The 144,179-nt window shown below is 41.2% G+C and overlaps 4 protein-coding genes across 7 annotated transcripts; 3 read left to right on the forward strand and 1 right to left on the reverse strand.

Moving 5' to 3' along the window:
- Positions 1-9,391: 9,391 nt before the first annotated feature.
- Positions 9,392-9,547, forward strand: LOC132431555 (large ribosomal subunit protein eL39-like). Its single transcript, XM_060021307.1, has one exon. The coding sequence runs from the start codon at positions 9,392-9,394 to the stop codon at positions 9,545-9,547; it is 156 nt and encodes a 51-aa protein (XP_059877290.1).
- Positions 9,548-23,163: 13,616 nt separating this feature from the next.
- On the forward strand, positions 23,164-66,206 carry STK38 (serine/threonine kinase 38). 3 transcript variants are annotated; one of them, XM_060021915.1, is made up of 14 exons: positions 23,164-23,416; positions 27,825-27,960; positions 40,913-40,964; positions 41,886-42,008; positions 43,732-43,815; positions 47,687-47,810; positions 50,035-50,189; positions 54,291-54,393; positions 55,245-55,306; positions 60,139-60,256; positions 61,288-61,411; positions 61,581-61,676; positions 62,650-62,744; positions 63,234-66,206. In XM_060021915.1, exons 2-14 carry the CDS (start codon positions 27,830-27,832, stop codon positions 63,362-63,364), a joined length of 1,398 nt encoding a protein of 465 aa, XP_059877898.1. In that variant the 5' UTR covers positions 23,164-23,416; positions 27,825-27,829; the 3' UTR covers positions 63,365-66,206. The 3 variants fall into 3 exon arrangements, with proteins under 3 accessions (XP_059877898.1, XP_059877897.1, XP_059877899.1); XM_060021914.1 differs by having other exon boundaries at positions 27,828-27,960; XM_060021916.1 differs by lacking the exons at positions 61,288-61,411; positions 61,581-61,676 and having other exon boundaries at positions 27,828-27,960.
- Positions 66,207-70,550: 4,344 nt separating this feature from the next.
- On the reverse strand, positions 70,551-97,425 carry KCTD20 (potassium channel tetramerization domain containing 20). Of its 2 annotated transcripts, XM_060021917.1 has the most exons (9): positions 97,268-97,425; positions 82,613-82,726; positions 81,596-81,801; positions 78,734-79,007; positions 76,242-76,344; positions 75,763-75,883; positions 74,493-74,690; positions 73,005-73,115; positions 70,551-71,666 (listed from the first exon to the last, which is right to left on the reverse strand). In XM_060021917.1, exons 3-9 carry the CDS (start codon positions 81,753-81,755, stop codon positions 71,374-71,376), a joined length of 1,260 nt encoding a protein of 419 aa, XP_059877900.1. In that variant the 5' UTR covers positions 81,756-81,801; positions 82,613-82,726; positions 97,268-97,425; the 3' UTR covers positions 70,551-71,373. The 2 variants fall into 2 exon arrangements, with proteins under 2 accessions (XP_059877900.1, XP_059877901.1); XM_060021918.1 differs by lacking the exon at positions 82,613-82,726 and having other exon boundaries at positions 97,268-97,416.
- A 16,434-nt stretch (positions 97,426-113,859) lies between these two features.
- On the forward strand, positions 113,860-134,160 carry PXT1 (peroxisomal testis enriched protein 1). Its single transcript, XM_060021636.1, has 3 exons — positions 113,860-114,031; positions 127,794-127,924; positions 134,056-134,160. The coding sequence occupies exons 1-3, from the start codon at positions 113,860-113,862 to the stop codon at positions 134,158-134,160; spliced, it is 408 nt and encodes a 135-aa protein (XP_059877619.1).
- Positions 134,161-144,179: the final 10,019 nt, after the last annotated feature.

Here is a 144,179-nt window from a genome sequence, read left to right on the forward strand (position 1 = left end):
CCTGAGTCAGCTCAGTTCCTGAGCCTCCTTTTCTGATTTCAGCTCCACCCTCTTCCCCCCTCGGTGGCGCCTGAACTTCCATGCCTGCCTCAGTGTATTACCTTATTTGGTTCTCGGGCCCACAAAGAAGTCGGGAAAAGGATCCAGGCCAGAATAAAAGTATTGCTTGTGCAGCTAGTGGGTGAGAAATCTTTATTTTGGTGACCCTGGCTTGTGCTCTGAAAGTCACAAATACAGGGAAGCAAGTTTAGTCTCAAAAACAACCACAAAAAGCAACTGAAGAGGGCAGAGTGGAGGTACCAATGTCACAATTTCTAATGTGTGCTTTTTTTTTTTTTTTTGCCACACTGCACAGCTTGTGGGATCTTAGTTCCCTGACCAGGGATTGAACTTGGGCCACAGCAGTGGAAGCGCCGAGTCCTAACCACTGGACCGCCAGGGAATTCCCCATTTAATATGTGCTTGATTCTGTGATTAGAAAGAGATTTGTCTTTATTCAGCTCCTTCATGGCTGTCTTTCTTTCTTTCCTCTTTCTTGTGTTTCTAGAGTTTATACACCAATGCAAGGAAACTCAAGCCCAGAAAGTATAAAAAATTTTAGGTAGCTGGTACCATAGTTATCATAATTTAGCATATGCTTATATGTTGCATGAATAACATTTTAAACCCGGTTCAGAGAGTCTCTCTCTCTCTCTCTCTCATCTAATTTTTGAAACTCTCTGAGGTAGATGTTCTTATTTTATCTGTTTTATGTTTTCTTTTTTTTTTCTTGGCCGCACCGCATGGCTTGAGGGATCTCAGTTCCCTGACCAGGGATTGAATCCGGCCCAAGGCAGTGAAAGCATCGAGTCCTAACCACTGGACTGCCAGGGAATTCCTACTATTATCTCCATTTTATAGATTAAAAAACTGAGTCACAAGAATTTAAGTCACTTGCCCAAGATCCTAGAGTTCAGAATTACCAAGCAAGGCTTGCCCCTGCAGTCAGGATACTAACCATAGGCCCATTCTACTTCTGAGGCACCCCAGGGATCTGGAGGCCTTTATTTTACTTGACCTATTATATTTCAACCTGTTAAGCCCTTACTCTTGCATTTCTGTCTCCTCCCAGTTTTGCAAGTTCCCAGCTCTCTGGCTCCTCCTTCTCAGTGCCCTTCAGAGTGCTTCTTTCTCCACTGCCTACTAATGCAGGGAGCCCTTAGAATTCCTTCCTAGTCTCTTCCTGGCTCCCTGTATGTGTCTGTCCATGAGGAACCTCCTCTACTTTCAGGACTTAAGTTCTTTGCTTTATCTTTGGTGGGGTGATTATTCCTTCATGCCTGAACCATACATCCAATACACATGCTTCCTTCTTTTATCCCTAATGTACTTCAGACCTCCAATTCACTATCTTCCCATCCTGTGCCCCACATCTGACTCTCACTGCTTCCCGGCCACTCTTGATTGACCGTGAGTCACACAGCCTTCATTCCGGCCTGGCCTACCGCCTAGTCATCTTGTCTTTCCTTTCCAGAAACCAAGCTGTGTACCTCTGCATTCAGCCTCCTTTGCCTGGTATGCCCTAGTTTGGGTTTTTCAAACTTTTGATCCCAAGAGTAAGAAATACATGTGACCTCACAACCCAGTACCCACGAGTGCATGACCCCAAGGGTAGGCAGCATCTAGGCTGTCTCAACAGTGGTTGACAACACCATGTTCGTGTTCAAGTTAGAGTATAGGTGCCAGGTCACACCAGTGAGAATTCCAATCCATTTTGTGTCCACACCCAGGGCAGTTATTTCAAAATATTTAACCTTAGTTCAGCCTGGACCCTAGCTAATCAAAACAGTCATGGGAGGGTTATGAGAGAAGAGACTGGGTGCCAAGGTGGGAAGAAGACAGGCACTGGGGTATGGGTGGGGAGTTCACAGAGCAGCAGCTATGTATGGAAGAACACAGATGTATTTGAACATTTTAGCAACTGCTACCTCTGTTCCAGAGCCTTCCAGCTGAATGTCAATCACTCCATCTACCCCTTAACTTCTGTGTCCCTTACTGACTCCACCATCTAAACCCATTTTCAGGTTCCTGGCTTTTCTGCCACTTGCTACTTTCTGCCCCATCCTTGCTCGGAAAAGAGCCCAGGAGGTCAGCCCTAATTAATTCTAATTTCTGAAAGAAAAGCAGCCTGCTCAGACAGAAGTCAGTGAAGGGTCTTTCCTGGCAAAGGAAAGTATTCCAGGCCTGTTGCGCCGCAGTGTTCAGCTTCTGCCTCACGCCAGCAGGTGCTGGGAAGGGCAGCACAACAGCCTGTGAGACACTCAGGGTAATGACCCTGCTGTCAGGGAAGGAGTTAATGGCGGGGAGATGAGCTGTTTCTCAGTAAATCTGAGCACGTTACTAGGAAGCAGGCGCCCAGTACAGGCATACTGTGACGAGTCTTCAAAGTACCTTGGCAACCAAGACTTTTATTTTAGAAGCAAACTCTTAACAGGATTTTTGATTGTTGGCTGAGATTGAGATCTTAAGCAATTTCCTTAAGCTCTTTTGAGTCTCATAGTCATATCTTTCATATTGCAAAATAGGAAAACAAGAATGACCTACTTGAATCAAAAAGGTATGTAAAAAAAAAAAGGTATGTAAGGATTAAAATAACTCTTTGTTTTGAAAACTGGCAATTAAAGGGAAGGAATTAAACATTTAACCTCCTTTCTAATGGGCACTATATTTAGGGTAACTACATAATCTCAGTTTATGAGAGAAAGGTCTGTTTTACTAAAGAATGCCAGATCAATGCAGAAATAATAAATCAGCATTTTGCAAGCTCTAATGAATTTGGTTCAAGCAAATATTGTGAACTGCTGTTAAAATCATTAGGTAATCCCCCCATTAGAATGGTTAAAATTAAAAAGCCTGTCCATACTAAATGTTGGTGAGGATATGAAGTAATTGGAATGCTGGTGGGAATGTAAAATGTACAACCTCTTTGGAAAACAGTTTAGAGATTTCTTTAGAAGTTAAACAGGGACTTCCCTGGTGGCGCAGTGGTTAAGAATTGGCCTGCCAATGCAGGGGACAGGGGTTCGAGCCCTGGTCGGGGAAGATCCCACATGCTGCAGAGCAACTAAGCCCGTGCACCACAACTACCGAGCCTGCAAGCCACAACTACTGAGCCCACGCACCGCAACTACTGAAGCCCGTGCTCTCTATAGCCCATGCTCCGCAACAAGAGAAGCCACCGCAATGAGAGGCCCACACACCACAAGGAAGAGTGGCCCCTGCTTGCCTCACCTAGAGAAAGCCCGCACACAGCAAGGAAGACCCAATGCAGCCAAAAAATAATTAATTTAAAGAAAGAAAAATTAAACATATACCCACCATATGACTCAGCCATTTCACTCCAGGATAGTTACCTAAGAGAAGTGAAAGCATACGTCCATACAAAGACTTATACATGAATGTTCACAGCAGCTTTGTAGCAGACCGAAAAGGCTCTTTGAAGAGATTAAGGGTGTGACTCACAGATCCCATCAGCCATCTCAACAAAAGAAAAAAATAGAGATGAAATTATTCAGGAAAGGTAAGAGGAAGAGCCTCTTGTCTACTGGAGTGAATTCCCATGACATGCACAGGAGGCCCACAAGACTCTTGAGAATTTTATACTAGCAGAAACATTGACAGCTTGAACTGAAAGGGACAAAAGGAAGATAAAATGAAAGAAGTTGTACCCCCAAAATTCTCCAGACAGGAAGCAGGCTGATAAAACTACTTAGCTGTAAACATGTGCACCTTTCAGGAAAAAGGAAGGATGGCTCAGAGGATGGCGCTTCAGATCCAGATGACAGAACTGAGAGGCATAGAGAATTATTCCCAGGCCTTGAAGCCTTGTATACTTCTTTTTTTGTTTTTAATTAATTTATTTTTTTGGCTGTGTTGGGTCTTCGTTGCTGTGTGTGGGCTTTCTCTAATTGCAGCGAGCAGGGGCTACTCTTCGTTGTGCTGTGCGGGCTTCTCATTGTGGTGGCTTCTCTTGTTGTGGAGCACAGGCTCTAGGTATGTGGGCTTCAGTAGTTGCAGCACACGGGCTCAGTGGTTGTGGCTCACGGGCTCTAGAGCACAGGCTCAGCAGTTGTGGCGCACGGGCTTAGCTGCTCTGCAGCATGTGGGATCTTCCCGGACCAGGGCTTGAACCAGTGTCCCCTGCATTGGCAGGCGGATTCTCAACCACTGCATCACCAGGGAAGCCCACCTCGTATACTTCTAATTGCTTTGCCTGTATTCACTCAGGTTTTCAAACCTTTTGGGTGGTGACTCACCATAAGAAATACATTTTACAAAGCAATGCAGCACACTTATACATACACAATGGAAGCCAAAGATTTCAGAAAATAATTACCTACCCTGACTGTGTGCAATGCATTCTGATATCTTCTGTTAGATTGTATTCTGATTCTATTTCATTTTTTTTTTAAAAATGCAGTTAACCCATTAAGTTGATTGCATGACCAACTGATGAGTCTTGACCTGCAGTTTGAAAAACCCTTTTAACTTGCTTAATATATGTACAGACACACACACAAACTCCTATGAGGTAGAAACTGTTATTGTACCCATTTTTCAGAAGAGGAAATTCTGGCACAGAGAGGTTAAATAACTTGCCTAAGCACACACAGGTAGGGATAAAGTGGGAGAACCAGGATTCTAACCCAGGGAGCCAGCTTCAAAGACAGTCCTTTGAACTACTCTCTTACAAGGCCTCTCTTATCCCACCTGCCACATGGTGGTAAGTGAGTATCTGCTGATAGATGTCTCTGATTCTCCAAAGGAGTGATTCAAGTGGTATTTGAACAGAGTGCTCTATTAAGATTATTGGAGTGTTCGAGGTTACGGCAGATTTAGGGAGCAGAAGTTATATTTTCTGACTCATATTTCATAATCAACAATAGTTCTCTGTGAAGAGCGTAGACTTCCAAGTCAGATAATTCTGAGTTCACATACTGGCTCCACACCAGGGACAGATCCAGTCTTTGTGGGAACTGAAGCTTTATGCAATTTTGAAATCTCTTCCTAAGGAGAAGAATAGAGCTCATGTATTCAGAATTAAGTGCCGCGCCTTGAAAGGGGCCCATGTAAGAGAGGGCCCTGTGGCTTAAGTTTCCTTAGCTTTCTGCTTATTTGCCTCTGTCTGCCCTTTATTTCTTTTCTTTTTTACAAAATTTTAAAAAATTTATTTATTTTTTGACTGCATTGGGTCTTCATTACTGTGCGCGGACTTTCTCTAGTTGCGGTGAGCGGGGGCTACTCTTCATTGTGGTATGGTGGCTTCTCGTGTAGCGGAGCATGGGCTCTAGGCGCGCGGGCTTCAGTAGTTGTGGCTCGCGGGCTCTAGAGCACAGGTTCAGTAGTTGTAGCACGTGGGCTTAGTTGCTCTGCGGCATGTGGGATCTTCCCGGACCAGGGTTCGAACCTGTGTCCCCTGAACTGACAGGCAGATTCTTAATCACTGCGCCACCAGGAAAGTCCCTAGCCCTTTCTTTCTGACACTCTGTTTTCTAATCTCTGAAATAGGTGTAGCAGTTCCTATTTCTCATGGATGCCAGACGATCAGCTGAAAGGACCTAGCTGAAGAGCCCAGTACGATGTTCACTAATTAGGTACTCAATAAGTAATTGTTAATAGCAATAATAATAATTAAAAAATAGAATACTTCAATTAGAAAACAGTTTTTAAGCAAGGTTTTGAAATAAAAACACGATATGGAGAAAAAGTATTTTGTCAGTGCATTTACACCTCAGCTCTGTAACTCAGCTCTCCCTGGAGTCCAATTATTTTGGTTTCTCCAAAGCCCTCTCTCCAAAGAGAAGTATAAGTGAGAATAAGAAAGCAGAGTATTCAAAAACAAAGGCAGATATAGAGAGCGTATCATGGGAGAAAGTCAGCTGCAGGGGCCCCCAAAGGCCAGATTTCCACTGTGTGGATGTCAATAAGAAGAAAAAATATTGAACTGTTTAAGATCTTTCTCAATAAACCAAAAAGGGGCATTCAAGGTGCATTTTGGCATTGAGAGAGGAGGCAGCTGGACAAACTCCATCCTGGTAGAGTCAAGTTTTAGTCACCTGTATTCAGACATTTTATGCTTGTTGTTCTGCTGTGTCCTGAGGGATTATCAAAAAGCAAGAGGCCTCTGGAGTTGGCTTCCTGCCCCTTGGAGAACCAACAGTATTTCCAGAAACGCATGAGGTCACTTTGCCTTCCAGTTACATCTTATATTCTCCTCTCAGAGTTTGAGATTCTAAAAAAAGGAGGTATGTTAATATAGAGTGACATGAAAATATAACAGGAGTCTTTCTCAAACGTGTGGCTTCTCTTGGTTATCTGTGGGTTTTTTGTTTCGGGTGACTGTTGTGTCATTTAAGTAAAAAATAATAAGTGGGGATGTGTGGGAAGAGAAGGGTCAAAAGATGGTAGGAAGTAATTAGATTAATTCGATAATTAAGGGGAGACATGTGGGTGATTATTAAGTTTCTTGCTAGCTACATTTAGGCATAAGCACATGTTTTATTTTTCTTAATATTTACAAATGACTCATACCCTTTGTAATTCAGCAATCACAGACTGTTCCCATTTTTCCCCAGAAATTCCTCTGTGTAAAGCTGAAGATGAAACAGCCCTTCTTTTTCTACTCACTGGCAAAACGATTTCTTTCCTTCTGCCATATCTGTTTATCTGCTAAGGGCATCAGGCACTTCTGGATTCATCTATCGCCTCCAAACCCCTATTTCCCTCTATTCTGATCCGCAGTACTATGTCAGGAGGCTACTTTGGAATATTAACTGGTGGCTTTTGTCCACAGGATTTTCTTTTCTCCATGGCCTTTACCCCCATTCGGTGAACTAAATTTTTGTTGTCTCAACTCAGGGAAGGGTGGACCCATCTGAAAGAGGAGTCTTTTTCTGACTTTGGGAAGCAGAAAGGACTCATGTACAGAGACAACACTGAAGGTCTGCAAGAGTCTACTGGACCTCTAGATGAGATCAATGTTCCCAGACTTGAGGAGAGTGTGGCTGGGGAGCTTGTACATTCCACACAAGGCCCGGTGCTGTGCCCCCGTAACTGGACCAGGCCTTCTGGGGTGGAGTTAGGAACCAGGATGATAGGAGTGCCCTGATAACTGTTTTTGTGTCTTCGATGGTTGCTAGGGAAAATTTCATACAAAGAGGCTGTGTGACCACTATCAGGCCACCCTCAGAGACTGCTGCTTTAATCATTCCTAATGATCACTTTGGACAAAGTCTGGAAAAACATATGGAAAAAAATTTAAATATGTGAGGAGGATGAAGGGAAGCATTCAGATCCCTTTAAACTAGCATTCATGAGGACTGTGACCTCTCGGTACATTTCAGCTTGGCCAGCATAACAGGTGATATTCAGGAGCAGAAAGCCACTCTCCCCCATGTCCTGTCACCACCAGAGTCCCTGGAAATTAGATATGACTCAAAGGAAGATCTAGGGGTGTAGAGTGACCCTACACATCTAATTGTAATCTGTGATAATGGCTAGTCAGGCAAAGCACAGGAAGCCGTGTGGACTGGTCTGTGCAGAGAGGGAAGGGCACCCTGAGCTGAGACCCGAAGGGTGAGATAGAGGTAACTAGGTGTTTGTGAAGGTAGAAAGAAAATACAGTCCCTGGGCTGGCAATTACCCAGTGAGCTACCCAGAACCACTTATGAAACAGTGTCGTGAGGCAAAGAGCAAGGAAAGGAGAAGGGACTGCTCAATAGCAGCAGATGCTGCAGAAAAGTCAAAGCAACATGAGGACCGTTGGATTAAAGAATACGGAAGACATTGTGTTGACTTTGTCAAGAATAGTTTCAGCAGATTGTGGGGAGAAAAAAAAAATTGCAGGAGGCTGAGATGTGGGGGGTGTAGAAATAAAGATGGTAGGAATAAACAGACAAATTTTCATGAAATTTGGCTGTGAAGGGAATGGTAAAGGGCAGTAGTAGGAGCTGGATAGGGAGTCAAAGGAAAAGGCTTTTAAAAGGTTGGGGAACCTTTGAACATGTGTAAACATTGATAGGAAGCAGCAAGTAGAGGGCAGGTAAAGAAGAGAGGATGGAGAGGGGGGACTCTCATTAGCAAAAGACCCCTGGGGAACTAGGAAGTGACACGAGCCAAAGCTCAGGTAGGAAACTGGCCTAAATAGGAGGAGAAAAGGCTGGAGAAATCGTAGATTTGGTGGCAGAGGTGAGGGAGCTGTCTAATGGCCTCTGTGAAGCGGGAGGAGATAGGATCTGCTAATTGGGGTGGGTCAGTGGATGGGAAGGGTTAGTAAAATCAAAGAATTGAAAAACATAGAAGAGATCTGAAACAGCTAGTAGAGTCGGTACAGATTCCCCACGTGCCAGCAAAACCTTACATCCCAGTACCTTTATTTCTGTTTTGAGCTCTCATTCCTCTAGGTGGCAGAGGCTTCATCTCAGTCAGTTCAGGAAGAGATGACAGGGAGGCAGTTGGATTCATGGGTCTGGAGCTCAGAGAGGGATATGGGCTGATAACATCCATCTGGGGTTCATCAGAACACAGTGTTTGTCTCTGGAGTCCCAGGAGTCATTGACATGCCTCAGCGAGAAATAAGAGGACAAAGAGCCCAACTTGGGGGAAAGGCCCAGTAGAGGAAGAAGAATCAGCAAAGGAAACTCAGAAGGTAGGAAGAAAAGCAGGAGAATGTCATGTCACAGAACTAAGAGAAGTGAGTATTTGAAGTGAAATAAGAGGTCAACTAGGATTAGGATTATAAAATATTCATGGGTGTCATGTCTTCTTTCTTTGAGTTGGGGCACAAAAAAAAAAAAAACAGATAGAGGATATAATCATAATACTACTATTTATTGAGTATATAGTGCCTGATTCTGTCATTCAACCAACCAATCAGTCATATATTAACTGAGTGAGTATGACTGTAGAGAAGTTTTCTTGTTATGAGGGCAGAGCTGGGGACTGCCTGGGCTAAAAGCTGCTAGTGGTCACCAGAGCCTCAGAGAATGAGGCAGGTGTCAAAAGCTCGGTGCTTAAATAAAAATGCTACATTAGTTTGTTCAGCTTCAGTAATGAGGAGCAGGTGGAGAGAGAGAGAAAGGAGCTTATTGTAAAAATTAGGAGAGGGAAAAACTTACTCTAAAAATTAGGAAGATTAAGCTTTGAGGGGAGTTCCCTGGCAGTCCAGTGGTTAGGACTCTGCGCTTCCACTGCAGTGGGGCCTGGGTTCAATTCCTGGTCAGGAAACTAAGATCCTGCAAGCCACGTGGCATGGCCAAAAAAAAAAAAAAAGAGAGAGATTAAGCTTTGAGGATCTTGAAGCAGTCTGAAATTCAACTTTAAGATTTAGGAGGTGAGGACTCTGCTCTTCACCATGTCTTCTCACAAGACTTTCAGGATCAAGCAATTCCTGGCTAAGAAACAAAAGCAGAATCGTCCCATTCCCCAGTGGATTCGGATGAAAACTGGTAATAAAATCAGATACAACTCCAAGAAGGGACGTTGGAGAAGAATCAAGCTGGCTCTATAAGGAATCGCACATGAGATGGCACGCATATTTTTTCTGTATCAAGTCACTTGCTTCTTACCATATCACTCTGAAAACATCACTATCTGGATAGCTGGATGTGTTTTATTGGGAAAATGATTTTTCTCTTTGTTTCTATGTTTCTGCACTAGTAAGTTGGCTCAGAAAAAAATATGTGAGACCTTTTGTTGGAAAAAAAAAAAGATTTAGGAGGTGAAAACTGTGAGCTTCTGTTTGGCACAAGTTCGTCCGTAGGCACTGATGCCTGCTCTGTTTGCACAGAAATGGAAGCACCCTGAGAGAATCTCGTGCCTATAACAGAGTGCAACTGAAAACAGGACTTTAGGGATTAAATCAGGTTATGAATGGACGAATGGAGTTCACTGTTAAAAACGAATGACCCCTTTCATCATCATCATCATTATTATTATTATATTATTATTACAGGATCTTAGTCCCTCCACCAGGGATTGAACCCGGGCCCTGGCAATGAAAGTGCCAAGTCCTAACCACTGGACCGCCAGGGAATTCCCTAACGACCCCTTTTAGATTAATTTATTTTGGTATATCCATCACTGGATTATACAACCCTTAAAAAAAGAATGAGGCAGTTCTACTTGTCCTGATTTCCGAGATATCTTTTTCAGTGAAAAGTACAAAGTGCAAAGCCGTGCATTTGGAGTGCTCTTCTCAGAAAAGGACCTATAGGATATGTCTGCATATACAAAGAATACGGAAGAAAACAAGACACTGGTGACAAAGGTGGCCCATGGGGAGGAGAGCTCAGTGTCCTGGGATCAAGGCAGAGAGTTTGCATTGCACACTCTTCTGAATGTTGTACCAAGTATTATTTATTTAATAAATATATGTAAATACATAAAAGATGCCTTTGGTGAATCATTATGCCAGGTTCGTTTGTAACACAAAGTCATTCCCTAATTTGCTTTGGAAATGTTGACATTTGTGTATTGGATTTTCTTAAAGCATGAAATACCAGAGTCTGCAAGCCACACCCCGAGTGCTCTAAATTTGAGGTCACCAACAAAACCAGCCATGCAAGTGTGACCTTCCAAAAGGCCAAACATTGTCAAGTGTGTGGGCTTCTCATTGCGGTGGCTTTTCTTGTTGTAGATCACGGGCTCTAGGTGCATGGGCTTCAGTAATTGTGGCACATGGGCTCAGTACTTGTGGCTCACAGGCTCTAGAGCACAGGCTCAGTAGTTGTGGCACACGGGCTTAGTGCGCCGAGGCATGTAGGATCTTCCCGGACCAGGGTTCTGACCCATGTCCCCTGCATTGGCAGGCGGATTCTTGACCACTGTGCCACCAGGGAAGCCCCAATCCTCTTTTTTCTAAATGAGGAGACTAAGGCTAAAGGGGAAGAGTTGTGCCTAACGAAGAGATAATGCCACTTTGTGTAAATAAGGGAGAAAAAATAGTCTCTCTATCCATATCTGCATGAAGATATGAAGAAAGGATACACAAAACACTAATACCAATGGCTAACTATATGGAGAGGGAAGGTGAGAAATGGGAGGGTGGGAGACAGGGGTAGGAATGAGATTTTTCACTTTGAACTTTTTATAATCCTTGAACTGTTTTTTTGAACAATAAAACCTATTTAAAAGAGAGATGGACCATTGACATCTACATGACTTACAATTCAGTTTTCAAGGAAGACATTATGAGGCTATGGGCTCAGAAATAAATTAAGAATCTGGTGTTGAAACCACAGGTCAAATCCTGCTGCTTCAAATGCCCACGACAGTCGGAGTTATTTTGTCATACTGAGATTTGTTTGAGATAACATGGGCCATTAGCTGGCCTTAGATCTTGTTTTTGATTATAGACAGATTTGTCAAAATCATGCAGTAACAGCCCCTTGCTAGTTTGTGGATTCAGTCATATGAAGAGGCACCACAGAGCAGGACAAAGATCAATGGACAGGAAGACAGGTAAGCTGGTTCTAACCGAACTTTGCAATTTAATTCACCTGTGACGCCGGGCAACTTAATTCCTCTCCTTAGGCCGGTTTTCACATCACAAAATGGAAGGATTAGACGAAGTGATCTCTAGGTTCTCTGATATGACTGGGGTCTGAAACAGTTGTTAGCAGTTTAGAACTAAAGGGGAATTTATGAGATCATTTTTCAAGGCCAGGAAATGGCTATGGACTGTTGGGTCACCTTTTGCTCCTTTGACCTGAAGTTACAACAAGAACCATCAAGTGATCTTGGCCCTTGTCTCCTACGACCACACACACACACACACACACACACACACACACGCTGATGATGATGACTAGATCTGTGTTCCTCAGAGCACTAGTTTAGGGAAGTGTTAATTAGTGCTCCATGAAACATCTCAGATGAATTTGGGGTATCCTGTACAATAAACGTTCCCAATGGAGAATCACAATGGTATTTATGGACCTAAGAAATCCTGCAGTAAAGAAACTCAAATAGGGAATTCCCTGGCGGTCCACGTGTTAGGTCTTGGCCTTTTTCACTGCCGTGGCTGGGTTCACTCCCTGGTTGGGGAACTGAGATCCTGCAAGTCGTGTGGCGCAGCCAAAAAAAAAAAAAAAAGTGAAAAAAGAAACACTTAATTTTACTTAACCTAGCGTTTTCCAAACTTATGCACATGGAACACTTTAGTGTGTCCTATTACCTTTACTTAGAACAAGTGGGATTCGCATACCTCTGTTTTTAGGGAATACATGAGATCAGTTATCATTTGGCAATTAGGACAGTTCTGGGGCTTCTGTAAACATGGGAAGATTGAACACATTCCTAAGGGAGCCTGAGAGTCTTGTGATTCATGCAGCTCTCCACCCCACCAATTGAAAAAAAACCTTTCAACAGTGGGAGCCTCAGAAACTCCCTTGTTTTACAGGAAATTTCCCGTCTAAGCACAGTGAAGTCAGATTTATTTTTGCTTTGGGAAATTTGTTTCTGTCACTCTTTTTGTTCAGAAATTATAGTTCTCTTTCTCTCCTTGCTGCAAAAGGTTGGTTTAATTCCCTCCCTCCTAATGTTTTCACTCCCAAACAGGCAGGTAGGAAAAGTTTATGCATTATTTGGGTGCTGGACCTGCCCCACTTCACATCCTGCATTTGTTTTTGAGATTTTCCACCCTCAATTCCCAAAGAAACATTGACTCATCATGACACACACACACACACACACACACACAGAGTCACTTGGAAAAAATTAATTTAAAATCTGTATTTCTTAAGACTTCTCAATTATTTTGGCCTCATCATTAAGCATTTAGTTTAAAGAAAGACTCTAAGCAGGCAAAATCATATGATCAAAACTATCATTGTACTATGTGTTGGCATGTCTGTAAGTCTGAAATCAAGCAACAATATGAAAAGCTGCTTTTACATTTAGCACTTCCTTTGAGTTTTCAGGTTTGTGACCTAAGCATTAAAACTGACCAGTCAGGTGGCTATTGCAGGGCCAGCTGATTATACTAATGCTTCCCTGAAGAATTGCAGCTGCAAATAAATTCTTTTTCTCCTGACCAGCCTTCGTTATTGGCAGTTACCCCATAGTATATGCTGTCCCCTCGTGCTCTCCTGGGTCAGTGAGAAAGACATGGAGATGAGAAGGCAGCTGGATGGGGGTGGAGGAGGTACCCACTGACTCTCCCACCCACTCCTTCTACCTTAGCACCAGTTCTTTGATGGGTTGTCTTAATTTACCTGGGAAATATTAACTGTTGCTATGGTTGAAATTTAAAAAGAGAAGGCCATGAAATTAAGTGGGAAGGAAACACCAAAGAGAAAAAAATGAACAAGATGGGAGACAGATTACTTACCATAATGGAGGGTGTGATGGTTAATTTTATGTGTCAATTTGTCTAGGTTATGATGCCCAGTTTGGTCAAACACTAGTCTAGATGTTGCCGTGAATGTATATTTTAAATATTATTAACATTTATAATTACTTGACTGTTAAGTTAAGCAGATTACCCTCCATAATGTGGGTGGGTCTCATTCAGTCAGTTGAAAGCCTTATGGGCAAAGGCTGAGGTTTCCAAAGGAAGAAGGAATTTTGCATCAAGATGATGACATAGAAATCCTGCCTGAGTTTCCAGCCTACTGGGCTACCCTGTGGATTTCAGACTTAAGATTACAACATCACCTCTTGCCTGAGTTTCCAGCCTGCCCTACAGATTTAGAATTTGCCAGCCCCCACAATCCTTAAAACAAACTGTCTCTTTCTCTCTTTACCCTATTGCTTCTGTTTCTCTGGAGAAGCCTGATTAATACAGAGGGCTCTAGGAAGGATGACCCTAGAGAAAAAAATGGAGCTGTTTGACCATAATCTGATACGAGATTTCCAGTTTGGCAGAGAGCTTGCAGATAAGCCAGTGATAGATACTTTAAAATAAAACTGTGCAAGGGAAAAAATTGAAGCAATTTTTAACTCCAGAGAAAACAAAAAGTGGCAAAGAAGACAGAGTAATTATTCTGCCTCATTTGGTTCAGTTATAAACACTGAATTAAAAAAATTTTTTTTATCGAAGTATAGCTGATTAACAATGTGTTAGTTTCAGGTGTATAGCAAAGTTTTACATATATATATATATAAAAGAAATACATATATATTCTTTTTCAGATTCTTTTCCATTATAGGTTATTACAAGATATTGAATATAGTTCCCTGTGCTACACAGTAGATCCTTGCTGTTTATATATTTTATATATAGTAGTGTGTATCTGTTAATCCCAAGCTCCTAATTTATTCCTTCTCTTTCCTCTTTGGTAACCATAAATTTGTTTTCTATATCTGTGAGTCTATTTCTGTTTTGTAAATAAGTTCATTTGTATCATTTTTTAAGATTCCATGTATAAGTGATATCATATGATATTTGTCTTTCTCTGTCTGACTTACTTCACTTGGTATGATAATCTCTAGGTCCATCCATGTTGCTTCAAATGGCACTATTTCCTTTTTATGGCTGAGTAATATTCCATTGTATATATTTACCACATCTTCTTTATTTATTCATCTGTCAATGGACACTTAGGTTTCTTTCATGTCTTGGCTATTGTAAGCAGTGCTGCTATCAACTGGGGTGCAGGCATCTTTTCAAATTATAGTTTTTGTCTTTTCCAGATATACGCCCAGGAGTGGCATTGCAGGATCATGTGGTAACTCTGTTTTTAGTTTTTTAAGGAAACTCCATACTGTTCTCCATAATGGCTGCACCAATTTACATTCCCACCAACAGTGTAGGAAGGTTCCCTTTTCTCCACATCCTCTCCAGCATTTATTATTTTGTAGACTTTTTGATGATGGCCATTCTGCCTGGTGTGAGGTGATACCTCATTGTAGTTTTGATTTGCATTTCTCTAATAATTAGCAATGTTGAGCATCTTTTCATGTGCCTGTTGGCCCTCTGTATATCTTCTTTGGAGAATAAATGCTGAATATCGGTTTAAGGAAAATGACAGTGATGGAAGAAGTTATATGGAAGTTGTGGTGTAAGTAAGTCAAATCCTCATCTTCACTGAGGAAGTTAAAAAATATAAAATTGAAAATTTGAGAAAAAGCAATATTATTTAGAAACAAGGAGATAAATAGCAGAAGAAACAACTAAAAGCATTGAAAGCAGCTGCTTGCTGATTGACTCCAGTGGGAGTGGGTGGGCAAGTAGCTGCTGTTTATCATTATAAATCTTGTAGATCATTTGGTCTTTTTTAAGTCCATATGTGTATTACTTTGATAAAAATAAAAACTAAATTAAAAGTTATGTGGGGGGCTTCCCTGGTGGCACAGTGGTTGAGAGTCCTCCTGCCGAGGCAGAGGACACGGGTTCGTGCCCCGATCCGGGAAGATCCCACATGCCACGGAGCAGCTGGACCCGTGAGCCTATGGCCGCTGAGCCTGCGCGTCCGGAGCCTGTGCTCCGCAATGGGAGAGGCCACAACAGTGAGAGGCCCGCGTACCGCAAAAAAAAAAAAAAAAAAAAGTTATGTGGGTCCAATATGGAAAATTTGGAAAGTACAAAAAAGTATAAGAAAGAAATAATAACCACTCATAATTCTTCCACTCAGAGAAGGTAACTATGCACATTTTTTTAAATTGAAATATAGTTAATTTACAATGTTGTGCAACTACACACATTTCTTTTTTTAATATTTCTTTTTTATTTATTTATTTTTGGCTGTGTCGGGTCTTAGTTGTGGCACTTGGGCTCTTCGTTGCAGCGCACGGGCTCCAGAGCACGTGGGCTCTGTAGTTGTGGCACAAAGGCTCAGTAGTTGTGGCACATGGGCTTAGTTGCCCCGCGGCATGTGGGATCTTAGTTCTCCGACCAGGGATTGAACCCCCGTCCCCTGCATCGGAAGGTAGATTCTTAACCACTGGACCACCAGGGAGGTCCCAACTATGCACATTTCTGAGGAAAAGGATTATTAAATGAATTTATTGGGATTAAGCTGTCAGAGCTTGAGGATTTTAAAATATCATAACAGATATAAATGGACAGATAATGAGTATAATACTGCATGCAAAATATTGTAGGTATAATTACATACACTATAATCATATACAGTATGATCCCATATGTGTTTATGTGTGTATTAGAAAGTAATCTGTACACCTGAAACTGATATAAAGAAAAAGGAAAACTACTAACTTCTTGGCAGTTAATTTATTCTACCGAAGTTTGTGAATCTCAATGTACTACTCAACATACTCCCAAATAAACATTATTATCCACAATGATACTTTCAGTCAGATGAGGCCATGTAGTTGCTAAATGGAGTTCACTAAAATAAACAAAACATAAAATAATGTTTTTAAAAAAAGTAAGAAAGTACTCTGAAGGGATACCCACCAAAATGTTACTTGGTAGTGACCAGGGCTGGGGCTGGGACTAGGATGGGCAAGTGAGGAGTTAGGACTCACAATGAAAGGAAACACACTCTCAGGATCATGCAAGCGCAGGGGCCGCACCTGAACTTGAGGGCCTCCTTGAATACTGTGCCCTAGGTGCGTCAGTTGCCTCAGTCTCTGCCCTGGTAGGGACATAGAGCTGCTGGATTGTGGGCACTTTCCCCTTCATATTTTTCACTTAGATATACATTTAAATTGCTTGTAACTCCAAGGTATATGGACCAGCAGCATTAGAATAACCTGGGAGCTTCTTTGAAATGCAGAATCTCAGCTCAGCCCCAGACCTTCTGAATCAGAATCTGCATTTTAGCTGAATCCCAGGGGATTTGTTTGCATGTTGAAGTTTGAGAAGCCCAGGGCTAGCAGGCACCAAGTACAGTTCCTTCCCTCATTGGAGGGAATATTCAGAGGCAATTGCTGTCATGGCCCCCAGTGGGTTGGATACACACTGCCAGGGGGTAAGACGTCTGTCCTCTGGAGGACTGTGGTCTTTGCCAAGAGCCTGAGCTTCAGCTGGTGAAGCAATCACAGGTTAGCTTGATGGAGGAGAAGCAGGTGATTCCTTTGGGACAAAGAACAATTTAGAGCAAAGTTTAAAGAGAAGGGAAAGTCTAATGGGTCTGAAAGTTAGGAAAGGAGCAAGACAAAAGAAGTGCTAATATTCAAACCAAGTAATTCAAGTCCCAAGGGGATGAAGAATAACTTAGTATCCTATAAGGTTGTTCATTCCAAGAGTTTTTAGAGAAATCTGTTATAAAACTGAGAAGCTTGGATTAGGTGAATTATATTGTATTTATAAGAAGGCAGAGACTTCCCTGGTGGCTCAGTGGTTAAGAACCTGCCTGCCAATGCAGGGGACACAGGTTCGAGCCCTGGTCTGGGAAGATCCCACATGCTGCTGAGCAACTAAGCCCGTGCGCCACAACTACTGAGCCTGCGCGCCTAGAGCCCTTGCTCTGCAACGAGAGGCCACTGCAATGAAAAGCCCGTGCACCGCAACAAAGAGTAGCCCCTGCTCACTGCAACTAGAGAAAGCCCACGTGCAGCAACTAAGACCCAATGCAGCCAAAAATAAATAAATAAATTTATTTTAAAAAATTATAAGGCAGAGTTAACATAGAATAGAAAATACAAAGGGAATGACTCTGTTTCAGTGTCAATTAATTAATAAACAGAAGTCAATTAATAAGGGTCCTGCTATATGTCTGCTGTCCATTTAGATTAGTAGATTAGATTAAAAGAGAACAGCAAAGTAATATATACTGCCATGGCAAACATTATTGACTGTATCAGCCAATATACATTCTTAACCTCTTTTTTCCTTGCCTCCCTAACAGATCATAAAAAGCTGAGTCTGCTCTCCCAGGAAGGGTGGCCATGTGATGCAATTCTGGCCAATGAGACCCCTGTGGAGGTCTCTAGACATTATATGGGGCCACCACCACTCTCATCAGAATGGATTCAGGGTGATCTTTCCAGGACCTGGAGTAGGGTGTGGTGAGTCAGACACTCACCTTGGTATAAGATTTATGAAGGTGGCAAAAAATCAGTAATTAAGGTAATATTTTTTTTTTTTTTTTTTTTTTTTTTTTGTGGTGTGCGGGCCTCTCACTGTTGTGGCCTCTCCCGTTGCGGAGCACAGGCTCCGGACGCGCAGGCTCAGCGGCCATGGCTCACGGGCCCAGCCGCTCCGCGGCATGTGGGATCTTCCCAGACCGGGGCACGAACCCGTGTCCCCTGCATCGGCAGGCGGACTCTCAACCACTGCGCCACCAGGGAATGCAATATTAAAAAAATAAAAATTAATGCAAAAAATATCCATGATGAATGAAATATCAACATTTATAATAAAGGCCAGGGTCGTTCCTGTTGGTCCAGTGGTTAAGACTCCTTGCTTCCACTACAGGGGGCATGGGTTCGATCCCTGGTCAGGGAACTAAGATCCCACATGCCACAAGGCCCAAAAATAAATAAATAAAATAAAATAAAATAAGGGCTGGGTCTGACAACACCAGAGTTTTAGAGTGAGGCAAATGAGGCTGAGTCCTGCAAGAGTAGGATCAGGTCACCCTAATTTCCATCCCACAGGTGGGGGGTCAGGGTGGAAAAAGTGATTGGTGGCACTTAGGTTTTTATGCCCACTCTCTAGCTGCAGGGGAGTCTAGGAAAGAGACTACCTGTAATTTTCAGTTTTGATAGTGAGAAGTGGGAAATACTTGAAAGGGATTCAGGAGCTAGGTCATCAAAAAGAATGACAAATGTCCACTACACTTAATGGAGTCATGGTAAAATGTCACCATTTGGGTCCATGAAGGGCTAGATCAGCATATTTTGGCTAGATTATTTTGAGGAAACCTTTAGTATTTATTAGAGTTGGGATACAGATAAATTAATGTAGGACTATAGAGGGTGGAGAACAAAATTCCTCTCCTGAAACTGGGAAGGCTCCAAGGAGAAGATAAGGTTTGAGCTGGGCTTTCGAGGAAGGAAAGGGGAAAGCAGAAAGAACAGTGAATTTTCAGTTAGAAAATGGGGTTCCCTGCTTCACTACTTGGCTTCCCAGCTGTGAGAATTCAGGCAAGTCACTTTGCTTCCCCAAGTGTTAGTTACTTTATCTGTTGTTAAAAAAACAAAAATTCCACCAAATAAATCTGAAGATCTATTGGCTTTGTTCAATCTTCATGAATCAGGCAGCATTCCAGCTAGTAAACAGAAAGGTGCTCTAATGGGTTGTACAAAATGGAAGGTTTTTGTGGTCAGGAGGAGGGTGGGGCAAGGAAGCTATTAGCAAAAGAAAAGAAAGAGTTGCTTTAGGCCAGATCACCATATTTTGGGGAAAGGGTGAGGTTCAATCATGCAGATTCCATCTTCTTCCTTTGTGGGAGTTGTGGGGGAGATGGAGAGGGTCCAGGTGACAGATTACCTCACTGGTGCTGACCAGAATATTCCAGGCTGGATGATTGAGATTACATTACCGAGGGAAGGTGGAAACTGCAATTAGATCAGGTATCAAATCTAAGTTTATTATCATGGGCTTTAGCACAAGTGATGCCATTTTGGGCCTGTGGTTTTCTCTTTAGCACTAAAAACGTATCCCTTGTAACCAACAAGGACCTACTGTATAACACAGGGAACTCTGCTCAATATTCTATAATAAACAAAGTGAGAAAATAATTTGAAAAAGAATATATATATATGTATAACTGAATCACTTTGCTGTACACCTGAAACTAACACAACATTGTAAACCAGATATAGTCCAATATAAAATAAAAGTTAAAAAAATAAATAAGTTAGAAAAAAAAAGCAAAAATAAAAGTAAAGGGCAAGGACTTCTCTGGTGGCACAGTGGTTAAAGAATCTGCCTACCAGTGCAGGGGACACGGGTTTGAGCCCTGGTCTGGGAAAATCCCACATGCCGCAGAGCAACTAAGCCCGTGCACCAGAACTACTGAGCCCGCGTGCCTAGAGCCTGTGCTCCACAGCAAGAGAAGCCACCTCAATGAGAAGTCCGTGCACCACAACAAAGAGTAGCCCCTGCTCTCTGCAACTAGAGAAAAGCCCGAGTGCAGCAACGAAGACCCAATGCAGCCAAAAATAAATAAATAAATCTTAAAAAAAAAAAGTAAAGGGCAAGACCTTGATCTTGAAAAGTTAAAAGAAAAAACAACAAAAATCTTATCCTTTGAGACCTGCCAAAGAGCTGTGAAGATCGAATAGCTGCTCTCAAAAAGACAACAGGGGATTTCCCTGGTGGTGCAATGGTTAAGAATCCACCTGCCAATGCAGGGGACACAGGTTCGAACCCTGGTCCTGGAAGATCCCATATGCTGCGGAGCAACTAAGTCCGTAAGCCACAACTACTGAGCCTGCGCTCTAGAGCCCGGGAACCACAACTACTGAAGCCCACATGCTCTAGGGCCTGCATGCCACAACTGCTGAACCGGCATGCTGCAACTACTGAAGCCCCTGCGCCTATAGCCTGTGCTCTGCAACAAGAGAAGCCACTGCAATGAGAAGCGCACAGACCGCAACAAAGACTCAATGCAGCCAAAAAAAAAAAAAAAAAAGACAACAGGATGTGGAGAGAAGGGAATCCTCATGCATTGGTGGGAATGTAAATTGGTGCAGCCACTATGGAAAACAGTATGGAGATTTCTCAAAAAATTAAAAAAATAGAACTAGCATTTGATGCATCTTCCACTCCTGGGTATTTATCCAAAGAAAACAAGAATACTAATTAGAAAAGATATATGCATTCCTATGTTCATTGCAGCATTATTTACAATAGCCAAGATATGGAAGCAACCTAAGTGCCCATCAATAGATGAATGGATAAAGAAGATGGTATGTTTGTGTGTGTGTATAATATTCATATACATATGAATATTACTCAGCCATGAAAAAGAATAAAACTTTGCCATTTGCAACAACATGGATGGACCTAGAGTGTATTATGCTAAGTGAAATAAGTCCGACAAAGACAAATACTGTATGATTTCACTTATATGTAGAATCTAAAGACAAAGGCAAATACTGTATGATTTCACTTATATGTGGAATCTAAAATAAATATAAATGAACAAACATGAAACAGAAACAGAGTTATAGATAGAACAAATAGGTGGTTGCTAGAGGGGAGGCAGGTGGGGGAAAAAGGTGAGGGAGATTAAGAGGTACAAACTTTTAGTTGCAAAATAAATGAGTCATGAGTCTGAAATGTACAGTGTGGAGAATATAGTCAATAACTATGTAATATCTTTGTATGGTGACACTTGTAATTAGACTTACATCATTTTGAAATGTACAGAAATATTGAAACTGTATGTTGTATAACAGGAACTAATATAATATAGATCAATTATACTTCAAAAACAAATAAACGAACAAACTCATAGAAAAAAGGATCAGATTTGTGAGGTGGGGAGGGGGAGGTGGATGAGGTGGTCAAAAGGTACAAACTTCCAGTTATAGGATAACACAAGTACTAGGGATGTAATGCACACCATGATAAATATAATTTACACTGCTGTACGTTATATATGAAAGTTTTGTTTTTTTAATTTTGTATTTATATGAGATGATGTGTGTTTACTAAACTTATTGTGATAATCATTTCATGAGGTATGTAAGTCAAAGCATTATGTTGTACACAAATTTATGCAGTGCTGTATGTCAATTATGCCTCAATTAAAATGGAAGAAGAGCTGTGAGGATCACCGGAGATTAAGTGTTTGCACGTGGTTTTTAGAATGAAAAGCGCTATGCAAACGTCTGGCATTGTGACTAAGTCGTTAAGGATGGGGAGAACTTTGACAAAAGGCACTGAGGGAGAAGGGCCTCTGGGCAAGGAGAATGAAAGGTGAAGTGGTATTTTTTAAAAAATAAATTTATTTATTCGTGGCTGCATTAGGTCTTCGTTGCACGCAGGCTTTCTTTAGTTTTGTCGAGCGGGGGCTACTCTTGTGGTTTGCGGGCTTCTCATTGTGGTGGCTTCTCTTGTTGTGGAGCACAGGCTCTAGGCACGCGGGCTTCAGTAGTTACAGCACGTGGGCTCAGTAGTTGTGGCTCACGGGCTCTAGAACACAGGCTCAGTAGTTGTGGCGCTCAGGCGTAGTTGCTCCGCGGCATGTGGGATCTTCCGAGACCAGGGCTTGAACCCGAGTCCCCTGCTTTGGCAGGCGGATTCTTAACCACTGAGCCACCAGGGAAGCCCCGGCGGAGTGGTTTTTGTGTGCTAAGACAAAAGGAAACTAGGCTTTGAAGTCTAGAAAGATGAAAAAGGAAAACCTATGTTTTTAAGACCATTAAGGAAACAAAGCCTGGGACTCCAAGCTTGAAGGATAAAACTAAGCCCTATGGTCTCACATAGTTACACAAGAGCGTGGGGGTACCCTAATATCACAAAACACACTAATGAATGACTTGCACACACGCTTCTTTCTCTGCCTACATGGCCTCTATTGAAGGCAGGCAGGGACCATGTCTTATTCATCTTTGTTTCCAGGAGCCTGACACTTTCCGGTTAAGAGCACTGCACTCCACTCTCAAGGAACCAGTGAGTGACCAAAGGCTTGGGACCTCTTTGACTCAAGGGGTGGGATGGACTAAGCGGCTAGGTAGCCTTGAAAAGCAGGTTCTTCTGTACACACTGGGATGCCAAGGCCTCCAGCGGACCTATTTATGATGAAAATCAAGAGAAGGTGGGGGACCAAGATTACACAGGTGATAAAACTTCATGGAGCTACACATGAACGCGAGCACGCACCCACACGCACACGCACAAATGAGTGCATGCCAAACTGGTTAAATCTGAGTCAGATTTGTAACCTAGTTAATTGCATTGGTCTAGTCAATTGTATCCCGCCAATGTTAATTTCCTGGTTTTGATAATGTAGTATAGTTACGTAAGATGTTGAGGGAAGCTGGGTGGGTGATGGGTAAAAGGGACCTCTTTGTACTAATTTTGCAACTTTTTGTGAGCTTATAATTATTTCAAAATAAAAATAAAAAGACCCTCCCCCGAGCCCAGCTCCGCCCACCCCGAGAAGGCTCCACACCTCACACTTCCGCGCTCAACCCAGCCTCTCCTGCTGGAATAAGGCGAGGAGGGGCGGGGCCGCGCACGCGCAGACCTGAAATCGCCACCGCTTCGCGGGGAAGTAACGCTTGCGCAGTCTGGGCGCCTGGCCGCCGCGGCAACAGTCTCCGCCGTGAGGGACCGGGCCGCCTTGGCCCCTCCGCTTGCCGTCTTTTCCGGCAGTTGGGGCGCTTCCTGTTGTTCGCACCCGTAACCGCTCCTCGGACCCTACCTCAGAGCCCCTCGGGCGTCCCGTCCCCTCCTCTGGTCGGCTGGCTGCTGGTGCTGGGGTTTCGCTTCTACTCACGTCGAGACTGCTGGCCCGGCCGGCGTTTGCGGCTGTCGGCTGCCCTCAGCCCTGCCTCCCCTGGGGCTCTGGTGAGTGTCTAGCTGCTGTTGTCTTCGGTCCATCCCTGGCTTTTCCCTTCTCTCCTCTTCCCCCGACTCTTTTCGGGGTTTTCCCCTTCCCGCTGGCGTCCTGTTTCCAGCCCTGCCCTTTCGGCCCCTCCTGACAGTCTCCCTCCTCCTGGCTTCCAGAGGCTCCTTGTCGGTCCTCTGCACGTTTTCCCAGTCCCAGGCTCCCCACCCCGTCCACTCTGTCTTCGTGTGCAGTTGGGGCGGGGAGCCACGCTTTCTTTCCGTGTTGCCTGCTTTGTCTGCTCAGTGCCCTTCGGGATGTCGGTCGTTATAAATGTTCACCTCCTTGTCTTTTTTCTAAGAACCTGAGAGGTGTTGTGTGAGGCAGAGATGTTGGTACCTTTGTGTCTGCCCCCTTCCTGATGGTCAATCTTAGGGTACTGGCCTTCAGAGAAGCTGCCTCTAAACCACAGGGAAATTTAATGAAGACTCTTCTTTTAAGATGAGTGGAGAAAGAATGCCAGTTAGAACTTGGAGCAAAGTCTGTACAGAAAGACTTAGAGAAAGCATGCAGAACGGCAAGTAGAGAGACCAGATCTCCCAGTTGACTAAAGGACACAAAGAGAAACTTGTTCTTTTTGAAGTGTACAGAGGAAGGCTGGAGTGAAGAAGCCCCGTGCTTCCTCTCCCTTTCAGCTCCCTTTGGCTCTGACTTAGAATTAGCCAGGCAGTGGATGTGGTTTCCCTAAGCACAAAACAACCACCGCCACAATAACAGGCTCCACTGTCCACCCAAGCGTTAGATGGCAGCTTCCTCATAAGACGAGGAGAAGAGCTCTATCCAACTCTGTATAGAAAACCATTCCATGTCCTAACCCTACCCCAGTCATACATACATATTTTCAGCTCCGGGTAATGGACATAAGAGACCAGTGTTTTCCTAGCAGATCTTTTATAAGGTACTTAACTATGCATAGCACTGTGCATGATATGGGGAAGGATATTAAAAGTAGTAAAAGATAGGGTGCTTGCTCTCCAGTGGCTTACAGTTAGTTCAGTAGGAGGAATTAGATATGTAACTCGTAAGGAATAGTCTCAGCCCCAGTGTTGAATTGTCCGAATATTGGGTTGTCAGTCACAAAGAAATAAAGAATTTTGGTGAGAAAAGGGGGTATTTATGGAGTTAACAGGGTACCATTTTAAAGTCAATCAGTTAATCATGCGTAACTATCTAGATTGAATATAACAGTAGTTTTCATTTGATCTCCTTTTAACGTTTGCCCTGACTTATGAGGATCACATTCTTTTGTTAATTTTTTTTTAACTTTTAAGAATTTCTTACGTACCTGTTATTTCTTAATTCTGAGTTGGAGAATGAAACAAATAGGGCAGAGGCCTCCAGTGGCCTATAGGTCAGGGCAAGAAGGCTTAAATTGTCAAAAGCTTTAGGCAAAGCCCTGTAAAGTACTTGGTTGGCCCACTAAACCTATAAATTGCTGTAGGGCACTAGTAATTGTAACTTTTTATTTTTTTTTATTTTTTTGCGGTACGCGGGCCGCTCACTGTTGTGGTCTCTCCCGTTGCAGAGCACAGGCTCCGGACGCAGGCTCAGCGGCCATGGCTCACGGGCCCAGCTGCTCCGCAGCACGTGGGATCTTCCCAGGCCAGGGCACGAACCCGTGTCCCCTGCATCGGCAGGCGGACTCTCAACCACTGCGCTACCAGGGAAACCTGAAATTGTAACTTTTGATGAAAGGTTATTAGAATTAGGCTAACCCTTTTACGAGCGGATGAAGAGGAGGGGGAGGAGGTTTGAAGAACCATCAAAGGGAAGGACAGTGCAACCTTTGCCATTACATCAGAGACTATATGAAGGTTGGAAACCATTCAGCTAGAACATTGTTGGCCTGCTATATAAGTTTCTTTGAGTGCACTTAATCTGTTGATCTTTTACAAAGGTTAGGAAGTCATGGTAGTGACTTAAATGGGTCAAAATGTTTGTGCCCCAGATTTTATATACCCGTCAATGTACATGTAATTTTGTTCTTTACCTTTGTTGACACCTGAAAATCATTAACTTGCTCAACTTACGTTTACTAATTGCCTATTATATGGAAGGCGCTGTTTGTCTTAAACACTCTCTAGTTGTATTTTTATGTGGAAATAATTTCATTTGTTAAAATGTAAATATATATATATATAGAGAGAGAGAGAGAGAGAGAAAGAAAGAAACAGGGACATTCTCCAGAAATTTTCTGACGAAGGAGGAGTACTAAGGGCTCTCTCACTTCAGACTTGTTTTTAAATCTGCTTTTAAAATTTCTTCACCAAACTTAAAGTACATGTGGTTTTCATTGTGGGTGGAGGGGGTACAGGCTGACAAATAAGGAACCACACCCGAGCGTCATAAACCAAACAGGTTTTAAAAAAAATTCCACTGATAGCCTAAAAACATTTGAGTTTGCTTTGGTGTTAGCAGAAACTTTCCCATAAAAAGTAACATTTTATAGTAAGGTAAGGATGAGTTCAATATCTTGAATTTGTGATTACTGATCATATTGGCTCATCATGAATCAAAATGTTTGACTTTGAAGTAGAGCCTTGATTTTGAATCTTTTCTCTGATGACAGTATTCTTTGTGATTTTCCCTGAGTATCTTTTTATAAAATTGCTTAGTGTTAAGTCTATTTTCTTAGTAATAATAAGTGTTTGCACATTCCTTAAAAGCCTAAGTTTAATCTACAAAACAATTTAAAAGTCCTTGAAAATGGCCCTTGGCCCCTCCTGATTTTTACTCAGCTTCATATTGGGATGAAAAGATAGACTTAGAGGCAGGTCCTGTAGGAGAAAGGCATGATAAGGATAAAATATTGAGCATTATTGCCAATGCTGGAGCAAGTCAAGGTTGGTGAACAGTTTGGCGAGGTGTGACAATGTAGGTTGGCAAAAAATATTTAGGGCAAATGAGATTTAAATTTAGGTGGGGAAAAAAGTTCTGTAAGCTATTTAAACCTTGTTGGTATCAGTTTTCAAATATGTAAAACTAGGAGGTTAGGGTCTCTTGTTTTTGAGATATCTTCCATCACTGAAATTATGATTCAGGTTTTTTCTTTTGTAATATTGTTTCCATCATAGGTCTTTGTTTTAACTTGTCAATTCAACTAGACGGTAAACGTCTATCAAATAACCATAAGCCATGTCACAGTACATATATACCTATAGATGAAGATTTTAGTCATAGATTTTTTTAAACTATAGAAATTGTAAATTTAAAAGTTCTTGGTAACTTAATGGTAATAGTACACACTCATTGAAGAAAATGTAGAAAATGTGGAAAACGAGAATAAAATGATCTATTGTATTCTCACTGCCTAGAGTTAGGCCACTAATAACATTTTGATATATATTTCTAATAATTCTGTGCATATACAGTAAACACATAAAATGGTATACATTCTGTTTTTTAACCTATTCTTTTTCACTTAGACTGGAAATATTTTCCCTGACATTAAACGTTTGAGCTTTTTTTTTTTTTTTTTTTTTTTTTTTTTGCTGTACGTGGGCCTCTCACTGTTGTGGCCTCTCCTGTTGCAGAGCGCAGGCTCAGCGGCCATGGCTCACGGGCCGAGCTGCTCTGCGGCATGTGGGATCCTCCTGGACCGGGGCACAAACCCCTGTCCCCTGCGTCAGCAGGCGGACTCTCAACCACTGCGCCACCAGGGAATCCCTGAGCATATTTTAATTGTCTGCATATTAATTTCATTGTAGGACTTTCCCATAATTTAATCAGTTCTGTTGTTGGTTATTCAAGTTACTTCTAGTTTTTCTTTGTCATTACAATGCTGCATTGAATCCCCTTGTGTATGAATCCTTATGGGTCTTTGATTTCTTCAAGGTAGATTCCTGGATGGCAAAGAATTGTACTGTCTATGTTATATATTCTTAATATATGTATCTGGTATGGTAACCTTGTTCTCTTCTTTTTAAAAAATGCAACACTATGCTTTAAAGATATATTCATGTTGCTTTTAGATACAGGTAGATTGGCTTCTGACTGTTGTATGGTATTTCTTTGTATGCATCCACAACATTTTATTTATGATTTGCTTACTGAATTGCCTCCAACTTCTCATAACACAGGTGATGGCATAGTGAACATCCTCTGTAATGCACATTCTTGTGCATGTTCCCTTAAGAGCCTGTGTGACAGTTTCTGTAGGCCTTATACCTAGGGATGATATTTCCTGGTCAAAAAACATTAATGTATACTTATTTTCACCAAGTATTATGTTTGTCTGTTTTTTGTTATATGTTGTTTGTCCTCCAGAAAACTTGGGTCAATTTACATTCCTACCAATAGGGTAAGAGAGTGCATAATTGGTGGATTCTAACTCCAAAACTAATACCTCTTTTTTTTTTTTGTTTCTAGCAGCCATGGCAATGACAGGCTCAACACCTTGCTCGGCCATGAGTAATCACACAAAGGAAAGGGTGACAATGACCAAAGTGACACTGGAGAATTTTTATAGCAACCTTATCGCTCAACATGAAGAACGAGAAATGAGGTAAAGAATTTTGAGAAAATTGTGTCATGGTTTTGGCATCCATATCTAGTATCATAAATCACATTCATAATATGGTTGAAAGGAGACAAGAATAGCAGCAGCCGTGTTACAGCCTATTCGAGTACAGTGGAATGACAGTGTCACTGATTTCCAAAGCCCTTGCTATTAACCCACTTATTTCTGATACTAGTCAATAACATAAAATTTCATGGTAGTATAAAAAAATTAATTGGGCCAAAACCTTAGAGTTCATTGTGAAGGCAGTGTGATGTAATGGAAAGAGCAAACCTTATGGAGCCAGATCTGGGTTTAGAATCCTGCCGTTACCATTTAGTAGCTGTATGAGGTCGGAACAAGTGCTTAGTCTTCCTGCGTATCAGCTGTCCCATCTGGAAAATGGGGATACTACTACTTGCCTTGCAGGATTGCTGTGGGGATTAGATAAAACATATATGAGTACCCACCAAAGTGCTTCACACAGTAATCACATAGTTAATGGGGTTGTAGCATTACCGAGTCCAATCTCATACTGCTCGCTGCACAACAGGCCAATAAATTGAGAGATGAGTTGTTGAGGGCAAGAAATAGCGGCTTTATTCAGAAAGCCAGCAAACCGAGAAGGTGGTTTGCCCCTAAAGAACCATCTTGCCTGAGGCTCCTTTTGTATTAAAAGGGAAGGGAGTAAAGTCAAACATTTCCTGGTTCCAATCATTCTCCGGAGGCGTTGTGTTCATTTCTTCCTCCCTGCAGTCATTCATTCACAGGTGGGCCTGGTCAGGATGTTTCCTGTGAACTAAACAAAGGTATTTTAGCTTAATGCTCATTACCTGGGTTCCCAGAGATGGGCATTTATGTATAATTTAAGCTTATAGGCAACATCCCTTTAGTGATTAACTTGTAATAGAATACAAAAAGTTCTTCCCTATTACAGTAGCAACTATTGTTACTGATCTAGTGTGCACTATCCATGTAGTAACTCATAATTAAAATTTTTTTCCCAATACTTTATTATGAAAATATTCAAAAGTACAGAAAAATTGAAAGAATTATACAGTGAATACCTAGACATCATATAGATTCTACTATTATCTGTTGTTTTATCACATACCGATCTATCCATTCCTTTATCCATTCATTAATTCATCTTAACTTTTTGCTTGTACTTCAAAGTATGCTGCAGATGTCTATATGTTTTACTTTTGAATATTTCTGCTTGTATAACAAATGGAGTTTTCTATATATATTTTAAGAGAGTGGAAAATCTGTATAGAATGAAATGCACCACCTTAAGGGTACGTTTCGGAGTTTTGACAAATACATACACCTGTATAACTTAAACCCCTATCGAGACATAGAATATTACCATCATCCCAGAAAGTTCATCCCTGGAGATTCTCCTTCAACCCCACGCCACTGTTGTGATTTTGTTTCTACCATAGATTAATATTGTCTATTCCATACAAATGGGACATGTATAATGGATTCTTTTGAATAAGGCATCTTGCACTCAGCCTAATGTTTTCAAGGTTCATCCATGTTGCTTTTGTGTGCATAGTTTGTTCCTTTATATTGCTGAGTACCATTCTCTTTTATGACTACCATAGTTTGTTTATATATTCTTTTGTTGATAAAAATCTGGGCATTTTAAAGTTTTGGGCTGTTTTGAATAAGTTTCTCTGAACATTTGTGTACAGATCTTTTTGTGAACGTTTGTTTTCATTTCTTAGGTTAATATTTAGGAGTGGAATGGCTGGTTTGTAAACATACATAGGTATATGTTTAGTTTTATAAGAAACTGCTAGACCTTTTTCTAAAATATTACCAACAGTGTATGAGAGTTCTAGTTGCTTTATATATATTTTTTAACATTTGTGTTGTCAGTCTTTTAACTTTAGCTATTCTTGTGGATGCTTAGTGGCATTTCATTGTTGTTTTATTTTATTTTTAAACGCTTGCTCTTTTTTTTTTAAAATAAATTTATTTACTTTTGGCTGTGTTGGGTCTTCATTGCTGGGCACTGGCTTTCTTCAGTTGCGGCGAGCAGGGGCTACCCTTTGTTGCAGTGCATGGGCCTCTTAGTGCGGTGGCTTCTCTTGTTGAGGCGTGCGGACTCCAGAGCGCAGGCTCAGCAGCTGTGTTGCAGGGGCTTAGTTGCTCCGCGGCATGTGGGACCTGAGTCCCCTGCATTGGCAGGCGGATTCTTAACCACTGCGCCACCAGGGGAGTTCCTCATTGTTTTAATTTGCATTTCTCTGATAATTAATGATATTGAACATTTTTCTTTATGTGCTTTTTTTGGCCATTTGTGTATTTTCCTTTGTGAAGTGTTCAAATTTTTTGACCATTGAGTTTTAGGAGTTCTTTTTATATCTTAGATACTGGTTCTTTGTCGTAGCTGTGTTTTGCAAAGGTTTCCCAGTCTGTGCTTTCCTGTTCATCTAATTTGGCATTTTTTTCTTTTGTAGTTATTGCATTCTGTGACCTCTAAGAAACCTTTGCCTACCCCTAAGTTATGAAGATATTCTCTTATGTTTTCTTCTGGAAGTTTTATAGATTTAGTTTTTACATTTATATGATCCATCTTGAGTTAATAAGTGTATGGTATGAGGTGGGGTTTGAGATTTATTTATTTATTTTCCTTATGGATATCCAGTTATTTAAGCACTATTTGTTGCAAAGATTTTCTTTTCCCCATTAGGTTGCTTTGGCACTTTTGAAAATCAAGTACTGTGTAATTGTGTACCTGTGTCTGGGCTCTTTATTCTGTTTCATTGATTTATTTGTCTGTCCCTATGCCAGTATCAGATTTTTTTATTACGGTAGCTTTGTGGTAAGTTTTGAAGTCAGAAACTGTAAGTCCTCAACTTTGTTGTTCCTGTTTTTTTTCGAGATTGCTTTGGATATTCTAGGTTCTTTGAATTTCCATATAAATTTTAGAATCAGCTTGTCAGTTTCTACAGAAAAGCCTGATGGAATTATGGTTATAATTGTATTGAATCTGTAGATCAGTTTGAGGGAGAGTTGACATCTTAATATTGAATCTTCTGAGGCTTATCTCTCCATTTTGTTAGGTCTTTAATTTTTCTCAGCAGTATTTTGTAGTTTTAGGGTGGAGGTCTTTCATGTCTTTTGTTTGTCTATTCCTAGTATTTTTGGAGTTTTTTGATGCTATTGTAAGTGGATATTTAAAATTTCATGTTCCACTTGTTTGCTGCTAGCATATAGAACTATAACTGAATTTTGTGTTTTGACCTTATACCCTGTGACTTGCTAATTTACTTATTCTCGTAGCTTTTTTGTAGATTCCTTAGGATTTTCTATGTGAACAATCATGTCATAGCCAAATAGGGAGTTTTGTGTCTTCCTTTCCAATCTGTACAACTTTTCTTTCTTTTTCTTGCCTTTTTACATTGGCTAGGATTTCAGGTACAATGTTGAATGTAAGTGGTGGGAGTAGACATCTTTTGTTCCTGATTTAAGTGGGAAAGCACTGTTTCACTGTTGTGATGTTAATGTAGCTTTTTCAAAGATGCTCTTCATAGGTTGGGGAAGTTTCCTTCTGTTCCTATGAGACTGAGAGTTTTTATCATGAGTGGATGTTGAATTTTGTCAAATGCTTTTTCTGCATCTTTGAAATGATCATACTGTTTTTTCTCCTTTATTTTCTCACTGTGGTGAATTACATGGACTGATTTTTGTGGGGTTTTTTTTTTTTTTTTTTTTTTTTGCGGTACGCGGGCCTCTCACTGCCGCGGCCTCTCCCGTTGCGGCGCACAGGCTCCGGACGCGCAGGCTCAGCGGCCATGGCCCACCGGCCCAGCCGCTCCGCGGCATGCGGGATCCTCCCGGACCGGGGCACGAACCAGTGTCCCCTGCATCAGCAGACGGACTCCCAACCACTGCGCCAGCGGGGAAGCCCTGGACTGATTTTTGAATGTTAAACTAACCTTCCGTTCCCGGGGTAAACTCTCTTGGTCATAATGCATTATTCTCTTTCTGTGTTGCTGGATTCAGTGTGCTAACGTTTGGATAAGGATTTATTTGCAACAGCTTTCTGCAGGAGGGTGTAGATCATAATTTAAATGGGATATATGACTTGACCTTAAATATGCAGCTCTGTATGCGGAATAGCAAGATACTTTATACCTGGTGGTGGCTAGCTGTTGTTCACTGGGACAGACAAGAGCCTGTACAGTGCTCTTTGTTAGGATCATGGGGAATTCAAAAATAAATTTGCACACTCTATCTCTAGGCATGTGAAACCTGTTGGAGATGGTTATTTTCAAATACAGCCACTCTTTTGAAATCAGAGCTTCTGGAATTGTAGTTACAAAGCAAATGCTTATGAGTTCTCATTAAGTTACTTGTCTTATTTGATAATAGTCAGTTGGTTTTTTTTTTTTTTTTTTTGCGGTACGCGGGCCTCTCACTGCTGTGGCCTCTCCCGCCGCGGAGCACAGGCTCCGGACGCGCAGGCCCAGCGGCCATGGCTCACGGGCCCAGCGGCTCCGCGGCATGTGGGATCCTCCCGGACCAGGGCACGAACCCGTGTCCCCTGCATCGGCAGGCGGATTCCCAACCACTGCACCACCAGGGAAGCCCGGGTGTTTTTTTTAAATTAATTAATTTATTTATTTTTGGCTGCGTTGGGTCTTCATTGCTGCGTGCGGGCTTTCTCTAGTCGTGGCGAGCAGGGGCTACTCTTATTTGTGGTGCGCGGGCTTCTTATTGCAGTGGGTTCTCTTGTTGCAGAGCACAGGCTCTAGGTGCGCGGGCTTCAGTAATTGTGGCTCGCAGGCTCAGTAGTTGTGGCACACGGGCTCTAGAGCGTAGGCTCAGTAGTTGTGGCTCATGGGCTTCATTGCTCTGCGGCGTGTGGGATCTTCCTGTACCAGGGCTTGAACCCGCGTCCCCTGCATTGGCAGGCGGATTCTAACCACTGTGCCACCAGGGAAGCCCAGTCAGTTGGTTTTTAATCCTACTGGCTCTGCCCTGTGGTGCATCATTGATATGTATCACATTCTCCAGCAACAAGGTGATACATGGTTTTATTTACTTTGTTAATAAGTGTTATATTTTGATTTACACTAAGATTGCACCCCAAAAATTGGTTGAAATCAGTGCTTTTTTTGTTTTGGATTCTCAAGATGGAAAGACCTTTCAAAAGCTTTCATGGTTTTTCTTTTCTTGAAGACCAAATTAATCAAAGCACAGTAAAAAGAGAATGTTAGACATTTAAGAGGATTAGAATGTTTTTGTAATTTTTGTTATGAAATCACCATTATTTTTCATTTAAAAAAACAGTAGATACTTTGAACTTTTCAGAATTAGTATTTCCTTGTTAATCTTTTTAGCGCCCTCTGTTTTTAAAATTTTTATTTATTTATTTATTTTTGCGGTAGGCGGGCCTCTCACTGTTGTGGCCTCCTCTCCCGTTGCGGAGCACAGGCTCTGGACGCGCAGGATGCGCAGGCTCAGCGGCCATAGGCTCACGGGCCTAGCCGCTCCGCAGCATGTGGAATCTTCCTGGACCGGGGCACGAACCCGTGTACCCTGCATCAGCAGGCGGACTCTCAACAACTGCGCCACCAGGGAAGCCCTAGCGCCCTCTTTTTTTGTTGCTGTTCTGTTTTTTATTTATTTTTTAAATTTATTTATTTATTTTTTTTGCGGTACGCGGGCCTCACTGTTGTGGCCTCTCCCGTTGTGGAGCACAGGCTCCGGATGCGCAGGCTCAGCGGCCATGGCTCACGGGCCCAGCTGCTCCGCGGCATGTGGATGATCCTCCTGGACCGGGACACGAACCCGTGTCCCCTGCATCGGCAGGCGGACTCTCAACCACTGCGCCACCAGGGAGGCCCCTGTTTTTTATTTTTAAAAATTTTTATTGGAGTATAGTTGATTTACAATGCTATGTTAGTTTCAGGTGTACAGCAGAGTGAATTAGTTATACATATATATATATATATATATCCATTCTTTTTCTGATTCTTTTCCCATATAAGTTATTATAGAATATTGAGTAGAGTTCCCTATGCTATACAGTAGGTGCTTGTTAGTTATCTATTTTATGTATAGTAGTGTGTATATGTTAATCCCAATCTCCTGATTTTTCACTTCCCCCCACGTATCCCCTTTGGTAACCATAAGTTTGATTTCAAGATCTGTGAGTCCATTTCTATTTTTGTAAATAAGTTCATTTGTATCATTTTTTAAATTAGATACCACATGTAGGTGATAACCATATGATGTTTGTCTTTCTCTGACTGACTTTACTTAGCATGATAATCTCTAGGTCCATCCTTGTTGCTGCAAATGGCATTATTTTTTTTTATGGCTGAGTAATATTCCATTGTATATTTATATACCACATCTTCTTTATCCATTCCTCTATCGATGGACATTTAGGTTGCTTCCATGTCTTGGCTATTGTAAATAGTGCTGCAGTGAACATTGGGGTGCATGTATCTTTTCGAATTATGGTTTTCTCTGGATATATGCCTAGGAGTGGGATTGCTGGATCATATGGTAGTTCTATATTTAGTTTTTTAAGGAACCTCCATACGGTTCTCCATAATGCTTGTACCAATTTACATTCCCACCAGCGGTGTAGGAGGGTTCTCTTTTCTCCACAACATCTCCAGCATTTATTGTTTGTAGATTTTTTGATGATGGCCATTCTGACCGTTGTGAGGTGGTATCTCATTGTATTTTTTGCATTTCTCTAGTGCCCTCTTTTTTGGACATGAGTTGATACTTGTTCTTGAGTTTGTTGATACAATTTGATAAGACTATTTTATTTAAGGTTTTATCACCCCTAGAAAATTAAAAAAGAAAAACAGTATATAAACAACTCATATAATTCAACATCAAAAAATCAAACAACACAATTAAAAAATGGGCAGAAGGGCTTCCTTGGTGGCGCAGTGGTTGAGAGTCCGCCTGCCGATGCAGGGGACACGGGTTCGTGCCCCGGTCTGGGAAGATCCCACATGCCGCGGAGCGGCTGGGCCCGTGAGCCATGGCCAAAAAAAAAAAAAAAAAAAAAGAAAATGGGCAGAAGAACTGAACAGACACCTGAAAGAGGAAATGCAGATGGCCAACAGGCACATAAAGATGCTCAGCATAGCTAATCATCAGAGAAATGGAAATCAAAACCACAGTGAGGTTTTCTATATATGTATTGGCATACGGTATTTGTTTTTTTCTTTCTGAAATACCTTATGCTAACACATATATATGGAATCTAAGAGAAAAAAAAAGAAAAAAAAAAGGTCATGAAGAACCTAGGGGTAAGATGGGAATAAAGACACAGACCTACTAGAGAATGGACTTGAGGATATGGGGAGGGGGAAGGGTAAGCTGTGACAAAGTGAGAGAGTGGCATGGACGTATATACACTACCAACGTAAAATAGATAGCTCGTGGGAAGCAGCCGCGTAGCACAGGGAGATCAGCTCGGTGCTTTGTGACCACCTAGAGGGGTGGGATAGGGAGGGTGGGAGGGAGGGAGATGCAAGACAGAAGAGATGTGGGAACATATGTATAACTGATTCACTTTGTTATAAAGCAGAAACTAACAAACCGTTGTAAAGCAATTATACTCCAATAAAGATGTTAAAAAAAAACACACAATGAGATATCACCTCACACCTGTCAGAATGGCTATCATCAAAAAGAATACAAGTAAAAAAAAAAAAAAGAATACAAGTAACAAATGTTGGTGAAGATGTGGAGCAAAGGGAACCCTCATACGCTGTCTGTGGGAATGTAAATTGATGCAGCCACTGTGGAAAACAGTATGCAGGTTTCTCAAAAAGCTAAAAATAGAGCTACCATATGACCCAGCAGTTCTACTCCTGGGTATATATCTGAAAAAAAACCCAAAGTCACTAATTAGAGAAGATAAATGCACCCCAGTGTTCATGGCAGCATTATTTACAATTGTCAAGATAGGGAAGCAACCTAATTGTCCATCAACAGATGAATGGATGAAGAAGATGCTGTTTATGTACATATATACATACACACAGAATGGAATACTACTCAGGCATAAACAGGTATGAAATTTTGCCATTTGCAGCAACATGAATGGACTTGGAAGGCATTATGCTAAATGAAATAAGTCAGAGAAAGAAAAATACTGTATGATATCATTTATATTTGGAATCTAAAAACTACCACAAACCAGTGAATATAACAAAAAAAGAGGACTTCCCTGGCGTAGTGGTTAAGAATCCACCTGCCAATGCAGGGGACCCAGGTTCGATCCCTGGTCCGAGAAGATCCCACATGCCACAGAGAAACTAAGCCTGTGCACCACAACTACTGAGCCCACGTGCCACAACTACTGAAGCCCATGTGCCTAGAGCCCATGCTCCACAGCAAGGAGAAGCCACCGCAATGAGAAGCCCGCGCACCACAACAAAGAGTAGCCCCCACTCGCCACAACTAGAGAAAGCCCGCGCGCCGCAATGAAGACCCAATGCAGCCCAAAATAAATAAAATTACAAAAAAAAAAAAAACAGACTCACAGATATAGAGAACAAACCAGTGGTTACCAGTAAGGGGAGGCAGTTTGGGGAGGGGAGTGGGAGGTATGAACTATTGGGTGTAAGATAGGCTACAAGGATATATCGTACAACATGGGGAATATAGCCAATATTTTGTAATAACTGTAAATGGATTTTAAGCTTTCAAAATTGTATCAAAAATTAAAAATTAACAAAAAAAGAAAGAAAAACAGTGATTGTCAGGTGCTTCCACAGTAGTAAGTAAACTAAAATTAGAACTGTCAGAAATGGAGTTTCAAGTGTTTTGATGTTATGGGGGAAAAGTCACAGAACCTTGATAAATAAGCAGAGTTTTAATGATATGAGACAATTGATGGTAAAGAAACATTTTATTATGGGTATATGGCTAATATATGATGAGCAGTTTGAAATAATAGGTATTAGGCTAGTAAATTTGAGGGCTAATAAAAGAGATCATGTTGTAATACAAAATTTTATTTTGTTTGTATATGCCTTGTCTTGTTGCCTTTAAAATCTCTAGTATTTCTCCCACTTATATGCAACTTTTGTGCTGTTCCATTTATAGTAGAACACTGGGTTATATTTGAACAAAGGATTTACTGCAGGGGAAATGAGACCAAAGCCTAAAGACAGAAGAAAAAAATCATTTGCAAATTGTTTTCTGTATAAAGGTAGAATATGAGAACATTGGGCTGTTTCATAGAAACACTACAGTAAGTTCTACATATTGGTTTCAACACAGTTAAATTCCTTGAGTCTAGTGCCCATTGTACAGTGTGGCAGAATGCTTAGTAAAGCTACTTATAGATGGTAAACTGAATCCCTTCAGTAGTGCAAGTTCATATTCTTTTTTTAATCTGTGTTTGCCTTCAATAGTGGCCTCTGTGGTAAGCTTCTCCAGGAACAGCAATTCTCCTGTTCTCTTATGTGATCCTAGGTACACATAAGAGAAATAGGTGTTGATAATTGCCTAGTTGTTCATAGAAAATTAATGGTTTGGATAATTTGAGCAGTTTGAAATCAAAACTGAGGCAGCTGGCATTTCTTTTTACAATATTCTGTGTTGTTTCTGTTCTTTATGAATACTATTTTGGTGGATTAATTAAAGCCATAAAAGCCTAATTCAATAGGCAATAATTGTATGCTCTCCCTCTAAATCAAATAAGAACTATCCTGCATTTTACCCTCTGAGAACCAGCATTTTCTGCTGCTTCTCTTCCATATTCTTACCCAGGTTTTCCTAACTGTTTGCTTTTAGTCTGGTCTGATACTGAGTTGCAATGTGTGATTATTACTAGTGAGCAAGTGTCAGTTTTATTTGGGCCCCAGAAATGGTTAAGTCTAGACTTATCTAATGATATTCACTGACTAGATATCAGTCAAACAAAAGTAATTTGTTGAGATTTTTAAAATTTTGTGTAATCATTTTTAGGGTATTTCTTGAGAATTCAGTTTTGATCATGGAGATGCCCACTGTTTATTTCTATACCATTTTTCCTGATTATTTTAAGTGTGTCATCAGCAGAAATTAGAAATATTGTCTACTCAACTTGCTTGTAGAGTGGACTAGCCTTTTCCTCCCATCCCTGCTGCCTCTGAATCAAGCTGTGCTTGGAGGCGAGTCTAAATTAGGTGTAGTGAAGGGGGCTAATTAAAAGAAGTAGTCATGAATGTGTGTGTACATTGTGACATGTTCCGACCTTTTTTCTTTCTTTCTTTCTTTTTTTTTTTAAATTTAGCAACATACATCTTAAAAAGTTGCTGTGTACAAAGCATTATTCTTAGTGGAGAAGGAGGATTCAGATGTGGTCCCTGCCTTCAAAAGAACTTACCATCTCACGTGGGAAATGGTCTCACATGATAATAAATGGAGCTCACTCCCGGAAGCCTTGCTGGGTGGGGTTGGGTGTGGCCTCTGTGTGTGAAAGTGCCTCTCCCTCCCAGGGTTCTGCTTTGGAACACTGGAGTTGAGCTGAAGAGGCCTCATCAAAGGCTGGAGTGTTAGCTTGCGGGGCCCTGCGACCAGAGAGACATGTGGTGGAGGGGCCTGCCTTTCTTAATCATTGTGGGCATTTTTAAACACATGCGTAGAAAGACTAATACAATGAGCCCCCATATAGTCATCCCTCAGATTCAGTAATTATCAAGACTTTGCTAAATTTGTTTCATTTATTCCATTTTATTCTTTCTTGCTATTGTGTTTTAAAGCAAATTTCAAACATCTGTCATTTCAATCTTACGTACTTCAGTATGCATCTCCAAAAATATGGCCATTTTCTTGTCATCACAATGCCAACGTGAGTCTAACCAAGTTAGTAATTCCTTGGTATTGTCTTACGGAGGATGTCACTTGTAAGCCTTTTGTAAGACGTCACCGTGTTTGCCATTTTTGCGTCTTCAAGATCTTTGTTGCTTGGTCCCAATAAATCATTACCATGGATAATTTTGCATGATAGAGGCTTTTTCTGGATACTTTCTCTAATGAAAGAATCTGAGGGGAATTCCCTGGCAGTCCAGTGGTTAGGACTCCGAGCTCTCACGCCTGAGGCCCTGGGTTCAATCCCTGGTCAGGGGAGTAAGATCTCACATCTCGTAAGTCGCGTGGCGCGGCCAAAAAGAAGAAAAGAATCTGATTGTGTTCAAGGTGTTGATTCTGTTAACTTTACTCTCAGGCAGGTTATCTACTGAGACCAGTTTAATTACACTTGCAACAGAGCTGTAGAATACTGTCCAGTTTAGTTTTAAAATTTGGGCTGTCTCTGTGACACACATTGTGTGATAGCACGTTGGACTGCTGTCACAGTCTGGTGTGGTCATTCAAAGAATATATAGTCAGAAAGTATGATGGTGTTTGATACTCAAGGCGCAAAAGGAGCTGACCATGGTTGAGTTCTTATAGTTCCTGCCATGCATTGACTCTTCTTATTCTTCCCTACTTCAACTATTTAACCATGGAAATGGAATAATTTTCACTCCTGAAATTGCCAATAGTACAGCCTTCTCCCTCCAATACATATGCACACAAAGATGCATATCCCAAAATATTCTGGGAACTAGAAGAAAAGTGAGCAGACTGGGAGCCATGCAGATGCTTTCTTCTTCCCGTCACGGTCAGAGTAGATCTTTTCACTTCCTGGGAGTTTGGACACAAATTCTTGTTTATCATCTCAGCCTGTGGATTTGTACTATAATATGATTTCTAACAGTAATTAAATATAATTAAATAAAAATATTCATTTTAACTAAATACTATTATAGCAATAAATACTCATTGACTAAAATAAAACTCATTATCTTCCCATGTTCCTCTCTCTGTGCTTCCTGTCTTGGTTAGTGGCATCATTATCCTCCCACACAAGAAATTCTAAGACTGTTCCCTTGACTCCTTCAGCCAGTTGGTTATCTTTGCAGTAGCTCTGTTCACTTCATTCTAGGTTTCCAGCCCTAGTTCCAGGTATTTATTGTCCGTCGGACTAACGATAGCTTCCAGTTTGCCTCCGTCTTTGTCAGTTGCTTTCCCTGCCAGTCCATCAGCTCATTACTTTGGGCTGCCATTCTGAAATAGAAACCTCATCACACCACTCCTTTGTGCACAAGCCTCTGATAGCTCTGAGGTCTACAGACTAAGAGCCAACCTTAGTGTGGCATTGCAAGTTGTGTGTGCCTCAGCTGCGCTAGACCACAGGCTGTTGCTTCGTGTACCTTGTACTTCTTCCCTGCTCTGCTCAGCATGCCTGTTGTCTGGATTGCTGATAAGTGATAGAGGAGATTCCAGCCCATGTGCTTTCATTTATTATGCTGAATAAATAAAAGTTGTGTGGAATTTGTTGTAAGGAAGTTTTACTTGTTTCTTTTAGTTTTATCAAATCAGTATGAGAATACAGATCAAAAACATTCTTGGATGCAGTTTCTAAAGTTTAGTACTCCAAGGATTTAGAGTCTTAAGATTTAACAGCAGTGCCAGTCATCTTTTTTGAACATTCCCCCCCCCCCCCCTTGAATCTCCAAATTCTGTGTTTACCTTTGTTGTTATTACTCTTTGCTTGTGGCAGGGAGGAGGAGGAAGATGTGAAAGTAAAGGAAGTAGATTTCAGTCAGGGACAAGGAGAGAAACGCCCTGATAGAAGAGGTTATCAAACACCAGCTGTCTGTGGTTTGTTAAGGAGGAAATGTTACCAAAAAAAGAGAACTTTACATTTTGAAATAAGATTCTTTGTTGCATTAACATATAATTTTTGTCAAAATGTAGAACTGACAAAGGGTGAGAATCTTTTTATTTGTCTTAATAATTGTAATTTGTTGTTTTAATGAAGCATTTTGAGATTTACCTGTTTTTATCAGTAAAAAAAATTGTTTGCATATAGATAACGGAAAGTTATCATTCAAATGTTATTTCATATGTCTTTATTTATTTTTAGACAAAAGAAGTTAGAAAAAGTGATGGAAGAAGAAGGCCTAAAAGATGAAGAGGTAATTAATATTGAAAAAATTTTCCTTGAAACCCAGCATGGCAGATCATATCTTATCCAGCAAGTTGTTAGCCTTGGTGCACAGGGGAGTGGCTTTGACTCAATAACAGGAAATTATGAGGGCTGGTGTGCTTCTGGATTTAGGTACTCATGCAGAGGGAGAAGTTAATTATTAAGTACCAGGAGAGGATGACTTCTCTAGGCTCTGTTGTAATAAATTAATTAGCTTTAGAACTCCAAGAAAAGGAAGAGATGAAATAAAATTAAAAAAAAGCAAATTATAGCATTTTTAATTCACTGAAAAGGCTCCATAGAAGTGGGGCAAATTTCTAAAATCTTTGTCAAGGCAAAATCTCTCTCAAATCAGCCCTTCCCTCCAATGCCCACAGATGTGGCAGAAAATATAGTTAACTCGAAACCATGTAAGGAACTGAAATGACAGTGGAAATGCTTTCAAAAAGAGGAATGAATCATAGAACCCAGGAAAATGGTGAAAAATACCCAAGACTTGTAGGAACAGTAGAAAGTTAATGCATAAAATGAACCACAATCTGTAAAGAAAATCCAGAGGGAAATTTAAAAACCACACTTTTATATAAGGAGGGTTAAAGGAAAATGTTGGTTGTTTATCCTTCCTTCATTAGAAGCTTTAGAAAAGTCGATTGTTGATGTAGGTTAGTCAGCCCTCAGAGGAGGCACCGTCTGTTCAGTATGGCTTGGTTATTGTATCTGAAGGCCTGGGAAGGGAGGAGTGATCTCGTAAGGGTCATTCTGTGGTGCTTTCATGTATGAACAGATGATGCTTAGTCTGGTGTGGCCCTGCTTTGCAGGTGGGTTAAACCACAAATACAACTTTGTTGCAGAGTTTCAGAGTTCCAACTCCTCCCCTTCCCACCTCTCTCCCTCTTTATTTAAACATTAGAAACGACTCAGGAGATCAGCACATGCTCGGAAGGAAACAGAGTTTCTTCGTTTGAAGAGAACAAGACTTGGATTGGAAGATTTTGAGTCCTTAAAAGTAATAGGCAGAGGAGCATTTGGTGAGGTAAAAAAACCACAGCGACTTGTCAAATACAGAAATACCACAGAACTTCAAAGCTTCTAACACCATGAGCTCATGATTCTTGATATAACGGAAGTATGGAGTGTGTGGGTCAAGCATGCCAGCCCCACATCTTAAGTGTTCTGTCTTCTTTTTCTTCCCCTCTCCACTGTCCCAGGGATCTGGTTGTTCTCTGCTTTTCCAGAGATGATGTTGATGCTTTAAGTATTGATCTAAAGGGAGAGTTGAAAGGTAGAAAGAAATCAATATTTATTATTTACTGAGTGCTTTTCTCCTAGAATCATGACAGTAACTCATTTTATACACGATGAGATTAAGACTCCGAGGGGATATGTAATGTTCCAGCATCACATAACCATTGAGCAGGGGTACCAGAAGCAGGGCCTAGGTCTTCCTGATCTTGAAGGTCTTGCTTTTTGCATTACACTGCCTCTCCAGGAGCAAACTCACAGCATATCTCCACCCTTTATTTCTTCCCGCCAGATTGGTACAGCTCTAAAAAGATGGCCCTAGGTGACAGAATTTATAGAAATAAGTTATGTAAGTGGTGGTATAGAGTGAAAGCATTTGCAACTTCGTCCCAGCTGGTCTTGCATGTGCATCCTGCTTGGTCACAAGAGCAGTCTGTTGGGGAGGGTTTGAATGAGCCCATGCAAGATCATCTCCATTCATGGAAAATGCCCAAAGTGGATGACCTACTGATGTGTTAGTTTCATTATCATTGTATAAAAGGAGCAGCATAGTATTAAAAACCAGTACCTAGGGGAAATGTGAGTACATATTCAAAGGCACAGGTGAAAGATAAATTGATCCCTCATGGTTCAGAATCCGTGTTGGCCCCTTGAGAGAGGGAAAGGTACAGGACCACCTCTAAAAGAGCTTTCTGTTCAGTGAGGAGGGGACGTGGGACTCGAGGAGAACATAAAGAATGGTGCAGGGAGAAGAAAACATACATATCTTGGGGGAAGAGGGGGAGGATGTGCAGGAAATTTCCAAGAAGTTTTGTTTGGGTTTGCAGACCATTTATTTTCTTTTCATCATGAATTATCTGTTCTCTCTAAAAAAAAAATTGAAAATAGAAAAGAGAAAGAACTGCAGAAAACTCTACTTCCCTGATTATGCTATTAATGCTATCATTTCCCTAATTATGCTATTATCCTATTAATAATGCTTCCAGGCATTTTTTTTTTCTATACCTGAGCTTTTGCTATTGTTTTAAACATTGTTGTAATCATTTCCTTAGGTTTTCTGAGCTGACTGCTTGACATGTGCCATGGGTTTAATGAGTCCTTAAGTTCCAGAGTGAGGGTTTGTTTTTTTCTTTATGGCCATGCCACGTGGCTTTCGGGATCTTAGTTCCCCGACCAGGGTTTGAACCCGGGCCCTTTGCAAGTGAAAGCCCCGAGTCTTAACCACTGGATTGCCAGGGAATTCCCACAGTGAGGGTTTAAAATTAGATTGATTTGTTCAGCTAGGGAGCCAGAGCTGTTCAGATGTGGAGATATTTGAGTATGTTTCCAGCACTGACTTCACTGTGTGTAATATATCCATTTTGGAACATTGAAAAGCATTTTCTTCTGCTTTGTTATTGCTAGTTGCTTACATAAAAATTACAGTACTTTTCCAGTTTAAACATTACTTCCTATAACACATGAAAGCATTAGCTTGGCATTGTGAACTTTTGGCATTTCTTTATAACTTTTAGGTGCGGCTTGTTCAGAAGAAAGATACAGGGCATGTGTATGCAATGAAAATACTCCGTAAAGCAGATATGCTTGAAAAAGAACAGGTAAGAGCACAATTGAAGCAGCGATTTTAGTCAGCTTGTGAATTTCTGTCTCCTAGAACTGTTCTTTTTGCTTAATTGAAGTGTATATTCCTATTTTAGTTTTCTTTAGCCCTGTCATGTATGAATATACATGTAATATTACTTTTCTTTCTCCCCAAAAGAAGGAGTTACATGTATTTTAAAAGTACAAATAATGCCTCTACACCATGTGCAGACTTTTTAAAGTTGAAAACCTACTAGAGAAATATCTGATATTTGTGTCTCCCAGTTGATCACGAGCTGTCCTTGTCATCAGGAGGCTTTTTTTGAGGTGTTTCTTACTGTGGTAGCATGTTCCTTACTGAATGCTGAGAGATAGAAGTTGTATATACACCTTGGAACTGAGGCTTAGCAATTAGAATTTAGAATTTGCGATCTAAAACGTGTCTTACATTGCTTCATTCTGTACATGCAAACCAAAGTTGGGTCTTCTCAGTGGCTCATCACTACCTAAGACCAGTCTTCTTTTGGAATGCATTTGAAAAAATATAATGCAAAAGGCAGAGCAATGCAGATTCTCCTTTAATGATTAAGGATACTTTCTAAAACCTCAAACCTACTTTGCAAATAGATTTATAAGATGCATTAAGTACTTCATGTAGAATAAACTAAGATTTTTAAATATTGGACAATACATTAAAAATGAAAATGCAGACTTTCTATAAATCTAATTTAATTTAGCAGGTTGCTTAAGAACAGATTGTAATGGGTGACACCTGCAAATATCCTGTAGAATACCAGTTGCTACAGGAGGGCGGAGAGACCCCATGGAAATGAGACCTCTGGATACAGAGCCTAAGAGCCGGGATGGAGACCAGCCCCACACCCAGTCCTTCCTGCTGCTCGAGAGGAGGTGTAATCACCAAGGCTTCTCTGCCCTTCATTTAAGTGCCAGCTCAAAATTTGGGATTTTAATTTTCTCTTTAATTTTCCGATATTACCCAGAAGCTTTAGACTCCCAGGAATTTTGGTCGAGAGTATCAAATACCCTGGCAGTATATCTTCAGACAGTATAGTTTATGCTAACACCAACCTTATTCAAAATGCACACTAGCCCTATTAATTTATATCTAAAAATTAGTGTGTGATATGGGTGTAGGCACTGAAAGAGTTTCAGTTAATCTTGAAAATGTAAGGCTGTATTGATTAGTCAGTATATTTTGTATTTCACAAGTAAATTCTATTTTTACAAGATATATTTCCTATAGTTTTAAGCAAGACTCAAAATCTTCCTTTATCAAATGATTACCGTTCAGAATAAAATTGTAAAGAGAAGTACACATCATGAGTTTGACTTATTAATCCTTCATAGCATGTGCCAGAGGTAACAGAAGTGGTAACAGGATGATCCAAACATATTGTGTAAAAACATTTGCTCAAGTACTGTACCTTCCTCAAAATCAGTTTCTAAAAGTTTTCTACATGAAAATAAAGGACATGTCTGTTCTGTTAAAAATTTTAATGTTTAAAATTAAGATTTTAAATGATGCATTAACTTAAATTAGTAGCTCACCTTGCTGATGGACTCAGCTCTTTAAGTTTGATCTCAGTGTGGTCCAATTAAAGTTTCTGGCCACAGACTCTACCTGGGTCAGCCTTCTTGAGGAAGCATGCAGCAGCTTTGTGGGGCAAATCCATCACTTCTGGGTGGGGCTGACAAAGTATAGATTCAGAGCCTAACTTTTTGTAGGTATAGGTGGCTTATCCAGAGGAAAAGTTTTTGCTTGCTCTTACAAAACTGAGCAGGAATTACAGCTACCCACTGAGAGTTCAGGTTGTTATTCTGTCCCACAAGATGGAAATTTCTGCTACCTGGAAAATAAATTTTAAAGGATAAGAGACCAGCATGTAGCTAGTCTCTTCATGTTTCTCTTCCAGTGCAAAAGGAAAACCTCCAGTTGTGATGCCAGTATAGTGTCAGGATGGAACCAAAGACTGACTTTCATCTCTGCTTCCCTAGTGCCCAGGGTAGCAGCTAGCATGTGATTCCCCCACCCCATTCAATATTTATGGAACAGGGGAAAGGGAACCTCTGGTGTGAGTTGCACCTCTGGCTCTTCCCACCCCTACCCTAAAATCACCTGACTCCACCCCTAGATCTTGAGGTTCTTAGCTGCTGTCTCAGCCCCAGAAGAGAAGGGCAAGGTGTGGTCACAGTACCTGTAGCTTTCCCTGTGACAAACTGAGAATGTTGCAGTCACCATCCTGCCCTCTAAGGCGAGTGACAAGTGGCAGTGGTAGTGTCTGTTCTTTTCCGTACATCCCTACAGTAGGTAGAGGCCTTAACAGGAGACAAGGGAAGCAGAGGTGGGTGAATGCTGCCATGTATGGTCTTCGTGTAGTAATTGACTGGGTCATAGCCAGGTCTGCATTTTAGCAATGCATTTTTGGCATGAGCATTTCCTCAGAGCATTACTTGGCTTCTTCATGATTTTATAGCACTGTTCCTTATCACCCTTATCCTCTTCCATTTTTCCCACCCTCATACCATAAGTAGAGATGTAAAAATGTAAATTTTCTAAGACAGCGGTCCCCACCCTTTTTGGCACCAGGGACCAGTTTCATGGCAGACAATCTTTCCACGGACTGGCGGGGGGAGGTGGGATGTTTCAGGTGGTAATGCAAGCGATGGGGAGTGATGGGGAGCAGCAGATGAAGCTTCGCTTGCTCGCCTACTGCTGTGCGGCCCGGTTCCTAACAGGCTGCAGATGGGTACTGGGGACCCCTGTTTTAAGACATTGAATTTATTTAAAAATTTCCTAAAGAACAATTTTGGTAGAAACTGAAAACTCAAATACTTTTAGGCCTGTGGGAGTTAGCATGGAAGAATGAGGCAGGTTAGGTGTAAGACAGGAGAGAGGGCTGGGATCTGTGTCTTTGGTAAAGACATCCCAGTAAAACAAACAAGCATACAGCACATTGTCTCAAAACAAAAACCATGGGCTGAGTTTGCCAATAGAAGTGCCGGCTTGTGAACTTGGTATATCTTTACCTCTGAACATATTCTAGGAGGTCCAGCCCTGGAACATATGTTAAGGTCAAAACCTCTATTCAAGGATTGGACTGGGTCTTAATAAATTTAGACCTGATTCAACCCAGTTTTGCATCTTGTGACACTTTATATAAGAGGAGAGGGGGTGGGACTTGATAATATGCAGCAGTGTTTTGATTACTATTATATGCTTAAAGTAGATAAGGTAAACTTGATAATAATAAATTAATTCTCCCGAACGTTTGGCAACTTGGTCTTCCTCGCTAGATATTTCAGTAAAAATAGAAAACGGCAAGGTCATAAATTTGAATCTACAACTTTTCTTAGGTGTTCTTTTATTTAAGTTCAGTAAGAACTGATCGAGCACATCCTGTGTGCACAGCAGTGAACTGAATGCTGTGGCATCAGAGTATTCTGGAATTGTCAACCAGGGCATTGTCTTTGCAGATGTCATTGAAGACCTGAGGGAGGATGTGTTTAGAGAGTCTCATCTTGGGGACTTGTTTCTATCAAAAAGGATTATTAGGACAAAAAGATATGCAAAAGGATGGTAATTTTAACTAATCAAAGGTTCCATTTATAGCACTGTTAAAGTTTCCCTTTGCATTCAAGCCATTGATTTTGCCATTTTTTAAGCCTTTCATCACTCAAGTTTTCATCACTGAATACCTTCAAGTCAAATGTTGTCAATTTTGAGTTAGTAGGTTTGCCTAAGCATAAATTAGATCTTTTGTATCTTCACAGTTTAATACTCAAAACAGTATTTAAATTGTTTAAACAAATATACAGTCTAATAAAGCAGAGCAAGGCTTGTCATTAATCAAATGCGTGTACCTCCAGGTTGGCCACATTCGTGCGGAGCGTGACATTCTAGTGGAGGCAGACAGTTTGTGGGTTGTGAAAATGTTCTATAGTTTTCAGGATAAGCTAAACCTCTACCTAATCATGGAGTTCCTGCCTGGAGGTAATTACTTGACGATGAAAGGTCATTTTTCCTTTTTGTTTTGTGGTTTCTCTATCACATCAATTAACCCTCCTTTCTACTTTTAATCGTGCTCACAAAGTTGCTTTCTGTATCTTTTTAGGTCTGTAAGGAGGTCAGTAACCTGTCTGTGCTGGGGTGCCTTTCTGCAGCTTTAGGGCCGTAAAAGTAACCTTCTCCTTCATTCTCATAATTTCAGATGGATATTTCTTTCTTTTCTTTTTCTTTCTAAATATATAGGAATAAACTAGGGGCTTTGCCTGCCCTCCTGTCAGTGGAATCATGTATAATTAGTTACCCCAGTGACAGAATTGAAGCTATTACATTCTTTGCTTCAACTTTTTTTCTATAACTTATAAGAAGTGAATTTCTCATTACCTATATTAGTAGCCACAATCAGTTTCTCATTTCTGAGATTTCAAGTTTTATGTAACTCGGCATGTGCATCGTCTGAGACAGCTCCAAAGTACACCCAGAACAGAGCATGCATCTGTTCTGGGGAACACAGTCTGTTTCCCAGTGAGCAGACAAACTGTGAGCACACTGGTAGGAAAGAAAGAAAACTTTTTCTTTTTTGCTTCTATAGCAAAACTAATATAATTGTGGTGTAATATTTGATCTTGTGACAACCTTTAGTTTAGATTTAGGGTCATCAATAACTTTTTATTAACAACTGATGAAGGCTAGAAAAGAATCTATCTGATAGAATGAGGAGAAACTTTTTAACATTTAGATGCCAGTCGTTAAACGGGAGTAAGAACCAGTTCAGCAACCAGCCAGCCCCTTGACATGTGTCTCCTCAAACCTTACCTGCACCATCTTCCATAGACTCTCTTGTCTCCTGGACCCTGCCCTTTGCACCTGGTGGAGCTGGCCTGCAGAGCCATAGACTGCCTGGCCTGAGCGCTCTGATCATCTGGGCAAGGCCCACACAGGTCGGGCCACAGCGCTAAGGCCTCACAGATAACTTAGAGCTAGCCTGAGTCTCTGATGTGCCTCCAGATTGAATGCCTGGCTGCCAGGAGTAATAAGGCAATCATGTTTTTCAAGTTTTGGGGCAAAAAGGAGCATTTTAATAAATGGCTTAATTTTTGCCCAAGGGTAAAATATCCACTTTTCTCCAAGAATACAAAACTTCCCCCAAAGTTATAAATTAAATTTAAAAAGCAGCACGGCGCTCTATTAAAATCAGAGGTTTCTATCTCTTTTCCCTGTTTTCTAATATAAATGTCTTCCTATGCGATCTAAACTGAATATTTCCTGTTTCTTTTAGCTTTGAACTGCTTATTCATATTTCCTTTGCTTTCCTTTTGTCTGACTGTTGAGTTAGGATCAGAATCTTTTTTTCACCATTTTATGTTGATGGTATTAAGCAGAAATAATTAAATTTTGACTTTGCAGAAAACTAAGGTTACCTTTTAACTGCTAAAATACTGATGTTATGTTGTAAAAGTTGCATAAAGCATTTTGGTATATATTTAAGTACCTACAATAAAACACTGGAGAAAAAACCCAACTGATCTAGGGACGTGTTCACCGTGTACTTTTGGGAGGCAGCTATTACACATCCTAGTCTGTAGCATTTTCAGTTCATATTTAGCTTTTGTTGAGTAACACTTTGCTACCTAAATCCCACCTTTTAATTTATGTTCTAGTGTTCTGTGAATAAACATTGGAGAGCTTGTTCTCAGCCTCCCAGAATTTTTATGTTTTTGTTGTTTGGCATTTCAGCCTCTCTCTGATAATGGCAGTGCAGCCTATGTGGAAATGCCATTTGGTTCTAGGTAGAGAGAAGTTTGCAGATATTTGTGCAAAGTAGAAAGTAAAGTAGCTTTTTCCCCAGTCCAAAAAATTATCTTAAGCAAATTTATTTATCTGTCTACTTATTTATTTATTTTAGTGTGAGAGGAATTTCCTTTCTTTCTCCAAAGTAAAAGGGAAATCACAGCTCAGGGGTCAGCATCAGTTAGCTTAGGTGAAAGTGTTGTGCAATCCCTGGCTGTGAATTTTACCTTGTAAGTGTTAGAAACTGCTTACTATTTCTGCTCATATTGGGCATTTCCGCCCGTAGTGGGTAATCTCTGGGACAGAGCAGAGGCCTGTTTAGCACCGCCTTACATTGGCAGATAGGGGAGACACATTGAAAACTGGCATTTATTCGTGTGTTGTTTTGTGTGTGTGTGTGTACTTTGTATCTTGTTTCCAGGGGACATGATGACCCTGCTGATGAAGAAAGACACACTGACAGAAGAGGAGACTCAGTTTTATGCAGCAGAGACAGTATTAGCCATAGACTCCATCCACCAACTCGGATTCATCCACAGAGACATCAAACCAGACAACCTTCTCCTGGACAGCAAGGTACTGTGGGGAGTAGCAGCCTGATCAGCGTGTCTTTACCTGTCTGAGCAGCCTCTGCTTTAACACCTGCGTGGCTTGCAGTAATCACAGTAGGGGAGCTGTGAGCTACCCGGTACATTTTTTTCTTTTTCTTACAGGTAAGTTTGCTTTTACTTACTTTCTCTGAAAGGCTTATGAATTCCATAATTTGACTGAACAGTTCCTCGTAAAGATAAAGAACATTTTGGAAAATGATGAAGAATAAAATTGATTTAAGTTATTTTGTAATAAAGCCAAAGATAGTCATCTTCTCTTAGCATATAATTAACTATACTAATGCATCACCTATTGAGAACCCTTTTGTTGGGCAACCTCATCTGTTGAGGATCCCAGCCAAGAACCAGGAAGTGAGGCGACAGCAACAATAATCTGCTACAAAGTTCAGGTTCCAAATCCTGTGCCCTCTGCTTAAGGCAGAGTCCTACTCAGTCTCTGTGATGGCGTCTTTTTAGTCATCTTTAGACATGCAAATGAGGTTAGTTGCCTGATTCTTAAACTCACAGCAAATCAGAAGAGAATCCCTGTGCTGCTAAATTGTTGGATGCTCCTTGGCAAGTTCTTCCACTGTCTGGATCTCACTTATCTATAAAGTGAATATATTGATCCAGAGAAGCTCCAAAGTCTCTTCCAGCTCTAAAATTCTAGGTTGTTGTGTTCTGGTACATAGAATTGTTGTCTAGACTGAATTTTTCTTTAAAGTAGGAAAGTAAATTTAACTCCTAGGGTATTTTTCTTTCTTACTGTCTTTTTTTTCTTTTTTTTTGCGTTACGCGGGCCTCTCACTGTTGTGGCCTCGCCCGTTGCGGAGCACAGGCTCCGGACGCGCAGGCTCAGCGGCCATGGCTCATGGGCCCAGCCGCTCCGCGGCATGTGGGATCTTCCCGGACCGGGGCACAAACCCGTGTCCCCTGCATCGGCAGGCGGACTCTCAACCACTGCGCCACCAGGGAAGCCCTCTCTTACTGTCTTTTGATAACAGTCTTTGAAAAATCTGAAGTTTTGGTCTACTTTCTTTGAAAACCTTAATCTTTCTCTTTAAAGAGGGTAGGAGGTTTGTCAGATAATTTCTTCTAGTTAATAGTTTTTTTCTTTATTTTAAGAATAATGTCTATACGTAGTGGAAAGTTTGAACAATACGGAGAGCTATAAAGAAGAAAAATACCTATAATGTTATCGTTCGAAGATCACCACTGTTCTAGTAAAATAGCTTCAGTACCTTTTCTGTTTGTGTCAGTTTATGTACAGTTAGTTAGCATCGTAAAAGTAAATAGCTTGGTATTCTGCTTTTAAAATGTTAATGTATATGAAATTATTTTTCTGTCCTTAAGTTCAGATACATATATATATATATATATATTTTAAACTGTGCCTGATAGAAGGGTTTTATTTTTTTTTAATTAATTTATTTTTGGCTCCCTGGAGTCTTCATTGCTGCACGTGAGCTTTCTCTAGTTGCAGTGAGTGGGGGCTATTCGTTGCGGTGCGTGGGCTTCTCATTGCGGTGGCTTCTCTTGTTGTGGAGCACGGGCTCTAGGCGCGCAGGCTTCAGTAGTTGCAGCGTGTGGGCTCAGTAGTTGTGGCTGTCGGACTTAGTTGCTCCACCGCATGTGGGATCTTCCCGGACCGAACGGATCAAACCCGTTTCCCCTGCATTGGTAGGCGGATTCTTAACCACTGCGCCATCAGGGAAGTCCCAGATATATTTTTAACAAAGCAGTAGCCCTACTTTGTGTGGTCTTGGGTTCAGATGCCTTGGTCCTGTACCCCAGGTGCCTTAGTTCTCGCTTAGTTGTAGGCCGTAGTCTGTGTTCAAGGTCAGCAAACATACTGAAGGCCAAGAGCTTGGGGACTCAGTCTAGCTGAGGTGGATTTGGGAACCCTGTTTGGTGCAGACATGCTCTCTACCATATGCTAGCCCAGACTTGTAGAGGAGAGCTCATATATGTGTTTAGCCATATAGATTATAGAAGGGAAAATGGAGACATTTTGAGTTCCTCCTGTGTACTCAGAAGAGCTACAGAGTTCCCTGAAAATTTAGGTTTGAATAGCACTTGCTCCAGGCACTGCTTTTTTTTAAAAATAAATTTATTTATTTATTTTTGACTGCGTTGGGTCTTCGTTGCTGTGCGCAGGCTTTCTCTAGTTGTGGCGAGCAGGGGCTACTCTTCGTTGCGGTGCGTGGGTTTCTCATTGTGGTGGCTTCTCATTGTGGAGCATGGGCTTCAGTAGATGTGGTGCATGGGCTCAGTAGTTGTGGCTTGCAGGCTCTAGAGCACAGGCTCAGTAGCTGTGGCGCACGGGCTTAGTTGCTCCGCAGCATGTGGGATCTTCCTGGACCAGGGCTCGAACCCATGTCCCCGGCATTGGCAGGCAGATTCATAACCTCTGCGCCACCAGGGAAGCCCCGGCACTGCTTTTTAAGACACTTTTTCTTGGAGGTGTCCAGGTAAATCATGTAATTATGAGAACTATAAAACACTTCCTTGGCTTGCAGAACAGGTTATTTGCAAGTCTTAAAGGAAGATACTAGGTTAGCAGGCCCAAAGCTGTCTTTTGTCTTTGGTGGTTTACCAAAGACAGACAGATAGACATACACACACACACACCCCTAATGGGATAAAAAAAACCTCCAAAAACCTGACCCTATGGACTGAAGGAAGGTGGTATCATGGAAAGACCACAGATGAGTCGTTGGAGCTCAGACCTTGGCCACATCACTTTTAATTGTGTGACCTTGAGCAAGCAGTATAGATCCCTGAGCATCAGGAGTCCCTCCACTGTTTTTGGTTTTACCTCCTTATCTACTTAAAATTTTGGTTAGTGGACACTTGGTCCTGTCTAAAATGTTCATAAGACGTTTGGTCCATGCAAAAAGTTCCTTGCAATTTGGTCCAATCCAAAGTGTCCATGCCAAATGGTTTTGGACAGAGCCAAGTATCAACGACCTTTTGGCATGGACCAAATGTCCTGCAAGGAAAATCTCACCACCCCAAGAACACCTTCCTCTTCCTTAGGGCTAGGCATGTGCCAGGTACCAGGTTAGGAGCCTTACTTACATGCATTAATTCCCATCATTCTTGCCAGGAAGATATCATTATTCCCATTTTCCAGATGAGATCAGGGGGTTGGAGAGGTTAAGTAATCCTGGTCTGGAGAGAGAGAGCATTGATTTCTGGCTTTGGTTCTGCCATTTCACCCCAAAGTCATTTAATGACTCTTGAGTCTGAAGTGTGGCTTAAGAATGAGACAGCACACTTAAAGGCATGGTGCCTGGCTCACAGGAGGTGTGAGTTTTCTTTGAAGAGAATGATAAAGTCAGAGACTTATGATTGGAATACAGTGTGGCAGTATTTGTCAATAACTGTGCAATAAAGTTTATTCCCTTTGTCTTTGGAATAGTTTACTCCTTGGCATTTATTCTGATGAAATAACTCATGTGGGGAAAAAGCTATATGAACAAAGATTTGTTTATTTACTCATCACTTAACAGCCATTTATTAAGACCATCTTCTGTACCGTGCGTGATTAGGGTTGGGAACACAGGCCCTCTCTGGCACAGGGGTGCTTTGAGAGTGGATTAAACATCCAGTATCGGGGGATAGGTAGACAGTGATGTACTAAGTCATTTGAATATTATGTAGACATTAAAGATGATTTTGAAGAAACAGAAGAATATTTGATTGAGTTAGTTTAAGAAGTAAAATTAGATGCTGTGGATACACCTGACACTAATATAATATTGTATGCCAACTATATTTCAATATTTTAAAAAAGTGAAAAAAAAGTTAGATGCCATGGAGGCTTCAACTAGTTTTAAAGTTTATATTTGGACAAAAACAAAGGTAATGTGCAAAAATGAAAATACTTTTATTTGTATAATAGGATTTGGGGTGATCTTTAAAGAATTTGTTTGCTATTATATATTTCTCCCTGTAGTAAAAGAAAAAGCAGCATCCTTTGGCTGTGGAGCTGCAATGGATACTGCACAGAGCTGGAGAAGATAATGTTCTGTTCCACATCCATGAATGTTCATCCATTCATTACCTTGTTTCCTCCCCATAGGGCCACGTGAAACTTTCTGACTTTGGCCTTTGCACAGGACTGAAGAAAGCACATAGGACAGAATTTTATAGGAATCTGAACCACAGCCTCCCCAGTGATTTCAGTAAGTGTTCAACAGTGATGTTAGCCTTTTTATCCCTTAACTGGGAGCTGTTCCCCTGGTAACCAAAATATGTGGGATGGATTAGGAGATTCTCACAGTTTGAGTCTTTAGAGAGTAAAAATACCTTCCCAGGTTTGCCTGTGATTTGTACTATATGGTGAGGCAAGATGAAGGCTACCAAATGTGTTAAAGGCAGATGTCCAAAAGAGCATTCTTTGGAGCTCTTGAGAAGGTTACAAGGGATGAATAAGGAGCAGGCAAGCAAAAGTAGTAGAGGAAAGAGTCCTGGGAACAACTCCAGATTATATTTATCCTTGGTGCTTCTTTCTGTCATGGCAGAAAGAAGTTTATGAGTTACTTTCACTCTATCAAACCATTGAAACTCTGTAGTAAAATTACAGTTCATCCTTGAGAAGCTTATGTCCATAGTGTATTATATATTCAGAAGTCTCTGATTATGTAAGTTACTACTGTTGGAAATTTGATAGTAATTTTGAGAAGTTGTGAATGTTTTAGGTCCACTTTGGGACCTTTGCTTCTGATGAGACTGAATTCCCTGTGATTCTGATTAAATTCCCTGTAATTTTGTTTAAGGTCTGTCCGTGTCCTCTCTGGCCACCTGATCCACATAGAAGTGTGGCTTACAACTCTTATTGTGTGATTCTTTGAGTTAATGCTTTAGAGCCTCTGATTTGGGCTTATGAATTTGCTGGGAAATGTGTCATCCAGAGTTATTGATGTATGGGCAGAAAAGCAAGACTTGAGGGTCTCATGTGGCTTGAACCAGAGCCTAAAAAAGTAGTAAACTTTATTCCTGAACTTTGATTAGAACTTGTGTTCTCTGCTTTTAGCTTTTCAGAACATGAATTCCAAAAGGAAAGCAGAAACCTGGAAAAGAAACAGACGTCAGCTAGTAAGTAATATTTGTGGCTTCTTAAATGCTACAAACCAAGTATGAATCAGTTTAAAAGTATGCACATAAATTTGCATTTGATAAATGTTTGCAGCTTACCTATTCCTTGTTTTAAATTACCTTAATAGAGCACTGTCATTATGTTGGTAGCGCCAAAAGTAATCTTTTGAAGGAGGGCAGATAATATGAGGTTGTTCTGGTTGTGACATTTTCAGTGGATGACCTCATTCTGACCTTTTACATTGGTGACAACCCCTTTCCTTCCTGTTTTACCTTTTCCCTATGTTTATGGTGGTAAAGGGGTTATATTTAAGATGGAGTTCTCGCAAAATGAAACTAAGTACAAATACCTACCCAGAGCTTTAAGGCTGTGGTTCTCAAACTTTAAAAAGTTTGATTCACTGAGTCAAATCAGTTCACCTGCCCCACCCTTTCCTACTTTATGGTGGAAAAAGGAACTTGGTGATAAAAACTGGAGAGAAATTTAAGGGAAATGCTTACTTTACTAGTATTTGAGTATATACACATAAAATTATGCCCCACAAGCTTAAAAATAAGTAACATTATTGCATTTACCTTGATATCAATAGCATGTTGGAATTTATTTAAATAGTACAAATTCACCAGTGAAATACTGCTGTCTAGGCAAACTTTTATTCTGACTCATTGGTTCATAAAATGCAATGCACATATCCCAGTGTCTAGTTATTGGAGAATTATTGACCAGATATAATAGAAATGTGTATCACTACATACTTAGGCTTTCCTAGAAACCCAATAGCAAATTGAAAATAGTAAAGCTAAACTATAGCAGTTGGTCATTAGAAAGCAAGAATAGCAGGGATGGAAAACTATGACTAACTTGGAATGATGATCATGCATGTGTATTCGCTAGAAATAGTGGCACTTCTGCTTGTTGGTGTATACAGTTGTAACTTGGCAGGTTTGCCAAATACAGTGTTTTGGCCAGACTTCTTAGTAAAATAGTGAATTAGAGTTCTCTATAGTATCTTTAATAACTCATTTAGTAGGTTGCTACTAAGTACCTGTTAGTCATATGTGAAAGTGGAAGCCTTAGGATTAAGAAAGAATCAAAAGAAAGGCTTGCATTTTTTGGATTCATTTAAGGCCCATCAGTGGGTCTCAAGACCATGCTTTGAATATTACGATTTTTATGTTAAACCTGGGTTTTGGAAATGTAGAAAATGAAATTAATCTGTGATATCTTTTCTAACATTAACTTGGGGATACTTAAGTTTGGTATAGCTAGTCACATCATAGCCTTCTTTTCATAGTTTGTTAAGGATTAGGGAATGTCAGGAGCAGATTTGGTCAGGCGCTTCTATTATGTCTCTCATAGAGCAGTAGATCTTAGCCTTGGCTACATACCGGAATCACCTAGGGAACTTCAGAACTTACTGATGCTGGGTCCCACCCCAAGAGATTCTGGTGCAGTTGGTTTGGGGTATACAGTCTCGGTATCTTATCTGATTTTTAAAAGGCCTCTGGGTGATTCTACTGTGCAGTGAAAGTTGAGACCCTCTAAGAGACTATTTCTTAAACAGTAGCTCCTGCATTATTGGGAGACTGATAATTATGTTTTGGAGGGTAACAAAAGGTAAGGAATCTTCTGTGATTAAAAAAATTTTTTTTTAAAGCAAACTAAGATTTAACCTTTGGCGACTGTAATTTTGGGGGTAATTAAGCTTAAATACCTTAAATTATTCTTGTACTCTGAGAAGCTTTATGCCCTTTGACATATGCCAAAGGGTCATGTCAGACTTACTAGGAACCCCTTATAGGTCTATAAGGAAGGAAATGTCCCAAGTTCCATATTTGGAGTTAAGTGTTATTTAATAGTTAATGTTTTTTAATCTGAATAAACTTAGGTTCTCATGCTGTGGTTAAGGTTCTTGCCTTTTTACTCTATCTATAGTAGAAGTGGTCATCCTCATATGACCTCCTCTGATAACTTGAAGAAAATAAAGCTAACTTTCAGTCTTCAAAAGGTCAGTTAGGGCTTCCCTGGTGGCGCAGTGGTTGAGAGTCTGCCTGCTGATGCAGGGGACACGGGTTCGTGCCCCAGTCCGGGAAGATCCCACATGCCGCGGAGCCTGCGCGTCTGGAGCCTGTGCTCCGCAATGGGAGAGGCCACAACAGTGAGAGGCCCGCGAACCACACACACACACACACACACACACACACACAAAAAGGTCAGTTAGCCCTGTGCTTTTGACCTGTCGTAAGTGATCCCATTCAGCTAGTACCAAGTTGAAGGTTAATATTAGTTAATACTTAATATAAATTTATTGCTCTAGGTTAAGCCTAACGTATATAATTGTTCACCCTGCCTGCTACTTTTTTTTTTTTTTTTTTTGCGGTACGCGGGCCTCTCACTGTTGTGGCCTCTCCCGTTGCAGAGCACAGGCTCCGGACGCGCAGGCTCAGCGGCCATGGCTCACAGGCCCAGCCGCTCTGCGGCATGTGGGATCTTCCCGGATCGGGGCACGAACCCGTGTCCTCTGTGTCGGCAGGTGGACTCTCAACCACTGCGGCACCAGGGAAGCCCCAAAATTACTTTTTAAAAGCAGAGGAGTGGAATTCCCTGTCTGTCCAGTGGTTAGGATTCCATACTTCCACTGCAGGGGGCATGGGTTCAGTTCCCTGGTCGGGGAACTAAGATCCTGCATGCCGCGTGGTGTGGCCAAAAAATAAAAATAAAAAAGATAAAGGCAGAGGAATGATAAACATAAAATTGAGCATGGGGGTTAGGAGGAGAGGCAGGAGGATGGGCTGGTGGGTACACTGTTAGCTTGAATAATATCAGTGATACATATTTTGGTTCTTCATTTGGACTCATGGGTATTCATTTTATTATGCTTCATAATTTGGTAATTTTTTGGTATGTAACAAATTTAAAAAATCATAATAAAAATGATAAGCCTCAAAAAAAAATGATAAGCCTCAGTCTGGGAGAAGATATTTGCAATATATAAAACTATAAAGGATTAATGTTCTGATGAATCAGGATTAATGCCTTGGATTCATAAAGAATTACTATGAGGGAATTCCCTGGTGGTCCAGTGGTTAGGACTCCACATTTTCACTGCCAGGGCCAGGGTTCGATCTCTGGTCGGGGAACTAAGATCCCACAAGCCGTGAGGCCAAAAAGAAAAGCTAAAAAAGAAAGAATTCCAAGGAATCAGTAAGAAAAAAGATGATGCAACTGAAAAAAACAACTAATGATCAAAGGATCCGAACAGTAGTAATTCACAGAAAAAAGAACTGAATGGCTAATTAACATATGAATATGCACTCAACCTTACTAGAAATAAGGGAAATGCAAATTAAAACAGCAAGATCCTATTTCATGTTCATCAGATTGGTAAAAATTTAAGAGTCTGACAAAGACAAGTGTTGGTGAAAGTGGAGCACTAGGAGCTCATCCCACTGGGCATGTTAAATAGATGTAACCACCTTGGAGGACAACTGGATGATGTCTGATTAAGTTGAAGATGCTCATGATGCAAGACCCAGCAATACTACCCAGTGCCCAGGACGTGTTACAAGAATGTTTATTCAGGTGTTACTTGTTATTAGTGAAACATTGGAAGCAATGTAAGTGTTTATTTAGAGAAGAATGTATAAAAAACATTGTGACATTTGTATAATGGAATAGTGTACAGCAGTGAAATTGGTGAACTAGAGCTATATGAATAAATCTCAAAATCATAATATGGAGTAAAAACAAGTTTTAGCACTATAGAATAATGCAGTACGGTATGCAACCCTTTATTAAAAGTTGAAATATACAAGAAATTATATGTCATTTATACAAATATCAATACAAGCATAGCACAGGGGTAGTTATGATTTCAGGATAGTTATGACTTCAGTGGGGAGAGGAGGATTCTGGCTTTAATCATTTCTGTAGTTTTGTTTCTTTTAAAAAGGAATGATCTGAGACAAATATCACAGATTATTAACCTCTCTTTAACATGGGTAATGTATACATGGATGTTGTATTGTCTGCTTTTTTTCTGTATATTTGCAGTATTTCATAATAAGTATTTTTAAAAGTCCACACAGCTGTAGCTTTTAACTTTAGAAGTTGTATAATATGGAAAGCACTTAGATTAGAGCCTTCCATGTGGTAAGCTCTCAAATGCTGAGCACAGGAAGGCTTTTTGACTGTAATTCCCCTAGTATTGTAGTCCTGGTATATGAGAGTAGATTACTTGAATTTAGAAAATACTCTTCTAAGAACTAGTTACATAAATGTTTCAGTTTGATAAGCAGATACTTATAAACCTTTGACCAATAGGTTATAACTTTAGCTTTTGATAATAAAGTTTCCCTTTATGATTTTCCAAATTAAAGAGGTGGAAAGAGGGATGGTTTTGAGCAAGATATTTAATTTCCAAACCAGGCTCTGCCAGTTAACTAGTTCTGAGGCCTTGGGCAAAGCCGTTTTGGGTGTCAGAGTTTTATCTGCAAAGTTGGGCGAATAAGGTTCTCTTTGCTGAGTTTTGTCATAGGCTCATAAGCAGAAAAGGAATACAGGGCCTGGCACTTACTGGGTGCTCAGTTATGGTACTAGTTGCTACGACAGATACCTTTGACCTAGTGAATGGTCTCTCACCTCACTGACAAAGCTTTATTTTCATTTTGGAAGTTCTCTGGCAAGCCAGACTTGCCATTAAGCTGCTGGGCCATCCTGCTTATTTAGTTTGTGGGTAGCTCTAGGTGATACTTGTAGCCTTTGGTCTCTAGAACAGAACTCTGGGCACCCATCTTCCTGCTGGGCTTCCTGATGTGTGTACATGTTTCAGGCCTTCTCCACAGTAGGCACTCCTGACTACATTGCTCCTGAGGTGTTCATGCAGACCGGGTACAACAAGCTCTGTGATTGGTGGTCGCTGGGGGTGATCATGTATGAAATGCTTATTGGTAAGTTGCGTGCTTTCAGAGGACTTTTTCTGTGCAGTCAGGAAAGAGTCCTATGTTGATAATAGACTGTTTCAGGTGGGGGTCATCTAAGAGCACTTTTCCCCCCTCGTCTTTTAAAGTGAAGTTTCCTAGGTAGAAAACGCTGGGCCATCAAATGTATCCCACTATATTATGGCTCCCTGGCACCCTCTCGTGGCTTTGTTGATCATTTATCATGGTTTTCTTCGACTTTTCCATCCTCTCCATCTAGCAACTCTTTCATTCACTGGCATTTATTAAACACCCATTGTATACAGAGAGCCTTCACTGGGCTGTGTCTCGAGCACTCTACTTCTTAGTTGCTGTCCCCCCTTCTCTCTCAAAGCCTTCAGAGCATGGACCCCTCGTACCTCTCTCCCTGTTGATTGGTATGTCTGTGTATTTAGGGGACACATCTGTGGGGCTGGCCATATGCCTGAGCACTAGGAGAGCCCATCTGTCCGTGGTGGCCCTGAGTGAATCTGTGTGAATGACTGGTGTGGCATCGTCTGGCTGTGTTGTCTTTGGGAACACTGGACGCGTGCCTGTGGAGGCGGATGTGGTCTGTGTAGAGGGCAGGTGGAGTATTACGGTGACTATCCTTCTCACCTGTAGTTCTCAAAGAGAGGCATGGTGGTCACTTTTCCCAAATAAGGATATTCCTAGAATGGAGTCATTTCTTAATGATGTTGTTTCATCCTTTCGTTTTCCTCTTTGGGCACAGTGAGCCCCGCCTCTGCAACTCTGCTTCTGTCCTCCTTCCTTTTTCCAGCTCCAGCTAGTAGCTGGCTCCCTAGTGGTACCAGAAGCACAACTTCACTTTGGGTTTAGGAGTTTGGGGGAAAATGAACAATTGGTTTAGATGTTTCCTGGGGTGAGTGGAAATCCTGTCCATGTCATGTAGGGAAGGACATATAGGATCATTAAAGATATATTAGAATCAGATTAAGGGGAATAATCTCAGATTCAAAGTTCTGGGATGTGAGAGCTCCGAAGTTCCCTTTTTATTACAGGCTACCCACCTTTCTGTTCTGAGACCCCTCAAGAGACATATAAGAAGGTGATGAACTGGAAAGAAACTTTGACTTTTCCTCCAGAAGTTCCTATTTCTGAGAAAGCCAAGGATCTAATTTTGAGGTATCAGAGAACATTTCCCCTGTCCCCCAGCCAGGCTTTTCAACATGAGTGAATCTATTTTTAAAAATTTTCATCATTTCCTGGGTTGGTCCCTCCTTCCTCCCATTTCTCCTTTTCTTTTTCTGAAGAGACTACTTGAGGTATGCTGAAAGGCCTCTGTCTTTTCCAGATTCTGCTGTGAATGGGAACATAGAATTGGAGCCCCTGGAGTTGAGGAAATCAAAAGTAACTCTTTTTTTGAAGGTGTTGACTGGGAACATATCAGGTATATCCGTATACAAAGTTTCAGGATAATTTCAGAAAGTCTGTAGTTTGCTTAATACTAATTTAGAAGCACCACTACTGGCAAGCCAAGTATGGGAAGAGAGCTTCTTAGAAATTCAGGGTCTTTTCCTGATTTTCATTCATGGCGAGGATTGGGAGTTGGGGTTTCCTGTCACCCATGTGCCATGGGACACGTTGAAGCCAGCAGTCATTTCCAAAGTGAAGTGAACTTTGGATTCCATGGTGAAAGGACCACCTAAGCATTGTGTTGCACTTGCTTTTACCAAGAACACACCAACTTCTCTAGTGTTAGGAGCCACCAGCAGGACTGTCCCTGCCCCTAGGGTGGAGGCTATCACTGGGAGACAGCGAAGGAAGAGAGGAGTGGAAGAAGCATAGAGTGGGGAAGGGCGCAGAGGGGGAGTGGAGGGGAAACGTGAAACTTGCGGACAGGGCTCGCAGAGAGCTGCCTGCGCTGCACAGACCTCCCTCCTCAGCATTCATTGGTTGAGCAGAAGATGAAGTTGTCATCCATTTCATAGTAGTGTTCGAATTCGCATGCTTGTGATTTCTACCTTTGCCTTTTAGCCACTCTACTTCGTTGGCACTTCTGGTAGAAGAGGGGCAGAGCCCTGCACGAGGGGGCATTTAGAGGTTCAGTTTCTCTTTTCAGCAGACAGGGCAGGCTGTCAGGGAGAGTGTGCTAACTTTGGATTTTAATCTCTCCTTATTTTTCTTGTCTTTCTTCCTAGCTATGAATAATTGTTACATTTTTTTCATCATAGTTTTGTTTGGTTGTAGTCAGCTGGTGTGGTTGGTCAGTGGTCATAAGCTTTTCAAAGGAAATTAATGCTGCCTGCCAGTGGACAGTCTTCCCTTGTCAGACCAGGGGTCTTTTTTGGAGAAAGACTTGATTACTTGTGATCCATATGTTTACTAACCGTAGTAATTTTTGGCATGTCTGTCCTTGGCAGAGAGAGGCCTGCTGCAATATCTATTGAAATCAAAAGCATTGATGATACCTCAAACTTCGATGAGTTTCCAGAATCTGATATTCTTAAGCCAACAGGTAATTCTACCACTGCCTCAGGCTGCCTTATAAGTGCATTATTTCCCCCAAATTTTGGGGTGATGTTTACAAATCAGGGTAGAGAACATGGAGAGGAACTGCAGGCTCTTTGTAAGTATTTTTCCAGTGTTAATGCAGGGCAGCAGTGAGACCTTGTTGAATGGAAAGTAGTGAATACAAACACCCATATTCAGCCTGCTCAGCTGGATGGGTGAACCACAAAGATTTGTTCTCTTGTTATTTATTAAATTAAAGGTTAGGTAATCTGAAATGACAGAAATGAGAAAATAAAACTTTTAAAATATTGTGAAAAACATGAGGTTCAGAGAACATAGGCAGGCAAATGTAGAAATTTCGCAGAGTGAAAAATAACTTTTCCCAGATAGAAGCTGTGATATGTTCTTCAGAATGTCATGTACTGAGTGTCAGTACTGAGTAGTCCATCAAGGTAAGGCAGTGAATCAACTCTCACATCTGTTTCTTTCCCAGTGGCAACAAGTAATCACCCTGACACTGACTACAAGAACAAAGACTGGGTCTTCATCAATTACACATACAAGCGCTTTGAGGGTCTGACTGCGCGGGGGGCAATACCTTCCTACATGAAAGCAGCAAAGTAGTTTCCTTGAAATGGGATCCTAAATCGAGCAGTTCTTTGTACAACATCATGGTTTTCTTCTCACATAACTGTTTTGAAAGAGCTTCGAAGAAGTTTATGGAACCTACCAACGTGTCATGGTAAACTCCTGAAATGTGATAGTAAGTGGATTCTCTTCCATGATGCATCTGATGACCTGTAGAACAAAGACAACCATTTTTACTACATCAGCCATTAACGGCTGTCCTGCTTCTTTAGAAGCATCATGAGCCAATTTGATGTTTTAAAAAAACTTGAGTTTTCCTAAGTTCATCAGAATGAAGGGGGAAAAACAGCCATCATCCAGCATTGAGATTGTAACATATACTTACTGAGTATCAGCCAATTCCTGTGATTTTGTGACATATGCTTGCTACCAAGCCCACCAAGTATTTTTTTTCTTTACAGCTAAAAGTTCCATAGTACTAAGGAAACAAAGCAATAAAGAAAGCTTCAGTAGCCAGCATTCTGGCTGAAGGAAATGATCCACCATTCTGAGTGGGTGACGGTGGTAGTTTCTCCCCAAACCTCAGCCTCGGGCAAGTAGCTTTTTATAGCCTCCATTCATGGTGCACTTTATTTATGGTACTAGGATAAAGACCCTCAGTCCATTTTGATTTCCTTCTACCCATCTGAAATACTCACGCTGCTTTTCTGAGTGTTGATGGGAAGATACCAGCTTGATCCTTTGTTGCTCTTAGAAGGCCCAAAAAGCCACTGGGCATTGATTGCCAAGGAGTCCTGGATCACGTGGAAAACCCTCACTTTCTCTTCACGGCTGTATTAGAAAATCCCTTTGGATGTTGCCGTGGACTAGCAATACCCACAAGTGCTGCCAAAAGGACCTCGGTTTATTCCTGGGAACACAGCAAGGAGAGCCCAGGCAGAAGCAGGAGGCCTCGAACCCTCTTGGCTAAGGTGCTGCTCCTGCTCCGTGTCCAGACCTCCCTGCAAGTGGTGAAGGAACGAGCCCAATACAAAGCGCAGAGCCAGCCTGCAAATCCGTGCGAAGTTCACGCCTCAATCTTTGGTGCAACTGTATTTGTATCCTCTTAGTATTTCTCCTCTCCCAACTTTAAGTAACCATTTTGCCTTGGAATCATGATTACAAATTTTTCCTTTGCAGATGCCTTCCTGGGGGATGGTCCTCTTCACCCTAAAGGGTCACGTGCAGGCCTGGGCTGACCAGGCCTCTCTGCTGTGGTGTTCTCTAGAGAGACCCTCTGAATTTTAGCACAAAGTGCCTTTTCTTTCACAGCTGCCACCGCCTTTAGAGGACTTTTGCTGCATCAGAAGAATGTGGAGGCTCCATATTAATGCATTATTACTTTTAAAAATTTTGATAACTCTTAAAGCATCATTTGCACCTATGTGGTAACTTTGCCTGTTGCAGAGTGTCATAGCCAAGCCACAGCTGGGAGACTGCTTTCTGCCAGTCTTGAGGTTGTTCACATCAGCTATGAAAGGAAAGTACGTCCTAGCTTAGCCATTCAGAAAAGAAAAAGAAAAATGGACTATCAGAGTTACAGTAGTAAGTGAAACTGCTTTGGGTTTTAATGTCTTAGAGGAAGAAAAAAGAATATTAGGGAAATATTAACTCTGGATGAAGGTAATGTGTTTCCCCTTATTCTTTCATTCATGGTTTGCTAGTGAAAAGGAAGTGAGATTCTTTTGTGTAACTTTGTAGCTTCTTTGGATTACCAAATAGTTGGGGTCTTGACCCCTATGTGTTTTGCAAGAGTATGTGGTAAGCATGGACAATGAGAGGTAATGGGAGGGTGGTAGGTAGTCTGTGTGTTGGGGAGTGGCAGGGGATAATTTGTTTTTTGGGGGGAATGCCCACATTTTAACTTTTAAATGTCTGAATAAACTGTGTGAAAACAATAGTATAAGTCTGTGGCTCGTAATTCAAAGAGCCAGAGTGCTGATGGCTTCCTCTGACCCTTTTGTCTGCAAACCGTTAAACCCTGAAGACCACCTTTAGGCAAAATGCTTTACCATCTCAGGGAAGATGGGACCTGCTTTTTTGTTCCCTGAGAACAAGTCTTCTGAACTGGAGTTCATGTAAAGAGACTGTCTTCTGTTGGCCTCACGTCTATGCTCTTTTCACCTGGCTCAGTGTTACTGGGCAGTGGGCACTCTTGCAGTAAGTGCAGTTAGGCCAAGGGGAAACCTGCCGACGAAAGTTCTGTAAACTGGTGGACCCTTTATACAACTGTTTGTTTGTAGCTCAGCCCCATTTTTTTTCAGCCTGGGGTTGACCAGGAATCTCACAAGCTCCCAGGATGGACTTCTCAGCTCCCTGTGTCCACCAGAGCAGGGCTCTGTCTCTGGATGTAGATTTAAGGAGTCTTATGGGTCCCACTTCTTACCTCCTTCTCTGGGTCAGGAAAAGGACCCTCAGGCAAAGAGGAAGGGGCAAAGACCAACCAGGGTGGGAACTGCAGGCAGAGGTTAGTTAAATGCAGCCTAACAATGTATTGTCATTCCAAGGCTCATGAGTTTCAAGAAACATGTCGGGAACCACTGGCTCAGTGTTGGTCCTATTCACAGATAATTCTGTGTCCTCTTAGGAGAAGTTAGAAAATAATAGAACTTGAACTGTACTGCATACTAAAATGAAACAATGCTGATGTCATTCAGACTCCTTGATTCAGGAGTACATCAGAATTTTCTTCAGTACCTATTTAAGAATTTCAAAAGTGAGGGGAATCCTTTGGGATTAATGGTCAGGCTGTGAAATAGCAGATTGCTAATTTTAACGCTCATCTGTATAGTGCAGGAAACCTCTGCCACTGATTGCTACTACTGTTTCTCTGAATCATTTCCTTGGAAAGCATATTTCCTGGATCACCTTCTCCTGTTACTCTCTCCTGGGCCTCTGTGTGTAACCCAAACGGTGTTTTGAATTGAATGCAAAAGGATTCAGTGAATGGTATTTTCCTTTCCTAGTTAGCAACCATTTCCCTGGAATGATCTGTCAAAACCAACACTGACTTAAAAACAAGCCTCCACGCTGCTCTTTAGGCATATTTTCAGAGAAAAACATCTTGCCCACATAATACTTAAGCATTCATAAAATACAGAGCTCAATCCCAGGTACACTGGGGATGCAATAGGGAAGCCCACTGTGGTTCTGAACCACAGATCAGTTTGAGGAGAGACTTCCCAGCCACAAAGTTGGCTTAACAGAATTGCAGCATCAACTATAAAGTTATTAGTATGTTAGTGTTGCTGTAACAGTACTATTAAGCCAACCCTGAGTTGTTGGGAAGGTTGAGGAAGCTTCCCAGAGGTGTTAGTAAGTAGCAGTGATTTGGCAGAGGGTAAGGTGAGCAGTGCAGGATTTGGGAGGCTGGTAGGTATTGTCCCGTGCTGTGACAGAGGTGTGGAGCTATGAGTAAGTCTTGCTTCCTGAAAAACACTCTCCAGTCACTTTCGTTACTTCATTTCCCTCTCACTTCAGTCTGGTTTCTTCCCCTTGTGTGAAACACATTAGTATTAATTATCCCATGTGCAAAACGTGCTAGTACTAATTTTAATAATCACTCCTCTGTTCACTGGCGTCCTAACTGCCACATCCACTGGCTTCTCTTCAGCCCTCATCTACCTGACCACCCTGCTGCACTCACACTGTTGAGTTAAAACAAAAAACTCTCCTCCCACCTCTCTGACTTCCTTCTTGGTAGTTCCTCTGCCACTGCCCAAATGCTGGTGCTCCTCAGAGCAATGCCTTTGCCTTTTTTTCACTCGTGTGATCTCCCCCATACTGTGGCTTCAGCTGCCGTTTTTGTGGTGAGATCTGCAAAATGACCATCCTGCCTGGATCTCTCCCCAGAACTCTAGATCCCATGTAGCCGAGTGCCTATTAGAAATTGCCACCTGGAAGGCCTCTTACAGGTGCCAACTGTCCTTATGGAGCTCCTCTTGCCTCCACAGCCTTTTTTCTTGCTCATTCTACCTGCTGTCCAAGCCAGAAATTTCTTACATGAGTCCCATCAGTAAACGTATATAATTCTGGGGCATGATTGTCCATCCTACCAGTGTCTTCATCATTCCTTGCTGAGTCCATTGTTGTGGTCTCTTAGCTGACCTTTGTCCCTGGTCCTTCCCCTTTCAAGTCTGTCGTCCTCTCTGCTGCCAAAGAAACTTAAATTTCAAGTCTGATCATGTTATTCTCCTGCATAAAATCCTTCAGGCTCCTGAGAGCTTATATAATGAGACCAAACACCTTTGTCTGAGGTACAAGGGCCCTTCCTTACTCTGGCCTATCTCTGCATTACTAGATGCCCCAAAGCAGTGTTTCCCAGGGACCTGCCTGGACCCTGCCCTACCTTCTTAAGCTGCCTTTCATGCCTGCCATGCTTCTTCACTTGCTTGAAACCAAAAGTAGAACACAGAAGTTTGCGAGTCATCTTACCTTTCAAATTTACATTTGGTTTTGTGGGGTACTACTTGGTTGGATTTGAGGGTTCAAGGGGTCTTGAATGCAAGTTAACCAGAAACTCAAAAGAGAGCAGACCATTATGGCTCTGGAACCTGTGAATTATAAGAAATAGCAGGGTGGGAAAAGCACATACAGGCTCCAGGCCAGCCGCGCCCCCGCCGGCTGCTGTAGGAAAGAGCCTCTCCTGGGCAGTCCACGTGCTGCTACTCTCCGTCCCCTTTAACATCTTGAGTTCCAATATTATTTTCTGCTAAAAAACAACAACATGGACACAAATGATAACATTTTATTATAGAAAAAGCATCCCAAATATAGGATTTCGTAAACACTGGTAGGTGAACAAGTGCAACTTTAAATACAAAGTAAAGAGGCAAAACCTACAAGCATTTTGCCTTTGAGAGAAAATGTAATGTTCTCTTGCAGAGGTGATCCCACCCAGAGCACGGATGTGGCTCCATCTCCCATAAAGGTATCAGGTTTGCTTTCTGAACTATGCCCAGTTTAACCATTTCAAAATGATGGCAAGAAGTGGCATTGAATAAATCACTGATTCTTAACTTTCTATTGACTATTACTCGATAAAGGCTCCCATCACTCTTTGACATTAAAGCCTCTGCTCTGATTGTTTTTACTTAACAGAAGGACCTGCTGGAACACTATCCATCCTTTCTGGGCTTATGCCACAGTATTTTCATAGACCTGTATACCTTAGGTATCACACAGAATTTAGTTATTAATACTGGCTACTGCATATCATGCAATAAATCCAGCTACTTTCTAGCTTCCTTACCTTTTTTTTACTGTCATTCTTTTAATACCTTTTCTCCACTTTGGAGAAACCATTAAGTAATCTCATCAGACACATTTTAACACTGTCTCCTTGCCTGCTCCCAATTCCTTAATGGCAAATGTTTCCTAATCAACAATACATGATTTGATGCAGACACAAACTCAGATCCTAAACCTCAAATTCAGGTTTATCTTGGCCTGCTGAGATAGATACCTCTGAATAAGACAGTCTGGGTAAAAACATTTTCTTACGAAAATGTTTCTGTATAAACAGCCTGGCTTACTTATTTAGGCACTTAGGAAAAAACCACCAAACCTGAGTTTCACCTTTTTAATTAGAAATACCTGTTGCCCAGCTGGCCAGTAACTAACTGACTCTGAAGGGAATGACTGCAACCCAGCTCTTGTTCCTGCGAGAACTGCGAGGTCCTGTCGCCACGGGATGTCCTGGCCCTGGGAACAGAGCTGCTGTGGCTGAAAGGAGCCACCTAATTACAGTGATGCTGCGCTCCAGGCTGGAAGGGTGTGGGGTACAGAAGAAATGTCCTCTCCGCCAGAGGGAACCTGTGGGCCCAGCTTTTCCCTCCGTCACCACCACCTGGCAACACTGGCAGATTTACCTCCACAGATCTCCAGCTCACTCGAACCCTAAGGGTTGGGGCTGAAAGCACGTTAACCCAATTTTGGGGGAAAAAAAGACCTGGTTTTTGAAAGCCAGAGGAAATTAATCATTTACGTAGAACAAAGTGTTAAGTACATGCCACACTTTCATACCTAGCTTTTTACCTAAGCAATGACTAATAAGTTTTAGAGTGTTAGCTGAGACATGTCTACCCTTAAATGTTATATTAAGCTATAAAACAGAAATTATACATACTTATTATAGTCTACACAAAAGTTAAATTTCCTTTGTGATAGCATGGAAGTCAACCACAAAGCGTAAAGGAAGCACCATTAAACAATTATCCTGGCTGGTTGTGGGTATGAATGTAGTACCAGTAAGGTCAAAGCCAAACCTGACCTCAAACAGCCAATTCTTTTCACAGGAATAAAACTACCCCTGGCTACAAAATAACGTTAACCCTAAACATTAACCCTGGCCATCAGCCTTACAAATGGATGCCAATGATAATCAGAATAACTGTAGCTGGGGGATGGCTCGGTTTAACCCCTTACTACTGATTTTTCTGAATAAGGAACACAGCATTGATGTCCCCTGTGACACTGGCCCTGGTCACACACTTGTTCTTCAAGCCTGGAAAGAGTAGCTGTCAACACCCAATCTGACTTCACCTTTGGAGAATTCTGACTAGGGAGGTCATAAAATGGCATCAAGTAGTTTGCCCTATAGTATCTTGTGGAAATGGAATTTAAGAAAACCAGTCCTGTTCTTAGAGAACTTGAAGGAAACTATGTGTCTCTTTGTACATGCTCAGGGTAGGTGATTGGAAGGCCAACCTCTACCATAAAATGGGAAAGATCTCAAGACACATCTGACTCTAGAATCTAAATTTAGCTCTACTGTTAACAGCCATGGAGACATCAGGGGAGGTGGTTACAGTACCCAGAGGAGTGATCTGGGTTGTCACACACCATGTACTGTTAACCCAGAGCTGACAGATCAATCAAAATGACTAGGCCTAATTTCCCTTCAACTCATTCTTCCTTTGGAGATGACATTAGTATGGTTTTTTTACCCAGTGTGAGCAGCTGATAGGCTATTTCAAAAATTAAAATATCCTGATACCTAAAAATATTCCATAGTATGAAAAGAATATACAACGAAAATCCCTGCACTGAGACAAAGTCTAGGCAGGTGACGTTTTCCCACCCAGATTCACCCCCAGCCCTACCCACCGAGCTCTTACTAGTCTTTCTACTGAGAAACTGAGCACTTCTGAGAAATCATTGCCTTCATCTTGAAAGCCTTTTAAGCCATATCTAAGGTCTCCTAGCCACACCTACAGCATGCTGGCCTAGGGTGAAGACCTATGGCTTCACACCAGATTCCAAGCCAGGATAATCAAAGTGTGAATTTCACTCCAAATGAATAATCAATTTGTTTAGGGTCAAAAACGTTGAAGCTAAAAAGGTTTCATAAACATTGTCATACATTATCCTTCCTGTCAAAGAATCTGTGAGGTTTTGGATTGTTCATTGCAATAATAATAAAAAAAAAACTGAACTGAAGCTCCTAAGAATTTCCTTTGGACATTTTGAATGAGAGCCTATTTCTTCCCAGATGCAACCTGGGCACAGAGGCCACCAGGATGGTATCTCCACTAACCTCTAATGGGCATCCAATTAGTGCCTGCTTGTAGAAGATAGAGATTGTCTCCTTCTAAGTTTGGTCCCTTTGCTGCTAAGTAATTTGCCTAGTATAAAACCAAATAAAACAAACAAAAGCCAAGAACAGAGTGTAAAGGATGAGAACTGCTTTGCTGAATATGAGGCAACAGGAGTCTTGACCTCCTTTCCTGCTTTTGCAGTTATGCAGACTCGGTGAACAGCACCAGACCCAAAATTTTCAAGTTACCAGGGCTGTTGCAAAGCTGGTAGCTTAATTACCAGTGAGTCCTTTTTAATCTCCTGCCGGAGGCACAGACTTACTGAAAAGGGGACACATTAATTATGGTAGAAAAGGAAAGGAGGGGGGAGAAGCATGTCTCCTACTTAGTGTGAGACAAACCATGGGGAGGATTGGCTATGGGCATCCCAGTCAGAGAAAAGGGCGGCAGAGGGGCCCACAGCTGCCCCTAATCCTGAAAGTCGTTAGAAGCCATCTGAGAAAGTGGGGCGTTTAGCCGGTCAAGTTCATCCACTTGAGGTGGGTGGTGCATTAATATCTCTTGGTCCTCCAAGACATCTTCTCCAGCAGCTACCAGGTTAGTGAGGGATTTGCTTCGAACACACTGGAAATCCACATGGCGACTCTTTCCTTCTTCTTTTTCCCATGACATCTGGATAAAGGGGCGCTGCACGTAATTATAGATCACTTCAGACCGGCCACCAGGTCTCCTCTTAATTTTTTCTTTACAGGTAGGATAACCTGAAATGGGAAAAAAGCCATCATGACCCCAGCAAATTGCTCACTCTGGTTTCCATACTTCCTTCTTCCTAACCACATGAATTTCCTCCCAAATCCCAAGACTATGTGAAAACTACAGGGAAGTGACCACGTTCTCTGAGGCCCAGCCACCTACATGCTTGCTTCTCTCCTGCTCAGGTTAGTAGGTCTTGTCCTTAGAAGGGAAGTAACAAAAATTTTATCCCTTCTAATGGAAGGGGGAGAAGCCTCCTACTAATTTCAGAAGTCTTTATTTTACTGGCTTCAATACTATAGAACAAAAATCCTACTGGGGCATGGTTACTCTAGTCCTCTAATTCTATTGCTTAGAGGGCAACCTGTATGAGAAGTAGTTAAGGAAATGCAAAATGTTTAAGCCTAAAGAAAAAACTGGGATGCTGCCTAAAATATCTGAAAGTCAGTTACAGGGATATGGGAGAAATCTTATGCAGAGTATATTATCTTCACAGGCTAGAACTAGAAGGACGACAGAAGAGGGAGGAGGTTATCTATTATATATGTGGAAGAATATTCTCGTGGTAGGACAGTTTGATGGGCTGCTGTGGGAAATGGAGTGATCCCTGTCACTCTGTCCCTGTGGTTTCCAAAGAGACAAAGGAGGACACAGTAGAAAGAGGTTTAATACATGATATCAAAAATCTCTTCCAACGTTAAGTTCCAACTTAAGCTGGATACAACGACAGGTTCTGTGAGCAATATTAAGACAGCTAGAGTAGCAAAACACAAGAGTCAAAGACTCATGGAGGGGAGACCAGAATGGCTTCAGCACTCTCCGGGAATCAGTCTCCAATACCCTTCCACGGAGACCACAGGTTGGGAGCCATTGCTCAAATCATTTAAAGCAGTTTTGTCAATATATCCAGACACTCCCCAAAGGTGGTAGTGGAATAAAATGAGTCTCCAAGTTATAGTTTTCAGAAGGACCCTTCCAGATCGCAGAAAGATCCTCATCAAGATTGTTGGCTAAACGGCTGGCCCTCCCACTTGGTGAGCCCACGAGCTCTGCTACATTTACCCGCCCAGTGCCTAGTCCTCACTGCTCTTTATCCTGAGGCAGTAAACTGGAACTTATTCCTACAGCTGCTTTAAAGCATTTTCAACTGGAAATAAAATGACAAGGAAATGTAAGGGCAAACTAAAACAAAAATAGGAATCTTCAAACTTGGGTAGGAATGTAGTTTCCATGTGTGTCTATTCTCTAGGCCCTTGGAAGCCAGGTTTTAAGGACAAAAGCTGTGGCCACAGATCCAACCTACTCCATGAGCCATGCAAGCTGAATATTGATTGGGATGTTCTTACCTTCAATTCCAATGCGAATGTTTTTCAGGCCCCGTTCCTTTAACACTGTTTTAGCGACATCCCGATTCTCAATATATTTGAAAAATCTATAGAGCTTAGAGCTATAAAGAACTGGGGGGAAAAAAAATCTGGGGTTAGTCACGGAGTGAACATCTCTGTAAGAGGAAGGAGATGAGCTAACATATTCAGACTAATGACCTGAGCCCTGATGCCAAAAAATCCATATGGATCACAGATTAAATGTTAAATAATAAATCAACCTTAAGAAAGAAACCATACAAGAAATTTTTATAGTCTCAGGGTAGGAAAGACCTTTCTGGATATGACATAAAACCTAGAAGTCATAAAAGAAAAACTGATACACTTGATTACATAAAAAAAAAATCTCTGCTTATCCAAAAACACCAAACAAAACTAAGAAGACAACTGGGAAAAATATTTGCAACTCATATTACAAAGGGCTAATTTCCTTGTCTATAAAGACAGTGGTCACAAATAGATTTTACAAATCATTAAGGAAAAGACTAACAATCCAATTTTGTAATGGGCAAAAGGCATGATTACAGTTAACAGAAAAGGAAATGAAAATGACTCTTAAAAAGATGTTCAATCTCATTCATGAAGTGAGAAATGCAAATTAAAACTCAAGTGAGATGCTGTTTTTCACGTATCAGAGTGGCAAGGATAAAAGTTCAGTGAAACTCTGTCTTGGTGAGCATATGGGAAACAAACCCATCATATATTGTCTTGTGAGTATAAACTGGCTCAACCTTTATGAAAGAGAATTTGGCAAATTTTATCAAAATCATAAAAGCACAAAGCTTTTGATACAGAAATTTCATTTCTAGGAATATTATTCTGTAGAGATACACATGTGTGAAAGACTTTGTTTAAAAAGATATTCACTGCAGCATTATTTATAATTTAGAGCTTAAATGGTCATCAAAAGGGCTGGTTAAATCAATTATAGCACAATCATGCAATGGAATACTATTCAGCCATAAAAAAGATTGTGGAAGCTTTTAATGTAAGACATGATATAGAACAGTCTCTACAATATGGTATCATTTAGGAAAAGAACATGCAATTGCTTATGTATGTGCACTGAATAAATCTGAAAGAATATAAAAGAAACTGAGGAGGAAAACTGGGTAGATGAGGCGGGGTGGGAATAAGACTTTTCCTTTTGTATTTTCTGAATTTTGAATTACTACCAATTCAAAAGGATTTAAAGTGAAACAAATGGAGAGAAGAATGACACCACCACTTAATGTGCTGCCGCAGTACTGACACAGTACCAGACACCAGCGGTAGGCATGGGAAGTATAATGATGTTCCCTGTGCTCCCCAGCAGGAAAGACCCTCATCCAGGTGAGTGTGCTCATCACCAGCTCAACAGCGACAGTCACACTGGTTCTAGGATTTAGCTGCCACTCTGGGCAGCACACTTCTTGCTGGAAACAGGTACATCATGCAAGGGGCTCCTACTTTGGGAATACTCCTCCCCCATGGGTGGGGGGTGGTCTTCGTCCCAGTCCACAGAATCCTCGTCCGTCAGCACGACGATGTGGCATTCTCGCTCCCCTTTCTTGGCACAGCCCACCATGATGGGCAGGATCAGCTCTTCGAGGTAGTGATCAAACTGCTTGTGAGCGCCGTCGTTAGACAGTTCATGCAGTAAAGCACCTGGGAGACAAAAGGCAAGTGAATATCCTCTCTGCTCAAATGCAGGTAATTACTGGAGTGAAAAGACTATGAGGTAACAGCTGTTATCATTGATAAGGTCCAGAGAAGTGGCCCATTTAAAGGCAGGGTATGTCTCCTACTCCAAGGCTATTATGTTAGATACTTTTCACATTCTACCAATCTCCTCCTGTTTAATAAACCCTGAGCATTCTGATCAACTGTGGTTTTCTTGACATGCAATGTCAGAACATAAACATTAATTCTACAAGAGACAACCATCATTTGGGGATGACTCTTTATAGTACCTCTTCTGAAGATGCTCTGGACCGCAACTTCATAGAGTACCACAGAAGAGGAATGATACCAAGTTTGGCGACACCAAGGGACTTGCTCTAAGTGTGTACTAGACTCAGTAGAGACACCACACATCTAGAGAACTTCATGGAATATGCAGGGAAATGTACCATGAACTTCAAAGAATTTTAAAATCATTTCAGGAAGCCTAGGTAATGATAAGTGCATGGAGTTTATATTCAGACAATCAGTTCTAATCCCAGCTTTAATGTTTAGAGCTTTGAACAAGCTAATTTCTCCATCTTCTCATTTGGTAAGTGAGATTATCACCTATCTTTCACGGGTCAATTGTGAAACTTATGCAAGTTTACATATATAAAGCACTTAAACACTAAGTTAATAATAATGATAAACTGTAAGAAGAACCCAGCCGATTTATGTTGTGTGACTTTATTAGTGAACCTTCCCTCATATCTGAGGATCAGTATCCTTATTTGTTAAAGAGTTGGGACACCAAGGTCCCAAGAGGGGAAGCAATTAGCTTGGTGACTCACGGGGTCAAGCTAGACTTAGAACCCACTACATGTTCTCTTGTTTACTCCACTTCTCACAGAGCTTTGAAACAAGACAGGGAATGGTTAGTACCACGTCTCTGCCTCTACAGATGATTTTCAACCCACACTTGAAACGCTTTCTGTTTAGTAATAAAAAATGTCAATTCCAAGCACACTCAAAGTTCAGCTGCTCAAACGCAGCTGGCAGCTTCTCCTGCACTTACTCAGATCTTGACATCGGATAGTGTTGAAGTCAAAGTTAATGCAGAGATAATCGCACGTATCTCTAAGGTCTGGGATAGAGATGCCATCAGGACAATTGATGATACCAGTTTTGTAATAATCCTATAAATAAATTAGGAAGAAGAAATGTAGGCAAAGAACAACATGAAAAATTTCCTCTTCAACCCCCTACTCATTCCTGGTTCTATTAAAGTGATGGGTTACTAGAACTATCACCAAGTTGGTGATTCATTAGATAGCAAAGTGGCTCCTGGCCATCTTGACATGTTTAATCACAACTTGATACCTGACTGAGCTCACACAAGCAAGGACTTAAGAATTATAGAAACAGAAAATAAAGTGGGAAAGGCAATAACGAGAAATGAGAAACCCTAAAGTCAGAACACAGTCTGATGGAACTCTCAAGGCTTCTGACCATGCACGCCCCCAGGGAAGATGATGTAACAAGGCCACTACACACCAGCACCGTTCGAAATACAGTTGCACTGATTCCTTCGGCAATCTCATACTCGCCCTTCTCGTTGGGCCGTGTGAAGTTGTACTCTCTTCCTGGTCCAAACATCCTGAAAAATACCCAGGCAACAATGTTACCCGCTGCAGCAGGATTCTTCACAGATGAGACTTCTCCCTTCTTCACCTCATTCTGGAAGACTCCGTTCCACTCTTTCAGTGTAAGTTAAAAACACAGCACTAGGACTCAACCCCTATACGACACACTCAAGTCTTAGGAAACTCCCTTCAGATAGGAAAAGAGGGCAGCAGTTGCTTTCAGTGTTTGAGTGCAAGAGGAACAAAGCAGCAAGCCCTCACAGTCCACCGTAGCGAGCTTCTGCGACAGCAAAGAAAGTAGAACAGCACCTGCAGAGGTGGCCCTTGGAAAGTGTCTGGAGGGTGTGACAGTCGCCTCTCACGCCCTCCGCAGCGCCCAGGAACCTGCCCACGCACCGGCAGCTCAGGAAGACAGAGTCTCCTCCTTCTCACCCATCAGCATGTACCTATCCAGCACACCATCCTTGATATTTCTGAGTTTTGCTTTTCAATATCTAATCTGATAGATGAATCTGTATTAGTAGGTGCAGATGTTACTGCTTTCCCTTTCCTGGTAGATTTTAATGGCGTAACTCTGGGGAAAATGCCGTTCTTCAATCCAAGGAGTAACTAATGACGGGAATTTCAGGTCAAGTAGAAAAGGAGGGTAGGTATTAGGATCATCAGCAATTTGACATATTTCAGAGAGGCAGGCCTGCTCTGGGCATGAATTCAGAGCTCATGAGGGCACAGGGAGGAAGTCTTGCTTTTATATTCATCTTTTCCCATCCTTCCTCTCTCTCTCAGATCCCCTCCAGTAAAACTGGCCCCATGACTTCTACTACTCCTGCTGCACATCTGTGTAGGAGCTGTGGAAGGAGAAGCCAGGACAGGCAGGTGCTGGTATCTTCAGCTGGCCCACTGGGGACTCACTGCCTTTTCCTTCCTTAACCTGTTGGGAAGCCCTGCTGTCCAACTGTTCGAAACTGTTATCCTCCACCCTGAACTGGCTGTTTTCCAAGGTCTGAAAAAGACTCACATGCTTTCCAAATCACTACACCATACATAAGAAATCCATTTAGATAAAAGTAGTCTTCAAAGGGTGCTGACATTTTTCTGGAATGTTCCGGTTGAAGTGTAGCTGAGACAGCTATGAATCAAAATAGTGAACATGCCATAAATATAATCCCCCCTTAGAGTCATTCATCCAGTAGTGGCACGGATCTGCATTAATCCACTCTCAGCTTCTTAGTTTGTCCCCCTTGTGACCAGTGGCCCACATCTGTAAGCTCACTGGCTAGGCTTATGAATACTCTACGTAGCCACAGGACAGAACAAACCTAAGAAACTCAGAATTCATGACCTCGGCTGACTCAGCTGATGAACCATGTAGATAAAGGGGTCTATTACCCAGAAAATGCTTGCTTTTCTTTTCTTGAGCGCTACTTTTGGAGGCAACCTACTTCAGACAGACAGCCTACCCTGAGGAATGCCTTTCTGGAAGGGCCTGGGGGGAAATGGTGGCGATACCAAGACTGAGGACATGAAGTCAAGTCTGATATAGGGCCAATTTAGAAAATGTTTTAATGTTCTATCTTAATTCAGATGTTTAAGAAATATATACGTTTGGCTCTGGTTAAAAATGGTTCATCATGAATTTGTATGTATATGTTTAAGTACACACATATTTGAACAGCTAGATTCCACTTAGCCTAAAATTCAGCAAGTTAGTGTGGTCCATTCTGATTTCTAATTCAGTTCAAATTAGTTCAAAGTCAGAGTGAGGTTAGATCCACTTTCAAGTACTAGATGAAATCCTCAAAAGCCAAATGTTTGTGTGTGTATACACTCAAATGATTTTACTCTTACCCCAATCTGCTCTTCATGTTAAGGTCTACAGTTGGCCAGAAAGAGATCTCCTAACTCCCAGCCCAGGCTCTAAAAGTACTTCCTGGACAGCGCTCCTCGTCAGTAGACTCCTTCCATTCCTAAACTCTAACCCTAAAAAGCTGGAGGCAGGAGATGGTGAGGGGAGGGTAAGACTATAGTCTGAATGAAGCAACACAGAGGAAGGAACACGAAGAATAAAGAGAGCAATCATCAAACAAAACAGCCAGATACAAGGATCCAGTTTCAGAAAACTTGAATAGTAGTGGAGGCATTAGAAATTGACACCATTTGGACCTTTTGCACTCCCTTTTGTAGGGGGGCTTATTTCACTATACTGGCTTTGTAAATGAAAGTACCCACCCCCCAAAATCACCAACACATATAAGGTTTTTATGTCCTCTGTCTCGCAAAAGTATGAAGGTAGAAAAATAAGCAATGAAATGTTTTTATGCTCAAATCTAATGCAAGGCAAATAGCAAGTATTTCTATTCACAGAGGACAGAGTGAATGTGGAAGGAAATTATTATCAATTACCTTCCCAACATGGTATCCGGATGAGCAGTGAAAATTTGTGGATTGACAACAAAACGTGTGCCATCTACGAGAAGTGTCACTTTCTCTGGTGCCTGAGAATGAACGTTACTGCCAAAGCCCACAGTGCTGTTTCCAAATCGTTCTGGAGCGATGAAGGGTTCATGGTTCCGTTTATTCCCACTTTGGAAGCAAGAGCCTTTGATGTCTTCAGGAAGTGGCATCATGTGAGGGAACTGAAGATTTGCTGGCTGAGAGGCAGAGTCAAGTGGAAGGTCTAAAAGATCATACAAACAAACCAAAATAACTTGACAGCAAAAAGCCCTGGGGAAAAATAAACCTTGTCCTCTTTAAAGAAAACAAGAACAAAAACCATTACACAAACAAAAAAACCCAAACTTTAAGTATCCTTACGCAAAAACTCTTGCCTAAAACACGTAAAGAAAAAACACAAACTAGAGACTCATACTGGATCCCCCTGAACTTTTTCTTCTGTGTGTGTGTGTGTGTGTGTGTGTGTGTGTGCGCGCGCACGCTGGGGAGGAGAGAATCAAGGCAGTAATGCCTACACTTTAAAATAGAACGATTAAACAATTTTAAAGTAAACTACACACATGGTTAAAAATAATTAAACACTAGAGAAGCATTTCTGTGGAAAACAAGCAATCCTCTGCCATACTGCTTAACCTTCCCTAGTCTTGTTTCACAGAGGCATCGCTTTTTTATTTCCGCTTTCACTTCTATCTCATTTATAACACTCATATTTCCTGTGTTTTATTTAAGGAACTTGATAACTCTGTTAGCCAAAACTATTTGTTTTCCACATTCTTAAAAAACGTTTCTAAATGTTATTTTCCAGAAAGGATAGTGATAGTCTCTAATTGTCACTTTTCCTAGAAATTCACTGAAAAATGCATTTTCACTACACATAGGAGAATCCTAACATTACCAACACCGTTTTTTGAACAGGCAGGTCTTGCTCTCAACAGAAAAGTTCCAGTGCAGATGGTCTTGGATTAGAATTCATTCATGGAACCTGAGTTTTTGTCCTAGTATCACCAAAGAGCCATTTTCTTTAAGTAATTTATTTGATTTTTCTAAACCTGATTAATCATCTGTAAAATGAAAATAATGTTCACTCCACCTACCTCACAGGATTGGTTTGACTATCAACTGAAATAAAGTATGTGAGAGCACTTAAAAATGTATTAATACCACATCATGTAAACAGGCTCAAAACTAAATATATGAAATCTGGATGTATATAGAAGAGAATCAGGGGAAAGTATTTTCAAAAGGATTACCAGAAGATTCTTTTTTTTTAGTTGATGTTTGCTGCTTTTATTATATAGCTGTACTTTTTTTTTTTAGAAGATTCTTTTAAATAGGGAGTTCTCCTGAAATATTAAAATGTTTTTTTTTATTTAATGAAAAATTTCAAATATACCAAAGCAGAGTTAATACAATATGTATACATCACCTAGATTTGGCTAGCTAACATTTTCCTACATTGGAAAGAAATAAAATGTTATAGATACAACTTAATGTCTCACTCCCGCCCTTCATGTATTTTAAGTTTGTATACAATAATTCATTGTTAGCTAGAGTACACTCAATTTTTTCCCCATTTGCTTCTAGAGAAAAGGAAACCAAAATCTAGACCAAAATCCTGTTTAGGGATCATATCCTAGAGCTTCTGATAAATTTTCAACTTACAAAGAGCTAAGTTTCCACACAATCCATAGGCAAGCTTGTAGCAAGAAACGCTTTAATCACCAAGACAGGCTTTCAACACTCGAAGTGCTATTCTTAAAAATGAAAGTAGGCACCTAACTTATTCAGCTCTTTAGAGCACTTGATTTTCCCCCAGCTATGACGCACTTAAATTGGGTTGATTCCTGAAGGATGCCTCAGATTCCACCCTGCTTAAATGGGTGAGTAGGAAAAGAGACTCATTGCATAAATTCTCCGTAATGGGGCACTCTAGGGTGGCAGTCACACTGCTTTTTTGTCCGTTGATATATATAAAATAACAGCGAACGGTGGCCAGAAAGACAGGTTTAAATCCCACCCAGTCCCCTACCTCCCGGCAGTGTGAACCTGAGCAAGTTATGCCTAAGCTTTTGAAGCTTCAGTTTCCTCATCTGTAACAGGAGGATTAATCTAAGCAGGGATCAGCAAACTTTCTGTGAAGGGCTAAAAAGTAAATATTTTGAGCTTTGTGGGTCACAGTCTCTGCCACTATAGAAGGAAAGCAGCCATATAGACAGTATGTAAACAAATGGGCATGATGGCTGTGTTTCAAAATTTTATTTACAAAAACAGGCAGTGGTTCAGATTTGACCACAGTTTGCCTCCCTTGATCTAAAAACAGTAAAGTTTCTAGCACAGTGAGTGCTCAATAAATGGTAATTGCTATTATTATTGTTGCTATTGTTTTCCATAAAAGTTAAAAAGAACCTGACAATTTACCAAGAGCCTTCACATCCATTAACTCAACAGTCTTCTAGCCTTGTGAGGTAAGAAGAATTATTAACAACCTTGTTTTCTAGATTAAGAAAGCAGGGCTCAGAAAGATTAAGGATCTCATCCATGGTTACAGCTGATAAGCAGCAGAGCTAGAATGTGAATCTGTCTTCTGACTCCAAGCCTGAGACTATTTTTCTTATACCATTACCAAGTTAGATGTACTAAACTGATTAAATAAGTGGAGGTTTTTTGTGATAGATTTATATAACTGTGGTATATAAGCGAAGCTAATTAACTGGATATTTTATTTATTAAGAACATTTATGCCTTCTGGGCAGAATAGGTGCTGAGGTGTCAGAAAGCCCTCCACATTAAGTCAAGATCTAATCATCGTACCATCATTCCTGGGACCTAGAGGATAAGTAAGATTTTGAAGACCAGAAGAAGCCGGGCTATTTGCTTCTCTTTCTTGGGCTGCAGCTGAGGCTTCATCCATCAGGCAGCTGGCCTCCTGCCACAGTAACCTGTCGCTCTCAGTGCCACGGTGAACATTCATCCTTGGACTCTGTATCCTGAACTGTCTGCTTGATCAGGGAGAAATCCTGGAAGACAGGAATATGCATGATTTAGAACTCTCTCCTAACTAGAGGACTGACAGACAGCTCTCTTTTTTTTTTTTTTTTTTTGCAGTACGTGGGCCCCTCACTGTTGTGGGCTCTCCCGTTGTGGAGCACAGGCTCCGGACACGCAGCCTCACTGGCCATGGCTCATGGGCCCAGCTGCTCCGCGGTATGTGGGATCTTCCCAGACCGGGGCACGAACCCGTGTCCCCTGCATCGGCAGGCGGACTCTCAACCACTGCGCCACCAGGGAAGCCCACCACTGTTAAGTCTTAATTCCAAACATTTGCTGATAACAAACATGTTATTTCTGTAAACCAAACCTGTAGTTTTAGAACTAAAAACTGTACAGTTTTCTAATGGACCTTTTGTACTGACTAAAAGCACTTTTATCAGCTAGGTTTCTTTTTTTAAAATCTCTCAAAATTATAGAGAAGTTTCTGGTAGTCTCTTCAGATTATCAACAGTCAACATATACAGTCAGCATATATTTTCCAAACACCTACTGTGTGGAAGGCACATGGCACTTTGTGCCAGCACTGCGGGACACAATGAGCAACATTTTCAAGGGTTAGCCCTAAGCTCCGACTGGTTAGGTGGGGATATATGAAAAAGATAAGCAAATTTATGTAATAAATACAGAGTAAGTGATTCAAACCAGTGGTTCCAGATTCTCGGGCCTGTCTTTACAGTGGGGTCTGGGAATTTATAATTTTTAAAAAAGTCAACTTCTCAGGTAGCTCTCATGTGGCATTCAGGTTTTAAGATAAACATAAAAGTTAGAGAAAATCACCTCTAGATTGTATGGTTGGGAAAAGGAAGTCTTCATATGAGACAAAATCTGAGCTGGGCTCTGAAGTAAAGATAAGATTTTCTCCTCAACTTTTTATTTTGAAACTTTTCAAATCTACAGGAAAATGGAAAAAATCATTACAATCAGTAAAATCTTATATATCCGCCAGACTTACCAATGATTATCTGCCTCATTTGTGTGTGAGCCTGTGCTCTCCCACCACACACATTTTTCTGAATCACTTTAAAGTTACAGACATCACAACACTTCACCCAGTTACTTTAGCAAGCATATTCTGAGAACATTCTCTTAAAAAACACAACAGTACTGTTTTCACATCTAAGAAAATGAACAATTCCATAATACTAATATATAACCCATAATCAAATTTACACAACTGGCCTCATATTTTCTTTCAGAACCTTTTTTTTTGGATCCATAATTCAATCAAGGCTCATTCCTTACATTTGGTTTTTCTGAGTTTTTTAATCTTGCATATTCTATACCACCATCACCACCCGCAATTTGGGGGGGATTGTTTTGTTTTACATGAAATTGACTTTTTAAAAAAGCCTAGGTCCGAAAAGGGAACCCTCCTACACTGTTGGTAGGAATGTAAATTAGTGCAGCTACTATGGAAAGCAGTATGGAGGTTCCACGCTAAAAATAGAGCTACCATATGATCCACTCCTGGGCATATATTCAGAAAAGACAAAAACTCTAATTCAAAAAGATACATGCACCCAAATGTTTACAGCAGCACTATTTACAATACCCAAGACATGGAAACTACCCAAGGGCCCATCAACAGATGACTGGTAGATATCTACACACACACAATGGAATATTATTCAGCCATAAAAAAGAATGAAATATTGCCATTTGCAGCAACATGGTTAGACCTAGAGAGTATCATACTAAGTAAGCCAAAGACAAATATTATAATACCACTTATATGTGGAATTTGAAAAATAATACAAATGAACCTATATACAAAACAGAGACAGACTCACAGACATGGAAAACAAACTTAAGGCTATCAAAGGGGAAAGGGGGGGAGGATAAATTAGGAGTATGGGATTAACAGATACAAACTACTATACATAAAACAGATAAGCAACAAGGATTCACTATATAACACAGAACTATATTCAGTATCTTATAATAACTGTAATGGAAAATAATCTGAAAAAACATAATTGAATCACTTTGCTGTACACCTGAAACTAACACAATATTGTAAATAGACTATACTTCAATAAAAAAATAAAATAAAAATAAATTTTTTTAAAAATTTAAAGTCTAGGTCAGTTCTAACATCCATCTGATTGTTTCCACGTGATCAGATACAAATTTAATTTTCTTAAACAAGAATATGTACATGTATAGGTGACAGGTGAGTCTTCCAAATGCCATCACATCAGAGGCACATAATGCCAGGCTATCCCACTACAGGGGATAAGTTTGATCATGTGGTTAAAGTGGTGACTATAGGTCTATCCATTGTAAAGAGAGATCTAATACCCTATCTCCCAATAACTTTTCACCCAGTGGTTTTAGCATCTATTGATGATTCTTGCCTGAATCAATTATTACATTTGGGACTACAAAATGATGACTTTCTAATTTTATCATTCCTCCTACATTTATTGTCTAGCATTCTTCTGTTAAGTAGAACTATTTCTTCACTCTCCCTTTATCTTCCTTTTAAGTATTATTATGAACTCAAAGATCTGTTTTAATCTAATGTATTATAACAATCCATTACCATCATATGTTTTCAAATTGTCCAATTTTTGGTTCAAATTGTCCCAGGTGGGACTTCCCTGGTGGCACAGTGGTTAAGACTCTTTGCTCCCAATGCAGGGGGCCTGGGTTCGATCCCTGGTCAGAGAACTAGATCCCACATGCATGCCGCAACTAACTCACATGACACAACTAAGGAGCCTGCGAGCCAAAATTAAGGAGCCCACATGCCACAACTAAGGAGCCCGCCTGCCACAACCAAATAGACCCAGCACAACCAAATAAAATAAATAGTCCCAGTTATGGCTAATATGGTTCCCTTCAAGCCTTCATCTGTGTCATTTAACCCCAATTCTACTGGCTGATAAGGCTACTTCCTGTACAAGATTTTTCTTTTTTTAATGAAAGTTCATAGCAGCTTTATTTTTTATTTGCATGAGAGGAATTTTATTTTATTTTATTCTATTCTACTTTATTTTGTACAAGATTTGTCTAAGCTCACCTTTTACCATCTCTGACCGAGACCTAGAGTCAGCTATTCCTCCCTGGAGCCTTTGTTCCTTTTAGTGGACAAAAGCATTTATAAATCAGGATCTGAGCACTAGGTGTCTTCATAGCTATTGAGATGTCATTGTCTCCTGAAATGGTCTAGAAGCAAAGTTGGGGATTAAAAAAAAGAAAAAAAAAGAGTTTATATTGATATTTTCAACTCAAATTCAACATTATGGTTTTTTTACTTACTTTATATTAGTACTATATCTTTTCTCTCACAATGAAAATCTTGGTTCATAAACTAGTTTTTAAATTATAACATTAATATTACTAACAATAAACCTACTGAGTTTAAGTCTTTTGGGGGTCAATTCTTTTTGTCCTTAAAGTATACCCCACTAGGGATGTAGTCAGTGTGCTACGTCAAGTTATTTAATTTTTATTTTTTCTCTGTATGTCCTGTAATTTAGGTTCATTTTTAAACACTCAATTATAGCTTATTTTTCATTATTTTTAAATTTAATTTTTGAATATGTAAAACATTTACATTCTTCAAAAGTTAAAGTGTTACAAAAAAGGAATGCTCAGAGAAGTGTCTCTCCCTTCCCCTTTCCCTCCAATATTTTCCTATCTATTCCCTACAGATAACTAGTTTTATTAATTTGTTTATCTTTCATGTTTCTATTTATAGAAATAAGCATAATGTGTGTATATACATATAAATTCTTAATTCTTTTTCTTATACAAAAGATGGAATACCGTATCCAGTTCTGTACTTTGCTATTTGTACTTAACAATGTATCTCAAATTCACTCCATAGGAGTGATTAGAAGTCTTCCTCATTCTTTTTAATGGCTGTTTAATACTCCACTCTTAGATGTTAATAGGTAGAACTTTGATAGAGAAAAAAGGAAAGAGCATTTTAGACAGGGTGAATGGTGTATAATAAGCAGGAGAGTAAGTGTGAACAGGCTTTATACTATATGAAGGAGTGCAGGCTGTGGGGAGAGCAACCAGGTTAGAGTGAAGGGTGGGAGAAATCAGAATCACCATACCATACGACTTCAGGGAACCCCATGCACACCATCATTTAAGGAGCTGTACAACGCACGACTTAGATGGCTGTATACAACAGCCCTAGAAGATAAGGTTGAAAACCAAGCTGGAGCTAGCTTACGGAGGCCTTGAGTTATAAAGTAAAATAGAGTTAGGACTTTGTCTTGTAGCCAAAGTTTTTACACAGAGAAGTGTCATGTTCAACATGTTGCTTTAAGATAAATACAACCACAGATGGACTAGAAGAGTAAGAGGGTATTGGAATTGTCTAGGCATGAAAGGATCTCTGTGGGTTGACAGCAAGAAGGGTAGTACCTAAGACACAGTCCTGCCTACTTTCAAAGAGCTTACAATCCTAGTTGTTGAGAATGTGAAACACAAGAGTTACAAAATACAGAAAAGTGATATTTCAGGATCAGAAGAGACCTTAGTGATTATTTTGTCCAGTGGTTCTCAAGTCTAGCTGATAATCAGAATCACCTAGCAGAACTTGTTAAAAACATTCTTTGGTCCTGTTCCCCAGAGATTCTGATTTAGTAGGTCTAGGGTGGATCTGAGAATGTGAATTTTTTTTTTTCATGTGGGATCTTAGTTTCCTGACCAGGGATCAAACCCATGCCCCTGCAGTGGAAGCGTGGAGTCTTAACCACTGGACTGCCGGGGAAGTCCCAAGAATGTGAATTTTTAACAAACTCCTCAGCTGATCCTGTGGACTAGCTATGTTTGGGAACAACTCATCTGGTATACCCTTTCATCTCATGAATGAGAGACTGAACCACAACAATATTCTTTTTAAAGAATATTCTAGGAGATTACAAACTTAGAGTAGGGAGGCCTTTTTAATCAAGACCAAAAAACCCAAAAGCTAAAAAAGAAGAGAAAGACAAATCTAACTACAAAATTTTTTTTAAACTTTTGTATGGCAAGGAATCCTATAAAGGAAAAAAAATACTTGAAAAACTGTATTTGCAACAGACTTTTACAAAGAGTTATTATCACAATATTCAAGGGCTTATGAAAATGCATGAAACTAACCCAACAGAAAAATGCACAAAGGATGGGGAGAAAAGGGAAATACCCAAGAACTTGGTGAAACTACATTAATAGGCTAGGAAATAGAACTTAAGGCAAAAAAACTATACAAGTTGGGCAAGGCATAACATTTGAAGATATCTGTTGCCAGAACCATTTCTCTTCCTCATTTCTACCTTGGAAGAAAGCCGTAACAAGAGAAGAGATAAAGGAGAGAAGAGGGCATTCCAATTCCACAGAAAGGCAGGAACGCCTCTGATTCCACATCCCTTCTCCTTCATTTTCCTCTATGAATTGCTGAGGCCAGGCTAGCAAGCTGGCAGATAAAAGCACAAGGACAGGGCTTCCCTGGTGGTGCAGTGGTTGAGAGTCCACCTGCCGATGCGGGGGACACGGGTTCGTGCCCCGGTCCGGGAGGATCCCGCATGACGCGGAGCGGCTAGGCCCGTGAGCCATGGCCACTGAGCCTGTGCTCCGCAACGGGAGAGGCCACATCAGTGAGAGGCCCGCGTACCGCAAAAAAAAAAAAAAAAAAAAAAAGGCACAAGGACAGCAGTGACAAGATTATAACCGCTTGGATATATTTTCCTCTTCTCTACTTGACATCCCTAACTTACCGCCCTTAGTACCTTTTTGTCAATATAACTTATGCCCAAGAACAGCTTTTGTGCCAGAAGAGACTATATTACAGTCACTTGGATTTAAATTAAGACTTAAGACCTTACATTCAATTTATAACTGCCTAAAGGCCTTTAAACAGTTTCCTTTACAACTTTATCAAATTACCTATTAAAAAAACTTAAATAACAATAATATTTTTACTCACTACTCAGTTTAAAAGATAAAATAAGACAAATATAGTTTAATCCCCTAAAACCACGATCCTAAGTTTGATATTGCCAAACATTTTAAACTATACTTATCATCTTAATATGTTCTTTTCTTGTTTTAGCACTTTAATTGCCTCCCAAGCAAATCTTTTAAGTACTCAAAAAACCTTTAGTAAATCCTAAAAAAGTAAACTTTTGAATCTAGTATATCTCAAGAAGTTCTTAAATATTGCAACACTCTTTCAAAATGCAAAGTTTTCTTATATCCTTAAACTAATAATCAAATCTAAACCCAGTTACTCAAGAACACATTTTACACTGGAACCAAATCAATCAGTTGAGATTCTTCAATATGCCGAATCACCACAAACATTCCATCTTAAGTCCAGATGGACTTAAACTTCACTGATTTAACATATATCATGTGCTACATATTATTCTAAGTACTTTATATAATTTAACTTAATACTCAAAAAAAAACTTTTATGAAGTAGGTACTATTGTTACCCCTATTTACAGATGAGGAAACTGAGGAAGAAACAGGTTAAGTTCCCACAGTCACATAGCTAATAAATAGTAGAGCCAGGCTTCAAAATCCAGGCTTCTGGCTCGAGTCAAATGCATGTTTCCCTTAAGCTGTGTTACCTCTCCTTATAGGTCTGATTTACTTCATGAATTCTATGTAAGTTTCACAGGTTTGGAGATATGATTTCAAGCCCAAGGTCTGGAGCCAGGACATATGACCTTTCTGTGCCAGTAACAGGCACACCTAGCACCTTTTCTGTTTAAATAGTTGCTTTGAGATGACCTCTAAATCAATTAACTCCAGATAGGGGTTGATTTTACAATCTGAGTTCCCCAAGTTCAAATTAAGACCTTACCTAATTCTGCTGTAACTTTCAACTTTATTACCTAAAAACAGGGTAGATCAAATTCTGTAATTTCTACACAGGTGCTTCTATCTTTTGATGGATTCAACTAGATATGGTCATTCTAATGACACCTTTAAGCTAGGAACAATCCAAGGTACATAACAGACCAGGCAAAGCTCATGACTCCTAAGAAAAAGCCAGTCAACATATGAGGTCCCTAATGTCCAGGGCGCTCTTCTGCTTGCTATTATCTAAAACTCTCTATAGGAAGAGATACACAAGCTGTTAAAGATTACTTAATGGCAAACTTCCAGGAAATATCCAAGAGATATACTATTAGCAATAATGTCTTTAAACAGTACAAGGGAGTGCAATTAAAATTTTTTAAATGTATTACTCAATACAGTAGGCCATTTTATAAGAAAGAGCTAAGTTTTTGTACTGTAAGAAAAGATCGGAAGGTCTTAGGGGACAGATCCATGGATCAGTACTGTAGCAATAGAACAAACATTGAAAATTCTGGAGACAATCCAAAATCACTGTGTCAGAAGATGGTTCAAGGACCAGTATCAATTAGCATCAAAAGTTTTCACCGACTCTTAGCAAAAATGAGGACAGTGGAGATGATGTAACACATGGGGGCGGGCACACACACACACAATTATTATCCCAGTTCTAAGACACGTGACATTGCCTAAGACATCAATATAATAACAGCGTTTCAGGAAAGCACTATTATATTAAATATATACATGATTTTAAGATACAGCCTGATTTCAAAAATATTAAAATGTGAATTGAAAATTATGGTATATATTAGTGTAATGCTTTCTTGGTACCTAAATTAAATCTTTACTTCTTTTCTGATATTAAATGTCTTTTCTTTTACAACATAATGGTGACAGAAAATGATAGTCAGATTTTTTTTTTAATGTCCTAAAAGGCTGGCAACCTGATGATGGGCTCCCAATTTCCCCCCACAATTTTACCAATCATAAATCTCAAAAAAAATCTGGGTCCCAAATCACCTTCCATCTAGGACTACAAAAACACTTCTATTAGTTCAGTCCATCCTACCTAAAAAATCCCAAAATAAGGAATCTCTTGCTTAGCTCACCCTATTGGTGGCCAGCAATCCTCAAGGGAAAAAAATTTTTTTTTTCCTTGTGCCAAGTTGAAGTCTGCCTTCCTCCCCACACCCACCGTGACTTCCACGCATTGGCAAGTCCTATGCCCTGGAATAATGCAATTATCAGAATGGGATGGGTAAAACAGAAAACAAAAACCAAAATAAACCCCATTTGTTTGAAGGCATTAGACAACTAGTAAGATAGCCAAGACTGCAGAGAAGCTGTGATGGTCAGTTTTATACGGCAACTCTTGAGGCTAAAGTCCTAGTTATTCAATCAAACACTAATCTACATGTTACTGTGAAGGTATTTGGTAGATGTGATTAAAGTCTTTAATCATTTTAGTTTAAGTAAGGAAGATTATCCTAGATAATGTGGGTGGGCCTGATCCAACAATTGAAAGGCTTTAAGGGCAGAACTGAGGTTTCTCTGAGGAAGAAGAAATTTGACTGGAATGCAGCTTCAACTCCTGCCCTAGAGTCCCAGCCTGCGTTCCTGATGGCCTAGTCCAGTCTCCACAATGTATACACCAACTCCCTTCAATAAGCAGCTTAATATATACGTGTGTATATTTATATACAAATAGATAGATGACATAGATTATTTTGATGATATATAAATACTACACAGAACCATATTCCATAATTAAAACCGTCCTTCAAAGAAAACTTCAGGACCAAGTGTCCTGACTAGCAAATTCTTCCACGCCTTTAAGGAAGAAATTACATCAATCTTATACAAACGCTTCCAGAGAACAGAAAAAGAGAACCTATATCCCAATTCATTTTCTGAGGCCAGCATAATACTGACCCAAAACCTGACAAGAACATTACCAAAAAGCATTACAGATGACTTTTTCTCATAAGCACAAAATCCTATACAAATTATTAAAAAATCAAACCCAGATACATCAAAAAGGATAATACATATGGCAAAGGTTGACTTAACATTCTAAAATCAATATAATTCATATGCTGACTAAAAAAGTTTTAGAATAATAACTAAAATAGCATGAAACAGTACTGATAAACTAGACTTAAAAAGGGCAGGTTGAAACAATAAGTATAGTCACAGAAAAAAAGATTAAAAATATAAACAACTATTCTCCCTTAATTGTAGGCTTATCATATGTGATTTTTAAAAATTGTTTTATTGAGTATGCCAAAGTCTCTAAAATGAATGTGTTATTACTTTTAAAATGAGAAAGGAAAATGTATCTGTAAAAACAGGGAACTTTTCAAGAAAATCTTGGAGTATTTTTTTTTTGGAGTATTTTTAAAGCTTAGAACAGTTTAAAAGAAATTTTTTAAAGTTTCAGAAGAAAATGATATATTACTAAAGAGATTTGGACATTTTTCCATCTAGATTAAAGAAGAAATATTAGGAATATAAGACAAATTAGGAATTCAGGTTAAAAACATGAAATAGTTTCTCAAGCAGATTATTCAATAGGATGACAGAATAATCTTGGTAGCTTTAAATCCAACACAAGGGCTTAATGTGGAGGCATGGTGTGCTTCCTAGGGTACTCAACAGCAAGCATGGTTCTAAGGAACAGGCAGAAGGTAGGACAGGTGGGCAGGCACAGGATAAAGGATGATGCTAGAATCCCAAGTCAGAGGGTGCTCAACAATTAGGGCAATGGAACATTCAGATTACCTGACATTTAATTCCCTAAACAGATTGTTATGAGCTAAATTAAATTGTGTTTCCCTCAAAATTCATATGTTGAAGTCCATTACCCTAAATCCTCAGAATGTGACTGGAAATAGGGCCTTAAAGAGGTGATTAAGATTAAATGAAGTCATTAGGGTGGGCCCTAATCCAATACAAATGGTGTCCTTTTAAGTAGAGGAGATGAGGACACATACAGGCACAGAGGGAAGACTGACCATGTGAAGACACAGGGAGGAGAAGGCAGCCACCTCCAAGCCAAGGAGAGAGGCCTTAGAAGAAACCAACCCCGCCAACACCTTGAACTTGGGCTTCCAGCCTCCAGGATTGTGGGAAAATAAATTTCTGTTGTTTAAGTCACACAGTTTGTGGTACTTTGTTAGGGCAGTCCTAGCAAACTAATACACAGATACAACTGCAGAAATTAAATTTTACCCTCTCCCACAGAAAAAGAGATTTAGGGCAAACACACTGAAGGCATCTTACATGGTTTTAAGGTATGGACTGTGATCTTCATATAGAAGTGTAGATCATTAGCTGTTTTATTCTAAGGAAGGTGAACTTTCTTTAATAATCTTCTTAACCAAATCATGTCACAGATCTTTCTACTACACCCCAGTGCTTTCCAAAATATTAGTAAGCCCCGCCTCCATGTTATAATAAGAACAGAGATAGTTTAATTACCTATACTTATCATAAAAGCCTTAATATTTCAATGCTGGAAAGGACAATCTGAATCTAAAGAAAATATCTTCTTAAATTAAAATATTTAAAAAAAAACAGTTAACAGCCAGCATCTCCTGGGAACTCACAATAGTCAGGTGCAAATCAAAGCATTTTACATGAATTAACCCAATCCTAATAACCCTCTGAGGTAGGTACTATTACAACCTCTTTTTCGGAGACATAGAAACTGATGAATATCCAAGCTAGTAAATGAAGGTACTAAGACTTAAACCCAGTTAAAATTGGCTCCAAAGCCCACATTCTTAACCACTGCCCAATGAAGTATAATGAGGGCACTATTGAGCATAAATTGTAATGGCTTTGGAGTCAGTTTAAATTTGAATGCTGGCTCTGCCACTTACACAGTGTATGACTTTGGGCAAACTTAAGCTCTTTGTGTCTTAGATTCCTTGGCTATAAAATGGAGATAATTAAATGAGGCAATGGATGTAAAAACATTTAGCACAGTGTCTGGAACATAACGATGTCTACTAATTACTAAGTCCTTACTATTTCTAATTCTACTTTCATGAATATACAAGAACAATCCAACAATGTCTATTTTGGGATGGACTTCCCTGGTGGTGCAGTGGTTAAGAATCCGCCTGCCAATGCAGGGGACACGGGTTCGAACCCTGGCCCGGGAAGATCCCAGTGCCATGGAGCAACTAAGCCCGTGCGCCACAACTACTGAGCCTGCGCTCTAGAGCCCATGAGCCACAACGACTGAGCCCCCTAGCCACACCTACTGAGCCCGCGCGCCTAGAGCCTGTGCTCCACAACAAGAGAAGCCACCACAATGAGAAGCCTGCACCCCTCAACAAAGAATAGCCCCCACTCACCGCAACTAGAGAAAGCCCGCGCATAGCAACAAAGACCCAACACAGCCAAAAACATAAATAAAATAAAAATTTTAAATTAAAAAAAAAAAAGAATCCACCTGCCAATGCAGGCGACACGGGTTCGAGCCCTGGTCTGGGAAGATCCCACATGCTGCGCAGCAACTAAGCCCATGAGCCACAACTACTGAGTCTGCGGTCTAGAGCTGCGTGCCACAACTACTGAAGCCCCCACACCTAGAGCCTGTGCTCCGCAACAAAGAGAAGCCCACGCACAGCAACGAAGAGTAGCCCCTGCTCGCCGCAACTAGAGAACGCCCGGGCGCAACAACAAAGACCCAAATGCCACCAAAAATAAATAAATAAATAAATGTATTTCAAAAAACAAAAAACAATGTCTACTTTGGGGACTCTAAGCAAAAACAGCAAAGGGTTCTCTTCTTTCATCCATACTTCTTTCCTTCCTATGATTCCAGAAATGCATATACTATTCCAATAATCTCATTTCTCATAAGAAGTATATTGAATCAGATTAGCAGTTAGATCAGTCTTATATTCTGTCTCCCACAGAGATACCTAATAACTTGGGTAAGGACAACAGTACGGTTATGCGACAACTTCAAAAGATTCTGGACATTGCTCAAACATCTAACATTTAATAAAAATTCACCGGGACTTCCCTGGTGGCGCAGTGATTGAGCGTCTGCCTGCCGATGCAGGGACACGGGTTCGTGCCCCAGTCCAGGAAGATCCCACATGCTTGCGTACCGCAAAAAAAAAAAAAAAAAAAAAAATTCACCAATGTACTTACTTTAACCTTTACCAAATTTAAAAAAAAATACCGAGTTCATAACATTTCTTGGGATTACAAGATAACTAATTGTTCTTATTTGTTCTATTACTACTTATTCCAAGCTTCAGAGTTCCTTATTTTAGTGTTCCCAATCTTCCTGATTTATGTGGTAGAAAATACTCTCCTTCAATCTCCATTTTTCCAAATACTGCTTCTGTACTCATGTGAAAGTCTCTCAGTTTTCTTTATCTACTTATAACTGAACTTCTCTAAGCCTTTTCCTTTTTTTTTTTTTGCGGTACGCAGGCCTCTCACTGTTATGGCCTCTCCTGTTGCGGAGCACAGGCTCCAGACGCGCAGGCTCAGCGGCTATGGCTCACGGGCCCAGCCGCTCCGCGGCATGTGGGATCTTCCCAGACCGGGCCACGAACCCGTGTCCCCTGCATTGGCAGGCGGACTCTCAACCACTGCGCCACCAGGGAAGCCCGCCTTTTCCATTTTTGAAGCATTTTTCTTGAGATGATTTAGTGGAAAGAACACTGGGCTAGGAGCCAGGAGTCCTCACTCTGCCGTCTCATCTCTCAGATTCCTCATCTTAAAAGGCAAGAGGATTGCAATAGATAAATTTGTAATAGGTTCCCTTATAGCTCTAAGCCTCATATTTCCATGACTCTGGGTCTTCCAACTAGAAATCATTCAGTATGCCAACAATTTCCCTAAACTTTACTCCAGTTAGCCAAGGAGTAGGCATGCTCAGATTCAGGGGCAGAGTAAGACACAACAATCGGAAAGCCCAGGGCTATAGAAGGAAAGACATGGTATTTTGTGAATCAACAGAAAAAGATTAGTAAGAAAAATGAGATGCCACGAAGAAACCAAAGACAGAAAAAAAGTCAGAAACACACAGTCTAACTCTAATCTCATCCCTACACATCTATTTGAAGAAGAACTAAGAAACAAAAAGCTTTGGGAGCAGAGGTTATCCAGCCCTCAAATCTACCTCAAGGGAGCAAGGCAACTCTATGACATCTTTGCAACGTTGTTGCTAAAATGGCCTACTACAGTGCTTTGCACAAAACAGGCGTTACTGGGGTATCTGATGACTGAATTAATGTTCAGATGACCTGAAAGCCCTCATAAATGCTACTGGTACTGCTACATACCAGGATATCTGAGAGCTCAAGGCAATGGGAAATACAAGGCACTGGCTGTCCTGGTTCTAAGGGGAAGGAGACTAAATTAGTTGGGAGGGGGGAAGATTTGGCCTAACGGCATAACTTATGAGCTGATGCTACTGGAAGCAGCTCCCAGAAGGTAAAAGGACAGATTACCAGGCACAGACCATCTCTAAGGCAATATTATAATATGTATGAAAGTACTTCCTACCCTGGTGTCAGAGTCCAAGAAAGCACTATCTTTTCTAAAGTTTCCTTCCAAAGAGTCTGATCTTCTTGGCTTATGATTGGTTAGGGGGCAGGGGAGAGTAAATCAATAAAGGGATAAGGAAGTTGGGCAGTTCTAAAAATTCTCAGGGCAACCCTATTTTGGTGTTTCTCAAAGTGTAGTCCCTGGATCACCAATAACAGACCAAGGGAGGGGGTGCTTGCTTAAAATGCAGACTCGGAAACCCATCACTGATCTCCAGAATCAAATTTCTGGGAGAGGTACAAATCAAAACCACATGAGATATCACCTCACGCCTGTCAGAACAACTATCATCAAAAAGAACACAAATAAAACATGTTGGCAAGGATGTGGAGAAAAAGGAACCCTTGTACACTGTTGGTGGGAATGTAAATTGGTGCAGCCACTGTGGAAAACAGTACGGAGGTTTCTCAAAACTAAAACAGAACTACCATATGACCCAGCAATTCCACTACTGGCTATATATCTGAAAAAAACAAAATCACTAATTGGAAAAGATATATGTACCCTAATGTTCACAGCAGCATTATTTACAATTACCAAGATAAGGAAGCAACCTAAGTGTCCATCAACAGGTGAATGGATAAAGAAGATGTAGAATACACACACACAATGGACTACTACTCAATCATAAAAAAAGAATGAAATTTTGCCATTTGCAGCAACATGGATGGACCTGGAGGGCATTATGCTAAGTGAAAAGTCAGAGAAAGACGAATACTGTATGATATCACTTACATGTGTTATCTAAAAAAAATACAACACACCAGTGAATATAACAAAAAAGAAGCAGACTCACAGATACAGAGAAAAAACAAGTGGTTACCAGGTGGGGGTGGAATAATATAGGGCTGGGGGAGTGGGAGGTACAAACTATTGGGTGTAAGGCTCAAGGATGTACTGTACAACACGGGGAGTAGAGCCAATATTTGGTAATAACTGTAAATGGAAAGTAACCTTTAAAAATTGTATAAACAATTTTAAAAATTATAAAAAAAAATTCTGGGAGGGGTATTAGTACTTTTAAGGAGCAAACTTATGTTTGAGAACTACTGTCCCAGAATTTGGGTCGGGGGGTGGGGAAGAGGAGTTAAGGGTGGAGTTCTTCAACCGGATTCTTCAAATTCAACTGCTATAACTACAACACTGTTTCGAGGACCATTAAAAAAAGAACCTTAATTTCTCAGGTAACAGCTGCAGCTAGTTGTTTAACAGCTAACAGGGGCACAATTAAAGGGCCTGGAAAATTCATTTTCATAAACTGGTTAAACAGTTCCTCAGTCTGTTTATCCTGTTAGTTTGTTCACTGCTTTCTCCTTTAAAAATAAATCGGATCAATCCAGGAATTTTCAGAAAGAATCACAAACTCCAAAATAGAAGGTTTGGGTTTTTTTTGATAGTGCAGAACTAGGCTTTTAAACCCGAAAACACTGAACGCTATAAAAAGTAAGGTTTTATTTAAAAGAAAATTACCAGTTGAGGCTCCCCCAGCTCTTCTACACTCAGAGGCACTGATGAAAGCTAGTAATTTGTGGGTGGCAGAGAAGGAAGACTGAAGCAGGGGTGCAAAGAGCGAGAAGTCCGACCAACTACCTAATTTTTAATGATTCAATTAACTGCCAGAAAAAACACGTCTGCAAATGTTTTATCAATAAACACTCCGGGGCTCTCATCATTCCTCTTCTGTTGGGATTCAAAACACCAAAGGCCTGCAGGAAAGTCAAGTTATACTTTAGTTGTCCCCACGACTGTGTTGACGATTTCCACACAAGGCGACCCCCCCTTCTTCCCCGGATTACCAAGCTTTACCCTCAGCACGGAAACTGGCGCCTAGAACCCATTTGCCAACGTTGTGCCTCGAGATGACTGTAGCCCCGCGGGCTTTCAAACTGGGGGTCCGACCCGGCGGGCTGCCGCCCGAGCGGCGTCCTGAGGAGTCGGCCTCCTACCCACGACACAAAGGCACCTTCCGGGGCCAGGCCCGCTGCCGCACTCGGCCCGCCGGGTCTTCGAGGCGAACGGTCTCGCGCCGCCACTTACCTGAAGCTCCCCGCCGCGCTCTCGCGCTCGGGGGCCGAATCCGCCCGGGAGGCGCGCGCACACGGCGCCGCAAGCAGCCGCCCCTCGGACCGCCCGGGCCGCAGCGGCGCGCGCCCCCCAGCCCCCGCCCCGGCCCGCGCGGCCACACGGCTGAGTCACCCGGCGCTTCACGTTAAGAGTCCCCCTTCGGCGCGCGGGGCACGCCGGGAAGGCCGGGCTCCGGCCAACCCCCTGGGCAGCGCGCCGCAGGGTGTCCCTTTTCCTTCCCGACACGCCCCCGCGTCCCACGCAGGACGCTCTCACCGCTGCACAGCCACGGTAGATCGATTTCTGAGCTGCGGATACCCTCTTTCAATTATTAAAAGTCTGAAACGGAAAAGTTAGTAGTTATCTGAATTGTGAAACAAGCTCGCGCAGCCCCGGGACAGCCAATGCTTTTAGAAAACTGTGGAGCCCGGCTCTTTACATACGTTTGGGGGAAGGAGGTAGTGAGAATAATGGAGTTCCTTAAACACCTTTTGCTTGGAAATCCCTCTCCCGGATATGCATTCTGACCTAGAGGAGGGAGGAAAACTCCACGTTTTTCTCAAACCTTGAGTTTAAGGAAACGACATAGTATAGCAAACAAAGCTGAATTACACATTTTTAATCAACCTGAAGCAAATTATTGGAAAATTGGTTGTGTTACTAGTAAAATATTTCAACATTCAAAAAAGTATCTATGTATAGTCCATGACCTATAAAGCGTAAAAGAAATAGCATCAGTCCTTTCTGTCATGATTTCTACTGGTTTTTGTACTTTTAAAAGTTATACTAGTTAAATAAAAAGTTATACTGGTTATGCAAACTATTTTGTTTTAAAATTGTTGAAGACCAATTAAGTTAATAATAGCACGATTTCTTAAATTTTGAGTCAACTTCTTTTTCATTACTTAAGAGTCTAAAAACTAATTTGGGGCTAATGATTATGATTAAATTTGAAATGGAAGGAATATATGAAAATATCTCATTCCAGTAGGTTGCAAATGGTTGCCAGATACTTGTATAGTAAAATTGCCTCATTAAGGGCAACAACTTTAAAAAACTGAAGCTATAAATTTGTTCATTGTAATTTTATCTTAGAGGTGTAGAGGGTCAGTCCCCATTTCTATTCTTTCACTTCACTTACAATGACTAAAACATCCAGTACTGTGTTTGAATCAGGATGGGCTAGGTGCTGCACTAGTCACCTGTAGGTCACTAATAGGTCAGGTGACTCTACAGGGCAGCTCACCTTCACGTGGTGACACAGCATTCCCAGCTGCTTCCATTTCTGGCTCTGCCAACCCAACACGAGGTTTCACATCAGGGATGCCAGAAGAGCTAGACTGGAGAATCCTGCAAGGGCTTTTCTTTGCCTCTTCCAGATGTGGACCTTTCACTTCTGCTGATGTTTCATTGGCCTGAACTAGTCACCCGGCCAAACCTGACTTGACTCTAAGAAGGCTAGGAGGTATAACTTCCTGTGTGCTGAGGGAAAATGAACAAGAAAAAAGATTTGATGAACACAGCATCGTCTCTGTCACAGTGTTCAATAGTAAAACTAAATATAAACCAATTTGAATGTGTTATAGGATCCAAACTTTACAACCAAAGTAATATAATTATTCAAACTAATGCCTTTATTTCCATTTCTATAAAGTACAACGTTACGTCCTCTGACTCAAAAGGAAGAAAAAACTTTTCTGATGTTCATGCAAGACAGTTCTTGAAACAAATTCTTCCTTTCTGGAAGGGTTTCTCTCTGCAGATTTGTAATATATAAAAATCTGGCCCCAACGTTGGAGAATTAGGCTAACTACTGTGTCTTTTAATCAGTCGTTAAGACTAAATGGTTCTATTCTTGTCGCTAATCTCATATAATGAATAGCATATCAGTCCTGGTACTTTTTTTGGGTAGACATCAAGCAGATGGAGTATGAAAAATGTAGAGTCACAGAAAGCAGAGGTGTATGCTGATTTTTACCATTTTATTTCTAATTTAATGCATCTCCAAAATCTGAATCTCTCAGATGTATCTGGAGCTGAAACCTTTCTTTATTATTACTTTTAAAAATATTTATTTATTTTGTCTGTGCCGGGTCTTAGCTGTGGCATGTGGGATGATGATCATACGTGTTGTAGCATGCAAACTCTTAGTTGCAGCATGCATGTAGGATCTAATTCCCTAACCAGGGATCAAACTTGGGCCCCCTGCATTGGGAGTGTGGAGTCTTACCCACCAGGCCACCAGGGAAGTCCCTGGAGCTGAAACCTCTCTAATGTCAAATTGGGAGGCCTGAAATTTTCAATTGTCATAATGGCCAATTCAGTTTATTTGATTAACTGTGTTATTTAAGTTCCTTAAATATAACATCTACTACCAGTAAATATTACAAAGCACTTTTCCCAATATTTCACGTGACTTAAATTTCTCAACAGCCCTGTGTGAAAGGAAAATCAAAATGAAGTTGGGGGCTTGCCCTGGTGGCGCAGTGGTTGAGAGTCTGCCTGCCAATGCAGGGGACACGGGTTCGTGCCCTGGTCCGGGAGGATCCCGCTGGGCCCGTGAGCCATGGCTGTTGAGCCTGCGCGTCCGGAGCCTGTGCTCCGCAACAGGAAAGGCCAAAACAGTGAGGGGTCCGCGTACCGCCAAAAAAAAAAACAAAAAACAAAAAAAACCCTCATGATTCCTTAAGGACAAATATTGTATGACTCGAGTCAGAGTCAATCACAATTCTCACAAGGCAACTTTTAACAACCTCGTGGCTTTTTGTCTTTGTAAGCCCGATTCTTTTTCTTCCCAGGAACACTCCTTTGGGGTTACCCAAATCTGTGTCTCCCCAGCTGCAATTCTTAAGACCCCAAATAAACTTTTCTTATCTGCAGCCTCCTGCATTATTTTTTGGTTGACACCTGGGAGATAGATTTTACTACTCAGATTCACAAATGAGGAAAACAAGACATAAACAAGTAAAGTAACTAAGGTCATTAAACTACTAAGTGGTGCTGGTGGGCTGAGAACTCAGACCATCTGACCCCAAAGTTCTTGCCCGCCAGCTCCACCTAATTGCTTCCAGGTGAACTGAGCACTTCCAGGTGTCACCTTAAATGTTATCAACTGTTAACACAAACCAACTAATTTAAGGTTGATTTAGAATGAAAATATTTTAAAAGTAATAGCTATTATCAATTATCATATAAAAAATGAATTATCCTTTCTGCGTACTACTTCATATGTAGTAAATATAAAAACAACCCCAAAATCCCAAGATTTTTGAACTCTCTCAAAATAATTACATTTGCAAAAACAATTTTTTAAATGCTTTAGGTTGTATAATCTCTAGATCACTGCAGACATATCAAATGAGACTTTTTGAAAGAATAATCACTTTTGTTTGGAAGTCCAAAATTGTGCTCAAATATAGATGAAATATAAATACAGATGTAAATTATTTAATTTTTGACTTTTTAGAGGGGGGCCAGAACTCCGTATATTGACCCAAAGTAGATTCACAAGAATCTTTTTCACTTCACTTTCATCAGTTCACCTTCATCAACAATCTCTTCATGAAAGTCACAAAGCTTTATGACCAGCAGGAAACAGACTGGACCTTGAGTACATAATCAACCAGAGAAGCAAGAATTTTAAGTTTCTAGTGGCTGGAATTTTCTACTAAATCTTTATTAATGTACATCTGCTTTACATAAAACTTCACTATGCCTTTTAGTCTCATTTATGGGGATTGTTTCATCTGCAAATTCAACAAACATATAGCCACAGTCCAAAGGTGTAGGACCCCAAGAGAGTTACATAGATGATGATTGCAGGATCTCTCCTCTAAGGGAACTTAAAAATGTTAAGTTTGGTTATTTGGGTAACCAAATAGGAGATAAGGGGAAATGAGTCTACATCAAAATATTCCACTATTAAGTAAAAAAGAGAATATCGCACTTTTGCAAACCCCTGTGAATTAATAGATATAGGCATTATGCATCAACAGCTCCTAAGATCATAAAAAGAGAGAACTAGACATTATGTGCCTCCTGAGGGAAGACCACACTACCACCTAAAATGCTGCTACAGGGATCGAAGCTAAATCGGGTCTAGCCTTGAGATCCAGCTGCCAATTCGTAGGAAACAGAGAACAGAGGGACATGTTGAACTGCACCATGATCACACAATCTGCAAAGTCCTGACTGCGGGAGACTCTACAGGTCAAAAGGCCTCTTTTCTTCAGGAGAAAAATTGTAAAGTTAAAAAAAAAGACAAAAGATATCTCAAGTTTTTAAAAAGTGTATATATGTGTGTAGGGAGGAAACTATTCTGTCTATGGGAGAACATTTGGGTGGTAAAACCATGTAAGAGAAAGGAAGTGAAATGTTTACTGTAAAGGTTAGGATAATGGTTACTTATTCGCTGCCGTTGTTGGTGGTGAAACAGTTGTGACTGGGAAGTGACTACAGAAGGGGCTTCCAAGGGTAGGTAGGGAAGTTGTTTCTGACCTGGTGGTAGTTACAAGAGTGTTTGCCTTAGAATAAGTGATTAAGGCAAACATTTTCTTTGTGTTGTCTCCTGTGTCTGTGGGTTTTTTTGTGCTAAAAAAATTTTTTAAAGAAAAAGTTTGGAGCTAGAGGCCAGTCCTACCCAAGAGCTGAAATATATTTTCTTCACACTGAGCTATTTGCAAATGTATCCATTTGGTTTCCTGGGAAAATATCAATATTAAGGTTAAATTACTTTAACAAGAAAAATAAATGCTTTAAAAAACTTTTGAAAGATATTCCACATTGTAATATAATTGGGGAATTTTATTTAGATATTGTCCTTTTTTTAGAAGGTAATGGACATGTCGGTAGTAGAGTGTATTTTGAGTGTTAGAGAAAAGGGGTAAAATGGAATGATGAAAGGTAAGGATACTAAAACAATTTCTTGAAGCTTAATTGTTAAATTCCAATAACTGTCAGGAGAGTAATCTATTAACATTTCCCATTGAGATTTTGTTGGGGGCATGAACTCCCTCCTTTCCCACCCACACGCCAAGACAATTCATCTCAGAATTCTATGAATTTTTTTTTTAAATTTTATTATTTATTTATTTATTTTTGGCTGCATTGGGTCTTCGTTGCTGCATGGGCTTTCTCTAGTTGCAGAGAGTGGGGACTACTCTTGGTTGCAGTGCACGGGCTTCTCATTGCAGTGGCTTCTCTTGTTGCGGAGCACGGGCTCTAGGCGCGTGGGCTTCAGTTGTTGCGGAGCACGGGCTCTAGGCGCGTGGGCTTCAGTAGTTGCGGCACACGGGCTCTAGAGCACAGGCTCAGTAGTTGTGGCTCATGGGCTTAGTTGCTCCACGGCATGTGGGATCTTCCCGGACTAGGGCTCGAACCCATGTCCCCTGCATTGGCAGGCAGATTCTTAACCACTGTGCCACCAGGGAAGTCCCTCTATGACTTTTTAAAAGTACATAGAATAGAATGCTCAACTTGAGATTCAAGAATCAAATAAACCTCTGTAAATAGAAGTCCTGTGGCGTTCAGAATGGGGAGTCAGAAAATGTACATGTTAGCCCGGGCTTCCGCAGAGGCCGTGTGTAAACTGATGATAGGTTCATCTCTCATTACTCTTGTTATCAGTTTACAAACAGACTCTGACCTTCCAATCTGGTGCACCAGCTCTGACCACTCACAGTGCCCCTGTTTACGAACACACAAGTCTCATTCTTTTTCTTTTTAAATTTATTTATTTGGCTGTGTCAGGTCTTAGTTGTGACATGCGGGGTCTTTCGTTGTGGCACGTAGCCTCTTTGTTGCAGTGTGTGGGCTTCAGAGGGTTCAGTATTTGAGGCCCGCGGGCTTAGTTGCCCCGCAGCATGTGGGATTTTAGTTCCCCTACCAGGGGTCAAACCCACGTCCCCTTCATTGGAAGGTGGATTCTTAACCACCGGACCACCAGGGAAGTCCCCACAAGTCTCATTCTTGAACCCAATACTGAGAATGCTGGGAAGTTTTCTTTTTTTTTGTTACCCTTACATGTGTTTTAAATAAACTGCATTTGAGGGACTTTCCTGGTGGTGCAGTGGTTAAGACTCTGCAATCCTAATGCAGGGGGCCTGAGTTGGATCCCTGGTAGGGGAACTAGATCCCACATGCATGCTGCAACTAAGAGTTTTTGCATTCCACAACTAAGGAGCCCACCTGCCACAACTAAAAGACCCAGCACAACCAAATAAATAAATAAATAAATATTTAAAAATCCCAACAACTGCATTTGAAAAAGCAAACAAAAAGACAAGCCCCAAAATATACATTCTTCAAACTAGGATTTGAACCAGTGACATTTAGGCTCACAAAACAGATTCCAGTCACCCACTGAGCCAACACATAAAACCTCCAGGTTCTTTTACTTTGCTCAAATCACACTTCCTCCTTTCACCAAACTTTCAATAACTGAAAAAAAACCAAAATCTGTTTACCAAAGCATGTGTGCTGGCCCCTTACCTTTGCTCTCTGAGAAACTTTGTAATGAAAAACAAACAGATAAACAATAAGATAAATAATAGGAACTAGGCAAATTCAGAAAGGTTTCTTCTGCTTGTCGACAAGGAGCCCAAACAAACTGTTCTTGCTTATTTGGAGTTGTGACGCCTACCTGGAAATAAGTCAATATTTGTGAATGTACAAGGTACATGAAAAGGAAGTACAGAAACATGAAGTGGCATCAGATTCATAAGGCAGTATGACGTGGTGAAAAAACAAAGAACAAAACATTGGAAAAAGAGCCAGATGACCTCAGTTTGAGGTCATTCCACCAGTTACTAACTGAGCAAGTCACCCATAAGCTTGGGTTTCCCAGTCTGTAAGATAACTGACCTACCTCTGCCATGAGGTTGTGGAAGGAAGAAAACATAATCAAAGTGTATACGAAAGTATTTTATAACCTCAAAGCACTAGAAAATTTTAAGGCTCTATTAGTATTAATGTTATATACACACTCCATCCAAACCAACATTATCTTTAAAAGGAACACCGAAAGACTTTTTTGTGAGATAAAATTGACCTCCTTAATGTCAATTGTAAATTGTTTGTATATCAAAATATACTGGTTTATACACTACCATGCGTAAAATAGATAGCTAGCAGGAACATGCTATAAAGCACAGGAAGCTCAGCTTGGTGCTCTGTGATGACCTAGATGGGTGGGATGGCGGGGGTGGGAGGGAGGTCCAAGAGGGAGGAGGTATAGGTATACATATAGCTGATTCAATTCATTGTACAGCAGAAACTAACACAACATTGTAGAGCAATTATACTCCAATAATATATATATATATAGGTTTCCTTAGCATTTATGACTTTTTTTTTTTTTTTTTTTGCGGTATGCGGGCCTCTCACTGTTGTGGCCTCTCCCGTTGTGGAGCACAGGCTCCGGACGCACAAGCTCAGCGGCCATGGCTCACGGGCCCAGCCGCTCCACAGCATGTGGGATCTTCCCGGACCAGGGCACGAGCCCGCGTCCCCCGCATCAGCAGGCGGACTCTCAACCACTGCGTCACCAGGGAAGCCCTCCTTAGCATTTACGATGCAGTTTGAATGAAAATAAAAATATTTTATAGTGACAAGATATTTTCAGTATTTCCTCCTTTTATTCATAATAATTGACAACAATAGTTATTATTTTAAAGAGAATTTAACATCTTTTCTTAAGGGGACATTTGGTTCTCTGTCAAATATGTCCTTTTCTTAGCGCTTTTTTTTTTTTTTTTTTTTTTTTTGTTGTACGCGGGCCTCTCACTGTTGTGGCCTCTCCCGTTGCGGAGCACAGGCTGACTTGCAGGCTCAGCGGCCATGGCTCACGAGCCTAGCCGCTCCGCGGCACGTGGGATCCTCCCGGAACGGGGCACGAACCCGTGTGCCCTGCATCGGCAGGCGGACTTTCAACCACTGCGCCACCAGGGAAGCCCCTCTTAGCCCTTTTTTTTTTAACGGTACCGTAAGTACCCTCATAGATTCTAATTCTTAAGAGGTTGCAAACACACACACACACACACACACACACACACACACACACACACACACACACACACACACACACACACACACACACACTCTCCTAGGCTGGATCTGGAAGGAATTATTAGGAATTACTGAGTCCTTCCTTAGCTGCTCTTTGATTTTTAATCACATGATGGTAATATATAAACAAGGTTGAAGAGAGCAATTTCAAGCTTTGAAATTCTAGGATTCCTTAGAAAATCCGCCCTTTGGGCCTCATGTTTCCCTTTTAGAAATTCCATTCTTTAGGATTCAGTCATGAAATGCCAAATGTGAAAGGGGCCTTAGAAATCATCAGTGCCAAGGTTTTCACTTGATGAGAAGGAATCTAAGGTCTTAAGAGGATCAGTGACCAACGCATGATTGTGATTTATTTTCTTTCAAGTTTGCCCAAAATGCTCATTGTAAACTGATTCTACTTGGAGAGAAATATATATGGGAAGGTGGATCAGGAAGTGGAATTTGGCCTAGGCTCCAAAAGTTCCGAAAGATGACCTTGGTTACATGTGAAAATATTGTCTGTCCAAGTAAGGAGACTTTTGAAGATTTGAAGGTCACTGGAGGACATTTCTTTTTTTTTTTTAAGGTTTATTTTGGGGGGCCGCTCTGCATGGCTTGCGGGATTTTTGTTCCCAGACCCTCGGCAGTGAGAGTGCAGAGTCCTAACCACTGGACTGCCAGGGAAATCCCGAACATTTCCTTTTTTGAAAAGGTATAAAATAAGGGTGGTTGGGGCTTCCCTGGTGGCACAGTAGTTAAGTATCCACCTGCCAATGCAGGGGACACGGGTTCGAGCCCTGGTCTGGGAAGATCCCACGCGCCACAAAGCAACTAAGCCCGTGCGCCACAACTACTGAGCCTGCACTCTAGAGCCCACGAGCCGCAACTACTGAAGCCCGCTGCCTAGAGCCTGTGCTCTGCAACAAGAGAAGCCACCGCAGTGAGAAGCCCGCACACCGCAATGAAGAGTAGCCCCCGCTCGCCGCAACTAGAGAAATATGGCGCATAGCAATGAAGACCCAATGCAGCCAAAAAAGGAAAAAAAATAAATAAATAAAAATAAGGGTGGTGAAACTCTTCTACCCAGAGCCACTGAACCACTGAAAAGTCAAAGGAGAGTCACACATAATTAAAAAGCAACTTAATTTAGTTTTTAATGTGTTATTAAAATAGCTCCTAAAAATTAAGTACACATACAGATACATTTTAAAATTATTTAAATGCTAAAAACAGGATAAATTTCTATAAATAATACACTTTCAATAAACATAATAAATAACTATTTATTACGTCTAGCTAAGAAGGAGAAATCCCAGTTAAGGAGAAGGGGAAAGGAGAGAAAAACGAAAGGGGGAGGCAATATCAAACTAAAAAGAAAAAAGGGGGAAGGAAAAAGGAAAGGAGAGAAGTATAGGAGGAGAAAATTAGAGTTAGGGAGAAGGAAAAGAGAGAATGACAAAGAGGTAGGGAAGGAGAAGGAAGAATCAGAAAGGGAGAGAGAAACTGGGAGTGGGAGAGGGAGGAAGCTAGTCTTAGAAGGGAGAGAAAGGCTAAGAACAAAGAGAATCGCAGCAGAAGCCAGGAGAGGTGAGTTAAGGGAGTTCCTTTTTTCATTCTACAAATATTTATTGCCCATCCACTGTGTGCAAGGCACTCTGATAAATTCATTTCTTGGGAGAAACAAATATGCATTACTCTGCAAAAAGAATTCATGATTTCATTTCTTTAGTAACTTTTTTCTTTCTGAGAATGAAACTAATTTATGCTCCTTTAGTAAATTTGGAAAATAGGGAGTGGAATAAAGAAGCGCTAATTCTCTTTCTCTGGGAGAAAGGCAGGGTAAAAAAAGAATCTAATTCTAGCCTGTTGATGTTTTGCTGTCTTTTGTTTTGCACTCTTTCTGATGTTCAGTCTGAAGGGCAGCAGTTACCCAGGGAAAACTCTTCCCATGGAGATGGCAGAGGTGCGAAAGGGCAAAGCAGAAACACATCAGGCTTCTTCGGGCCTAGGTTTAAAACTAGCACACTGTCACTCCTGCCCCAGGCTCATGAAGCCATGGCAGAGATGTGGATGCAGGGTAAAGAAATGAGGCCAATAATCACATATATCTAATTTTATATCATATAAAAAGTATAACTCTCTAAGTATAACAAATTTAAATTTATATTTTTACCTCTCCTTGGACAATGCAAGGACCTTAGAACACTTTTTTATAGCCTTTTTTTTTTTTTTTTAAACTAGGATCCAAAGTTCACATATCGCATTTGGTTGTTTTATTTCTTTAGCCTCTTTTAATCTATGGTAGTGCTCCCCATCTGCCCACCATTTTATCTCCCTATAATACCAATTGTAAAACAGAGATCAGTTAGCTTGCAAAATGTTCTCATGATTCCTTCAGACCTGTAACAATTTCCAAGGCCATTCTACTTTGAGGATTTCTTTGTCTTTATCTTTCAGTATATAAATTTTTACTGAATTTTAATTATTACAGTATTTTTATTTCCAGTTGCTCTTTCTTGCTCTTAGGTTATTTCTTCTTTTAGCATCCTGTTCTTGTTCCATGGATATATTTTTCTGATACTATGCTTTCTTTGAAGTATTTTTATGTTCCTTGCATTGTCTCTATTTCCTGTGATTCCTCTCCCCCCTGATTCTCACATGTTGAAGGTTTTAAATTTTTTTATGTTGAAGTATCTGATGATTTTTGTCCACTTATATTTTAAGAGTAAAGTCCTAAAAGCTGATTGGATGCTCCGAGTGTGTGTTTGAGTTTTGTCAATTGAAGGGATTCACCGTAGGCTTTTCCTATGGGTCCCCTAAATGTCAGGGCTCTTTTCTCTGGCATGGTTAATTTTTCCTGAGAAGCACACTTTATTTTCTGCTTGAGAGTAGAACTTGGCTGTGAAGTTCTGTATGTGAGCAAGAGAAGAGGCCTGGGTGTCTCATTTTCAGATTCAGACTTAATTCCTCTCTATTCAGTAAGACATCTCACTCCCATTCTGATGTATGCCGATGTTCCCACATCTAGAACTCCTCAGACTTACTTTCTCCAGAGGTGGCATTTCTTGTTTCACATGCAGGTAAAAGTAGTAGCCTGATTATATCAGGTGGAGTCGGGACCTGGGGATCTGACCACTTCTTAAACACATTTTCAAACAAATCTCTCTTTTCAACACTACACTCCTTCCATCTCCGCTCCTCTAATTTCCTCCTGTGTCTTACCTGCTTCCAATTCCTGAGTCTTTCCAGGGTCCCTTCTGGTGACCTGCCTTGCTTCTCCTTGGTTTTGTCTTCCCCACCACTTAGACGTGAACTTGCTTGGGTCTGCTAAGTCCTTTATCACCCTCCATCCATTTTCCATTTTCATGCATTGTAGTTTGGGATGATTACCAGTTCAATAAAGATGAAATTTGTGTTTCTGGGTTTTTTTCCCTCCTTTTTATTTTTGAGGGAAGTGGTGTGGGGAAGATCTCAACTACCCTGAATTGAAAAGCCTTCACTGTTTTTATTTTTAGTTCTTCAAATGCCTTGAATTCTTTACTGCTGCTGGGCTTTTACATCCCAGCTTTCTGAGACCTTTTCCCCTCCCTCATCTTCCCTCCTGGCCAATTCCAAGTCATCTTTTAGGTCCCTGTTTAAACATCATTCATAGATAAATCCTTCCTGACCACCCAGACTAGGTTAGGTACACTACCCATGGTAGATTCTCATAATACCTGCCATGACTCTAATTAGTATATATGCCTATCTCCTCTGCTAGACTGTCACCTCCACAAGGCAAGGCACCATTTCTGTCCTGTTAACTGCTAGCTTCTAGGGTAATGCCTGGTATTCAGTAGGGGGTCCATATATGTTTTTCATTGTTGATAACATACATTGCTCGCTATAAAGATTTGTAGCTTAATTTATAAATTAATGTTAAATAAATTAAATAAATAATTTAATAATTAATGTATTGCTGCCACCAATAAGTAGTTATTTAGAGTTCAACAATCCTAGTTATTATAATTGTCTAATTATTGATATGAAAACACTATAATATGGGCTCTTGTCCATCTCGCAAATTTATTTTATAATGAACACTTTTTAAATTATCATGTACTGGCAATAATACAATATTGTGCTCAAATAACATATTTTATAAGTTTTCTATTCCTTCTGTTTCAAATTACCATAGACTGAGTGGCCTAAAACAACACAAATTTATTATCTTATGGTTCTGGAGGTTGAAAGTCTAAAATGAGTTGGCAGGGCTGCATTCCTTCTGGAGGCTTTAGGAGAGAATCAGTTTCCATGCCTTTTTTAGCTTCTAGAGGCTGCCTGCATTCCTTGGCTCATAGACCCTTTCTACACTTGATCTTAGCCAAAAGGCCGAGAATTGATGATAGACCCTTTCTCAGATTACTCTGACCTCTGCTTCCATCTCATTCTCTGACTCTGACTCTCCTGCCTCCCTCTTATAAAGACCTATATGACTAGGCCAGGCCCAGATAACCCAGGATAATCTCTGCTTCTCAACAGCCTTAATTTAACCACATATGCTAAGTCCATTTTGCCACGTAAAGGAAAATATTCGCAGGTTCTGGGAATTAGGATGTGGGCATCTTTGGGGGAACCATTATTCAGCTTACCACACATAGACAGCAAAATATGAATCCATAGATGAATTAGTTGCTGCAAGAAATGATAAAAACTTCACTCACATATATTTAAAACGTTATATTAGAACAACCTCCAAACAAAGTAGATAAAACAACTTTATTAAGTGAAAAATATCATAAATATATTTTGAAATAAGATACCTAATAACATAAACCAATGATTATTAAATAGACAACATATATCAGCTCAATGATTGCTTAGGCTTCCATGTGTCTCCCATTATTATGCTTTAGAGAATCCTGGGATTTCCTAAAGTTTTCAGGTAGGCACAGAATTTTCTAAAGGCAGTTATACTAACAACTATATAAAAGAGCATAGTGTTTTTCTTAGATATATTTAAAAATAAATTTTAGATGAAAAATATAGTTGGCTCTCTGTATCCACTGGTTCTGCATCCTTGGATTCAACCAATTGTAGATGGAAAATATTCGGGAAAAAAAAATTCCAGAAAGTTTCAACAAGCAACACTTTGAATTTGCTGTGGACTGTCAACTATTTACATAGCATTTACATTATATTTATAACTATTTACATGGCATTTACATTGTATTAGGTATTATAAGTAGTCTAGAGATGATTTAAAGTATATGGGAGGATGTGCATAGGTTATATGTAAATACTGTGCCATGTTATATAAGGTACTTGAGCATCTGTGGATTTGATATCCAAGGGGGATCCTGGAATCAATCCTCCATGGATACTGAAAGATGGCTGTATAATTAGCATTGATTATTTTTCAATAAATATCTCATAACATCCTGTAGAACTGTTTGGTAATAATTGTATTAAAATACAAACCTATCTGGGGAAAATAAAGTCCAACATTCTCGATTGTTTATATTAAAAGACCATGGTTAGGGACTTCCCTGGTGGCACAGTGGCTGGGAGTCCACCTGCCAATTCAGGGGACACAGGTTCGAGCCCTGATTTGGGAAGATCCCACATGCTGCGGAGCAACTAAGCCCGTGTGCCACAACTACTGAGCCTGCACTCTAGAGCCCACAAGCCACAACTACTGAGCCCACGTGCCACAACTACTGAACCCCGTCCGCCTAGAGCCCGTGCTCCGCAACAAGCCACCGCAACGAAAAGCCCGAGTGCTACAACGAAGACCCAGCACAAAAATAAGTAAATAAAATAAATAAATTTATTTTTTAAAATGTCAATTTCTAAAAAAAAAGACCACAGTTAGGGACTTCCCTGGTGGTGCAGTGGTGAAGAATCCGCCTGCCAATGCAGGGGACACTGGTTGGAGCCCTGGTCCAGGAAGATCCCACATGCTGCGGAGCAACTAAGCCCGTGCATCACAACAACTGAGCCTGCACTCTACAGCCCTCAAGCCATAACCACTGAGCCTGCGTGCCACAACTACTGAAGCCTTCACACCTAGAGCCCGTGCTCTGTAACAAGAGAAGCCACCGAAATGAGAAGCCCGCGCACTGCAACGAAGAGTAGCCTTCACTTGCTGCAACTAGAGAAAGCCCGCGCACAGCAACGAAGACCCAACACAGCCAAAATTTAAAAATAAATTAATTAATAAAAAAAGACCATGGTTATATATTTTATTCTCAGTTATCTAGCAATGTCATGTGAACACCCAGTACAAAATGACAGTTTCACAATGTGCTGATGGGTAAGGCTGTCAGCAAGCTCTTTCAAGTAAGACTCTTGCCCCGAAACTACATCTTGATTGTCAACTTTGCCCATTTAGTAATTTAATAATTTTATCCAGGGCTGATCTGGTTCTGATGCATTTGCTGTAGAGGATATCCTTTTCCCATTGAAAAGTTTACTTGAGAAATCAAATTAAGGTTAGAAGATTACCTGATGAGTATAATTAAAATGTCAGGCAGCCTAAGGCACTAAAAATGCCCAGGCACACACTACCCTTCATCCCACAACTCCCTCTCTCCTAATCTGGCCCAAATTACAATAATCAAAATTTGTAATAGCATTCTACACTGGAAAATGTGGTACATTTGAAAAATGATGAATCAGAATTTTACTTGATGATTTCCCCTACCTTGGTTTTTCTAGCTGAGATAGCTGCTTATTGTCTTTCTCTAAAAGCCATTTCTTTTCAATTCTTGCTTCTTCCTCTAAAGCTGCAATACCGCTTTATTGCATTTACTGTCCAGTACAGTAGCCACTGGCCAAATGTAGCTACTGAGCACCAGAAATGTGGCTAGTCTGAATTGAGATGTGCTGCAAGTATAAAATACATACCAGATTTTGAAGACTTACATTAATGAGAATATAAAATATTTCATTAATAATTATATTGACTACCTGTTGAAATGATAACATTGGGATTTATTTAGGGATACATTTGGTTAAATAAAGTATATTATTAAAATTAATTTTACCTGTTACTTTTCACTTTTTTAATGTAGCCACTAGAAAACTTAACATTACGTATGTGGTTCACAAATTTTTATTGGATAGTACTCATCTGAGGCTCCTGAAGACCTATCCTGCTACCTCTTTAGTTGTTTTTTATGGTCTGACCTCTCATCCATTCCTTTACTTTCTGGTAACTGCTTAGATTTACAAGGTAAAATAGCAAGTGAAACTCTGTGGCCAACCTTTAGAATAAGATAATTAAGTGCACTAATAGACAATGAAAATCTTCAATTCTTCAAATTATTGGATTGGCGCTTCAATATTAGAAAAAAGGGGGAGTATTGAGCACAGAATAGCCTTCATTAGTGTCTGTAGAGATGGACTGTGTGTTTATGGAGGATTAAAGAGGGAATACAAGAATCATTCTGGGGAGGAAACTCATGCACGCACAGATACACCAAAATAGGACGAAGAATGTATTCCATCTCCAACCTTCCCCACCTGTCTAGGTTTTCTTTTTTTAATAAATTTATTTATTTATTGGCTGCATTGGATCTTCATTGCTGCACCCAGGCTTTTCTCTAGTTGCGGTGAGCAGGGGCTGCTCTTCGTTGTGGTGCGCAGGCTTCTCATTGTGGTGGCTTCTCTTGTTGCGAAGCATAGGCTCTAGGCACGCAGGCTTCAGTAGTTGTGGCATGCGGGCTCAATAGTTGTGGCTCGCAGGCCCTAGGGCACACAGGCTTCAGTAGTTGTGGCTCACAGGCTCAGTAGTTGTGGCTTGCGGACTCTAGAGAGCAGGCTCAGTAGCTGTGGTGCACGGGCCCAGTTGCTCCGCAGCATGTGGGATCTTTCTGGACCAGGGCTCGAACCCGTGTCCCCTGCATTGGCAGGCAGATTCTTAACCACTGCACCACCAGGGAAGTCCCTAGGTTTTTTATTATTTTTTTTAATCTATTTTTCTTTTGGCTTCTAATTTGTCTCTTTTCTTCTATGTGTACTAATTTAGACTGTTCCCTTGACGGAATGTAGCTATTAAAAAGATGACGGGGCTTCCCTGGTGGCGCAGTGGTTGAGAGTCCGCCTGCCGATGCAGGGGACACGGGTTTGTGCCCCGGTCCGGGAAGATCCCACATGCCGCGGAGCGGCTGGGCCCGTGAGCCATGGCCGCTGAGCCTGCGCGTCCGGAGCCTGTGCTCCGCAACGGGAGAGGCCACAACAGTGAGAGGCCCGCGTACCGAAAAAAAAAAAAAAAAAAAGATGACGAAAAACTGCTGGGAGATGAGGCTGCAGGGTGGTGTAGCAGATCTAAAGACCAAACAACATGGAAAGATGTTTACTTAAGTTGAAAAAGAACTTAGAGATCACCCTGTTCCATTTTCCACCCAAATCCAAAACCCTTTCATATACGGAATAAAGGCTGCCTGTGTTACAACATCACTATTCATCTAACATACCAAATATATACTGAGAAATGGGGGAAATCCTCTGAAAATATATTTTTTCAACAGGGAAAAAACATGAAGAAGAAAAAACATGATGCCATTGTTTGTGAACGTAAACAACTTCTGAATCTCTCTCCCAAAGTAACAAATTGTTGCAAATCACTGTGGTTGAAATACAATTTTCAGAAGGCTTACATGACCGGACTTGTCAGCTCGCAGCCAGTTTCAGCCATGTCAAGGAACCCAGGTAAGATATTATTTGTATTAAACTAAGTTAAATATTCTACTTAGCTTGTATTTTTCTTGATATTGAGGATATAAAATTAAACATTAACTATAAGTAGTGAGTCATAAATCTATTCATCAAAGTTCTTACATAGAAAAATCTAAAACTGACTTTGCTTCATGGTATAAATCTCTTAGTTTCTATAAGCCCTGAATCATTGATGTGACAAGTAAGATGATTCCAAATTGACTGAAATAGATCAAATTTATCTTTTCATAAAAGTTAATGTTTAGGGCTTCCCTGGTGGCGCAGTGGTTGAGAGTCCGCCTGCCGATGCAGGGGACGTGGGTTCATGCCCCGGTCCGGGAAGATCCCACATGCCGCGGAGCGGCTGGGCCCGTGAGCCATGGCCGCTGAGCCTGCGCGTCCGGAGCCTGTGCTCCGCAACGGGAGAGGCCACAACAGTGAGAGGCCCGCGTACCGCAAAAAAAAAAAAAAAGTTAATGTTTAAACTTGACCTGAAAATGTCTGCATTGTTAAGGTAAGGAAAATTCAGTTTAGGTTCCTTCTTGATTTTGTCAGTATAGGAAGGAACATGAGGGAAGGATAAATGTGAAATTTTGTTTTTCAAAAAGGTGTGATGGGCTTCCCTGGTGGCGCAGTGGTTGAGAGTCCGCCTGCCGATGCAGGGGACACGGGTTCGTGCCCCGGTCTGGGAAGATCCCACATGTCGCAGAGCGGCTGGGCCCGTGAGCCATGGCTGCTGAGCCTGCGTGTCCGGAGCCTGTGCTCCACAACGGGAGAGGCCACAACAGTGAGAGGCCCGCGTACCACAAAATAAAATAAAATAAAGGTGTGATTCCTAAATGCCCCAAAATGTCGGAAAATTAAAATGTTATGTTTTGAAAAGCATTAAAGAGTGTTAGGGTTATATGTGTGAGGTTTTAGACTTTTAAAAAAGATTTTAGATTAAAAATATGCTAGACACCTGAAAGGAATTATTAAGATTAATCTCAAACTATTCTCCAATTTAAAAGAATTACATGCCACTGAGAAAGTGGAAATTTCAAGCATCCTGATAGATGCTTGCCACCATATCAAATATAGTATCCATTTTCTAGAAAGAACTCAATCGACTAAAATTTCGAATTTTCATCTGGGCAGGTGTCAACAATGATTTCTCAAAGCCTGAGACTGTGTCATCTATGAATACCTTCTAGAACGTATATTTTGCTTTTTTAAATTGAGATGTAATTCATACACCATAAAGTTCAAACTTTTAAAGCACACAATTCAGTGATTTTTAGTATATTCATAAAGTTGTGCACTCTTCTAGAGCTTGTATTTTATTGTAAACCTTTCCAATGTTTTCACACCCACTATACTACTTAAGCCTCACAGGACCCTCACGAAACTGAGGTGCACTGTGCGCCGTTGCCACATTTACCCCAAAAGCTTTCCTAATTACAGCTTCACCTCAAAAGCAGAAGCAGGGTGAAGAATTAATAATGCTACTACCTTCGAGTTAGGGAGTAACAGCCAACAACCTAATCTACCTGTTTGTTTTCTCGCTTAGAGCTCTCGTTTTACTATGTATGTAAAATCTTAATTGCGCCTGGCATTTTCGACTGGTGCATCATCAGTGTGCATTCAACGACCGCCGAACAGCAATGAGGGAAGCCCCGATTAGAGGTGGTAGCAGACACAATCCACCTCCACCACCGCCCCCCCCCCCCCCCCCGCCCAATTTCCTTCCCTGACAGGCTCAGGAGGAAGCAGTGCTTTTCTCCCCTTGTATTTTACGGTATCACTAAAGGAATGGGGGATGTGCAGACTGAGAGGTGCGGTGTGAGAGGGACATAGAATTGTTATTCCGGCGTCGAGAACGCTAACGCCAGGGTCATCGGAGGTGCCGGGCGGTATATTCCGGGTGCCCGGCCTCCCTCCGTCTCACTGTACTCTGAGGCAGGGAACCAGCCAGACGCACCATCTCTGGCGCGAGAGACCGCCTACGGCCAACGTGCGCCGTCTGAGCTTCCCATTGGTCACAGCCGCCCACGTGACTTCTACCGCCAGCCCTGCCCCAAGCGTTTTGCCAGCCGGAGAACGGGTCTGAGCAGCGCAGCTGGGCGCGGAGTCCGCCCAGGTGTGGGAGGTCGCGCAGACGACCCTGCGAAGTTCTCCTGCTGGGAACCTGATTGGATGGATGGACGATGGATGAGATAGATAGATGATAGAGATAGATTAGATAGATAGGTTACTTAAGATAGATAGCGCAAGTACTGCCCAAAGTAAAACTCTTAATGAAGAAGCTGATCGAGAAGGTCCCTTTCTCCCCTTAGTGGCTTTTGTCCTCACTGAAGCCCAAATTTATCTGTTACTTTGGGGAGGCTGGAAACTGACTCACTGAAGCCCAAATTTATCTGTTACTTTGGGGACATCTACACTACACGTATGAACATAACTCTTTGGGGAAAAAACAACCCATAGTATTTGTATGGGGAATTAAAGACACTTCTTAGAAAAGTTGAGGTGGTGGGTAGGATTTTGGGAAGTCCAGAGCAACCATCCTGATACATCATTTAAGATAAATTAGACACTCTTGGGAAAACAAAAATGATTAAAAGTGGAAAGAGGCCCTGCCCACCTCTAAAAATGTAATAAGTATTGATAGGAAAGGGCAGAATTAAAAATATTTACACACACATAGGGGAATTCCCTGGTGGTCCAGTGGTTAGGGCTCTGTGCTGCCACTGCAAGGGGCCCGGGTTCAATCCCTGGTTGGAGAACTAAGATCCCACAAGCCGCGTGGCATGGCCAAAAAATTAAAATAAATATATATAAACACACACATGTATACGTATGCATACACATATGTATAGCTAGTGTAAATGGGATATATTAATTGTAGAAGTCAGTAGAGGGTCCAGTTATTCAGCTTCTTTCTCCCTTTGAGAGTGCCTGGATGCTCATTTTGCCTTTTTTTTTTTTTTTTTTTTGGTGCTTCTAAGGCTCACCACCTCTCCCTTTCCTCCTCTAGATGGACACATTTACTTTTTTTATTCATAAAAAAAAAATACTAGGGCTTACTATATTCTAGGCACTGTGCTAGGTTCTGGGGTGACAATGGTGAACAAAAACAGTAACAGCCCCTTCCTTCCTGGAGCAGACAGTCTGGTAAAGGAGGCAGATAGCAGTCAATTACACACACCAATGTTAAATATAATGTGATACGTGCTAAGAAGAGGTCCAGATGCTGTAATGGGGCTTTGACCTACTAGGGAGGTTAGAGAAGGCTTCCCTTGAGACGTAACCCAAGACTGAGACCTGAGGGGGTTAAGGAGGGTGCAAGTTGCAGGCAGAGGGAATGGCTTGTTCGAGAGAGAGCTAGTAGCTTCTCCCCTTCCAATGACTGTCCATCTCACCTATTTCCACTAAACACACATTGATCTTGCCTTTAGCTGTCAGAAGACAATTTTTTCTTTCAATTCCAAGTCCTTAGGGAGTAATGGTAACCCATAATTATTGTTATAGACAATGTGTATCCAATAGGTAAGTATGCTAATATACACATCTAATGTGCATAATCATCTCTGTCATTTTACGTAATGAAAACATGCAATGATCGTAACAAAATCTAGACTACGATGTATCCAATAGAACTGAAAGTGCTATAGATATTCGAAGTGGTGAGAGATTACATTATTTTGGAAGACTCAAAAAAGGTAACTTAGAGAAAGTAATTTTTGAGATATGCTTCACAGGTAAGATTTGGTCGAATGGAGATACAGTTTAGTTAGAGCATAAGGTTCAAGAAGAAGAGTGAGGAGGACGGACAGATAAGTTGAGATTATTCTAAGGGCACTGAAAACCAGTCCAAAGACTCTGTAGAAGCTAAATGGAAATGTTTTATTTAAGTTTTAAGGACTTTTCTAAGATACTTTTCCCCTCCAATGTTGACCTTCGAAAATTTAAAATCTACACAAAAGTTGCACAGATAAGTCTATGGTTATGCATATACTCTTCACATGGATTTACCATTTTTTTGGCCACATTTGCTTTCTGTCTCTCTGTCTCTCCACACACACATACACACACAAAGGCACATACTCATGAATGCATACACAGATGTTTTGCTTTGCTAAACCATTTGAGATAAAGTTTCAGACATAACTAACTTGATCTCCAAGTAATTCCACATATTGTCTCCTACGAACAAAGATATTTTTCTGCATAATCTCAGTACAATGATGACAATTCTGGGATAGCTTTAAAATTAAAATGTGAATAAGTATTTATGTTAATAATAATAGTAATGCATTACTTATTTTAAATGGCTTGCAACAGTGGCTGACACATTATAAGTGCTATATAAGTGTTTTCTTAAAAAAAAAATACACTTTCAAGGTTGGGAAACTAAAGAATAAGAAAAGGCATATAGTGAAAAGTCTCTCCTGCATTCTTGTCCCCCATCTGCTCAATTCCTATCATAGGTAGCCACTGTTTTAGATTCTTGGGTATTCTTCCAGAGGTTCTTTTTGCAAATATGAACAATTGTGAATATAAATTTATATACCCCTCCCTTTTTAGACAAAGGTAGCACATTAAACACACTGTTTTTACTTGTTTTCTCACTTAACACTATGATCTGGAGCTCTCTCTGCATTAATACTTACAGAGCTTCCTAATTCTTATTTATAGTGGCATAATATTCCATAGTGTGGATACACCATCATTTATTTAAGTAGTTTCCTACTGATATACATTTGGGTTGTTTCCAAACACTTAATATTGAAACCAATGCTGCAATAGATAACCTCATGCACATTTGCATTTGTAAAATTTGATAGATACATTGCCCCCCACAGAGGTTGTACCAATTTACACTTCCACCACCAATTGTGAGAGGGTCTCCAGGATTTTGATAAGGTTCTATACCAAGAGTTTAAAATATGTGAATGTGCATTATTATTGCTATTTTGCAACTTTAAATGAAAGGAGAGCTGTCTTCACGACAAAGGAAAAGGTAGGGCTGTCCTTAGATCAACTTACAGAGTAGCCAACCTTTTTCCTCCAACCCTTTTCTGTCCCATTCTCTCCACCCCCTTATGCAACTTTATAATCATAATCAACAATATCTGTGTAGGGCACTGAGCTAGGTTCCAGTTATGAAATAGATACATGTGCTCAAGGGTTTTGCCACTTAGTTGGTCAGACATACACAAAATACAAATAGTTATTATGTTGAGTTCCGGAATGGAAAACACACCTCTTGCTTTGGGCACAATCTTTTGCTGCATCCTATCTCTAGGTCCTTCCTTCTCTGCCCCTTTGCCTACCCAACTGGGATACCCAAGGCTTGTTGGCATCCTTACAGCTCCTTCATTTCTCCCAACGTCCATTACTGAAACTTATCCAACTTGTATTCCATCTTTCTACTGCAGATACTAGATTTTGTATTCCCCAGGTGACAATTAATCAGGTAAAATAATAGTTGCAAATCATTATGCTTTTGATTGGCACAGGTAGGGCTGGCCCTAAAGCCATTTTGAAGTAGATGCTATTCGTTTGGAGGGTGTCCCCACTCGGTTGCCCTTTCTTCTCTCTGGGCACCTTCCCTCTTGCGTGGACTCTCAGCCCTCACTGGTGCCTTCATCTTTTCTCAGGTAATTGTCAAATTATCCTTGCTGAGGTGTCAGTTAATTGTTAGGGTGTCATTCCAAAATGGCTTGAGGTGAGATACTCTTGAAACAACAGTAGAAACTGAAATGACAGGAAATATGGTTGCAATTTTGATCAAAGGGCCATATATTTCACCTACTATCTAAGCCACCTCCTTAGGAGCTTACCCTTGGCTGAGGTGAATTCATGCACTGAGACCCTGGCTCTCCCTGCCCCCATCTCATCCCTCCCACTCTATTCTGTGTAGCGTCCTGGAGCTCTGGGGACCCTTGCCCTCAGAGCTCTTTATTTTTGAACCCAGCCAGGTTCATCACTTCATATAAAGGACTTGAGCATCCTCGGATTTTGGTATCTGCCAGGGGAGGGGAGAGTGTTCTGGAAACAATGCCCCTCGATACCAAGGCACAACTGTACTTTTTAATTTTTATTAGCTGGAGTTTTAACATATACATTCTGTCTTCCAGCCACAACCAACTCTTCCATGTTTTTTCCATCAGTTGATTCTAAAATTTAAAAACCAACAATCTTGGTTTACGTTATTGTATCTATGTAAATATAGTCTAACACCAAGTCCAGTGGTAGTAGCTAAGACATATGACATAGGACTTATTGTATACCAGGTACTTCATGAACATTATTGTTTAATATTAAGAATAATCTTAAAGTCCCTTTTGACAAATGAGGAAACTGAGGCACAGAGAATCTAAGAACAGGAAATTAGAAAGTAACTGAGTCAAGACTTTCTCCTATGTGAGGATAGGATACAATTTTCTTTTCTTTAGATCCAAGTTTAGGACTCTTGCCAGCTGGAAAGAGAATGCACATCAAGATCATATATACGTATTTTTTCTTTCTTTTTTTGGGGGCGTGATGGTGGTCTTTAGCTCTGGTCAGTTTTCTTTTTTTCCATTTCTGTTGGTGACTAATTTTAGCCACTTCAGGATTCCCCTCTTTCTCAGCAGATGGTTGAGTTCTCTGCTTCATGGACAAAACTGACGTCATTGGGGTAAACACCTTAATCTCCTTAGCCCTTATTGCAGTCTTCCTTACATGAGCATCACATCTTCTCTCTTTCTATCCTATCTCAAAGGAAGGGAAGAACCCCCCCACCCTATTCAAAATTTATCCTTCCTCACATTTTCATTCTCATTTCTCCTAAACCTCTGGGACTCCGCCTCAACAATTTGCCCTACTCTACCTTCCATTTTCCATCACTCCTGCGCTAATTCCTCTCCTCAACCTACAAACCTGCTCAAGACTCCCAACTTAGAGAATTCCTTCAACACACCTCTTCCTCTAGCTACTGTCCATTCTCTCTCATTCCTTCGTCAGGGCACCTCTTGGAAGAGTAGTCTACACTTACTGATGCCAAGTCTAGTCTGGTAGCTCGAATTCACGCTTCAGTTGTGCAAACTTCCTTTCATTCTCATTGTGTGACTAATTCCCTTTTGTTGTTCTTCAATCCTGGGTGATACTGGTAATCCTTTTTTAAAGGAGCAGCGTGTCCTTGGTAAGAGACTTTGAGCCTTCCTGAGATTGACTAGTAGTCCTGCTAAATGTAAGCACATTTTTTGGAAATTATTATTCAGATTAGGTACTGTTAACAATCGGACATTCAACTATAATATGTTTAATTGATTCTGAGAGGGTGTGTCCTTTGAGACGGGGCAATTACTGTTGATTTTATACTTGAAAGATTAAAATGTTCAAAATGACTGACTCTTAAGCACTAGCTAATGGCTTCACGCTCTCCTAAAAGAAGCCACTTTCCTTACTTGAAGAAGAGGTCACATTGAGTTTGAGACAAAGCCTTGAGTTCCATGGAGGTGGTGTGTTTCTGAAAAAGGGAGGCATGTGTTTTCCAATCTGGAAGCAGATGGTCCAGCATATGGAGAGGCCAAGACTTCCAATACCCTCTTGTCCACTTGTTATTTTACAAAGGTAAAAGGTTGTGCAAAGAAGAACTACAATCCTGCAGCCTGTGGAACAAAAACCACATTCACAGAAAGATAGACAAGATGAAGAGGCAGAGGGCTATGTACCAGATGAAGGAACAAGATAAAACCCCAGAAAAACAACTAAATGAAGTGGAGATAGGCACCCTTCCAGAAAAAGAATTCAGAATAATGATAGTGAAGATGATCCAGGACCTCAGAAAAAGAATGGAGGCAAAGATTGAGAAGTTGCAAGAAATGTTTAACAAAGACCTAGGAGAATTAAAAAACAAACAAACAGAGATGAACAATACAATAACTGAAACGAAAAATACACTAGAAGGAATCAATAGCAGAATAACTGAGGCAGAAGAACGGATAAGTGACCTGGAAGACAGAATGGTGGAATTCACTGCCGTGGAACAGAATAAAGAAAAAAGAGTGAAAAGAAATGAAGACAGCCTAAGAGACCTCTGGGACAACATAAAATGCAAAAACATTCACATTATAGGGGTCCCAGAAGGAGAAGAGAGAGAGAAAGGTCCTGAGAAAATATTTGAAGAGATTATAGTCAAAAACTTCCCTGACATGGGAAAGGAAATAGCCACCCAAGTCCAGGAAGCACAGAGAGTTCCAGGCAGGATAAACCCAAGGAGAAACACGCCAAGACACATAGTAATCAAATTGGCAAAAATTAAAGAAAAATTATTGAAAGCAACAAGGGAAAAATGACAAATAACATACAAGGGAACTCCCATAAGGTTAACAGCTGATTTCTCAGCAGAAACTCTACAAGCCAGAAGGGAGTGGCATGACATATTTAAAGTGATGAAAGGGAAGAACCTACAGCCAAGATTACTCTACCCTGCGAGGATCTCATTCAGATTTGATGGAGAAATCAAAAGCTTTACAGACAAGCAAAAGCTAAGAGAATTCACCACCAAACCAGCTCTACAACAAATGCTAAAGGAACTTCTGTAAGTGGGAAACACAAGAGAAGAAAAGGACCTACAAAAACAAACCCATAACAATTAAGAAAATGGTAATAGGAACATACATATTAATAATTACCTTAAACATGAATGGATTAAATGCTCCAACCAGAAGACACAGGCTCACTGAATGGATACAAAAACAAGACCCATATATATGCTGTCTACAAGAGACCCACTTCAGACCTAGGGACACATACAGACCGAAAGTGAGGGGTTGGAAAAAGATATTCCATGCAAATGGAAATCAAAAGCAAGCTGGAGTAGCAATACTCATATCAGATAAAATAGACTTTAAAATAAAGAATGTTACAAGAGACAAGGAAGGACACTACATAATGATCAAGGGAACAATCCAAGGAGAAGATATAACAATTATAAATATATATGCACCTAATATAGGAGCACCTCAGTACATAAGGCAACTGCTAACAGCTATAAAAGAGGAAATTGAAAGTAATACAATAAGAGTGGGGGACTTTAACACCTCACTTACACCAATGGACAGATCATCCAAACAGAAAATTAATAAGGAAACACAAACTTTAAATGACACAATAGACCAGATAGATTTAATTGATATTTATAGGACATTCCATCCAAAAACAGCAGATTACACTTTCTTCTCAAGTGCGCATGGAATATTCTCCAGGATAGATCACATCTTGGGTCACAAATCAAGCCTCAGTAAATTTAAGAAAATTGAAATCATATCAAGCATCTTTTCTGACCACAACGCTATGAAATTAGAAATCAATTACAGGGAAAAAAATGTTAAAAACACAAACACATGGAGACTAAACAATATGTTACTAAATAACCAAGAGATCACTGAAGAAATCAAAGAGGAATCAAAAAATACCTAGAGACAAATGAAAATGAAAACACGACGATCCAAAAACTATGGGGATGCAGCAAAAGCAGTTCTAAGAGGGAAGTTTATAGCAATACAAGCCTACCTCAAGAAACAAGAAAAAAAAAAAAGGTTGTGCAAATACTCTTCATACTCTCTTAACACTCTGGGATTCAGGAGTGGTCACTACCAGCAATAGAGTCCATATGTACTTAAATGACTTTCCCTGAGAATAATCACCTCCCAATAATGAAATAGGGGATTAAAGCTGTGATTGCTTAAAATTATGCCTAGTGTTGAAAAAAAAATTAATTGGTCGATCTAAGAAAGAAATGGAAAATTTTATTTGAGCCAAATTGAGGATTATAACCCGGGAACAGCCTCTCAGAAAGCTCTGAGAACTGTTCTGCCTGTTAAAGGTCAAAGCACACTTATGTAAGTTTTTGAGACAGGAGGCTGTACATTAAATGACATATTGTTGACAATTTACATAACCCAGATCTACAAGTAGTGGGTCATGGGTTATGGTGGCCCCTTATAAGAGTAACAAGGAAGGTTATCTCCTAGGGAGGTCTGGTTACTGCAGATTCACAATACACACTAAAAGGGAAGGAGGACGCCGAAACAGGCAAAGAAAAGTTTTATGTTTAAATTTTTCTTGTCTGCCATAAAATATGAATTTTATTTCATCACTAGTGATGCAGGTAAAGTACTGTAAAGTTTAACACAGAGGAATACCTTTTGGAAGAAACTATAAAACAATTCCTTCAGTTTAAACTAAGCCACATTTTAATTGACTTCACTTTGGACCATAAACTTCCTGTACGACCTTTTATTGTTTTCTGGACTTTCTCATTGCCTCTCTGCCCCTCCTCACATGATTTGTAGTTATGATATCTTCAAGTTTCCCCAAATTTTCAACCATACTATCTCTTCTACCAAATCTCCCTTTCCTCAGGGACTTCCCTTTTAGAGCCGTTCTTTTGCTCTAATCTCATCACTCTCTAGGTATGGTACACCGTTGGATCCACCTTTTGCTAAATCTTCTTTTTCTTGGTTTAGTCGTACTCTGCTTTACTGGAAAACTTTCTGAAGAGGCTTCCTAAGAAATTGTGCATGGGAGAACAACTTCTTGAGTCCTTGCATGTCTGCAAATGTCTTTCTTCACCTCTCACAAATTATTGAGAATTAGATAGGCAGAGACTTCTAGGTTGAAAATAATTTTTTATAAAATCCTTGAGGGCATTAATTGTTCTACTATATTCTAGTACCCATTATTGATGGAAAATCAGTGATCAAACTAATCCATGTTTCTCTTTGGAGAATTTTAGCATCTCCTTATGCTTGGTATTTTGAAATATCGATATGCTCCAGAGGTGAGGATTTTATTTCCCCATTTGTTGTCCTGAGAACTTGGTGGGGTTTTCTGTTTTTTGGTGGGACTTTCTAATCTGAAGTTTGGTGTCCTTTAGTTCTGGGAAGTTGTCTTATGACAATTTCCCCCCTCTATTTCTCTCTTTCTGTGACTCTTTTTTTTTTTTTTTTTTTTTAATATTTATTTACATGGCTGCGTCGGGTCTTAGTTGCAGCACACAGGATCTTCATTGCGGCATACGGGATCTTTAGTTGTGGCGTGAGGGCTCTTTTGTGGCATGCGGGCTTCTCTCTAGTTGTGGTGCGCAGGCTCCAGAGCACACGGGCTCAGTACTTGTGGCGTGTGGGCTCTAGAGTGCACGGGCTCAGTAGTTGTGGCACGTGGGCTTAGTTGCCCCATGGCATGTGGGATCTTAATTCCCCAACCAGGGATCGAACCTGTGTCCCCTGCATTGGAAGGCGGATTCTTAACCACTGGACCACCAGGGAAGTCCCTCTGTGACCCATTAATCAGATGCTGGTCTTTCCATATTGGTTCTCTGTATCACCTATCTTTTCTCTCATATTTTAAAATTTCTGATTTTTTTCTGAGTGATTTCCTCGACTTTATTTTTTCAGACCATCAGTTGTATTTTTAATTTTAGCAATCATATTATTAAATCTGAAAGATTTTGTTGTAGGTTTATTCTTTTTTCATAGCATTCTCTTTTGTTTCCTAAATGTAATATTTTCTTAACTCTCTCTAAACATATACATTAGAATTTGCAAACATTCCCTTCTGTTCCTTGAATTATATCTGTTTTCTTCAGTGTTACTGTTTTGGTTGTTTATCTGGCATTTCTCTTTCATTCTGTGGTTCTTCTCAGTTGCCTGGTGATCTTTTGTTATATTAAAGAAATACTGACCGGTTAGCTGGTGTGGGTTTTTTCTGTTGTTATGTGAGTAGGACTGTTTCCCCAGGTGGTAGCAGTAGCCACCACGTTCCAGGTGCTGTCCTGCACAAGTCAAATATATTAATTCATTTAATCATCTCAATAACACCTCTACAAGGTAGTTACTGTGGTATCTCATTAAGTTTAATATTCCATCAATTGTAAAATGTACTATAATTTTGTTTCCTGCTAAGAAGGTAAACAATGCTGTTGGACTATGACATGCCATAGACTATAAAACACATTCTGTTTTGGAGGCATTAAAAAATCTTAGAATTGATAAAATAATACATTATCATTCCCATTTTACAGTTGAAGAAACTGAGGCATCGAGAGATTAAATAACTTTCCCAGGTTACATAGTTTTATCTGTAGTGGATTTTACATTTGAACCCAAATGATCTGGCTTCAGAATCTTACCACTATGCCTAACTGCTTCTCCAGGGCTCCTCACTGAGTGGGGACTCAAATGGGGGCTCTGAGTTGGGGGAGCTTTAGGGTGATGAGTTAGGGCAGCTGGCTTTCTGGCCCCAGGTCCCTCAAATGCCAGAACAAGGAGACCTTTAACCCAAGGCACCAACATTCATAAAGAAGTTTTAGTTTTCTCCACAAGATTTGTTCTCCTCTATTAGAGAAGAGTGATCTGGATTTTTTACCTGAAATCTGATGGGTCTAGTGGGCTGGGGCTGTCAAGGGTACCAAGTGGTACAGTTGATCCTCATCAGAACTAAGGTCAATGGCATGTCTCCCTTTCCCAGCTTCAGGGTCTTGGTGGAGTAACTGGGTTTCCTGTCGTGGGTTCTTGGCACTTTGTCTGGCTCACTTGTCCATATCTTGTCTTCTCTGCTTTCTGCCTTCTAGAAACGTACACAGATCTCTCATCTGCTCTTGATCCTGCTTCCCATTCTCTTCACTGTTGTGGTTTTACTCTTTTTTATACTTTCATTTTGGTGGGGTCTTGGGAGAAGACTAGGACTAGTAGAAATGGGAGAGGTCAGTGCTTGTGCTCAGTCTTGAACCAGAAGGCCCTAGACCTCTAGTTTTAGTGAACAAAATCAAGATTATAAAAGGATGACCATCATTTGAGAAAAGAAAATATTCACATTATAGCTGGCAGTGGAAAAGCACTTATAAAACCTTAGAGGCATATCTGCTTAAAAGTTTTCCTAATTGCAACTGAAGGATGCTCAACATACAACAATATTTTTAAGAGTTCCAATACATTGAGGCTTATTATTTGCTTTATGAAGGAATTATTCTTTCAAAAAGATTAACCATGAGATTTTTCCAAATTCCCCACTAGGTCATTTAGACTACAATTTTATTTTCAGAACTCTGTGTGGATATGTATATATCCACACAACTTTTCAGCATAAAGTGAGATACTTTTTCCTTCTGGATATTAAAAATTCAATACTTGGAAAATAATAGAGCACTTGAAATGTGGCCGGTGCAATTGAGGAACTGAATTTTAAGTTTTATTTAATTTTAATTAATTTAAGTTTAAAAAACTGATACTTAATTGTTGGAGAAGTTTTAGGTATGTTTGGAACAACTTGGATATACGAATTTACTTTTTAACTGTAAACTTCATGAAATCAAAATACAAGGTTTTCCAATGAAATTAGTTGATATCTGGATTGAGATGTGCTCTAAGTATAAAATAAACACTGGATTTTGAAAACTTAAACATAATAAAGAATGTAAAACATATCATTAATAATTTTATATTGATTTTGCGTTACAGTGATAATACTTTGGATATATTGTCCTAAGTAAAATATATTACTAAAATTATTTTTACCTGATTTTACCAGTAGAACATTTAAAATTCATATGTAGCTTGAATTATATTTCTACTGGACAGAGTTGACCTATTCCAGTGCAAGGCTTTGCTTTTCGATAGTCATTATGATGCTGGGATTTCATCCCTCTCCTTGTCTAAGACAGTTTTAAGTGACTAGTGGTGAGTGATTTACAGAGTTGATGGAGTTTTCTCTTTGAATTCTTATGCAGATCACAACCCACCTTCTCAGCCCAAGGAGAATAGCATTGGCCAGAACCATCACCAGGAGGAAATAATCCACAAGTTGGCCAGGCAGCTGAGAAACATCGGGGACAACATCGATCATAGAATGGTTCAAGAGGTGAGAATTCAGTTTCCCCAGTAAGGGCCTGTCAGGGAGGAGGAAAGAACAAACAGAACAATGGCTGTCAAGTGGCTGGGATGCCCAGGAATTAGCAGAACACACAGATTAATGATGACTGGATTACCAAGCATTAGATCTGAAAATTGTGAACCTGGGTCAAAGCCAGTATTAGATCTCACACTTGCTACTCAAACTGTGTGGTCCATGGACCAGCAGCATCAGCATCATTTGGCAGCTGGTCAGATGTGCACAATCTCGGGCCCCAGCCCACAACTCTGGAATCAGAATTTACCATTTTACACACACCCTAGGAGATTTGAGTGCACATTGAAGTGTGAGAAACTTTGCTCCATACCCTCAAACTAGGATGCATGTTAGATTCACCTGTGAAGTTTTAAGAATTACAGATGCTGGGCCCCACCTTGAGAGATTAGTCCAGGTGAATCTAACACTCCGTCAGGGAGGAGAACCTTTGCCTTAGATGGTGGTCATCCTCCTTGAACCAAACCAGGTTATGACCTAAGCCCAACTCCCCCTGATTTCTTTGTTTCTCCTGATTATTGTAAGAGATATAAGGGAAACAGGAAAGAATAATGATTACTGTTTCAAATCTTAGGGGTGATGAAATCCACAGCCCACTTAGTTTTCCTCCAGAACAACCTGCAGTTGGCAGCAGCTAGAGAATGATCACGTGGGGCTCTGTGGTAGGGGGGTGGCTGCCCCTCAGAGCCCAACTTCCTCCCCTTAAATGCATCACAGGACAGGTACCTGTGGTGATTTCTTGTTTATCACTGCTGCTACCATCATGCTGACTTCAGGGAGTGCCAGGCCCTCTTCTATGCTCTGGTCCAAATGTGGCAGTACTCAGCCACGCCCTCAAATAAAACATTCCCTGAGACAAAACAAGAATGGAAGGTCCCAGCAATAATGTTACTGAAAGTAAGAAGGAAACAAACACAAATAAAATACTGATAGACCAATTTCACTCCAACAAATATTTATTGAGTGCCTACTATGTGCCAGACTCAGTTCCAGGCAGAGAGCAGGAATGGAAGATGAGCCTGCTGTCATAGGACTCATAATGTAGGAGAGACAAACAGTAAAGCAGATGACTAGACTCTAGGGGATACCGAGTGATGGAGAGTGACTTTGGATGGGCCATAGGGAAGGCCCTCTCTGGGGAGGTGATATTTGAGCAGAGACTGGAAGTGAGGGAGTGAGCCATGGGAATACCTGGGGGGGAAGTGTTCCAGACAGAGGAAACTGGGAGGGCAAAGTCCTTGGGATAGGAACAACGAGGCCAGATTGGCTGGAGTCGGGGGTGTTGAAGTCTAGGAGTTGGCCTCCGTCCTAGAGACAGGGGTAAGGTGTTTGGGTTTTGCGCCAAGTATAAAGGAAGCTTCTGGGGAGGGAGAGCAGGAGAGTGCCATGTGCTGATTTACGTTTAGAATGAAGCCTGGCTGCACGGTGCAGAGAATAGGCTGTTGTGAACATTAAGAGAGAGAATCTATGTAAATCACTTGGAATAGAGACTGACCCACAGAAAATGATCAATAGATGTTATTGAAGCCAAAATATTAATTTGTTTCTGGCCTTTGCCCTTTCACTACTTGGAGTTGAACACTTCTTTGCTGTGTATCATTTATTACAGGGCACTCATGATACTCTCCACCTCCCTTCCATGCTCCAGCTTCTTCTATAGTTTTCACTGATGACCGTGCTTTATGAATTCTGGACAAGTCCTTAGTTCAACTTTTCTGCTTCTTTGTTAGCTAACATTCTGAATACTCCTGGTTCCTTCTAATTTTTCCTCTGAAGAGGAGAACAGAGTAGGACAAATCACAACCACCTATTTTCTAAGTTTACCTCAACCCAATCAGGAAGTCACTTCTCCATGTAACCACCTCTTCCATTTTTCTTTTCTTTCTCTCCCTTACCTTTTTTTTGGTAATGATTTTTTTTCCCTTACCTTTTAAGTTGTAATTTACTTATGTTTTAAATTTACCTCTGCAACTTAATAAACTGACACTTTTCTTTTTTAAAAAAATAATAACTTTGAGAAATAAAATTCACATAACATACAATTCACCCATTTCAAGAGTATAATAAATGGTTTGTAGTATATTCATAGAGCTGTACAGCCAGTCATCACAATCAATTTTAGAACATTTTCATCACTCCAGAAAGACACCTCAAATCCAATAGTAGTCCCTTCTCGTTTCCTCCCATTTCCCCCCCTGGCCCCACCAATCTATGTTCTGTCTCTCTGGATTTGCCTATTCTGGAATTTCATATAAGGGGACTAATATAATATGTTGTCTTTACGTTTGGCTTCTTTCACTTAACACAATATTTTTTCAAGGTTCATCCACGTTGTAGCATGAATCAGTACTTCATCTCTTTTTATTGCTGAATAATATTCTTCTGTATGTATATATCACATTTTGTTTATCCATTCATCACTTGATGAACGTTTGGGTTGTTTCCACTTTTTGACTATTATAAATAATGATGCTATGAACATGTGTGTAGAAGTTTTTGTGTAGGCATGTTTTCAGTTCTTTTGAGTACATACCTAGGAGTGGAATTGCTGGGTCATATGACAACTTTATATTTAACTTTTTGAGGAACTTCCAGACCATTTTCCAAAGGGGCTGCACTATTTACATTGTGGCCCACCAGCAGGGTACAAGGGTTCCTGTTTCTCCACATTCTTGTCAAAATTTATTGTTAACTGTCTTTTTGATTATAGTCAGCCTAGTGGGTGTGAAGTAGAATCTCGTTGTGGGTTTGATTTGCACTTCCCTGATGGTTAGTGTTGTGCATCTTTTCATGTGCTTATTGGTCATCTGTGTAACTCTTTGGAGAAATGTCTATTCAGATCCTTGGCCCATTTTTAAATTGGGTTGTTGGAGTTCTTTATATATTCTAGATGTAAGTTTCTTATCAGATATATTTTCTCCCATTCCGAAGTTCGTCTTTCACCTCGTTTTATGTCTTTCACCTTCTTGATGTTCATGGAAGTGCAAAAGTTTTAAATTTTGATGAATTTCAATTTATCTATTTTTCTTTTGTTGCTAGTGCTTTTGGGGTCATATCTAAGAAACCATTGCCTAATCCAAAGTCATGAAGATTTATACCTATGTTTTCTTTCAAGAGATTGACTTTTAGCTCTTAAATTTAGGCCTTTGACCCATTTAGAGTTCATTTTTTGTATATGGTATGAATTAAAAGTTCACCTTCATTCTTTCGCACGTGGGTATTCAGTTGTCACAGCACCCTCTGTTGAAAAGACTACTTTTTTCCTACTGAATTGCCTTGGCACCCTTGTTGAAAATCAACTAACTCTAAATTTTGGGGTTTATTTCTGGACTCTCAATTCTATCCCATTGATCTATATGTCTATCTGTATGCCTGCCCTAGCTTTTCTTGCAACATTTTACAAAGCTAGCTTTGACCTAGACTTTTAAAGTTATCTTGTCTTGTATTGCAAAATTGCATTTTAGAACACTTTAAATAGACCACAGAATATTTTTAAAATAATTTTAAAAATTCCTCCTAAGTTTGCCTCTAAAATGCTAAACAGTCAAATGCATGATTTACTCTGCTACTTTAAGGCTTACCTCAAGCAACTATAACAGAATTTCAAATCCGGCGTGGTATATTTCTTTCATATAGTCATTTATTCACCTTTTGTACTTTGTTTAATCAAGTGGTCACATTGATTCTCCAGATGTCTTCCTGCTTTTGATGTATTTAAAGAAACTTTTATTCTTGCTCTTGGAACTCCCCGACAAGGAGCTCACCAAGGTGTATTTTTGTCTACCAAATTGATTGTCCTTGAGCTATCACATAGCTTGACTTCTTATTCTTTTCACTTAAGCAAGTGTTCTGTGTTTTCAAATAGGCCTTGATTCTCAAAATAACATCTTCTATTTTGCCATCTAGTTTTGAGGGGTTCTGGTTCGAGGACCTGGTCTTTTTTGGGTTTTGTTTTTTTTTTTTTTTTTGGTACGCGCGCCTCTCACTGTTGTGGCCTCTCCCGTTGCGGAGCACAGGCTCCGGACGCGCAGGCTCAGCGGCCGTGGCTCACAGGCCCAGACGCTCCGCGGCATGTGGGATCTTCCCGGACCGGGGCACGAACCCGTGTCCCCTGCATCGGCAGGTGGACTCTCAACCACTGCGACACCAGGGAAGCCCAAAGTGTGTTTAAAAATAGTCTTGGGACTTCCCTGGTGGTTCAGTGGTTAAGACTCCGTGCTCCCAATGCAGGGGGCTGGGTTCGATCCCTGGCCAGGGAACTAGATCCCACACGCATGCCTCAACTAAGAGTTCGCATGCCACGACTAAGGAGCCCACGTGTTGCAACTAAGGAGCCCGCGAGCCGCAACTAAGGAGCCGGCGAGCCGCAACTAAGACCTGGTGCAACCAAATAAATAATATATAAAATATAGTCTTCCTGTTGCTTTTACTATCTTAAATGTGTCTCTGAAATTTTTCTCCACAGGACTCGCTCCTGGGTTCTAGAAACTTCCCCCTCCCTGTCCCTACAGGCCTAGGAGCGGCAACAACTCTGCTGTTGCCAGCCTACCCTTATGCCTCCTCCCCCAACTTTTGTAGACAGTGTCTTTATCTGACCTTCCCTGAATTATTCCTAATTTGAGTATGCCATCTGTTTTCTCTGGGACCCTGACAGTAACGTATAAGGAATTTCTTAGTTTGTTAGAAAGACAAGAGGGAAACGAACATTTATTAAACATTTTCTTCCACGTACTCTGAGATACTCTTATGTGTTTCATTTAATTTTCCAAATAACTCTATGAATTAGTGGAACAGGTATTTCAGGAGAGGTATTTGAGGTTCAGAGAGATTAGATATCCTATCCAAGGTTACTCAGCAACTAAGTGGCAAAACTGGAATTTAAATATACGAGCATCTGACTCAGTGCTCTACACGTTTTCTTGTCTGCCTTGCTGGAAGGAAATTCATTCAATTCTTGTAACTGATATCAACTATAAAAGGAGAAAAAAAGTTCTTTCATGATTTCCAGTTATTGATAGGACAAAGTCTAAATTCCTTAGCCTGATGCTAATGGTTTATCATGCATTCATTCATTCAGTCCACTAATATTTATTGAGCACCTACTATGTCTCAGGCTCCATTTAAGTGCTGGAGATATGGCAGTGATCAAAAGAGAAAACTTCCCTGATCTCGTGGAGACAAACAATAAACAAACAAACAAAGAATATAGTTTATCAGATAGTCATGAGGAGTGTTGGGGGATTTGCAGTTTTAAGGGAAGGCCTCACTGAAGGTGCCTTCTGAGCAAAACCTTGACAGAGGTAGGGGAGGGTCCGTGGACCTGAGGAGAGAGCAGTGGAGGCAGGTGAATAGCAAAGACTGAGGCAGGGGCATGTCTGGCATATTTGAAGAATAGCAAGGAGGCCAGGGTGGCTGAAGCTGAGTAATGCAGAAAGCTGTAAAGATATGGTCAGAGAGGTGGGTGGCAGGGCCTTGAGGTCGCTGTAAGGGCTCTTTTGAGTGCGGCCGAACCACTGGAGAGCACTGAGCAGAGGGGCCGCGTCGCAACAGTCCCCGAGGCTGCTGGGTTGAGAACAGACTGCAGGAGGAGGGCAGGGCCGGGGAGAGCCCTTTCTGTCTGGCCCCCAGCCTTCTTCTCCTGATACTCCCATAAAAACAGTGGCATTTACTTACAGCTCCAGAAATCTGCTGTGGTCGTCACTTCCAACTTTGCTCATATTCACCCCTCTTCACCATCTAAGTCTGTTCTTCCAACCCCAAAGCAGACTCCCTTACTTCTTTGAAAGGACTAAGAAAGTGCTCTGGGAAGCCAGAGAAAGAGGTTAATCAACCCTGAAAAGAGTGCCCCTATTTGCTGATGGTGAAGATGGGAAAACGTCCAGAGGAAAACTTCCCAAGGTGCTGTGGAGGGTATGGACATTATGGAACAGACTAAGATATTCTTCCACTCATACACTTCATGAAGCAGCCCTAGATGCTTGTCTGTGGCATTGATTGAATTAATATCAATACCGAACTTCTAACTTTGGATTATTTTATCACTTAAAAAACAAATTTAACCTCTTTCTTGCTCTCTTTTTAAACAGGATTTTCAACAAGAAGACAGAGCTATCCTGGCTCATTTTGTCTTAGTTTTCTTTGGAGGAGTTCACATGTTGTTGCGCTTTCTCTGGAATAACCATGTGATGTAAAAGGAATGTAAATGTCAGGTTCTGCTTTCCTTCTACCCTCTGAGAAAATATGCATCCCACTGGGGCAGATGGGAAGAAGACCCGTCTCTACCTCCTCTGTTTTCACCCACCATTGTTGCTTTGTGCCTGATTGTTGGAGAACTGCGGACTCACTGGCCATTTGTCTGTTCACTGGTCAACCAGCGATGAGATGTCTATGACTGCCCCATGGTAGAGCCCAAGGAACTTAGGAACCCAGGAGGCCTTGCTGCTTAGGAAACACCAGCGCTGTGGATAGTCCCAGTGCTCCTTGTAAGGAAACCTTGAACATTTCCTCTTATGAGGAAAATTGAACCTCATCCCCAAACCAGAGGTCACAGGAATGGGTGCTTTCTCCTGGCCCCCTCCCCTGGGTACCAGGCCCTCCAGCAGCCTGTTGACCCCACTCTCGTTGCTCACGTCCAGACCTGCAGTGCCCCGTCCTCTTTTTACCTTTCTGTCTACCTCATATTCCTCCCTCCCTTTGAGAAGTATGGCAAGTGTTAAGAAAATTTGTTGTTATAAATTATAACTTCTGTATATGCGTTTTGAGTTCTTTGTAGGAAAAGTGTTATTTAAAAAATTAATAATTTAAAACATAAAATAAATATGGTTATTTTATTGAGCATGAAACACCTGTGCATATTTCTTTTGTGAAGGAGGGATTCCACTTGTTCCTGCTCATATGGGGTCATAATTTTGTAGTTTGATCATATATAGCATCGGGAAATGTCCTCATTTTTTAGGTCTGTCTCAGGCAATGCCTATCATCACCTAGGTTTTGGCTTCCTGGCAGGGAACAGATCCTAAAACGTCTTTCTTATTTATTTTTTTTAACTCTTTTGAGTAGGCATTTATTTATTCATATGGTTAAAAAAATCAAAACCATATAAAAAGGTTTACAATGAAAACCCTTGCTCTTATTTTCTATACTGAATCCCAATTATGTTTGTAAATTTGTTACATATCCTTCCAGAGTTTCTTTGTACAAATACCAGTAAATATATATATACACACAAAAGGTAGCATGTAATATACACTGTTATGTGCCTTGATTTATTTGCTTAGAATGGTGGTCACGCACTATTCTACTTGTCTTACAAACGTTAACTCATTTACTCTTCATAAGAACATCATGATACAGGTATCATCAATATTATTAGCTCTATTTTACTGTTAAGGAAACTGAGGCAGAAGTAAGTAGAGAGAGGCAGTACAGAAGGTAACTAAGTTGCTCAAGCGCACACAGCCAGTAAGTGACATATCTGGGTTACCAAGCCAGGCAGGCTGTTCTCGGAGTCTGGGCTCTTAACCACGTGCTGTACTACCTCTTGGAGAGCTTGCCACGGTCCGTAGAGAACTCTGTCAGACAGGATGCACAGAATTCTGTTAAATGGATGTAGCATCATTTATTTCATCAGCCCCTTCTTAACGGATGCCTGGGTTGTTTCTAATCATTCGGTATAATAAGCAATGCTGCAATAAATAACCATGTACCTTTTAGATATGTACAAATACATACATATTCCTATTGCTCATTTTTCTATTGGGTTTCTGGTCTTGTTCTTACTGGTTTCTAGGAGCTCACGATTTATCAATGCTAAGCCAACAGCATCTACACCTTCAGATTTTTGGCAGGTTATTAAGGCTTTTTGCCTCCTTTTCTTCCGTGTGTATGGGTTTGCTTTAGTGCTTACAACCTTTCTGGGCTCCCCCTCAAGGCAGAGGGAGCTAAGGCAGGTACACACGGGTGATGGGTGGGTGGATATTACACTTGGAGCAGCCAGAGGCCTGGGAAGAGGTGGCAGCTGGGATCCACTGAGTACTTGGGTCTAGGTCAGAAGAGCATTATAGCCTCACTGATGCTGGCATTCGGGCATGGGGCGGTGGGGCCTCCACCTGGCCAAAGGGCAGGCCGTGGCCGGATCGGAGCTGGGAATGTCACTCACCCGTAAGGGGAGAGACACCTGGTCCAGGCGGACAGCATGGGAGGCCCCCTCCTATCCATCTGCAGAGATGAACAGGAAGTTGGTGCCATGAAGTTGGTCTGTTGCTGTCATGAGCCCAGGACCAGGGATTCCCTCAGCTCTCTAGATCCCCCAGAATCCCACCTCTGTTCCCCTGGGAGCCAGTGCCAGGATGCCCGAGGGGCTGTCCATCTGCGAAAGGATGCGAGCAGGACCGATGCCTCCCAGTGGGCGAGCCCACGGCACCCTGGTCTCCCCTCCTGCAGGGGCCAGCCCCTGTGCTCCCCCGAGCTGACCAGGATGCGAGTGGAAGCTGGATCCCGCTCTTTCGTTTTCATTTCCTGGAAGGACAGCAACTACCAGAGCACCCTGCACACCTGCTCGCCCGGGGAACCTGAGCACACAGCTCCCAGTGCTATTTGAGATTCCATCCCATGAGACCTTCCAGTTTTGGGGGCCAAGTTAGGGGTTTGGGGAAGGAGGGCCTGAGAGCGCTGGCCTAGGGTCCAGCAGCTGCAGCCACCGGTGCACTCATGATGGACAGCCGGGTGGCTCCCTCACCTCCACCTGTAATGCAGGTAAGAGCCTGGCAGCTGAACCACGCAGTGTGCACACAGAGCCACCTGCCCTCTGCCTCTTCTCTACCACCTCACTTTCCACACCCATTTTATCAGACCTTCTGCCTGGCTGAAATCTCACTTTCCAGCACATTCCCAAACCTCACCCATCCCTCACCGCCTCTCACTCTCCTCCACCTCACTCACCTCCAGCCTCTCATTCGATCCCTTCAAAACCCCTACGTGTCATATACTGCTCCTCCTCCCTCCTTCTCACCTCTACACCAATCAGATGCAGTTCCTGCACAAGCCACACCCTCACAGCTGGCAGAGGCAACTACGCAGGGGCTCCTCGCCTTAGCAGTCCCTCTCCATTGGACATATTTCCCTAGGAGCCTCAGAAGCCCCCAGAGCTGGGCCCCCTTCCCACCTCCAAGGCCTTTCTCCACTTCTCTCTCTCCAAGATCCATATCCACATCCACTTTTTTTTTTAAAATTAGATGTTTTCCTTGCCTTCGTGTGGAACCTTCTTGTTTTTTTGTTTTTTTTGCGGCATGCGGGCCTCTCACTGTTGTGGCCTCTCCCGCTGTGGAGCACAGGCTCCGGACGCGCAGGCTCAGCGGCCATGGCTCACGGGCCCAGCTTATTGTCAAGAATAGGGAAATGACAGAGAAGCATAAGAATACATAGAACAATCAAATACACTCAAAGACAACCACAGGAAACATATTGGCTATAACCTTTCATTTCATTTTCCTAAGTAATGCTCTTGCCCAAGGAAACTCATAACTATGGAGCAGGCTGTAGATTAATGTATTTATGTGGTAGAGCTGAGAGGCGGAAAAGCTAAATGACAAGCTCAAGATCACACAGGTTTGCATGCTAAGGTCAAACCTTGGTTCTGCGGATAATCTTCTAAGAGATTTTCACATGCACTTCCTAAGCTGTGGAAATCATAGGACAGGCAGCTAGCTGACCATCAGTTGGGTCTTTAATCTGGGTGGGGGTCTAGGAGCAGGCACGTCTGACCTGGGTTGTGAAGCACCCAAGTCACTTTCTGCTTGGTTGCCCCAGGGGCTGGAACATTGTTTTATATTTTCACACCCTTCTGATTTCCTGGACACAACCTGCTTTTTGAGCTGCTGACAGGATTGAGCAGAATGTGGTGTATAACTTCACAGGCCTTGGGATGACACTGTTGCCCCCAAATGACTGGCATTCTTTTAATGGGGAACAGAGCCTATCTTTTCAGGGTTAGAGGGAAGTGGGGACTCACAGACATGAGAGAACCCCAGAGCGTGGAGGATGCCCTGGTACCTCAGAGCAGCAGAGGGAAGTGGCAGTGTGATTTGGGGAGAGGGGCAGGGAGCTCCGTAAGGAAACTCTGTGGCTTCATTTCGTCCAAATGCCAAGACTGACCAGTAGCTTGGGGCTCAGGAACGCTCTAAGGAGATGTCTAGCAACGCTTACACAGAGGGTACGATTTGGGCTCCATTCCTGGCTCAAGCTGTGGTGATGAGGAAAACAGGACTTCGGGTCAGACCTGAAGACCCTGAGTGTTGCTGCTGAGGAGAGCCTTAGAGGACTCTTAATTCTTGGTCCTGAGTCTCTTCATTTTCCAGGAGCTTATTCCTGGAAAAATCTGTGAACTTCCCACTGTTGGATGTAGAGGGACTGAGACATCTTTGTGTCTTGAAATTGGCTTTTGAAGCTCCTAGTTGTGACTAAACCACAGGAAAAGACGTACAGAGCCACCTCTGACTTTCAGATGTCACAGGCAGGGGAAAGGCACCTCTCGGCAACTCCCTGGTGGTGTACAATAGGGGAAAGGGCCCTTGGGGAGCTCCAGCAGATTTTTTGTGCCCCTGCTCAAGTTCACATCCTTCATAGATAACAGAATCCCCAGGTACTTATTTTAATAGATACCATTCTGGCAAGCGTGACTTCCCTTTATCTTAGACCAGGGCATCTCAAATTTTCACGTGCACATGAATCCCCTGGGAGCTATGTGGAAATGCAGATTCTGGTTCAGTAGGTCTGGGTGGGGCCTGAGATTCTGCATCTCTAATAAACTCCTGGGTGATGCTGTGGCTGCTGGAAATGCATCCGAGGATCTCACTTTACGCAGTTGTCCCAACAGCGATTTTCAGTCTCTCTGTGGAGGTGAAATCAGTTTGGTGGGTCAAGATATGTATTTTTTAAAAATGAGGGAGGGACTTCCCTGGTGGTCCAGTGGGATGCAGGGGACGCGGGTTCGATCCCTGGTCAGGGAAGTAAGATCCCACATGCTGCAGGGCAACTAAGCCTGCGCGCCTAGAGCCTAAGCTCCATAACTAGAGAGCCCCGCACACCGCAACTCCTGAGCCCACATGCTCTGGAGCCCGTGCACCACAACTAGAGAGCCTGCGTGCCGTAACTACTGAGCCCATGGGCCCTCTAGAGCCCATGCACGCCAGAACTAGAGAGAAGCCCGCGTGCTGCAATGAAGAGCCCGTGTGCCGCAACGAAAAATCCTTCATGCCACAATGAAGATCTCGCATGCCATAGCTAAGACCTGATGTAGCCAAATAAATTAATAAATGAATAAATAAATAATTTTTAAAATACCATTTAAAAAATAATAACAAAAAATGAGGGTTCAGTGGTTAGGAATCTGTACTCTCACTGCCAAGGGCCTGGGTTCAATCCCTGGTGGGGGAACTAAGATCCCACAAGCCATGTGGCACAGCCAAAAAAAAAAAAGAAAGAAAAGAAAAGAAATAGAATATATCAGAGCACATCATAAAGAGTAAAGGTAGCAGTGATTTCATGAATACTTTGTTTTGGCTCTTTATGTATATATAGCTGTGTGGGTCATGACACAAAATGTAATTTTTACTGCGGGTTGAGGTCAGAATGGTTTGAGAATCACTGTCCTAGATCATGGCATGTTAGAAATAGTAAGTTAGATGGATGCAGGCGAGGTGAGAGAGGCGGGGTGGAGTGGGGAGGAATGGGGACTAGAAGTGAATGTTCTGGACGCTGTGAGTCTTGACAGTGCTGTCATCACCTGAAAATGAAAGGAACATATCAAGCAACAAACAGAAGGAAGATTCCCCAAACTAACCATTTGAGGACAAAGAGCTTCCTCCTCCCTAAACTCAGGGGCTGGGCTAGACCGTGTGCATTTCTGTGCAAATGGAAATGGCCTCTCCTTTGGGAAGAAGCCAAGCCTCCCCACTGTCCCCGGCCTCCCCACAGATGGTGCCCTCGCGCAGGTCACGACACAACTGTGTGTGCTGGCCCTGCTGGTGACGACCATAAAACTGAGTGTGATGACCAAGAAAAGCAGTATCTGCCTAGACAACCAGGGTAAGCAATGAGGTGACGGACTGGAGGGGACTCTGAATAGGCAGTGACATGCACGAAACTGAGGACAACGGTAGTGCTACAACAGTCATCGTGGCAGAGAAACAAGCTGGTCTGTTTCCAGGTAGGCTCCCCAAAGACGATGCTGATAATCATCACAAAGGCCGTTGGTTGAGTTTTTACTCTTGACCAGGTATCGTGCTGGGCATATTGTATATGCTGTCTAATTAAATTCCTCCATAGGTCTGGGATGTAGGCTCTTTTATTATCCCCACCTTACAGATGTGAATACTGGCCTGTGAGGTGAATTATCTTGTCCATAGTCACCCACCAGTAAAAACGGTGGAGCTGGGATTTGAACCTATGTTCCGCAGACCCTACAGCTGTCACTCAATCGGACCAAGAGCCTCCAGCGTCAGATGATGACCGCTCCCATTTTTAGGGGCCAGCTGAGCACTTTACATTGTCATCCGCATTCCTCCTGGGGACCCTGATAGGTAGGTACAAGCCAGCTGTTCGTTCTGATTTGGTTGCTAAGGATGAGTCCAGCTTTTTTTGCTCCTGGAGGTCACTTGACCTAGTAAACTGCAGAGATGTGGTGAAGAGTAGTGAGTAGTAGTTTTGATTGGGTGAGGGGCAGCTTGAGGGAGTCTTGAAACCAAGACAGAGGGGTTGTGACTCAATGGAGTTGATAGTTAGAAGTTATGTTAGTTTCTTGAGCAAGAGAGTAAAGGGATGCTGTGGGAAGAGAGACCTGGTCAGGGCCATCTGGGGGTCCACAGAGGGGGTTGGTCAGGATGCCTAGAGGCCTTTCCAGCCCCACACTGATCTGCTCATCTCACTCATTTGGACAATTTATATTTACTGAGCATCTGTTACACTATGTGGCAGGCATTGCTCTAGGTGCTGGAGAAACAGCAGTGACCGAGCCTGGCGAAGTGTGTGCCTTGTGGAGCTAGCTGCCCTCCTAGTGGTGGATGCAGTGAGTACAGAAGGAAGCGCGAAGCCCAGCAATGAGCCAGCTGGTGGTGGCGGGGGGGGGGCACCCGCGGAGGGGCGGGGGGGAGCCCCCCGAGCCAGCCCTGCTTTGGAAGCCAGGGGGATGGAGTGCTGACTCTTCAGGGAGACACTCGAGCCCCTGCACCGGGTCCTGGGCAAGCAGCCAGGACCTCTGTTTATATCTGTCCAGAAGCTGGGAGCCAGCCAAGCTGGAAATCCCCAGTGAGCAGGCCCCCGGGGCAGGGAGAGTAAGGTGATATCTGCCTGGAGTCTTGAGAGACAAAGACGGTTGATGTGAAGGAACTGAAAATACAGTGGATTGTTGCCAAGAGAAGAAGCCACGGGCTGTTCTGCTGGTCCCAGAGGTTTGGTTAGATTGGTAAGGGGAGACCTGGTTAGGCCCATCCATCACTAGGTCAGGGAGACTTCTTGGGGGAGTCTTAGATAACACTTGCCAGCATTGGTTGAGCTCCTTGGTGTGCTGGGCAGTGCCAAGCATTTTATATGCGTTCCCCTCAACCAACAGGAGCTCCGCCTGCCTCAGGAAGCACACACCGCATGCCAGACGCTGGTCTTTAAACTGACTAACTCGTAGGGTCCTCATGATGGTCCTGTGTGGCTGGTACTATTTTTGTCATTGTCCTCGTTTTGGAGATGTGGAAATTGAGACAGAGTCATTTAGGTCTCAATGTTTACAGCTGGCCTGGCACCATCATTGGTAGTTTTTGTTGTTGTTGTACGTTTATACTTTTACTTTGTTTTTTTTTGACGTGTAACTTATATACAGTCAAGTGACAGATTTTAAGTGTACAGCTCCACTAATTTTTATGTATGTATGCACCCATGTAGCCATGATGTAGATCAAGATTTAGACCATTTCCAACACCCCAGAAAGTTCCCTTGTGCTTCTTTCCAGTCAATTCTGCTTGCAAGGGCCACCACTATTCTGATTTTTTTTTCCTTTAGCTGCGCCACGTGGCTTAACGGGATCTTAGTTCCCTGACCAGGGATTGAACTCGTGTCCCCACTGCAGTGGAAGCGTGGAGTCTTAACCACTGGACCACCAGGGAAGTACCAGCACTGTCTATTCTTGATGGTATTTCTTTTTTTAAAAAAATGTATTCTAACATGAAGCAGGCTGAGAAGGCAGACCACCTTTTTTTTTTTTTTTTTTTTTTTTTTTTTTGCGGTACGCGGGCCTCTCACTGTTGTGGCCTCTCCTGTTGTGGAGCACAGTCTCTGGACGCGCAGGCTCAGCGGCCATGGCTCATGGGCCCAGCCGCTCCGCGGCATGTGGGATCTTCCCGGACCGGGGCACGAACCCGTGTCCCCTTTCTCGGGAGGCGGACTCTCAACCACTGCGCCACCAGGGAAGCCCTTGATGGTATTTCTATATCTGCCTTCTTTCTCCAATGCAGCATCTCTGAGCTTCATTCATGTGTCATGAGTTGAAGTCATTTGTACATCCTGGTTCAGTGCCAGGCAGCATTCCACTGCATGAAAACATCACGATTCGACAGTCCATTCTCTGGCTGATGGAGAGTTGGGATGTTTCCAGTTCTCTTCTATTGTGAACAGAGTCACTGTGGACGTTCACATGCATGTCTTTCAGTGGATGCACTCACTCACCATGTCTCTTAGGTCTTTACTTGGGGGTGGGAATGCTGGGTTGTACAGTATGTGGCCTGCGTGCCTAACCTCTGCAGCACACTGCCCTCCAAACAGCCCAGTGGGGGAGAGTTATAATCCCATTTCACAGAGTGGGAAATTGAGGCTCAGAGAGAATGAGTGGCTTAAATGAGGTGACTTGGCTGGTAAGGGGATGAGCTGGAACCCAGACCCCCAGCTTGGGGATTTGGCCCCGAGCTAGGTGGCTGATCCAGTGAACAGCAATTTGGTGTGATGGGCTTCGACCCACTTCTGGGTTTGGTGGAGACTTTGGTGGCTGACCCAGTGCTTGGAACCTGGCCCATCCTGGGGTTCAAGTCCTATGGGAAAAGCCTTTTCACCTTAATATTCTTTGAAGATGCAAGGAACAAAAAAAGTCTCTTTTTTTTAAAAAAAAATTTTATTGAAGTGTAGTTGATTTACAATGTTGTGTTTAATTTCTGCTGTACAGCAAAGTGACTCAGTTGTACATGTATCTATTCTTTTTCATATTTTTTTAAACTTTTTATTTTATATTGAAGTATAGTTGATTACCAATGTTGTATTAGTTTCAGGTGTACAGCAGAGTGATTCAGTTATACATATACATGTATCTATTCTTTTTCATATTCTTTTCCATTATGGTTTATCACAGGATATTCAATGTAGTTCTCTGTGCTATAAGGTAGGGCAGTGTTGTTTATCCATCCTATATATAATAGTTTATATCTGCTCATCCCACACTCACAATCCATTTCTCCCCCAGCCCCAACCCTTGCAACCACATATCTGTTCTCTATGTCTGTGACTCTGTTTCTGTTTCATAGATATGTTCATTTGTGTCATATTTTAGATTCCACATATAAATGATATCATATAGTATTCGTCTTTCTCTTTCTGACTTACTTCTTCACTTAGTATGATAATCTCTTGGCAAATTTCATTCTTTTTAATGTCTGGGTAATATTCCATTGTGTGTGTGTGTATCACATCTTCTTTATCCACTCATCTGTCAAGGGACATTTAGTTTGCTTCCATGTCTTTGCTATTGTAACTAGTGCTGCTATGAACGTTGGGGTGCATATATCTTTTTGAATTATAGTTTTGTCTGCTATATGCCCAGGAGTGGGATTGCTGAATCATATGGCAACTCCATTTTTAGTTTTTTGAGGAACCTCCATACTGTTTTCCATAGTGGCTGCACCAATTTACATTCCCACCAACAGTGTAAGAGGGTTCCCTTTTCTCCACATGCTCTCCAGCATTTATTATTTGCAGACTAAAGAAGTCCCTTTTATTTACCACTGGACTGGAGGAGCTGACTGCAAGGGGATGAAAGGTGAGGGCAGGAGTGAGCACGAAGAAATGAAAGAAAAACCAAATTACACTCCAGAAAGATGACAGGCTTCAAAGTTTCAGGTGCTACTGTGGGTTGTGTGACCTCAGGGTCCTTCAGAGACAGCTTGGGAAGTCCCCTGCCCAT

The sequence above is a fragment of the Delphinus delphis genome, chromosome 10 (assembly GCF_949987515.2).
Source record: "Delphinus delphis chromosome 10, mDelDel1.2, whole genome shotgun sequence".
NCBI classification, from domain to species: Eukaryota; Metazoa; Chordata; class Mammalia; order Artiodactyla; family Delphinidae; genus Delphinus; species Delphinus delphis.

Bases quoted from the DNA above. Each gene is read 5' to 3' on its own strand.
- LOC132431555 (XM_060021307.1), top strand. From the start codon at position 9,392: ATGTCTTCTCACAAGACTTTCAGGATCAAGCAATTCCTGGCTAAGAAA.
- STK38 (XM_060021915.1), top strand. From the start codon at position 27,830: ATGGCAATGACAGGCTCAACACCTTGCTCGGCCATGAGTAATCACACA. The intron at 55,307-60,138 runs GTAAGTAATATT...TACATGTTTCAG, and splicing joins AAAGAAACAGACGTCAGCTA to GCCTTCTCCACAGTAGGCAC. The intron at 61,677-62,649 runs GTATATCCGTAT...TGTCCTTGGCAG, and splicing joins GTTGACTGGGAACATATCAG to AGAGAGGCCTGCTGCAATAT.
- KCTD20 (XM_060021917.1), bottom strand. From the start codon at position 81,755: ATGAATGTTCACCGTGGCACTGAGAGCGACAGGTTACTGTGGCAGGAG. The intron at 76,345-78,733 runs GTAATTGATAAT...GGTATTTTTCAG, and splicing joins CCGGATACCATGTTGGGAAG to GATGTTTGGACCAGGAAGAG. The intron at 73,116-74,492 runs GTAGGAGCCCCT...TTTTCCCCCCAG, and splicing joins GGGGGAGGAGTATTCCCAAA to TTCTTTATAGCTCTAAGCTC.
- PXT1 (XM_060021636.1), top strand. From the start codon at position 113,860: ATGAAGAAGAAAAAACATGATGCCATTGTTTGTGAACGTAAACAACTT. The intron at 114,032-127,793 runs GTAAGATATTAT...ATTCTTATGCAG, and splicing joins AGCCATGTCAAGGAACCCAG to ATCACAACCCACCTTCTCAG. The intron at 127,925-134,055 runs GTGAGAATTCAG...CTTTTTAAACAG, and splicing joins ATCATAGAATGGTTCAAGAG to GATTTTCAACAAGAAGACAG.